Below are 112,513 nucleotides of genomic sequence, written 5' to 3'. Positions count from 1 at the left end.
CAATATGGAACAAACTCCCAACAAAAGACTCAAACACACTGATAGGCATTTTAAAACTTCAGCTTTAATAATCCACATAGCATAAATAAACAACATGCAAAATATCTCAGCAATTAGCCGTCTGTCATCACCAACCACTGCTGCTGGATGTGAATGTTTCTGACATGCATCCGTCTTGCATAGAATAAAAAACCGGGGGTGGGGGAATCGATTCTTGTACAGGAAGCCCTTTAAAGCCTTCATCATTAAAACATGATCGAAAACTAAAATATCAACCGCTTGCTAAACAGGGCCAAGGGTTTACAATGCTAAAATGTGCATGTTCTGCTTGAGGAGTGACATTAAAGGCCACATCATTCATTTACAGTTAAGCACATGCTGGAGAAATATCAGTAGGACAGGAACGGTAATAATAATAAGGCTATTTCATCAGCTTTATTCATAACATATCAGCTCTTCTGTCTCACATTCATATCCTTCAATAAACACACTTTTACGATAAATATATATTATACACTTTTCTCGGGAAAAGCAGATTATACTTATCACTGTTCACACGATCACACGGCGTGTTTTCATTTGGAAGACTAGAATACTTATAATACTATTTGTCATATATCTAATTACAAAACTAAACGAAAACGTTCACACACCATAACCCTTATGAGGATCTATGCTACAACAGATCCGACCAGCACTGACACACTTGGTTAATAAGTAAACACCGAGTTAAAGAGCGAGGGCTCGACCAGGCATGCATAGGGGAAGACTAAAAGTCACACAACGAGCTCCCGAACACTGCAGATTCCCTCGGAAATATATGGCATGTTAGGGTTTAGCTATTAGTTGTCGTTTTTCGTCTCACATTCTCTGCAGCCAGTGATATGCATGAAATGACCTTTGATGGTAATTGAATAAACAGCGCTTTATTGGGGGACATGCATCCATCATCTGTGTTTTAAAGGACTGAAGGAAACGGTGGAACACTGACAGGTTCAAAAGTGCATTGCAACATTTGTATGTAGAGCCTATGATTTTGGTCATTGTCAGCATTGTGCATGTTGTAATTGCGCATTTTTTATATAATAGCATTTGTTATATGTTAAATAATAAAATAATACTTATTCCATCTTTTAAAATATATTTTCTTAGTTTTTTGATACAGTCTCATTTAATTTTGTTTTTTAGTTTTGGTGGTGCACTTTTCCTTCTCAAATGCTTAGTTTTTAACCTCAAACAGGTATCATATATTACGTTCTGCTACATGAAAAAAAATTCTATTTAATTTTATTTTTTTTATCTAATTTTCTTATTTTATTCCTATAGTCATAGTGATTGAAGTAATCACTATGACTATAGGAATAAGTTTAATGTTTAATGTAAAGTTCAATTTAATGAACATCATTATATGCAGTTGAAAGCAAAATTAGTAGCTCTCCTGTGAGATTTGAAATCGTTTTCAAATATATCTAAAGTTATTTCTCAAAATATTTCTCGAAACTTTTCTCATAAAAAGACATTTTCAGAGTATTTCCTATATTTGTCTTTATACAGAAAGTTTTATTTCTTTTAGGTTGACTGCATGGAATCTAAATCTTCCAAGTTCATTATTATTATTGATTTAAGATTTTTTTTTTCATTGACTACCAGACACACAACGTCTGAAGACGTTAATATCAGGTTAGATTTAGGTCGCCAGCATCTAAGGACAACGTTATTGTGAAGTCCCATAATGACGTGAAATGACATTGATACTTGATTTTAGGTTGTGTTGGAAAGTGACCAAACTCCTATGTTGAGCCAACACCAACGTCATATTGACGCCAAATACTGACATTTACCAATCCAAGGTCTGACAGACATCATTGGGGTGCTGTCCACACAACATCATTTGAGGTTGATGTTTGGATGTTTTTACGTTGCGTTGGAAAATAACCAAAATGCAATGTCTATCTGATACTGGACAGTGACGTCGCACAGATGTTGGGTTCTGACATCAACCCAATTTTCATTTTCAAACAAAATGCAATGTCCCACAACACTGGAGTACAACGTCAATCTGATGTCATGTTTATGTCTTGTGCCTGCTGGGACTGTTGTCCAATAATATAGTTAAGCCTGTCAATCACACTTTAAGGAGAATACTAGTATCTTGCAAAATAATTGAAGTTTCATACACTAATTTTGAGAGGAGCATGTGATGTGAATGAGCACGACTGGTGGCTCATCTGTAATCTGTAATAATCTAATTAGATTGATCCAAGCTTACAATAAATGGACCGATTTTTCCCTACTGCTCTATCTTCGTTTTGAAAAAGAAATCCCCTTCCACTCAATCTCTTCCTTTTCCTCCTTCCTGATCTCGGATCCCCTTATATGTTTATTGACCGGGTGGCAGCCTTAGACTCAAGTATCTCCGAGCTCAGGGTTCTCTCCCGGGACAGCATGCCAAACCAGCTATTAATGCCAAGCACATCTAGGTAGGAACTCTTGAACTAGGAAAATATGTACTTTCATCATGGTAAAAACAAAAGAAAATAGATAATAAAATCTTTAAACATGTGTTTTGCACTTGGGAATTATTTATTTTTGGCTTAGTCCCTTTATTAATCAGGGGTCACCACAGCGGAATGAAGCACCATATCCAGCATATTTTTTATGCAGCGGATGCCTTTCCAGCGGCAACCCAGCACTGGGAACACCCATACACTCCTGCATTTACACCCACACATACACTACGGCCAATTTAGCTTATTCAATTTACCTATAGCGCGTGTCTTTGGACTGTGGGGGAAATCAGAGGGGAAATATTCAAAAAAAATAATACAGATTTCACAGGAGGGCTAATAGCTTTTCTTTCAACATTATGAACGTTAAATTCTTTACAAGACCTGATTAACAAAAACAAATGAATTTGGACATATATATATATATATATATATATATATATATATATATATATATATATATATATATATATATATATATATATATAAACTTTACATCATTAAAAGAAACCTAATAACAGTGGCATGAATATTTATTTAAGATTATTTTACTATTTGATATCTGTTTATCTGTGATATACCTAATGGATAAATCCCATACCAACATATTTCTGCCAAGTGATCTGCTTTCATGTAAAAAAAGTGTGATTTTCAAAGCTTTATCCATGTGAGTTGCATGTAAATTAATAATTAATTCTGTGTTAATAATTTTTTTAAAGCATCTCATGAACAGAACCAAATAGCAAACACTTTAAACATGCAGTAATTTGGTCACACTTTACAAAAAGTATTTATTAGTTATAGTCAATTATTATATTTACTAACATGAACTAATAATGGACAATACTTGTACAGCATTTAATAATCAGTTCAGCATTTACTAATGCGTTATTATCATCCAAATTCATGCTTGATAACATTAGTTAATGCACCAGGAGTTAACATGAACTTTGTTTCCATTAACTAACTTTAACAAAGATGAATAAATGCTGTATTGGTCACTGTTTCATCATTTTTAGTAAATACATAAACTAATATTAACCAATACAACCTTAATGTAAAGTGTTAACAATTATTCAATATGCTAACGGTATTGCAAATGTATTAAAATGCATATTACAATGAAATTTGCATATCCATCATCCACTGACGCACTAGGACTTGCCTTAGAACGGAGACCACAATGTTTGACTAATTTAAAGCAGATTTTAAGGTTGCGTAAGACGTAATTAGCTCTGGAAAAAGCCATTAGTGCTGCATGTTGTGAGGCAGAATGAAGCGCCGCAGGAAAACAGCAGATTGACTACATGGGGTGAATGTAGAAAAGAAAGAGGTAGGATAATTCTCATGGAGATGAAAAGACGAGACATTCTCATGGAGACTATGAATACACTCATTTACAACCGCTCGTGCGCACTCTCTCTCTTTCTTTCTGAGGCATTGGTTGATACTGAGTTTAATCCTGGTTTAGTTTAGTATGATCCTGTTAGCTTTGTGCCTTTTAAAGTGAAGAGAGAGAGAGATAGAAGACAATGGAGATGCGCAGGGACCTAATAATGCTTTCTGTGTAAGAAGAGCATCTCCTCCTTCTCATGTCTGTATACGGCATATATACGGAGCGATCGTTTAGAGTTTTCTGTTAAACCTGAATGACAAACTCAGGGTTGGTGTAGGAGAAGCCTTGGAATTCGTTTTGGTCCAGATTCATGATGAAGAGTTTATCGGTTGGCGTCAACTCAACCGCCATCTTGGTGAACTCCTTGTCGAAGTTGCCCGTGTCGTGACGATTTTTCTGAAAGATAAAAACAAACAATGGCAGAAAGATGTGAATATGAGCATTAAAACAATGCTTTTAACGTTCAGCATGCCTAACTGTATTGATTGTAGCTAGTAAAAAGCTAGTTTGGTTGTCAATGTCAAAAATGAGATGGTTTACCTTTGCATGTTTGGAAAGTTTTGCATATATACACACACACACAAAAATTCACAATCGCTGACAATAATGACAATTGGTGAACCAGTAGATGGCGATATAACTTGGTAAACAAACAATATAGCTGTAAATAGCAACCAAGGCTTATTCAGAAAACTTACCGCTTCTGGGGACCGCCAAATACGTCGATGCTACGTTTTTTGCAGTTTTTGTTTTTGCGAATCCACCAGAGGCCGCTGTGTATGCTTTTTGAGATCTCAAATTTCTCTTGCGAGTTCGATTCGTGCCTTCTGTTCTCGTGTAAATCTACCAAAGGCCGCTGTCGACTGACTGACTGATCGACTGACCGACCCTCATCCTTCCCTAAACCCAACCATTAGTGTTTTCAAAAGCACAAAACTTAACCAACAGTTTTAAAAAGCAATGCAGAAAAAAAACGCCCTTGTCTGATTTTTACCATGTTTTCAGATTTTACCACATTCTCACCCTGTTATTTACTTTTTTTGGCTTTTGTTTTTGTTTCACGCGTTTTCTGGAACCGTTCTTTGCCGAACTTGAACTTAGTCATCGTGGTCAATTTCTCTCTGCGTCTCAAGTCTGTCGACAAACATAACTAGCTATTGGACAAACTGATAGAAGCGGGAAAGCTGTCCATACGGACATAAGCGTTCAGCTGGTAAGTGTGAAAAGCAACAGCGTTATACTGCCAACTAGCATTCATTTTAGACGAAAGGCAGCCATAAGTACTTCTGACTACATAAAAAAAACAGAGAAAACCGGAGTACCCAGAGAAAACCCACGTGGACACGGGGAGAACATGCAAACTCCACACAGAAATACCAACTGACCCAGCCAGGGTTCGGACAAGCGACCTTCTTACTGTGAGGCGATTGTGCTACCCACTGCGCCACCATGCTGCCCCATTGAGGCTGCATTCCAATCCAATTTTTTTATGCCCTCCACTTGCTAACTTGCCTCCTTCTTGTTCCCTCGGATGTACATTATTGATTAAATCACACAAGTGTCCACTACTGGTGGAACATCTGAACTGGTTTGCGCTGATCCTTCGAGCACTTGGAACTACACTGTTGTGATGTCACATATGCATTGCATTCTGGGACATATGTGCTCGAGTTTTTCTGTCAAAATCAAGCGCTGTGGGTAGCATGTTCGCCTTACAGCAAGATGGTTGCTGGTTCGAGCCTCGGCTGGGTCAGTTGGCATTTCTGTGTGGAGTTTGCATGTTCTCCCCGTGTTCGGGTGGGTTTCCTCTCGGTGCTCCAGTTTTCCCCACAAGTTCAAAGACATGCGGAACAGGTGAATTGGGTATGGTAAAATTGACCGTAGTGTATGAGTGTGTTTCCCAGTGATCGGTTGCGCCTGGTAGGGCATCCGCTGCATAAAAACATATGCTGGATAAGTTGGCAGTTCATTCCGCTGTGGCGACCCCAGAATAATAAAGGGACTAAGCCGACAAGAAAATGAACGAATGAATAAGTGAAATTTATTCATAAACTAATTTCGAGAGGATCACGTGCTTATGATTTATCACGGCTGGTCTCGAATTTGCAGTATCTTCCAATCATTCGAGACCTAAGCTACTATAAATAACCACAGTTTTCAATTCACTTTATCTTCGTTTGGAAGAAACCCCCCTCCTCCCCTTTTACCTCTGACTGGGCGGTCTAGTGGTTAGCACTGTGAGCCCTACAGCAAGAACACCGCCAGCCCTGGCCCCCCAGGACCGGTGGGTGTTTCTTTGAGGAGTTTGTATGTTCTCCCCGTGTCGCGTGGGTTTTCCCCCGGGTGCTCCGGTTTCCTCCCACCATCCAAAGACATTCAATATACATAAAAACCAAGCATTTATCTAACCCTTATGTTCCCTTAGCTACAGCAGCGGGGGAGTTCTGAGATCCACCGAGCTCAGGCTCCCCTCTCGCTCTGCCAAACGGGAGGAAGCCCCGGACTCGAGGAGTCCTTGAGCTTGGGGCACTCTCCCTGGACAGCATGCCAAACAAGCTTTTAGAAATCATCAGCTAAGTGTGAACTCTTAAAATGAATATTGGGTGGCCTGGTTGCTCAGTGGTTAGCTCTGTCACCTCACAGAAAAAAATTCGATGGTTTGAGTCCCAGCTAGGCCAGTTGGCATTTCTGTGTGGATTTGGCATGTTCTCCTCGTGTTGGCATGGGTTTCCTCCGGGTGATCCGGTTTCCCCCACAGTACAAAGACATGCGCTATAGGTGAATTGAATAAACTATTTTGGGAATAGTGTGTGTGTGTGAATGAGTGTGTGCGGGTGTTTCCCAGTACTGGGTTGCAACTGGAAGGGCCTCCGCTGCATAAAACATATGCTGGAATAGTTGGTGGTTCATTCCGCTGTGGCGACCTCTGAAATAGAGACTAAGCCAAAGGAAAATGAATAAATGAATAATTTCCATTTTTGCATATTTCTAGAAATTGGTGTGTTATGTAATGCATAAGGGGCCATTCACACTAGTTTAAACTGAAAATGTAAAAACTTATCCAAAAAAATTGAAAAAACTCGCTGACTTATTGAAAAACATTCCTACATACACTGAAGGATTGATGAAAGGGGCAATTTTTGCATATCAGTGAGACACAATTTTACCAAAACCTTTTTTGCTGTGAATTTGGCGAGACCTCACTTCTATTTTATCATGTCTGCGTAAACTACAAAAACTGCATTTGGTGAAATACGCATATGTATTATGCGTTCAGTCTATAATCATGCAAGAGTATTTGACAACCAACATGACAATGACACACTTTACAGTCAGTTGTGTGGATTCACATTATAAGGGATAGTTTTTGACTGCCTGCACGCAAAACTTTTCAAAAATGCAAAGAAAACTTTTGATTAGGCTAATGTTGTCATAAATATCAATGGCAAATCAAAAAACTTTACATTTTTGGGCCCCTTAAACTAAAAACAAGTTTCACATTTTTTGGTTGAAAATAGGCTAATGTAAAGACCCACTAAACTACAGCAAGATTAAAAGATTTGCTTTTAAAGTCAACACAAAAGAGCATTTGCAAGATATTTTGCTTTCACAAAATGACATTTCTGACTGAACCAGGGTGTTTAACAAAATGTCAGTGTATCCATTATTACATTAGATGCATTTAAAAAAGCATATAGGGTCTTTTTTTTAATTTTATGTTGAAACATTTGCAAAAACATTTGCTATTATAAATGCAGCTTATAATAGCACATATAACATCATCACAATCAGATACTAGAAGTCAGAAACAGAATAAAAAAAGGACCAAGAGGAATCTCGGCCCAAAGCTGACAGTGGTGAGACAAAAGAGACTAACAGAGACTTTCAATCTGGACTTAAAACCACAAACAACATGGAAGGACAGTACAGAGGAGAGCAGACTGGACCATCCGAAAAACACCCATGAGAATAAGATAAATCAATCCAGCCACCAACTGAAGACAAACAGCTCATGAGAGATCTGCTGAACACACACATAGAGACAGAGACACCAACTGACCCTTCATTAAAGACAGGACAATCAGGACGAGCTCCTACCTGCTGCTATACAGACCCAAAGCATCTCAAAAACAAGGGATCTTGGAGAGAAGAACTTCTTCTGGTCCATACACATACAGTAGTCCATACCTGCACCATCACGAGCCCACCAGACCAAGGTGACCACATGAACACACATACACCGCCCCCAAATACTGAGTCATCTGAGGTCAGATTTAGGTCACACTATATTTTGATGGTCAGTTTGTTGAAGTGTTACCCTGATTTATAACATTCGCTAAATAAACCTTCCTTGAAGGAAATGTGACCAGAATTACCTGTAATTGACTTATTAATGGTTATGGCTCATATTTTGATTTAAAGTAGCTCAATTAACTTAATATGTAAGTTAAATATGTGTAACTGGAGTTTACTTACAGCTGCACACATTCTCCTGTCAAGTTTGCTTTTTTATATGCCACGTTTCTAAATGAGACGCCAGCTCTTTGTTTATTTTTAATGCAATCTCACGGCAATTCGTAGCTTTTTGATTTAGTGGCTAATTCACATGAATTCGTCCGATCTAATTTGTACAATTTAGTACGATTTGCTCATCACCCAACAACGTTTGGGTTTAGGGGTGGGGTTGGGTGGCACACCTCCTTTTTAAAATTGTACATTTTCATGCAAATTTGTACTAATTAGCCACTAAACTGACAAAACGTAAAATACTTACATTTCCTTGTGAGATCAGGCAGTTATTTTACATGTTATCCTATTTATGATTGGCTTATTGTTTTACTTTTTTGAGTTTAGTATGGTGACGCGGTGGCGCAGTCGGTAGCATAAATTGGGTAAGCTAAATTGTCCATGTGTGAGTGAGAATGTATGGGTGTTTCCCAGTGATGGGTTGCAACTGGAAGGGCATTCGCTGCGTAAAACATATGCTGGATAAGTTGGTGGTTCATTCCGCTGTGACGACCACTGATTAATAAAGGGATTAAGCCGAAAAGATTGTATTTGTTATAAGTGTTAAATTTGTTACTTCCTGCCCAGGGACTACAGATGTAAATTAGCTTTATGAGCTTTATCATTATTAGCTAATGAGTTTAGAATACACTTAAATACACAGTTAATTAGGGTTGGGTATTTTTTGGGGTTATTTCGATACTAGTTCTAAAAAGATACTTTTCAAACGGTGTCAAACCGGTGCCCGAATCAATGCTTTTGAGCCACTAAATTATGGTGGGTGATTGTAGAAAAATCTTTTGTTTGACAATTTTTTCTGTTATTTTTATTGAAGTTTAAAGTTTACAGTTTATATCAATTTATATTTTGTGAAGTTTTTATTTCAAGAGGATCACGTGCTTATGATTGCTTGCAACTGGTCCCGCATTATCCAATTTATGAATCACCAATCAGATGATTCCTAAGTCACTATAAATACCCTAAGTTCCCTATCACAGCCATCTTCGTTTTGAAGACCCCCCCCCCCCCCCTTATTTTGATCATTTGTTTATTAGCATGAATTTAACATTTGCATTAAGCAATTAACATTACATTACTTTAGCTTACTACTAACCTGTGGAAAGGTTGTCATCAAAACACCTTATTTCTAGGATTGGGCTTGTGTTTGCATGGATTTCAGTAATCAAATTATTTGCCTTAATCTGAATTAGACATTAATATGATTAAAGTGTTTACATGAGTTGCTTTTGGAATGTTCCTTTCATGATTCCATTTCATTTGTTATAGCACATAATTCGATTAACATCACTGCATCCCCACACTATCCGCATTTGTTTTAAGTAATTTCAGGTGTTCCATTTTTAACTTTTCGACTTTAACTGCAGTTCCGCAGTTTCATTGTTCATGCCCTGTGATAAACTGAGGTATTGGATGAGAATATGAAGTAAGGACTGGTGGAAGAGTGTTGTTTTTAATGGAATTTGATACCGCATGCTGAATGGAAAGAAAAAACCTCTGCATTTTGTGATGCGGGTCTCTGTGGTCCTTTAAAGTAATCAAAAATTGCTGTTTACATGATATACTCTTAATCAGAGTATTGTCCTAATCATATTAAAATCAGAGTATTAGTGTCTATGTAAATGTACTCAGCGAAAATACCAGATGATGTCACAAGCTGCCTTTAAGTTATTTCAATGAGCCCTCAAGGACCAGGGGGGGCCAACTCGGAGCACTTACTCTGGTATCCTGGGCTCTGCAATTAGTTGGGGAAAATCCAAATTAAACCAAAACAAACGATTACAATTAGCTTAAGATTGGCAAGAAAAATTCGAGATATTGCAAATTGCAACCTGCAGAACCTGAAAGTTAAAATGAGCCCTCAAATGCTTCATTAAGTTCGACGTGTTTCCCTCCTTAATGCAACTTTTGTAAAGCACCTGCTTCACGTTGCTGTGTTAGAATCATTGCTTTTAAAATATAGCCATACTTTAGAACACAAGAAAACTTGGTTTAAGCAAATTGACGGCGATAGTGCGTGTTGATGAATTTGAAGAGATCGCTCACTGGATGTTCTGTACTGCGTGCTGCTTTGCCTACGAGCATGCATTTTCAACAAGAACAAACACCTGACATCGCTAAAGGTGTCTGCATGTCTTAAAGTTGTTTAGAATTAAATGTTTAGAGATGGTGTGGCACAATGCATACCAATGTGTCTCTTTGATGTACCCCTTGATGCTCTAACGTCTTTGTTAGAGCACCAATTAGGCACCAAAATTCATACGCTGACTCGGTCTGGTACATACCGATCACACAGGTAATGGTGCCCTAATGGCACTGGGTTTTGTTACCCAACCCTACAGTTAATGCATTTTTGTATGATTAAAATGAGATGGTATTTGTTTAAAAGGGATAATTATACAATTCTTTTAAAAATTTGGGGTCTGTAAGATTGTCTGTTATTCCCCAAGGATACTAAGATATTAAAATGTACAGATAGTGTTTAATGTTAGTTAAATCTTCAAGGATTTCTACTAGTTATCTAATTGAATTCAGAAAAAAATGCCCATTTATAATATTGATAACGAGAAACTTTTGGCATGTATTTTCCCCAACTAAAACTAACAAAATTATGTGACTAATTTCACATTACAAATGTTACAGAATTTTGCCAAAACAACACTCAAAATATATCTAAATGTTTTTATTAATTAGTGTATTTACTGTACTTTAACACATGAACTGCATCTCATAAATTGGCGTAGCATTTTTTAGATTAACCAGAAAATGCATATGTATATATATTATTAACCATAATATAACATCCTAAAATAGAGCCTGCATATCTTCTGCCACCGTTTGTGTGCAGAATAAACACAGAGGAGGAAAATATAGACAGAGAGATCAGTAATATATTCCAAATACATATATTCATATATTTTTCCTCTATATAAACAGTCTGTCCACAGTAATTTCACAGTCATTTTGATCCAAAACACTGCCAGGCACAGGTAACAAGTCAAAAAGTGTCATACATCACAGATTTTGGCAGAATAAATGACATAAAAAGATATGTTCTCGTTAGGTGTCTTTAGTTGTAGTCACGTCACTATCATTTCCAGTTGGTTTTGGTTATTATGAGAAAACTACACACTGCATGATTAGTTCCTAAACTTTAATCTCTGACTTGGCACAGTTTCACACAAACACACGTACAACACCCAACCGAAAAAAAGCACTAAAACGGGGTGACCTAGTAAACCCGATCAATAAGCGGTAAATGGTTCATCTAAGGCGGATGGTTTGTGTGTGTGCATGTCTGGTAGGAGGGAGAGAGACAGATTTGGCAGATATAGTTGATATTTTATAGATATATTACATCAGATGTAATGAATAATTTTTATAAATCCATTAAGGACATGTCCAGGTTTATATATATATAAACACACACACACACACACACACACAGTTAGGTCCGTAAATATTTGGACATCGACACAATTCTAACATTTTTTGCCCTATACACCAACACAATGGATTTGAAATGAAACGAACAAGATGTGCTTTACCTGCAGACTGTCAGCTTTAATTTGAGGATATTTACATCCAAATCAGATGAACGGTGTCAGAATCACAACACTTTGCATATGTGCCTCCCACTTGTTAAGGGTCCAAAAATAATTGGACAGAATATTAATCATAAATCAAACTTTCACTTTTTAACACCTGCTTGCAAATCCTTTGCAGTCAATAGCCCCTTTTACACAGTGATACGGCAAGTTCAAAAAAGCTCTGTTCACACAGGCACAGACGTTACAGAATTTTTCCGGAAAAGACCGTTCACACATCCATTCCAAAATACCGGTAAATTCTGACATCATTAACCAGAAATTACCTTTAAAGGCTTCGCTTGTGTTTGTATCCATTTGCCTACATCACAAACTCTGTGGATGGAAGAGAAGTCTTGTGAACAGCTTCGATGAAAATATAGAGGAACACTTTCGCATGTCGAGATGTACATGATATGTGTGTGTCCTGGCGCTCACGGGCTGCTTCACATGCACACGCGACGCTCAAAAGCCAGTGAAGGAAGCAAAGTTTGAAGGAAAACAAACAACAGTTTATCATAAGCATCTTATCAATAATTATTTACACGGTTGGCATTAAGAAGGAACATAGAAACTTTATCTGACTAACATCTAGCAGTGTGTCTGGAAAAATATTCCAAGGCTTTTATTTTCATTAACCGCGTGGATGTGAATGCATCTGACTGTTCTGATTGGCTAAAGTAGACGTCTCACGTCAGCACATTCTAGACATCACCAGATGCTGGGTTTCATGCCTGCTGGTTTTCTGCCAGGCCTCTACAGCAACTGTCTTCAGCTCCTGCTTGTTCTTTGGGAACTTTCCCTTTAGTTTTGTCTTCAGCAATTAAAATGCATGCTTAATCGGATTCAGGTCAGGTGATTGACTTTGCCATTGCATAACGTTCCACTTATTTCCCTTGAAACTCTTTGGTTGCTTTCACAGTATGCTTTGGGTCATTCTCCATCTGCACTGTGAAGCACCGTCCAATGGGCTCATCTTGTTCATTTTATTTCAAATCCATTGTGTTGGTGTATAGAGCCAAAAATGTTAAAATTTTGTCGATGTTTAAACATTTATAGACCTAACTGTATATTCACACACTAAAAGTCTATCCAAGTTTTAGAAGCAACAAATACTAACTTGACTTCTAGTTGATCATTTGGTCTCAGAAGTGGCTTATATAAAAGGCCTCTAGATTACGCTTATTTTACTAAAATAAATTATGATCATGAATTGATTTTTCATTATTAAATTAGGACAGTACGGTCTGACTTTGCTTAGACAAAACTCTTGTTATTTAACAGAAATAATGTACAGTATAGAATATAAAGTCATGCTGCAGTGGAAAACGAATCAATATTGTGTATGACTCCTATATGCTTGGAGGACTGCATCCATACATCTCTGCAATGACTCAAATAACTTATTAATAAAGTCATCTGGAATGACAAAGAAAGTGTTCTTGCAGGACTCCCAGAGTTCATCAAGAAGTTCATCACCTTTGGATTCATCTCCAATGCCTCCTCCTTCATCTACTCAATAATGTTTGCCAATAATGTCTGGTGACTGGGCTGGCCAATCCTGGAGCACCTTGACATTCTTTGTTTTCCGAAACTTTGATGTGGAGGCTGAAGTATGAAAAGGAGCGCTATATCCTGCTAAATAATTTGCCCTCTCCTGAAGTTTGTAATGTAATGGGCAGCACAAATGTCTTGATACCTCAGGCTGTTGATGTTGCCATCCACTAGGCAGATCTCTCGCACGCCCCCAAACTGAATGCAACTCCAAACCATGATTTTTCCTTCACCAAACTTGACTGATTTTCTGTGAAAATCTGGGGTCCATGCAGGTTCCAATAGGTTTTCTGCAGTATTTGTGATGATTGGGGTGCAGTTCAACAGATGATACATCAGACAAATCTACCTTCTGCCAGTTTTCAAAATTATCAACTAGAAGTCAAGTTATTATTTGTTGCTCTTACAACTGGGATTGAGGATAAAACTTTTGTCAGGTAATGTGTATATATATATATATATATATTTAAGATTTTTAACTGAAAATGTGGTTCTTTGTGATTCATAAAATAAAAGTTAACAGCAACCAGCACTTTGAAAACACAACAAATAAAATAAGATTTAAAAAAGTAAGACATGCAGGCAAATTAAAGAAAATAAAATCATGAATAATAATGTAAATAATGTTCAGTTTCTTTCACAGATAAAATCTACATATTATATTTTTATATCTCTATTTTTAATATTGGGTGAAATGTGACTTGGACACTGGAGTCACCCAGATACTTTAGTTGTTGTTTTTAGACTACAGTCTATGATATACAAGTATACAGTCCAAATCTTGCTACACACTCACTCTTTGTAAGTTCATTTACAAGTTCCTTTAATCTCTTCCCTTTATCCTTTTTAAATCAAACCAGAAATAATAAGGAAGAACAATATAGATATAGAAATTACCTCCGTTCCTCCAACAGTCAGGTCAAACTCTCATTGGCTCATTCAAACTCTGTCATTTCAGTATCTGTAATCTCATTGGTCCCTATATATATTGTGCTTGGCTAAAACTGGCTACTTGGATTTCATCGATGCAAATTTTGTATTAACGTATGAGAAGCCTCGAAATTCCTCTTGGTCCAGGTTTTGAATCACTTCCAGGTCAGGAGGGGTCAGGATTGGAGGATGACGAGTGAAAAAAAGATCAAAGTTCCCTGCGTCTCGACCGCACTGTGGAGAAGACGAGAGAAGAGAGATATATGGGATGGGAAAATGACAAGAAATGAGGAAATAATGACAAATGGAAACTTCATATGCTGAGAAAAATAAAATAAAACTAAAAAAGGTGTTGTAATTATAAGAATATTTTCATAGCAATAGTCACAACCGAATGGAATGTGTAATGACAGAAAATGATGAGCTTGTATATATAAAATACCAACGCACATTTTGGCATTACAAATACACTGTGGCATTCATGCACATAATTTTCTGTGTTGGAAATATATTTCTGATGCTGCAAATTATTGCACAATGTAAGAGAACACATTTATTCTCAACCCAGGCTCTTTCTGAAAATGTTCCCCATATACATTTCTGCAGAGCGCCAAATATGTCCCAGGATGTACATTTTGCAGGTTTTGTTTTCGCAAATCCACCAGAGGCCGCTGTCGACTGAATGACTGACTGACAAATCGACTGACCCACCCTCCTCCTTCCCTTAAACCCAACCGATAGTGTTTTCAAAAGCACAGATTGACCAGCCCACCCACTTCCCAAAACCCAACCGACAGTTTTAAAAAGCAATGCAGAAAATGAAAAGCCCTCGCCTGATTTTTACCACATTTTCAGATTTTACCACATTCCCACACTGTTATTTACTTGTTTATTTTATTTCTTGGCTTTTGTTTTCATTTTAACTGCTTTCTGGAGCCTTTCTTTACCGAAATCAAACCCTATTATCTTAGTCAACTTCTCTCTGCGTCTCAAGTCTGCCGACGTACATGGAGAGCTACTGGACAAACTGGTAACAGCGGGAAAGCCGTCAATATGGAGGTAAGCGTTCAGCTGGTAACACGAAAAGGAACGGCGTCATACCGCCCCATAGCGTTCATTTTAAAGACAAAATGCACCCATACGTACTTCTGGCTACATAATTCACGATCTCCAGAAATGTATACAGGGCTACATTTTCAGAATGAACCGATGTTGTTTATTCTCCAGGTGCAGCATTCAGAAAAATGTGATCTGCAATTTAAAGGAATAGTTCATACAATTTTATTAATTCGTATGCCTTTCTTTTTTTAAAATACAACTAAAGGTGAAATTTGATTGTTGTGCTTTTTCCTATCCACATAAATGGCAGTGAAAAGCATCCAGCATTAAGCTTTTTTCAAAGTCACAAAGAACCAGCAATCCATTATGCCATATTAGTATTAGATTACGGCTTATAGCTGAAATCTAATGTATTATTTAACAAAATTCCTGGTCTTTGTGTATAACTAAGGTGACCAGATGTCCTGTTTTCTCTGGAAAATCCTGTATTTAGCTTATTTTCTCTCATATTCCAGTTTTTCCCTATACGTTGTTAACTGCTGAGTGCTGGCTGTAGTCTTTCTGAAACACAAAATTGGCCTAATCATTGGTAGTCAATGTCAGCCCAGTTTTTCCCATCTCTGTCTCAGCTTTATTTAAGCTCAATGCATGTCACTATTCACTGGAGAAGTGTACTAAACTTTAGTTAGTGCATAAAAGAAGGGCATACAGTCAACTATTGAGTAAACTATCCCTTTAATGACAAGTGAAAAGGTGAAAAGGAGGGATTGTGAGAAGCATCGTTTTTCATGTAAAACCTGAAAAGAATTAAGGCTGCATTTACGGTTCAAGTGACTCAATTCCGATTTTTTTTTTTCTCCCATGTGGCACAGATCGGATATGGCCCATGTATGTGTAAGCAAGAACAAATCACATGGATTCCGATTTACTCAAATCAGATTCAGGCCTTGTTTATATGTGGAAATTTATCTGATATGAATCGGATCTGTGTTCTCATGTCTGCAGTGTAAGCAGGTAGATCGGATTTTCACCTGTCAATGCGAGACGCGCGTCATTAAAAACTGTAGCGAATGACGTCAAGTCTGATGCTTTCATTTCAGAACAGACTTCAGCAGAGTCCCGAACCTTAAATCTCATACATGAGGACCTAAACAGCTTTTATATTATCATATAGCACAGATATTTAAGCATGGTAATGAGAGTGAGAGAGCGCAATGACCGCCATGTAACCAATATAAACTAATATAAAACTAGTGCTACATCACGTGCATAAATCACGCCATGGACATTACATTAACATGCCTAAAGGTTTAAAAAAGCCTATGTATCAAAAGAGGATGAACAAATGAGACCTTTCTGTCATAACCTATAGTAAAACAGCTTGTCAAAAGCTGCGAACAGATTACATACAGGAATAGAGAAAAGAGCACTCTTTAATTATCAGCTGCTAGTCAGCGCCCGCTCTTTTTTCCTGCTCATTGCGAAACATCATCACAAAAGATGATGTAAGCAGGTCATCAAAAAATAAATAAAAAATCGGATACAGTCACAAAATCGGAATTGACCATCAAGATCTGCAGTGTAAATGCAGCCTAATTCGATAATATTTACCTTAACTGCTTGCTGACTGCTAACAGAATAAAAATCAACACAATACCAACCGCATTCCTACTTAAAGTCACCATGAAATCAAACATATTTTTCTCATTTTTATATACAGAAGTAGTTCAGTGGTGCTCAACCCTGTTCCTGGAGATCCTCCTTTACTGCAGAGTTTAGCTCCAACCTGTAGTAGTTTTTGTATTTCAGCACTTTGTTATTAAGTAAATAACCATTTGCCCTCATAATCCCATAACCTTCCCTCCACTCTCGAAATGACTTTTCACTTCTGGTCACATGGAGTTCCTTTAGGGAATGGCTATCAATAGGAGTCTCATTTCTAGTCTGAATTCGCCCCCATTCGTCAGTCTTCCTTCATTTTGTTAGCAAAACCCTTCTTTCAATAATTTAATCAGTTCCCAAAGAACAAAATCATGCACCTGCATGCATTTTATACTCATTGTAGGACTGTTTCAAGTGGATGTACGCCACGATGGCAGAAAAAAATGACAAATAACCTCCCTTTCATGGCGACTTTGAAGCAAAACTATGCAAGTTTCTCAGGTGGTTAATAAGTGCAATTGCGTGCTTCCAGTGTTGAAACTGTTGTTGCGCTTTACCAATCACATGCATTCGTTGACTAACCTGAGATGTCCACCAACACAGATAAATAGCCTGTGTTACACAACACTGTTTTCCACAAATATCCTCACATGGCAGCCAGTTGGTGTTGGTTCTATATTAGATTGTTTCATCTCAGTTTTTTTAATAGTAAATGAATAAAGAAATCAACAAATTTTCATTTGCTAAAAGATTTTTAAATGCGCATGGAGATAAAGAACCACGTGACGCATTTAAAATCCGCATGCCCAAGTTAAAGCAGAAGTCACGTTTAACTATTGGCCCACAACAATATTTTCGACCAATCAGCTTTCTTGGTTTACAATCAGTCTCATTGGTTGGCTTTTATTGTTTCGTGCGCAATAAGCAACGAAAATAAATAATGGCATAGTGGCCTACCTAAATAATATTTGTATTTTCAAAATGCCAAAGAGGCCACATAAAAGTGAAATGAACCGAATGCCATTGGTGTTAGTAAACTGAATAGTGACATTTCATAAGATTTAAGTTTGTACGCTTGTTACATGTTTGTTTTTTATCCATGGTTGACCCATAACCTTAAATGACACAAAATAATTAAAGATCGTTCCGAAATTTGATGCTTTTATCCCCGCTATAACTGTTTAGTGATGTCATGTTCTGGGAAAACTGAAAATGTGTGGGGGACATCGATCACGGTAACTTTTACCTGGTTTTGTTCCGGAAATTATTCATTTACAAATTAAGCACTGAAGTTAAAACTAGCTCTGTTCTTTGCATTGCAATATTTGATCATTTTTACATCAGTTCAGTTCAGTTATCTCCTAATCCCGTTTAAATCAATGTCAGGCAGACCGAAAGAGTTTGTGTGTAAATGATACTGGCATATTTAGTGAAGTTTTTAAACTTATTTCGATAGGAGCACATGATACGATTGATCGCGGCTGGTCTCTCATTTATAATAATCGGTAATAATCCAATCGGATTGATCTAAGCCAACTATCTTTGTTTTGGAAGAATCTTCCCTTCCCTTCCACGCCATCTCCTTCTTTTCCTTCTTTACTATGGGGAGCTCTCGAGCCCTACCTGATCTCCGACCCTCTTACATGCTAAAAGACCTGGCGAGAACCCTGAGCTCAATTATCTCCAAGCTCAGGGTTCTCTCCCAGGACAGCATGCCAAACCTGCTAATAGCGTCAAGCAATATCTAAGTGTGAACTCTTGAAACAGCTCATAGTTACAAATGTTATCTACCTCTTTGCTAAATATAGTGTATTTATATTGAATCTCAAATATTTTTGAGCGTTTTGGTGAGTTTGTTGATCAACATCAGCTCCCTGGTGATGCACGCATGAATTGGGCTCTGGCAACTGTTACTGGGTTGCTAGGGTCACTACTAGTTGCTAGGGTTACTTCTACTGTGATCAAAACTGACTGGAAAAACCTGTGCATTACATGATTTTACTGCACACTTTCCAGCCAATCAGAATCAAGAATTTCAACAGAACATGAAAAAAAAGTGCCATTTATACCCTTCCGGTGTGGCTTTAATGTCTGAAACTTTTTATTTTAGGGTGAGACCGCACCAAACAACACTTAAAAAAAGCCTTTTCAATAGTATTTGTGTCTCTGAATGTGAAAGCAAACCATTGCCTCACTTCACACATCTGTGTTTACATGATTTTTTGTGGTTTAAGAGCAGAGCAAGAAGAGTTGTTTTATTTCCTGAGCAGGCACCTTTGTCACAAAAACATCTCTGAAAATTAGCCCCGTAAATAACAAAATGTGCTTCATCACTGCAGGTAAAATACACTCAACGGCCACTTTATTAGGTACACTTTACTAGTACGGAGTTGAACCCACTTTTGCCTTCAAAACTGCCTTAATCCTCCATGGCATAAATTCAACAAGATACTGGAAATATTCCTCAGACATTTTGCAACATATTGACATGATAGCATCATAGTTGCTGCAGATTTGTCAGCAGCACATCCATGATGCGAATCTCCAGTTATACCACATCCCAAAGGTGCTCTATTGGATTGAAATCTGGTGACTGTGGAGGCCACTTGAGTACAGTGAACTCATTGACATATTCAGTAAACCAGTCTGAGATGATTCGTGCATTATGGCATGGCTTGTTATTCTGCTGGTAGTAGAAGATGGGTACACTGTGGTCATAAAGGGATGGACATGGTCAGCAACAATACTCAGGCAGGCTGTGGTGTCTACACGATGCTCAAGTGGTACTAATGAGCCCAAATTGTGCCAAGAAAATATACCCCACACCATTGCACCCCCAGCAGCCTGAACCGCTGATACAAAGCAGGATGGATCCATGCTTTCATGTTGCTGATGTCTAATTCTGTCCCCACCATCCGAATGTTGCAGCAGAAATGAAGACTCATCAGACCTGGCAACGTTTCTCCAATCTTCTATTGTCCAATTTTGGTGAGCCTGTGTGAATTGTAGCCTCAGTTTCCTGTTCTTAGCTGACAGGAGTGGCACCAGGTGTGGTCATCTGCTGCTGTAGCCAATCTACCTCAAGGTTGTCTTGTTGTGCGTTCAGAGTTCTCTTCCTCATACCTTGGGTTGTAACGAGTGGTTATTTGAGTTACTGTCGCCTTTCTATCAGCTCCAAACAGTCTGCCCATTCTCCTCTGACCTCTGGCATCAGTAATGCATTTGCACCCACAGAACTGCTGCTCACTGGATATTTTCTCATTTTCAGACCATTCTCTCTGAATCCCAGTAGATCTGCAGTTTCTGAAATACTCAGACCAGCCCCTCTGCCACCAACAACCATGCCACATTCAAAGTCACTTAAATAATCTTTCTTCTGATGCACAGTTTAAACTGCAGCAGGTCGTCTTGACCATGTTTACATGCCTAAATACATCGAGTTGCTACCATGTGATTGGCTAATTAGATATTTGCGTCAACTAGCAGTTGGACAGATGTACCTAATAAAGTGGCCGGTAAGTGTATATACTAGAGAAAGTGCAAAAACAACACCACTGCGCTTTTATTGATGTGTGTGGTGCAGTAACCAGATAAACACTTACACACACACGTAGCTGCATTTTTACTTACAGATTTGGGTTTGTATGGAGGTTGAACTTCCTTGTTTTGCAGTCTTTCCCAGTCCACGAAACGGAAGAAAGCATGCTCTTTAATGTCCCGTTCGCCCTCCAGTCCACAGCCCAGACGTTTACCGGGATGCTTGGTCATCAGCTGCAAACACAAAAGCTCTATTAGTGTGTGCGAGAGTAGACAAGAGTGTATGAAGCTTGTGCAACTCGTACCCCCTTGCATATGGCGACTGCTTCTTTGGACATGGATTTGGGGTAAGACACGTGATGCTCCATGATGGACTGGAACAGCTCATCTTCATCCTCACCATCAAAAGGAGGCTAAAGAGGAAAACAAAATATTAGAATTTTCTTGATACCATGGCAGAAATGAGCTTTCACAGATCACAAACTTTTGTTCATTCATTTTCCCTCAGCTTAGTCCATTTATTTATTAGAGGTCGCCCCAGCGGAATGAATCGCCAACTATTCCAGTATATGTTTTACACAGCGGATCTACAGTATTTGAGTTTGCATGTTCCCCCCGTATTAGCGTGGGTTTCCTCCGGGTGATCCGGTTTCCCCCACAGTCCAAAGACATGCGCTATAGGTGTATTGAAGAAACGGAATTGGCCGTAGTGTATGTGTGTGAATGAGTGTGTATGGGTGTTTCCCAAAACTGGGTTGCAGCTGGAAGGGCATCCCCTGCATAAAACATATGCTGGAATAATTGGCGGTTCATTTCGCTGTGGTGACCTCAGAAATAGAGACTAAGCGGAAGGAAAAGGAATGAATGAATGAAATGAGATTCCATAGAAAACAAGCAGACTTCTCAGGAAGAAAACCCCTCAATGAGATTAACTACCAAAATGTTTTTGTACTGTGGTACAAATTTACATCCAGTTTACCTGTCCTGCCAGCATTTCATACAGGAGAACTCCATAAGCCCACCAATCCACAGACTTTCCATACGGCTGATATGCAATGATCTGCAGGACAGAAGAGCATACTTAATATCTCATGGACAATAAGATAGACTCACTTTAATATCCATTACAGCAGTGTTTCTCAACCACGTTCCTGGAGAACCACCTGCTCTGCATATTTTCAATGTCTCTCCTTAACCAAACACACCTGATTCAGATCATCAGCTCATTAGCAGAGACTGAAAGGCCTGTAATGGGTGTGACAGACAAAGGAGACACCCAAAACATGCAGTATTGGTGGTCCTCCAAGAACATGGTTGAGAAACACTGCACACTCATCTCAAACAAATTACAAAGTTACCAAAAAGTGGATTTATTTCAGTAGTTCAATTAAAAAAGTGAAACTCTTACATCATATTCACCTTATTCTCCATGTACAAGCGGGCGCAGCCATTTGAATATTTTTGGCTTGAGACTTCCGGGCTGCGTCCGAAACTGCCTACTACTCAGTAGGTACTGCATTTGAATTTAAACGTACTACTCGGTTGTTAAAAAAGTACGTTCTATACAGTATGAATGTAAGAAGTATGAATGGAATTCAGATGTACTACATCCGCCATTTTGTCATGGTCACATGACCTACCTACGTCAGTTACGTCGCTTCACTACCATTCATGAATTCTCTCGAGGGACATCATGGGATAGCACAGTGTGCATGGGATGCCCACTTCAGAATCTCCACGGAAGTAGTACGTCATCTGGGTACTTCTCGCATACTGATTTTTGAATTCTATGAATTCGAATGTACTACTCGGCTCACATACTGATTTTAGCGTACTGTATAGTATGGAAGTATGCGGTTTCGGACGCAGCCCTGGTCTCACTTCCATTCATTTTTAGAAGTTAAAAACGAATTATTTTGCTGCTTGATGTTGCAAACTAATATTGAATTATTATATTATTCTACTTTGTCTGTATAAGCATGCAAATACTTGTTTGTAGAATAAGTAGTTTGACCGTTTTCTGCCGTTTATTATTCCTAGTCATTTCTCCCATAGACAACTGAATCGGATGTCCTAAAACAATCGCAAAAACAAGCACTCTTCCGCATTGAAGAGTAAGGTCAATACATTTTCATTACACACAGACCAATATATATCAAGCGTTTATTTCTTTTAATTTGGATGATTATGGCTTACAGCTAATGAAAACCCCAAATTCAGTATCTCAAATTTTAATATTACTCACGACCAATGAAAAGACAAGGATTTTTTAATTTTAACAGAAAACCTAGGGATTACTGAGAAGTACGAACCTGTTAAGCACTCGATACTTGACCAGAGATATGAACATATGATGGGTTTTCATGTTATATAAGGACATCATGATTTTTATCCCTATTAACTCATGAAACCTAGGCGCTTTCATCATAAGGATTTTTGTTATGCGATATATTGTCACAGAAATTGTTGCAATAAGCAATATCACTATCATTTTATGCCACTAATTATATTATGATTTTATAACAGCATAATAATGCAAATAGCCATGAACACGGATCATTCTTAGCAATAACATTATTTATATTCTATAATTTGATGTTAAAAACGTAAATGTCGTAACTATATAGACTATTTAGTGTTCTATTAGGGAAATGTTCAATTATAAACTTTGACAAGTTGAAATAGAATGTAAATGTCACTGTAAAATGACTTTAAATAACAAAAAATATTGAGGTCATCTCCGAGTATTGCACGATAAGTCGATATATTGATTATTATGACAAACCTAATGAAACATTCTGCAGTTTTACATCTTCAAAATACTTCATTCATGTATCTGAGGTGTTTTCAGGATGGGAACTAAAACAATGTACCCCAAAGGTAAAAAAATAAATAAAAATCCTGGTACTAATAATAAATAATCAACGTAATGAAAACCAAATACAACACACACACCTCTGGGGCGATGTAATCTGGAGTGCCACAGAAGGTTTTTGTTGTGTCTTTATCAAACATGTTCTCTTTGCACATGCCAAAATCTGCAATCTTAATGTGGCCTTCAGAGTCCAACATCACATTATCCAGCTTCAGATCTCTACACAGAACCAGAAAACAAAGAACAGCTCAAACACACAGTAAATATATGCTCTCAAATGCATTATTTAAAATCATATACTAATCATATAAAGGCTTAGGTTTCATTTTGAGTTTCATTATTTAGGTAGTATTCATAAATATAAAAAAATAAAGTATATATACAGTTGAAGTCAGAAATTTTTTCCCCAATTTCTGTTTAACGAAGAGCAAATTTTTTCAACACATTTCTAAACATAATAATTTATTAACTCATCTCTAATAACTGATTTATTTTATCTTTGCCATAACGACAGTAAATAATATTTGACTAGATATTTTTCAAGACACTTCTATACAGCTTAAAGTGACATGAAAGGCTTAACTGGGTTAATTAGGTTAACTAGGCAGGTTTGGGTAATTAGGCAAGTTATTGTATAACCATGGTTTATTCTGTAGACCAGGTGTTCCCAAAATTTCAGCCCGTGACCCCCAAAATGACAATGCCAGTGACTCCTGACCCCATTATCCTCTGAGGTGGTTATAAATACAGAAACCTTGCATGCAATTGTGCACACACTCCATTCATTCATTCATTTTCTTGTCGGCTTAGTCCCTTTATTAATCCAGGATCGCCACAGCCGAATGAACCGCCAACTTATCCAGCAAGTTTTTTACACAGCGGACGCCCTTCCAGCCACAACCCATCTCTGGGAAACATCGACACACACATTCACACACTCATACACTAAAGACAATTTAGCCTACCCAATTCACCTGTACCTGTCTTTGGACTGTGGGGGAAACCGGAGCACCTGGAGGAAACCCACGCGAAAGCAGGGAGAACATGCAAACTCCACACAGAAACAACAACTGAGCCGAGGTTCGAACCAGCGACCCAGCGACCTTCTTGCTGTGAGGCAACAGCACTACCTACTGCGCCACTGCCTCGCCCGCACACACTCCAATAGACCCAAGTCTATTCTTCGTTTAATTTTTTTTATGTATGTCAGTGCTGTAAATAGCCCAGAAAGTTTAACCTGGTGCCATAAAATCTATCTGCTGCAAACTCACGCTATTGCTGTGTCTATAATATTATGTAATTACCCCAGGGGTCGCAAACCAATAGAAATAGTAACTATAAGCTACTATAGTAACTATATAGTATGAAACTATAAACAACATTTTTTTCCTTTAGTAGGTTATGGATATAAAAAAAAGTAATTCTAATGGTTTATTAAAAATAAATAATTTTTTTGGAAATCACCAGGCGACCCCCCCTCTACATTGTCCTGCGACCCCCCCAGGGGATCCCGACCCCCACTTTGAGAGCCACTGCTGTAGACTATCGAAGAAAAAAATGCTTAAAGGGGCTAATAATTTTGTCCTTAAAATGGTTTTTAAAAAATGAATAACTGCTTTTATTCTAGCTGAAATAAAAAAGACTTTCTATAGATGAAAAAATATTATCAATTTCCTTGCTCTGTTAAAAATCATGTAGGAAATATTAAGAAAAAAAATTTTAAGAGTGGCTAATAGTTCTGACTTCAACTGTATATATACACAAAAATATCTAGCATCTAGCACAAAACATGCACCCCAGTGGAATGCTGACAAAACTGCTTGTATAATAAAACTGCACATAATTTAAACTCAATATTAAATCCTCTAATTGATGAATTGATGTTATGTCTCAATGAGAAGTCATAATAAGGGAAGTCAGAAATAAACTATTCACCTGTAAATAATGCCCTTAGAATGAAGAAAGAACAGGCCAATGGCAATCTCTCCAGCATAGAACCTGATGGTGAACAACAACAACAAAATTACATTTTATATCAGTTAAATTACTGACTTGCATAAATAAAGCTAAGATTATGGTGTCTGCATCAAATTACATCAACAAAAGTGTATTTACATACACAAATACTGTAGCATATTTAATACAATTTTCAGGATTCATCTTTTGAATAAACTTTATGAAAATTAGGCATCAAAATATGGGTGCAATATAGATTTATTGTGATTTTTCAGGTTTTTCATTTTTAATAAATATGCAAAAATTTTAAAAAGTCTATTTTCACATTGTCATTATGGGGTACTGTGTGTAGAGTGTGGAGCAAATAAATGAATTTAATCTATTTTGGAATAAGGCTGTGACAAAAAAAATGTGGAAAAAGTTAAGCGCTATAAATACTTTCCGGATGCACTGTACATTGTATACTGATTTTTCTTTTATGCCAAAAACATTATATTAAGTAAAAATAATATAAAAACTCAATTTTGATTATTAATATGCACTTCTGAGAACATTTTTTACAATTTCAGATTCCAGATTTTCAAACATTTTTGTCTTAACCAATATTCTCCCAAATATTATCCAATTAGAACCAAGAGTACATCAAAGGAAAGCTTATTTATTCAGTTTCCAGATAATGCAGCTATTTTAATTTCCAAAAATGAAGACTCATGACTGATTTTGAGCTCCAGGTTCACAAATAATTATAACAAATACGATTTAAATCCTCTTATGTCTTTAACCGTGTCATCATATAGGCATTTGATGTGTTTGGGAGTGAATACACACACAGCGAGGGGCTCCTTAAACTTTCCCGTTTGTTGTATCTGAAACATCAGGTCTCCACCGCTGATATACTCCATCACGAAGTAAAGACGGTCCTGTAATCAAAAACACCATCCTGTGGGGTTATTTTGATGTGATTTCCATGTGCATGTGAAGCAGATTTGTGCGATGTTGTACCATCGTCTGAAAGCAGGAGTGGAGATGCGTGAGGAACGGTGGTTTTCCAGACAAAGCCAGAACTCTCTTCTCCACCATGGTGCACTCCACATCATCATCCTGAATCACCACGTCCTTCTTCAAGATCTTCACTGCGTACAGCTCGTCTGAACCTTTACGCTCCGCAAGCATCACCTGAAGAAAGAAAACAGCAATACAGGCATTCAAGCTAGGATTCATTACTGAAGTCTGAATATTGATTTTAAAAATATTCATTCATTCCTTTTCCTTTGGCTTGGTCCCTGATTTATCAGGGGTCACCATAGCAGAATGAACCGCCAACTAGTGTTGACACAATAGCGGAATTTGGCACTAATCAGTACCGAAATTTTTAAAAATGTCCCTTTTCCTGGTAACATTTGAGCACTGTTGAGCAACTGATGAAATGCCTCTGATTTGCCACTGTGTTTATGCGCTCAACAGAAATGATTGTGTTTGGCCATGAAGGTCATCAGTTCACCAAACTTACCGCTGTTTACTGAGTGTGAACACAGATACAGGGACACTGCACGGTTTTAAATCCGCAAAGATCAGCAGGTCTGTCTATGATCTGACTTACGAGCTATCCGCTAGAGCTGAAAATCTTTGCCTGAACCCAACGAGACCTGACAAGTTTGGGCTTAATTTTTATAATGTTAGACTGGGCTTGGCTTGCACAATAAATGTCATGTGATGCATTTCGATTAGCACGAGAAAGTAATCAAATCTTTTTTCTTTTGTCTTTTTTCACCAAAGAAGATTTTGATTGGTCAGTTTGAATGTCTCAGTATTTCGGCTTTGATCACATGGTCAAGAAAGAGACAAAATAGGTGGTAAACACTGCACTGCTTCTTTTCTGCCACTGGTCTGCCTTTTCCCCCTGGTCTGCTTCTCTGGTGCTCTGCTCCTCTCCTCATCTGGAGACTATCTTGCTCTCTTTATCTCTCCTTCTACCTCTGGTAACTTTAATTTTACATTTAAGCTGGGTACAATTGTTATCAAATGTTTTTATCATTTCATATTTTATCATTTTATACAGTTATTTTGTATGTAATTCAGTTGTAACCATAGAGAATTATTACCATCATTTCATTTTTAAGTATTTGTGAATTACTTTTGATTCAGCATCAACTCTTAATTGCTCCATATTGCAATACAATACAATCACATAATATCAACGCTCTCCCACATTTGTAGCTACACTGTAAAAACGCCAACTTTCAAAAAGTCCTCTGAACAAAGATTAATAAGTTAACTGAATTTAAATATTTTCATTTGAAATGCTGACAAATAATAGTTAGTTTGTTCAACAAATATGGTGCTTCAATGTGAAAAACTTAAAATATTTCGTTGAACTAATACAAAATTCTTAGTTTTGCGTTGATGCGTGCCCTTCTTGTTGGCGCATGCGCCTTAAAAGCTTCTGGCGCATGCGCAATTTACTTCCATAGCTCACTGCAGGGGGTACCTGTCACGTGCGCGCGACAAAACGAACCATCTTTCTTTCTGCGGAGCTACGTGTCAATCGTTTTCATAATCGATTGTATATAATTGTATACATGTTTTTGTGCGATGTGCTACCCATCTGACTGCCCGATCTATTTTACCAGTTTAATGATGTGAGAGACCGTGATAGAGCGGTTAAGAGTAGTGGTGGGCAAAGCGAGGCTTCGTGAAACACTGAAACAGTCGAAGCAAATGTGTCGAAGCTTCGAAACGTTTCGAAACCTCACTCTACAGTGACATTTAGTGGTCATTTTTTATATATATTGCACTGAAACAGCTTCAGCAAAGAACGATTGAACAAATTGAGGGATTAAACCCCACTTTGTGAAAGTGGAATCCTTCAAGTAACATAGTACAGTGGTTAAGGTGTCAGACATCCATGCAGGAGTAGTAGGTTTCGAAGCCAATCAGTAGCAGTTGTTTTAAAATGCTTTAATACCAGTTGGTAATGCTTTGCTCTTGTATCGTTTTGTTTCAACATTGGTCTGATATCCGAATAAACAATTTGTGAATAAATATGTCTTGTTTCTGTCTTAAAACAGGGTTGTTGCTAGATCAAAAACGGTGGCCTGAAGTTATCAAGAATTATTTATATTATTCATTAAATTTCCCATTTATTGTATTTTATTACTGTCTACCCAAACCCTAAACCCAACCATACTGTAAAAATATTTATTAATGTTTTACAGTGTTACAAAAATGATGCTAAATTGATGGCGTAACCAGGGCCGTGCAGAGACCATCTAAAGTGCACGGGGGGGGGGGGGGGGGGGCGGGGGGGGTTGGTTGTTGTTGCGCGCGTTCTGAAGAGCGATGTTGTCGCGCGCCTACTGAAGGGCGGGACCGAGGGTGTGCCGCGTCGCGGGGGCACTTTTGATCATTTTGGAAGGGCACTTTCTATCCAAGACTAAAAAGGGCATGTGCACTGCACAGGTTGAGCCCTATGTGTGCACGTGCCTGGGCGTAACTGTAGCTGTATCCTATTTAGGCTACACAAAACAGAAACATGATTAAAATACATAAAACCATGATTTCGAAGTCGGGATTCGAACCCAAAACATCATGCTAAGCATAGAATCAATAAGCAAACCCACCGTGCTCTAAGCCATTAGAGACAGAGATAATTTGGAGACCTTGGCAGTCAAATTAGGATTCACCAGGTCTCGAAACGTTTCTAAGCTGATCGATGCTTTGAATCGCTTTAGTCACGTGACTAGGTGTTTCGAAACACTTTAGTCACGTGACTTGGGTGCTTCGGATCATGCTTCGGTGCAGTGATTCGAAACACTTGCGCTTCGGGATCTCGACACTGTCAAAACATCAGTTTCACGTCAGCCATCCCTAGTTAAGAGCAGGCCAACGACGTTTCTGCTAAATCATAGGTATGTATGTCTTTTTTGTTGTCATCTAACGTTATATTATTTGATATGTTGGCTTTGATGTGCGCGTGTATCCTAATACGGAACTATTTGTTATAATTTAGCCGTGAGTTACTTGTTTCGTGCACTTGGTTTTGGCTATTTACATCAATAAAAGTTTAGAGTGAATGTATTTGAAACAAATAGCGATTTCAATCGAGTCATTTGCTTTAATAACTCACGATTAATACAATGAGTATCATATAACATACCAGATCAGGTATCCAAGTCAAATATAACATGTCCTGTTTATCTAGATTGCTGTCAGCATTGCGCACATCATAACCTTTTTTCCCTTCGAACCAGAGCCAGTGGAACAAACGGTGACGTGTTTAACTGTGTAATTTGTGTGAAAATCGTGTGATTTTCATGTAATTCATTGCTTGATTTGTTAGCTCGACTAAATGTCTATCATATTCAGACCAACTTGCTTTAACAGTCAGCTAGCTTTTATTTACATAAAAAATATAAAGGGCTAAATATATATTTTTCTTTCTTTTTGCTCAAAAGGACTGAAATATTGACAATGACATAATTCAATGCAAGATTTCCTTGAGGAGGTGAGACTTGTTATCATCAGTGAAATTTGACGGTCATTCACCAGCAGATGCAAGAAACCTTTTCTCTTTGCCCAAAAGAAGTTGTTGAGATTTAGCCAGGAAGAAATTAGAGAGAGATAACCTGGACTTTAAGGAAGAGGTAAGTCACTATATTGCAATTGCTTTGGTTTCATTCAAGGTAGTAATGATAATGCTAAAAATAACAAACAACATTATTATTATAGGTAATTCAAAATACATCTGTATTCAGCATTTGAACATTTAAATATTTACATTTACATATATATATATATATATATATATATATATATATATATATATATATATATATATATATATATATATATATATATATTATGTGTAAAAATTAATATGTATGTTTTTTTTGTATATTGTAGATCTGCACAGAGTTTTCTCAGATCTGTAATGTAGATCTCCTGAGACAGTTAATCGAGTGACTTGATAAATATACAGCACCTCTCCTGAAACTCTACAGAAAAGAAGGGATTCAATGGGTCCAGAGATGGATACAACTTTAAACAAGATGGATGAGCAGGTACTCATTAAGATTTTTTTTTTCTTATACACCCGTCTGATGTTTTTAACATGTGCAACATATTTTGTCCTGTCAAGAATTTCATGCTCAGGTAATACAGTCTAATAAAACGTAATTGCAACAATTTAATTGTCCAGCCCTTTTGCATTAATTTTAATTGTGTCAAGTTGTGTTTTGATTGTGAGATGGAAGTAAGATAAATAACAGATGTTTCACTTGTTTTGAGTGACCATTTCAAATTAATACATTCAAAGAGGAAAATAGAAAATAATAGCTGTAGTTTTTAACTCAAAGTAATTGTCACATGAAACTAAACATTTTTCTAAATTTGCCAACACAACCATTATCAAATTCCATTGTATGGAAACCACAAAATTCTTTTTTAAAAATAAAGCCATGTGTTTTTTCAACAGCATGAATAAAATACTATGCTCATTTAAATGTACTAAGTACATTTTTACTTACAAAACAATAAGATTGTAAAACACCCTTTGTAAATGACTTTCCTTTAGGTCACTGATATTGTCACCGATCGAGAAAGAGCAGCTCTTGAGGGATTGCCAATTTTTCTTCGTAAAAATTCTGCTTGCTTTCTCAAGATATGTCTGGTAAGTTACCCATTTTCATACCCTATTCTACATTTATTAGTCTGCTTGGTAACACTTTTAATAGCTGCACGCTATAAATAATTTATTTAGTATTAGCGAATAGTTAATTTATTTTCTGTTAAGCATAACTCTACATGAAGTGCTCAATGATTGTATTTTTTTTAACTTTAATGATTCATTTGTATTACTAATTTAAGTATTGCATTATTTACAAACCAGTTATTTAAGAATAGTTGGTGTTTTTAAGATCATTCAGAATGCTTAAGTACACGATTAATAAACTATTCAAATTAACATTTAAATATCCTAATATTAAGGTATGTAATAATAGTTACTTTGTATGTTAGTATATGCTTTATGAGCTTAACTTCATCCAGTTGTGACCTAATCTAAAGTGAGGACTATTTATGCTTTATAAATCCCTTATGAATGACAATTAAAGGCTCAGTTATATTCTAAACAGGACAATAAACAACTTTCACAATTGAAACTGTATCAAATAAAAGTAAATCTTTGCAATTTTATGTAAAATAAAAGTTTAAAAAATTGCTAAATATTAAAAAGTTGTCAATATATTGTTCAATTATTATATATTATAGACTATTCAAAGTGTTACTGTTTGTATGTACGAAAGTATTACATGTTTTTATTTTCTTTGCATAATAGTTATAACATTAATAAGTAGTAATTAATATTACACATCAATTAATTTTCCCATTACTTAATCTCCTATAAGGACACGGACCCTGAAGACCACAGCACCAGAGATTAAAGGATTGGAATCTTCACTGTGGTGGAAGATGATAATGGCACTTCTGCATCCCTGCAATATGTGATGAACCTCGCTAAAATCTTGGAGGAGGCCATAGTACTTCAGGATATCACACATCTGCCTGCAGCCTTCGCTTACTTGTTCAGCCTCTTGTATAGACTGAATATGGAACACCCAAAAGAACTCAAATATACTTTTTAAGTGATTCAGCATGTTTTATGGAGGTTGGTGGCACATGATCTGCGAGAGTTCAGTTCATTCATTCATTCATTTTCTTTTCGGCTTAGTCCCTTTATTAATCTGGGGTCGCCACAGCGCAATGAACTTGTTTTACGCAGCGTATGCCCTTCCGGCTGCAACCCATCTCTGGAAAACATCCATACACACTCATTCACACATACACTACGGACAATTTTAGCCTACCCAATTCACCTGTGCCACACGTCTTTGGACTGTGGGGGAAACCGGAGAACCCAAAGGAAACCCACGTGAACGCAGGGAGAACATTCAAACTCCACACAGTAACGGCAACTGACCCGTGACCACTTCCTAATGTGCCACTGTTTCAATGTTTTGAGGTCTGTTTTTGGACTTTATGTACTTTGTTGACAAAAGTGCAGTACACTTTAAAGACTGTATGAATGGAGTGGCTTTTAGGGTTTACTCTGATTAGATGATTGCATATTCACCTGGTTTGAGTGTTTAGACACACTAATAGCTTGGTTTTAGTAAGGTTGCCAGTTATTTTATGTTGAGGCAGTGTACAATCTTTTCAAATCTGGAAACATTCAGTACTAGTTGTGTACAAACTAGCCCAATGCTGAACACGGCTAATGTCAAATGCTGATTTTGTATGCAAATGTTTTGGATTGTGATTTGAACACAGTTAAAAATAAAAAAAAGTGAATTGACTATTCTTGTGTATTTAATTTGAATCCTAAAAATTAATAGTAAATGCATAATGAATCAGTTTGTTTTATTTTGTTCAGTAAACTAAAAAAATCTTGTTGGGTAAACATAATCATTTTTGTTCAGTAAACAAAAGATCTTGTTGAATAAACGTGAAAATTTTTGTTCAGCAAACAAAAATATCTTGTTGGGTGAACATGATATTTTTTGTTCAGCAAACAAAAATATCCTGTTGGTTGAACATGATATTTTTTGTTCAGCAAACAAAAATATCTTGTTGGTTGAACATGATATTTTTTGTTCAGCAAACAAAAATGTCTTGTTGGGTTAACATGATATTTTTTGTTCAGCAAACAAAAATGTCTTGTTGAATGAACATGATATTTTTTGTTCAGCAAACAAAAATATCCTGTTGGTTGAACATGATATTTTTTGTTCAGCAAACAAAAATATCTTGTTGGGTGAACATGATACTTTTTGTTCAGAGAACTAAAGAATTCAACAAAATATTTTGAGTTCACTGGTCTTCAAACCCTGTTTGTTGAGTTAACTCAAAAAGCTATGTGTGATAGGTTGCCTAATTATTTTAAGTTTACTCAACTTTTTTTTTTTACAGTGTAATAATATTGTCCTTATTTTCAGTTTTGGTAGATTGCAGAGGAATGGTTTGACTAGAATGTACAGTTTTTTACCATCATGCTGATCACTTTTTAGTCACTCAGCAGAACTACAGTTCCTTGTTACAAATCCATCCCTGCAAAGGTAAAACAAATGATGACGGAGAAGTCAAAAAGAGCGAATTTTGACTGCAGTCAGGCCAGCCTCCAGTTCAAAAAGAACGGTCATTTTAGCCACCAAGGGATTTCGACGGTCAGTCATGCACTGCCTATTATGGTAGAGCGCTAAACAGCAATGTACAGCAAGCTGACAGGGAAGATGACGAGGTCACTCGCTACATTGAAACTGCTGCCATGGAAAATGAAATGAGTGTTCTTGGCTGGTAGAAGACGAACAAACAAATCTAGCCAAAACTTGCAAAATTAGCCAGATCAGAACTATGCATCTCGGCCTGTAGTAGCAGCTGGGAAAGGGTGTTTAGAGCTGCTGGACGCACCATCAGTGAGCGCTGGACTGCACTAAAGCCATTTACAGTGAATTCAATAATGTTCATCCACAAAAACCTGTAGCCTAATCTTGGTGAGTAAATTAACTTATAAATAAATATTAATTAAACCATAAATGCATAATGTATACAGTGTACACACTGTTACAGAGTTACAGAGGACTTATTTTATTTCTTTGTTCCAACTTCCAAGTGCTCGATAGCCTTAGTTTGTTATGAATAAATTATGTTAAAACGTATAAACGACTCATTATTGAAAAAAAGGCAAAAGAGCTGTGTGCATGTGCAAATTTGAATAATGTCGGGCTGTAAATTTTTATTTCAGTATATGTGATAAGTTTTTGTGGTCTATTTTAATGCTTTTGTTTTTGTTTGTGAGGCACTTTGAGTTGCATGTATGTTGGAAAAGTGCTATACAAATAAAGTTTATTATTATTATTATTATAAAAAGCTGTCAATCAAAATGTACCTATCGGACTCGGGCCTTACTTTTATGGCTCGATTACAGCTCTACTATCCGACTGATCTTCGCAGCTTTAAAACACGCCAGTGTCCCTGTATCTGTGTTCACACTCAGAAAACAGCAGTGAGTTCAGTCAACTGATGATCTTCACACCCAATCATAGTCATTTCTGTTGAGCATGTAAACACAATGGCAAATCAGCGCTGTTTAAGAACGAGCTCAACAGCGCTCAAATGTCAGCAGAAAATGGACGCTTTTAAAATTTCAGACTCACATGAGTCCCAGCCAGAGTCCAGACCTGAACCCTATTGAACATCTCTAGACAGAAATGGCTGTGCACTGACTGACGCTCCCCATCCATCCCCATCCATCCACCCAGCTTCAAAGTAGTTGTATAAAATTTGATTAAAAAAGGACTTGATGATGATGATTTTCTAAAAAGATTTATTCAAGTATTTACTGATAAATAAGTGTATTACTATGAGATAAAATAGTATTGTGAAAGAAGACAACAATTTTCTTACTATAGTAAATAATATAATTAAATGCTAAACATAGAGTACTGATTTAAGCTGGGAGACAGTCAAAATAAGCTTTTTGGAAACATCTTCGTAATATTTTGAATGCTATGCAATGTCAACATTAAGACAAATAAAATGGTAAAATTTAAAAATTCAGTGAAACAAATTACAATTAATAATCACATTTTTCCATTTTAACATATTCAGTGTCACATGATCCTGCAGAAATCGTTCTATTGAGTTGATTAAAAAGATTTTTAGCCTTTACTGAGTTTAAAAACAGTTGAAACATAAATGTTATGCAACACATTTGACAAATTTTGTGAAATTAAGTATTCATTTCTTTTTAAAAATAAGCTTCAGCCACGAGAATGCTTTCTTAATACCTTGCCAAAGCTGCCTTTGCCGAGCACCATGATGAAGTTGAAGTCTGCGAGCTTCATGCGGTCTTGGTTGCCATTGGCATCATATTTGGAGAGGTCATTTTTTGAAGCGCCATCTGTATTATTAGTGCCCGGGCCAATCTTGGCTCTCTGTAGAGTTAAAAAAAAAACATGTCAGAATATTGTCAGAAAAGCTAAAAAATAAATACATATATAGAAATGCATTTAGAAATGCATTTATTTTATGCTAAGTATACATAAACATGTCTTTGTACTAAATAAAAGTACACAATAATTGTACTTATGTCATGCTTTCTTTAAATGCGAAGTAACTTTAAAATTAGTGCAGATTTTATACATACAGTTAAAGGAAGTATACATTAAACTGAATAACAGTACAGAATTCTTTAAGCAATCATATAAACTAAAATCTAGTTTCTACTTTCAACTTGAAAACTATATTAAAAAATCTAGGGTGTGTTCATAGAATAATCTGAGTAATATTTAAAAAAAATTTATACTCGCATAGTTATTATATAAAATTCTAAAATTATTGGTAAAAACAAAAAACAATTGGGTGTTTTAACCGGTCGAGAACTTCAATTTGAAATCAATCTGAAATAACATCTAAGCTTCAGATTTCTGACCATTTTAAATGTAGTTTTTCACCACCTTTTGGCCCAATCCCAATTCTACCCTCAATACTCCCAAAATCGTTCAGCATAAATCAGGGGTGGGCAAACTCGGTCCTGGAGGGCTGGTGTCTTGCACAGTTTACCTCCAACTCTAATCAAACACACCTGCTCAAAGATTTCTAGTGATCTTGAAGACACTGTTTGGCATGTTCAGGTGTTTTTGATTAGAGCTGGAGCTAAACTATGCAGGACACCGGCCCTCCAGAACCGATTTTGCCCACCCTTGGCAAAAATTCTCAGATTTTTGTACAAAATTGTCAGCAGAATTAGCAAAAAATGTCAGCAGATTCTGACTGGCCATAGTTACCGCTTACAATTTTTCATATTGTGCATCTAAATATAATGAGGTGCATAGAAATACACTGCACTGATGTATTCAATTTTTCACCTCAAATCTCTTACTCAGCTCCTTGTTGCCCTCCTCTTCATCTACATAAACAGGAACGTTGAAAAAGACCCCTTCCTCACAAGCGAGAATCTTAAACCTGCAATACAAACAGATTAAGATGACAGACTCAAACTGAGCTTATACAATATTGCTGTTTGATTGTTTCTGATCGTCCATTTGCAAAACAAATAGATGAAGAGTCATAACTATTGTCATCACCAACTATTACTAACAACCAAATAGTTGTTTTCCACTAACAACAACAAAAAGGTCTTGTCACATATCCAAGTTTTAGGAACATAGTAATAAGACGCCCAGAGTTCATCAAGACCCTTTGGATTAATCTTCAATGCCTCCTCCTTCATCTTACCCCAGACATGCTCAATAATGTTTGGTTCTGGAGACTGGGCTGGCCAATCCTGGAGCACCTTGACCTTCTTTGCTTTCTGGGAGTTTGATGTGGAGGCTGAAGTATGAGAACTCTGCAGATTTCTTGCACGCCCCCATACTGAATGCAACCCCAAACCATGAATTTTCCTTCACCAAACTTGACTGATCACTGAGAGAATCTTGGGTCCATGTGGGTTCCAATAGGTCTTCTGCAGTATTTTTTATGATTGGGATGCAGTTCAACAGATGATTCAGAAAAATCTTGCCACTTTTCCAAATGATCAACTAGAAGTAGGGCTGGGCAATACTGCAAAATTTGGTATTGATCCAATACCAAGTGAATACAGGGGTAGTATCGCCAATACTGATACATAAAAGTAACAAGTTCAACTATGACCAAGTAATCGTTGTTTTTTTTTTTGTTTTTTTTTTTTTTGTGATTAACTAATACTGAATGTCCTATATAACTTAAATATTAATTTCACCAGTGTAGCTAGCAACTTAGATATTCATTGCCTCTCTGAAAAGACTCAACCAGTGACCTCTGTCTCAGGGCTGGCACTGCTGGTGGTCTGTCTGGAGGATTTGCCTCCTCTTCTCTCCTGTTTTGCAGCTCGGCGTTGTCTTTTTCGTCTTGTTTTATGTGTTTGTGTAGATTTGTGGTGCCACGGTATCGAATAGACTTTCTACAAACATAACAGTTTCAATATTTTAATTTACTGCATTAAAATAACTGTAAACAGCACTTCTCTTTTTCTGTCGTCTCAGAACAGCCAAAAGTGCTTGGCCTTTGGCGCTGCTGAGTCACAAGACAAAAGGACAACTAATAACAGCAGAGCAAGTAGGAGCAACGATGCATACGACATATAAAAGGAGCACAGGGTATTTAGAGACATGTTCGCTCTTTTATAAAACTGGAGCAATGTGCTTTAGCGTAAATTAGATATTTAAATATTCAAATAAAATTTAAATATTTAGAATTTAAATAAAAGTATCGATCTCGGAAGGCTACTATCGATCCGATATCAATACCAATGTTGGTATAGATCCGCCCACCCCTAACTAGAAGTCAAGCTATTATTTGTTGCTCTTACAACTGGGATGGATGACAAGACATTTGTCAGGTAGTGTATAAATTTACACATATGCAATATATATTTTGAAATCTTGGTCACTTTAATATATATTTTTATTATAATAATGTTAATCTGTTAATTTGAACATACACCTATAATATTTTAATATTTCGAATCAAATGTGCAGCACACATGACATACAAGTTCATATTTGAATTTTACATGTATAAAATGAATATCATTTACATATCTTTGCATGTATCAGGGTGGCGCATGATCCAGAATTTAAACCTGGGACTAAAGGCCGTAGATTTAAACAATAGGTTTTTCTCTTCATCTTGTACATATTTTTGCATAAGAATTGCAGAATGGAAAGCTTACAAACTTTAAAAGATTAGTCTGATCTTATAAACCAAGATCTATTTAGATATTTACAGTTGAACGGTTGACTGTTTTAATCATGCCATGGTGAAAAGTCATCTTCATATCTTCGCATGTATCAGCTGTATATGTGGGGAAGCCCAAATTGAGTCGATGTTGGCTATGAGCAAGAAACTCAACTTTTACACTAAGCTTCATGTGTGGGTGGTGGTATCTGTGCTTACCATCCGTCCACACTTTGGTTCATCAGCTCAGAGATGCCAAAAGACATGGAGCCCATGTAGTCATTCCTGGTGCCCCGATCCCAATCCCACACCTCCACATACAGGCGCCTGTCTTTATCCGTGTCTTTGAGGGCACTGAGGTCACAGGATGATGTCAGTCTACATCCAAATCCATCACTGTACATACTTTCACTTATTTCTCACTTACAAGGTGAAGTCTTCGTTCCAGACCGGATTGAGGCAGCCCTTTATGGTTTTGGTCTTCTGCTTGCTCTCGCTCTTTGGGTCTGGAATTAATTTGAGCTTCACGTATGGATCTGACAAGCCGCTTGGATCCATTGGCACCAAGTTACGAGCCTCCTTGACTGGGGAAAAAAAAAAAGAGAACTCCAAAACTTCAAAACAAATTTTCTGCCAGTGGGGGAAGTGAAATAATCTTGTTTTTACATTGAAATGTAAAAATACAAAACTAAGTTAGAAATGTGTTTTTTTTTTTTTTTTGCATAAACCATATATTTCCATATAAATACAATTCCGTAGCTCCTGGTCAACTGTAATTCAGACTGGACATTGCATATCTTTGCGCTTTGAAATTTGCGGATGCGCACATCGCGATATCAATGCTGAAACAATATAATGTTTAGCCCTACTATATTTTTACACGGTAACACTTTACAATAAGGTTCATTAGTTAATGCATTTACTAACATGAACTAATCATGAACAACACTTGTACAGCATTTATTAATCATAATTGAACATTTACTAATGCATTATAAGCATCCAAGTACATGCTTGTTAAGATTAGTTAATGCACTGTGAGTTAACATGAACTAACAATGAACAACTGCTGCAGTATCTACCATGAATAAAAACTGTAGTAAATGTATTGTTCAATGTTTGGGCACATTAGTAAATGCATTAATTAACATTAACTAATGAACCTTATAGTAAAGTGTTACCGTTTACACACATATGCTAACGTGATAGTAATGGTCACTGCAGTTTAAGTGGATAGTTCAACCAAAATGTACTTATCTTTAACTGGTTGTTCCATGCCAGTTTTGAAAACAAAAAAAGAGACACATTAAAGAATGTTGGAATCGTGTAACCACTGACTTCCATAGCAATACCCTTTTCTACTATTGTAGAAAAAGGTATTACTAAGTCAATTGTTACAGGTTTTCAACATGGTGTAAAATAATGTGTTCAACAGAACAAAAGATACATAAACTCAAACTGGTATGAAACAAGTAAAGGATGATGACAGAATTGTCATTTTTGTATGAACTGTCCATTTAAAAACCTGTAACATTGAGATGGCAATCTATAGGCATATGCAGTTGCCTATAATGAGTCAGAATTATTAGCCCCCTGTATGTTTTCCCCCCAATTTCTGTTTGACGGAGAGAAGATTTTTGCAACGCATTTATTAATATAGTTAGTTTTAATAAGTAATTTCTAATAATTGATTTTTTTAAATCTTTACCATGACTGCATATAATGTTTGACTAGATATTTTTCTAGATAAAGGCTTAACTAGGCTAATTAGCTTAATTGGGAGTTAAGTTAGGCAAATCATTGTATATTGGTGGTTTGTTCTGTAGACAATCAAAAAAATATTGCTTAAGGGGATTGATAATATTGACCTTAAAATGGTTTTACAAAAATTAAAAACTGCTTTTATTCTAGTCAAAATGAAGCAAATAACTTTCTCCAGAAGGAAAAATATTATCAGACATACTGTGAAAAATTCCTTGCTCTGTTAAACATCAATATTAAAGAGAGAGAAATTCACAGGAGAGCTAATAATTTTGATCTCATCTCAACATGTAGTAGATTGGAGTGTTATCGGACAACCTGTTCAGTGTAAAAATATTTGAACCATGTTGCTGGTTTGTCAGTCATGTAATTTGCATTTACCAGGGGATTGTGAAAGTTCATTGTTTGGCCTGGGAGTTATTTTAGGCATGCGCTCTGCAGCTCTCCTTTTCACACTTAAGAATAACCCGCTGCTATAAATGAAGTGTACGAAACTTCAGCTCTCTAAACGCAGCAGTGGAGAGCTGATGGATGGCGAGCGGCTGTGTGGGTGTGAGTGAATGGGATGTGGGGCGATCGTTGGCAGATTGATCTCATGTTTCCAGAGGATGCCGTTTTTCTGCCCAAGGCAAAAAAGAGCTGAGAAAAACACAGACTCGTTTAGAACACTTTGTTGCAGATCTTTTTCTCCCCTTTTTTTACATTGAATAATAGACATTTTATAAAATACCTCACAATTTTAGTACAAATGTAGACTTTTTGTTTTGTTTTGTTTTTTTTGTCAAATTTGCCACATGGTGACCTAGAAATCATTTTAAGCGAAGCCAAAAGCACGCTAACTTCCCCATTATTGCAATGATTCCATTCAATTCATTTGTTCTACTGATTTGCATGCTTGGCTGAAAGTTAAGCTAAAAGGCTGCTCGCTTTTTGCCCTGCTGATTCCACAACAGCACCAACAGGCATAATGAGCATATTTGCTTATAACGTTACATATTCAAAACTAGCACAGCTGTGGGTTTTCCAGTTTCTGAACAAAGCCCTTTCTTAGCGCTCCATCCATAAAATGAGTCAATTATTATCAGATAATTTGTTTTAAAAAGCATCTGACTTGTTTAAAGCACACAAATGAGAAATTGCAATCCAGTGCATTTAGCTATCAATGTATTTCTTTTTTTTAGGTGTGCATCTTCTTTTTTTAATCCATGTCAGAAATACCACTACTTGTTACAGTGCTAGAAACTGAAGTGTTTTTCTCTATTCATTTTCTCACTGTGACTTTAAAAAACATCTTTGTTAAATTGCTTGGGATGTATTTTAACGATCTAGGTGCAAAGTCTAAAGTCAAAAGCACTAAGGCGCATGTCCACTTTTGCTATTTTAAGGACTGAAAAACACGCTCTGCACCCTGGTGCATGGTCTAACAGCGTTGTGCTTATTTTTTATGTGTTATGGGTGTGTTTTGAGCATACCTTGCATTAAACCAATAAGAGTATCATCTCCCATTTCATTTAAGAGTCAGTTGCGTCGTGTCATGGCGCATTTGCTATTTACATGGCGGACTTTGTAAGTGGATAAACTGAACGCTTTACTAGCGAGAAAACAGTTCAACAGAGCATCCGCAGCACGAGGATAAATAATAATAATAATAATAATAATTGCTTACATTTATATACTGTAGCGCTTTTCTGGGCACTCAAAGCGCTTTACACATAGGGGGGAATCTCCTCATCCACCACCAGTGCGCAGCATCCACCTGGATGACGCGACGGCAGCCATTTTGCGCCAGACCACACACCACACGCCAGCTGATTAGTGGAGAGGAGACAGAGTGATGAAGCCAATTATGACATGGGGAGAGTTAGGAGGCCATAATGGACAGTGGCGGCCAGGATGCCGGGGTTAAACCCCTACTCTTTTTGAAGGACATCCTGGGATTTTTAATGACCACAGAGAGTTGGGACCTTGGTTTAACGTCCCATCTGAAAGACGGCGCTCACCGAGCAGTATAGAGTCCCCGTCACTATACTGGGGCATTAGACGCACACAGACCGCAGGTTGGGCGCCCCCTACTGGCCTCACTAACACCCCTTCTGGCAACAACCTAGCTTTCCCATGTGGTCTCTCATCCAGTACTGATCGGGCACAGCCCTGCTTAGCTTTAGTGGGCGAGCATGTGATAGCCTCCTCCATTCTGCCTCTTTAGATTACTTTTAGTCTTTACTCCTTAACAGTGCTGTATGCACTTCATTGTAGACATTCATTAGCCTACACATTTAATTCTATTTGTTAAGCGCAAAGATTAGTTTCAAAACTATTTCTAAATTCAGTTGCATTTCCAGCAAACAAATAAATGAACAATGAAAACGTTCTATCCAAACACACATCCTATTCTTATGCCCCATAAAGTGATGCAAACATCTACAAAACCCGACAGATGAACAAATATAAACTTGTTTTTATTAAAACAAATATAAATGTGCATATAATAAATACTACTATAAATAATAATAACATTATACAAATGCAAATTGTCATGAATAAACTTAAAAAAGCCCCTCGAGATGAAGGTACGGAGGCAGTGGTTTTTATATTCATTTAAAAAATAATAATTTTTGTAACATTCAATCCTTTAATTTTTTTATATGTAAAGATATTTGGATATTGCTGTACATCCTGTGTGTATTCAGCAATGTGTAAACGCTTTATACCTTTGTATATAACTACATTGTTACAGCTAGCTTCTGTGTGTTTTATATTGGTTTACTTATTTAATGTGATTTTATTATATCAGATATTTGTAATTCTTTAAACGATTTCAAGATAGCTTAGGCTATTTTATCGAGATTTGACACTATTGTGTTGAGCCTACAAAAGCGGACACGTAATTTGTAAAGTTTTATGTCTTTCTGTTGAATTCATATTGTGTATGATCTCCATTATAAATAAAAAAGAAATAAGAGGCTCGCGGCTTCAACAGAGCTGTCAAGCAAACGCTCTTTTGCCTGGTCTATCACACGTATCATGCACACACCTTTTAAACTTGACCAAAATTCTTGACAACCTTTACTGGCTGCAGTATCTTTAATATGGTGTAAATATTATTGTGCGTAATTGAAACATCAAGAAGGACGCAGCAAAGAAAAGTAACTTATAAGTTAAAACTTTATTATTTTATGTAACAGCCTTATATTTAAAAGGGAAACATAAGAGCGATCATAGGCAAAAAGACCCCTAGCCTATAAGGTGTTTTATGAAATAGCCTATGTTACGACTGAAGTTTATTTATTTTTTTTATTATTGCGGATTGTACACCTTTTTCTTTTGTCCCGCCTCCTTGCTGTTTTTCTGATGTCTTATAGGCTCCCACGCCGGCGTGATTCCCTGCTCTGATTGGCTGCTGGTCTACGAGGCCTGTATAAAAGGGAGCTTCCGGCAGGAGAGCTCATTTCTGCTGCGTTCGGTGTTTGGAGTGGAGCTCCTGGGTTTCCCTCACCCCTTCGGCCGACGACCAACAATAATCAATTTTGTATTGATGACCATCCTATGCTTGAATATTTATTGAGAGTTTGAGCGAGTAGGGGTGACCTGCCTATTTATTTGATTACTTTTGACTTTGTTTATATTAGGGAGTCAGGTAAGATTCTTGTATGTTTCTTTAAATAGTAATAGGTAATTTAGTGGATTTATTTTATAGATTCTTTTGTTTGTTATTTTGGCCTGTGGTCACCCTGACGAAATGCTCGTTTATATAAACCCTATTTTTCTATAATAAATATCTTCATATATACTCTCAATTGAGTGTGTGAGTTTGGTTGTCGACCGAAGGGAATCTTTTGCTTTAAGTTTTGTTTAGTTTGGGAAATCCACCACCCCAACACATTTGTTTGTTCTTCGTTTATTATGCCCTTTTCGTTTCCCCTAGACTTGGGGCGTAATAGCCTATCTTAAACTGACCAGCTATATTATATAGTTTTCTCTTCCTTATTTATTTATTTGTTTGGTGCATGTACTTGTGGGCGATCGGAAAACTAGTGTAATGACGGCCCTCTTTGGCCCAAGATATTTGGCGGGCCTAAAAAGGCCGACCGCTGACCCCAAGAAAGCCCTGCTTTGACCCGATCAGGCCCCGGATTTGACAGTGGAAACGTGACTGGCCTTGGCTTGCCCTGGCTCACTCGCTTTAGGTGCGATAGTGGAAACGCGGCTAGTAAGTGGCGTCCTTGAGATGAGACGTTAAACCGAGGTCTTGACTCTGTGGTCGTTAAAAATCCCAGGTTTAATCCAGGCATCCTGGCCAAATTTGCCCACTGGCCTCTGTCCATCATAACCATCCCCATATCATAATAGGCTTCATCACATCTTCTCTTCACCAATCAGCTGGTGTGTGGTGTGCGGTCTGGTGCAATATGGCTGCCGTTGTGTCATCCAGGTGGATGCTGCACACGGGTGGTGGATGAGGAGATTCTCCCCCAAAAGAATGTAAGTCCAGAAATGCAATATATAAATGTAAGGAGTTAATATTAAATTGAAGTCCCCATGAAGATAGATTTACATTGGTGTGTTTGTGTGTGTGTGAACTTACCGGACACACTGAGAACATTGCCTGTGATACTAGCAGAGAAATGCAGCCTCCCTCTCTTCTCAGTGTGGTCTGTTCCACACAGGCTGGGAACATGCTTAAAGCATCGCTTATGAATATTCATCAGACAATCTGCAGAAAATCACACATGATTAGATGGACAGCATCACACATGCAGCGTTTGTTTCTCACTCACTACTTACTCAGAAATGCCCACACAAACACCCACGATCACAGAGACACACAAAAATCACACCTACGCTGTCAAATATATATAAAGAGAGCTTAATAACCAGCTGTATTTACACATGCAGTGCGCAAAGTAATAATAAATAACAGAAAACAATATATTATTACATACTGTACAGTGCTCATCATATACGAGTACACTCCTTACAAATCTATATTTTAAATTCATATTTTAACAGGAAGCTATACAATATTATATTTGTGCATGTATAGTGATTTCCAAAAATCTGAGAAATTTTATTCAACTATTAGAATTACCATATTTTATCCATAACCTTCAGAAGATTAAAAACAGTTTTAATTTTTTCATAAAAAAAAAAAAAAAAAAAAAGAAAACAACAATGGGGAATAAAAACCCATCAGCCTTAAGATTCGTTTGTTTCCCACTGGATTACGACCTATTCCGTGATTATTTTATATTAACACAGCAATAGCATCAGTTGCAACAGACAGCACATTTACAGCACATTGTTAAACTTTGACAGCACTCACTTAGGCTACAATAAAGACTATGAGCTCTATTTTGACAGTCCATGCGCAAAAGCGCAAAACGCAGGGCGCAAATGCTTTCAGGGCGTGTCAAGATAGATTTTTGCTAATTTAAGGACGGGCAATCTGCCTTGCGCTTTGGCGCATGGTCTAAAAGGGTTGAGTTTATTTTCTTAATGAGTTATAGGTGTGTTTTAAGAATAAACCAATTAGAGTCTCATCTCCCATTCCCTTTAAGACCCAGCTGTGTCGCGCCAAGAGCGCATTCGCTATTTACAGGACGCAGAGTAAGTCTAAGTAGAAAAAATGAGCATTTCACAAGCAAACAGGTAACAGTTAACAGTTTTTTAACAGAAAACAGTTAAACAGAGCATCTACTGCGTGAGAATGAGAGATAATGAATCACTTTCACTTTCGCTCTTGGATAGGGAAACCTTTACGCACAGACATCAATTAGTCTATAAATAAATACTTTTGCTTGTTAAGCGCAAATATTCGTTTCAAAACTATTTCTAAATTCAGTTCTAATTTCCAGCAAACGAATAAATGAATAATAATAGCAAAATGTGCTCAAAAACCTGAGTTATATCCTTAAACACATGCTGTGCCCTATATGGTCTAAAACCTGACAGGTGGGCAAATCTAAGCTTGTTTTTAATAAAACAAATATAAATATGGATATATTAAATAATACTGCTAATAATAATAACATTATACAAAAGCAAATTGTTATGAATGAACTGAAAAAGCCTCAAAACGACTCTTGCGCCAAGCTGAAACTACCAAACAAGTATTGCGCCGCGCCACACTGCGCCGGGTGTATGATAGGGCCCTATGAATGTACATGGATCTCCCAGTGGCGGTTTCCAAAATTAAACCAAGAATAAACTTTTGCTGTAAACCAGTCTCATTCGGTGAGGTAACTATTAAATTAAACAAATGAATAAGTGAAGTTTCACAAACTAAAGCTGCGGTCACACTGGGCTTTTCCTCCCACAGACCTCCATTCATACGCACGCGAATGCGTCAGACCGGAAACGCGGGGTCATGCGTCAAGTTTCGCAGGTTGCTGCGGTGCAAAGTTCAAGCTTGGTGAACTCTGACCTGCGAAATCACATCACTTGTCTGCGTGAGACCAATCGAGGATCAAAACATGACCTCTCTGGATAGAAATTTAAATTATGGAGCAATCGCTTGCTTTTTAAATGTCTAATAATAGTGTTTAATCCCGCCCCTTTTCGCAGTGCTGTATGACAGAATGACCGCAGCTTAATTTCGAGAGGAGCACAAGATATGATTGACTGCTGCTGGTCTCTTGACTACAATAGCCGCGTTTCCACTATCGCGCCTAAAGCGAGCGAGCCAGGGCGAGCCAAGGCCAGTGGCGTTTCCACTGTCACTTCCGGGGCCTAATCGGGCCAAAGCGGGGCTTTCTTGGGGCCAGCGGCCGGCCTTTTTCGGCCCGCCGAATACCTTGGGCCAAAGAGGGCCAGCCGGGGCTTCGGGGCGGAGTGAAAGGAGAGGCGGGCACAGTTTTCCAATCGCACTCGAGTACATGCGCCAAACACATAACAAATAAATAAATAAGAGAAAGAAAACATCTGGAACAAATTATAGGCTGGGGTCTTTTTTTTTTTTTTTTGCATATGATCGCCCTTATGTTTATCTTTTAAATGTAAGTCTGTTGCATAAAATGATCTTTCTTTGCTGCATCTTTGATGTTTCAATAACGCATAATAATCTTTACACCATATTACACATATTAAAGACACAGCTGACAGTAAAGGTTTTCAAGAGGTTTTGTCAAGTTTAATAGGTGTTTTTGCGCGTTTAGATGTCTGTGTATGTGTGTGAGACCGAGGAAAAGAGCGCTCCATTTATAGCTCTGTTGATGCCGCGAGCGGCTTTTTTCTTTTCTTTTTATTGTTTTAATTTATTTTGGTGATAATACACTATATAAATACAATAGTAAGACATTAAACTTTACAAATTTCATGTCCACTTTTGTAAACTCAAAACAATAGTGTCATATCTAGATAAAATAGCCCTATATTGAAATAATTTAAAGAATTACAAATATCAGATAGGCCTATAATAAAATCACATTAAATAAATAAACCAATATAAAACTAACAAAAGCTATAACAATTAGGTACTATATCAAACTGTTTCAAATTTATATTTAACTTTCATTTTTCAAAAGCCTCTTTGAAAAAAAGATTTTAGATATTTTCTAAAAAAATAAATAAACAAATAAATAAACACCGGAGAATGTTTTAAATATTATTTATAAAGTATTTGGATTCTATGAAATTAATCAAATCATGCAAACAGAGCATTTTCGGGGTGAGTGAAAGCAGAAACTAGGCGACCTTTTTTTCTGTCTGCAGCCGCGCAGCACTTTTTTTGACGGGGAAAACTGCAAGTTCAAAATGTGCTCTGTGTCCTCAAACAAGTGTGTATGTTTTTATATAACGTGGTAAAATTAAAAAGGAAATTTTAAATACATAAAGAGCTTTATTAGTGCAAAGCTGCTGAGCGCAACGAAATATAGGCTATATTTTATTACGTGCTGCTCTTATGTGCTGAAACACTGAACACTTTCCTTTACTTAAGATATAATAAGCAACATCTTTAAATAAAGGGAATCATCTATTAAGTGTCATAAAGCCTATAGGGAAAAAAAAAATCATGTTTCAGTTCTCTCCGGAGCATTTGGGATGAAAGATGGACAGATTCTGTCTAGAGGATGTTATAAAATACATTTTATATCGAGTTATTAACGGATAATTTTATATATGTGGTGTTATATTATGGATGTGTGCGCTCCCTGCGCTGCGGGTCCACTGAAGACCACTGGACTTCGATGCCAATAGTCGGTCGACGAGTAAATGAATATGATGAATGAAAACACACAGGCATGTGCATATAGACATGCGTTGTACTGCTGTACAATAACGTGTCATTTGTTTGTTTTGGTTGTCCTAATTTTAATAGTTTCGTGATGGTGTGCTTTATCTGCATGATTCTCGCTGAAGTGGGCGGTTTGAGTGACGTTCGATTCGGGTGATGTTCTGGGGGCGGGGTTTGCGTGACTCGCTGCGAGCTACTAGCCTCACAGTGGAAACGCGACATGATTTCGGCCACACTGCTCAACCTCCCGGGCGATTGGCCCGGCCTGGCCCGATATAAGCCCTGGCTCGCACTGGCCTGATAGTGGAAATGCGGCTATTCATTAGTTAGCCAATCAGATTAACTATAATTCACAATAAGTAGCCTAGCAAAAAATTACTCCCTTATCTTCGTTTTCCGAAGAAACCCCCCATCCACCCCTTTCCTCCTTTACCACGGTTAGCTCTCAAGAACCACCTGATCTTATACTCCCCTTACATGCTCTATTGACCAGGCGTGAGCCCTGAGCTCAATTATCTCCGAGCTCAGGGTTCTCTCCCGGGACAGCATGCCAAACCTGCTAATAGCATCAAGCAATATCTAAGTGTGAACTCTAGAAATGACTATGAATAAAAGTATCTTGAAGTTAGACGGTTGCAGTTTTTGTTGTGAATATGCGCGTGTTTATAAAGGCTTCGTGGTGTGTGTGCATCATTGTGTGCAATATTTTTATATTTATAACCACTTCTGAGGATAGTGGAGGTTGCGAGTAACTGGAATTGTAATTTTGGGGGTCGTGAGCTGAAAAGTTTGGAAACCTCTGGTCTACAGAACGAACCATTACCCTAATTTTCCTAGCTAACCTAATTAACCCAGTTAAACCTTTAAATGTTACTGTAAGCTGAATACTAGTATCTTGAATATTATCATAATATTAGTTACTAGAATTTAGTTATGGGGGACACAGTGGTGCAGTAGGCTGTCGCCTCACAGCAAGAAGGTCGCTGGTTCGAGCCTCGGCTGGGTCAGTTGATGTTTCTGTGTGGAGTTTGCATGTTCTCCCCATGTTCGCGTGAGGTTCCTCTGGGTGCTCTCCCACATAGTACAAAGACATGCACTATATGTGAATTGGGTTAAGCTAAAATTTTCCGAGCGGAGTGTGTATGGATGTTTCCCAGAGATGGGTTGCAGCTGGAAGAGCATCTGTTGCATAAAACATATGCAGGATAAGTTGGCTAAGTTTGTTCAGCTGTGGTGACCCCGGAGTAATAAAGGGACTAAGATGAAAAGAAAATGAATGAATGAAAATTATTATATTTAGAAATGTGTGGAAAAAAAATATTTTTATTTTAAAAAAATTGGGGAAAAATATACAGGAGGGCTAAATTAGGAAGGCTAATAATTCTGACTATACTTCATGAAGAACATACACTTAAGTGTTTCCTTTCTTTTACTTTTTTTTTAGTTGAAGATTTCAGATAAAATACATATTTTAAAAGCCGTTTTTCTTAAAATTTGTTTTTCTCCTGCAGTTTTTCCTCCTGGGAAATCATAAGTCTCCACTTCAGAAACAGAAAACCGTACATTTCCTGTTTCAACAGAGTAAATCTAATGGTTTGTTATGTAATGCAGCATCACAGACAACAGAGGTCACTGTATGAAGGTTTTAATGTGCACTGACACACTGCTGCTGCTCGCTCTCTCTCTCTCTCTCTCTCTCTCTCTCTCACTCTCTCGCTCTCTCTCTCTCTCTCTCTCTCTCTCTCTCTCTCTCTCTCTCTCTGTCTGTCTATCTGTCTGTCTGTCTCTCTCTCTCTGTGTGTGTGTACGTGTTTTGTGACATCTTAGGACACAAATCTGTATAATGACATAGGTATGCATTACAAGGCGGTGAGCAAAAAAATGTGCACATTGCTGATGCCCTCATGTATACAGAATGAGTTTTATCAGAAAGTAAATCTAGTTTCCTTTAAGGGTTCGGTTTAGGGGTAGGGTGGGCAATTAACAAAGTTTGTACAGTATAAAGCACTATGTAATGTCCCCATAATTCACAAAAGCAAATGTGTGTGTGTGTGTGTTTGAACTCACTCAAACATCTCATCCCTTGGTGTATGAGGCCGTACAGTAGAGATCCACAGTGGTCACAGAATGTGGGACTGGTGTATGTGTGTACCTTGAACGAATGATATTTGCGAGGGTCCTGTGACACACAAACACAAAATTTATCTTAAAAATATGAAATTAACACATCATGCAGAAGCAAATACTGAAGATTTGATTTATATGTCAAATTTATTTCTCAAACATTAAGTATATGCACATTTAAAAAAATTTTACATCACGTTCTCCTCAAAAACGATAATTAATTGGTATTTTAAACCACTTTTCTTCACGCAGATCATTAGTCAGCAAAATACATACACAATTATTACCATGTATTCTTATGATTATATTTCAATCTGGTAATAACAAGTGCTGTTTAATTTTTATATAAACCTATCTTTAACACTAAACATTACCAAATTTTTCCCATATTTGGATATTTTCACAAAACTTATTTAAACGTTTTATTTAAACACTTATGCTATAGACCATTTCAATGTGCGGATGTCATTGACCAATGAACATTTACTGCTTGTTATCAAACTATTCAATAACTGTAACAAAAGGCAATTTAAACATAACTTAATCATCATAACATTATCAATATGTGGCTATTTTTGGATCCTCAGAAGTTGTAGAAATTAAAGGAAATAAGTTGGGACCATCATTTTTGTTTATATCCCTCAAAATGGTCTATATACCTATAAAATGACTTTTGTAAATAGTAATCTAAAGTAACATTGCATGTTTCATTAATACTTTGAATTAGTTAACACACACACACACACACACACACACACACACACACACACACACACACACACACACACACACACACACACACACACACACACACTGAACAAATATTATTTTTCAACTTTTGTTTGAGTCAGTTTAGATTTTTTATTTTTTATATTATATCAAATAGTTATTTATATTTGTGCATTATGTATTATGAAATGCTGCCTTGGCAATTAGATGAAATAATAATACAAATATATTTTTGTGTTATTATTTGTTTGTTAACTGTAACAACAATTCTACGCTAATGCTATCAGTTGATAAAAACACTTGGCAATTTCATAATACATTCAACCTCTATTAAACATAGTACCATACAAATTTTTCCATTAGTAATTTCTAATTTCTTCAGGAGTAAATGAACAACCCACAAACCAAAAGAATAGCAAGTGAGATATTAAAGTACGGATAAAATAAATAAATAATAAATAATAAATAAACAATGCAGAGAATAGTGCAGCACTCTAAAAGAGTAGGGTCTGTCTGCAGACTGCAAGACAATGGAGTAACATAAAGAGGCGCAACTTGTATGTTAGAAGTGTAACTTGAAGTTATGTAACCATCAGTTATTAACATCTACACCTTCCCCAAACCTAAACCCAACCATCACTGTTATTAACATCTACACCTTAACCAACTCTTAACCCAACCATCAGTTATTAACGTTTACACCTTCCCCAACCCTTAACCCAACCATCACAGTTATTAGCGTCTACACCTTCCCTAACCCTAAACCCAACACCTTCCCCAAACCCAAACATCATAGTTATTAATGTATACACTTTTCCCAAACCTTAAACCAACCATCACAGTTATTAACGTCTACACCGACCCCAACCATCACAGTTATTAACGTCTTCCCCTTTCCCCAACTCTAAACCCAACCCTCAGTTATTAACGTTTACACCTTCCCCAACCCTAAACCCAACCATCATCGTTATTAATGTCTACACCTTCAACAAACCGAAACCCAAGACCTTCCCCAAACCCAACCATCACAGTTAATAACGTCAACACCTTCCCCAACCCTTAACACAACCGTTACTGTTATTAACATCTACACCTAACCAACTCTTAACCCAACCATCAGTTATTAACGTTTACACCTTCCCCAACCCTTAACCCAACCATCACAGTTATTAGCGTCTACACCTTCCCTAACCCTAAACCCAACACCTTCCCCAAACCCAAACATCATAGTTATTAATGTATACACTTTTCCCAAACCTTAACCCAACCATCACAGTTATTAACGTCTACACCGACCCCAACCATCACAGTTATTAACGTCTTCCCCTTTCCCCAACCCTAAACCCAACCATCATCGTTATTAATGTCTACACCTTCAACAAACCGAAACCCAAGACCTTCCCCAAACCCAACCATCACAGTTAATAACGTCAACACCTTCCCCAACCCTTAACACAACCGTTACTGTTATTAACATCTACACCTAACCAACTCTTAACCCAGCCATCAGTTATTAACGTTTACACCTTCCCCAACCCTAAACCCAACCATCATCGTTATTAATGTCTACACCTTCAACAAACCGAAACCCAAGACCTTCCCCAAACCCAACCATCACAGTTATTAACATCTACACCTTCCCCAACCCTTAACCCAACCATTACTGTTATTAACATCTACACCTAACCAACTCTTAACCCAACCATCAGTTATTAACGTTTACACCTTCCCCAACCCTAAACCCAACCATCATCGTTATTAATGTCTACACCTTCAACAAACCGAAACCCAAGACCTTCCCTAAACCGAACATCTACACCTAACCAACTCTTAACCCAGCCATCAGTTATTAACGTTTACACCTTCCCCAACCCTAAACCCAACCATCATTGTTATTAATGTCTACACCTTCAACAAACCGAAACCCAAGACCTTCCCCAAACCGAACATCTACACCTAACCAACTCTTAACCCAGCCATCAGTTATTAACGTTTACACCTTCCACAAACCTTAAGCCAACCATGATCGTTAATAATGTCTATACCTTCCCCAACCCTCAACACAACCATCACAGTTATTAATGTCCACACCTTTCCCAAACCCAACCATCACAAATATTTACATCTACACCTTCCCCAACCCTTAACCCAACCATCACAGTGATTAATGTACAGTCGCGAGCTGTGGAGGCTTTCATACTAGACATGCTCACCATTGTGCTGTTATTTAAAACCACAGGGGGTGACGCAGAGTAGGCTGTCATGACAAAACGAATAAAGTAGTCAGCGAGTGAAGTTGCACGGTGGGGTTGCTAAATGAATGAACATAACAATATAAAAAATTAATAGGTAGTGAATAAATTTGGAGAATCATGAAAACATTGGGTGAAAATGTTCTCTGGTAAACATTTCCGCCATCTTGACAACACCTTCTCGTTGTGACATCTCGCATGGTTAAATGGGATCTCGATAACTGCAAGTTAAACCTCTAACTTACTAGAAGTTCAGCCACTGTTTTTCAGTCCGCAGATTAAAACGGCTTTTAAAACTACTACAGCTAGGGGGCGCTAATGTAGAGCCCCCTCAACAAAAACAACAACAACAAAATAATAAAGTGCAGCAAAAATCATTTTAAAAACACTACAGTTAGAAGAGGAAGAAGCAGAATGTTTTACCTCCGTTTAAACTTTAAAGTACAAACAATCTCTTTTTAAATCAAACTTAAAGTTAAATAATCCAACAAAGGCAAGTTAATGGTTCAATTATTATTTAACATCTTCCTCAATACCAGATGGTGCAAAGGTCAGGAATCAAAGCTTTCCTATGCATCAGCATGGATTCTTGCACACGCAACAAACACCATTCAAGGAACAGCGGTGTAACAAAACAGCACAGGAAGTGTGTGTGTGTGTGTGTGCGCCTCCTTTTCACACATATAGGAAGCGAGGCTATAAATAGAGATTAGAGAAGAGAAAGCCGATGTGCATTTGAAGGTACAGCACAAACAAACACATGAGGAACATGATTAGTGTTCGGCTTCAATAAACAGTACATAATCAGTTACCACCAATAAATATTTAAACTGCTCGGCCAGCAGTGTGTATACGACGTGAATAAGTGAGTGTGTGTATTTGCTGCTTAGTCACAGGAAGAAGCCTCTTCAGACCCCAAAGGAAGAGTTTCACCACCAGAAAAGACGGCGGAAGAGAAAGCCGAAGTGGAGAGGATGATGAGGATGTGTTGCGCTTATTGACTTTACTTACATCTGATGCAGGGCCCTTGTCGGACCCTGGGCAGGAGAAGTGAACAAACTCATGGCAGCGTTTGTGAACCACAAAACAGCACACTGGGGGGAGAACAGAAAGAGAGAGAGACACTTCTTAATATCACACAGAACACACAGATTGACATTGAAACGCAACTTTAATTTACAGAAAGACAAAAAAAGTCAAACCAAATGTGCTTCAGGGGTAGTTATTGGCTGTGTCTGAAATCGCATACCTCAACACCAGGGCTCAGGAACCTTTTTTCATCAAAGAGCCATTTATACATTTTTTTTAGCAAATAAATTTTAAAGAGCCACCGGCCACTTTATTAGGTACACCTGTCCAATCCTCCTTAACACAAATTTGTAATCAGCCTATCACTTGCCAGCAACTCAATGCATTGAGGCATGTAGACATTGTGAAGATGATAGATTACTACTCTACATTACAATACAGGTTTAAACAAAAGCTTCATGTCTATGCATGTCCATGCACAACTCAAAAATAAACAAATATGAAGCGTCACATGTTGAGCAGGTCCACGAATGAAAAAAGGGCCAATTTAGAGAATGTTTTTCTTTTCGCCATCACATCTCATGGATGTTGTTTGAATTTACATACACGAGAAGATTACCATAAAAAGTTGTTTGATCTTTATTGGGGTCGCAATTCAAGTTTATCCATAGTGCCGCACACGTGGATTGCTTGAAACGTTTTTTTAAATTGTTAACTGAATTCTTATTCATTTTGCTCAAAAAAAATACAATTAAAAAGGGATTTATAATTGTATTTTTAATCAGAAACTGATTTCTGGTGACTGTTGTAAATGTTTTAAACTGTTATAAAACATTATTGAATGGAGACAGCAGGAGAGCCATGTAATTTTGGTCAAAGAGCCATATGTGTTTCGCGAGCCATGGGTTCCCTACCACTGCTCTACACTATATATTAGGGCTACAAGAAATAAAAAAAAATCTGACATTGTGATATTTTGTTTTGCTGCAATTAGGGATGCAACGATTAACCTATTTCACTATTAACCGTGTTTTAATTAATCACGAATAATAAATTACGGCTTCTCAACACCATGGAACATACCACTGCAACTATACAAAGATATGCCAACTGTGCACTAGTTTAAATTTCCGAGCTTGTACAATGAGACCCCGTTGAAACTAATACGTTTTAAACGGCATTTTAGAATGATCCACAACCACACTGGCATTTCACCTAGTGCTTCTGAACAACTTTCCGTCCGCACATCACATGACCACACACACTCTGGCATGCACTGCAGCGATGAGGGCTGTACACGAAAGACTGATCTACCCTCGGATCTAACCTCACTATATTTGTTAAACGTGATATTTAATTCATCTTGTTGTCTATATCTAACCACATATTCCCCGACTTTGATCTTTTGAATCTATAACTTGTTCTCAGGTAATGTGTTTTGGCCGAGCGCAAAAATAAGTGAATATATTAATTAATGTAATCACGTACACTGATTCTGCACATTTGACTGATTGCTTGCATTTATTTCTTATAATGTATAAACTTATTGTACTTTATACTTTTAATTGGCCATTATTGATTATTAAAACTGATATTCAGCAAAAGAGAGGGTATGTTTGGTATTTTTCAATGAAAATTAAAAGAGGCAGTAATGTTATAGTCTCAGTTTTGTTATAAATATGCATACAGTGATGATGACAGTCATATAAATACATAGCAACACAACAATATTTTTGGTGTCTGTTAAGTTAATATCAAAATGTAAATAGGCAGTTCCTCATATCATGTTTTAATTTTATTGTTAAGATATTGAAACAACGTAGACAGGGTGATGTGAATTATGTTATAAAGTACTCAGTTCCCTTTGAGGATTTACCCGACGTGTCCTCTTGAGTTTTTTTTTCCATATGAAACTTGCGAAGTCTGAATTTACAAGGAGAGGATGCAGGACTGAACTTTATGTAGGCTACTTAATATTGAGAAAAAAGCCCCAATGAGACAGGCGAATGTCTGCAGCCCCGCCTCCGTTTTCAGATGGCGTAACCGTAGCCAAACTTATGCGCTTTAAAATTAAAACAAATTAGTGCAAACGGGACCTGAGGCTTATATCCACGCACACTGGATCAACTATGACTGATGCTAATAACTAGGGGCCGGTCACATATTGCATCTTTTGCATTCACAACATGTTGGGATTGATGCACGGCGCATTCACGTTTTCCAGGCACACCTAGTTGAAAAAATGCCACGAGCGCGCCGTGAGTCACATGACAATAACTGAGCGGCCATTTATTTTCAGTCTAAAATTCTTACTTTTGTTTAAATGCCAAAAACTTTTTTCACTTATTTCAAACTCCAAACAGAAATAGACTATTGTTTGTTTTTAATATCATGTTGTGCTGTATTATTTGGATACTGAGCAGCATTAAATAACACTTTAAAATATGAAGAGTTTTCATGTGATTTTCTAAACTAGTAGTGTTTTGAAATTAACGAAAGCATAATAATCGTGATTATTCCTCAGACTATAATCATATCTATAATCATTCCTCAGACTATAATCACACCTAGCTGCGATATGAATATACAGCGGGGAAAATAAGTGTTGAACACATCACCATTTTTCTCAGAAAACATATTTCTAAAGGTGCTGTTGACTTGAAATTTCCCCCGGATGTTGGTTACAACCAAAGAAATCCATACATGCAAAGAAAACTCCTGTCCCTCAGTCATCTTTCCGTCAAGCAAATTTTTCGTGTTAGCCTAATTGGCGATATCACTGGAGCGAGAGGTGGCAGAAACACAGCAAAACCTTTGTTGTTGACTAACGAAAAACAGGAAGAAGAAATCATCATTCTCGCCATCATATGGATTTAGTTTTATCGTCTAGAGTAGACACCGACCTCACAGCTCCGTGAATAAGTGTTGTCATTTATTGATCCACGATTGGTAAATGTAGCTTGTGTGGACGCTACTGTGCTACTTGACTAAAATATAGCTTTGCTTCTGAAAAGCAATTTGATTTATAAAGTAGCGACGCTACAGCCACGCTACCAAGTAATTTACTTTATTTAGTTATTTATTTATTTATTTTATTTACTTATACAGGGACAATGTACAACATGACATGTTGTGCCAGAGTTAGCTATAAAGCTAATTTACATCTGTAGTCCCTGGGCAGGAAGTAACAAATTTAACAGTAATAACCAATACAATATACACTTACAGTACAATAAATACATCATTTGTCAATAAAATGAAATCAAATCAGTGGTTGCATGTTTGATTTTGTTTAAGCCAAATTTTAAGAATAGTTTAAAAGTTTAGTTTACTTAAGCTACTTACTGCACAAACACTGCTATTGAGAGTACACAAAATACAATACCAATACGACACATTGTTCAGCCCTATTATATAATGAATTAAAAACAGTATGCGAGCGGAGTAACATGTCCAAATTCATAGTATTGGAAAAACAGTAGACGAGAAGTACCCGGATGACGAACTTCTTCCTGCAAGATTCTGAAGTGCGCAACTGATGCATGCTACGCTATACCATAATGCCATGTGGAATAATTTATGAATGGGAGTGAAGCAATTTAGGGTTAATCACATGATAATGATACATGTAGTATGTCTGAGTTTCATTAATACTAACCACACTTATACTATGTACTTTGTTAACGGTCGTGTAGTAAATTCAAATTCAAATGTAGTACCTGCTAGAGTAATAGGCGATTTTGGAGGCAGCCAATATGTGAGTGCCCTTTGGATAAGGGATTTTTAGTTTAACTTTGTTTTATTGATGTTTACTAGTCTGAGAGTTACAGTATCACATAAAGAACCAGTAACCGTACGTTTACACCGAAAGCGGCGAGTGTCTAAGGTCACTCTGGCAGCCCTGGCGACAACGCTGTCTGCCTTCAGCTTCGACAGCGAGAGCGTCAAAATTCGCTACATTGATCTCATATTTAAAGGAGCCGTTGCAGCATATCAGTTACATTCCTGCATAAAACATGTTTCTAGCGTGAAAATGTTGCGCACTTCTTATCACATTCATATAACAATGGAAGATCAGGTTGCGTGTGGTGTGGCTTTCTTCTATTTATCCAATATGTGTCCATATGTCTGAAATATCCTGAAGCAGCTAACGTTATACTGTTTTGTACTGTCACGTCGCGTGAGATTCCCATTTTTTTAAGATAAATATATATATATATATATATATATATATATATATATATATATATATATATATATATATATATATATATATATATATATATATATATATATATATATTTATATATATATATATATATATATATATATATATATATATATAAATATATATATATAAATATATATATATATATATATATATATATAAATATATATATATATATATATATATAAATATATATATATAAATATATATATATATATATATATATATATATATATATATATATATATATATATATATATATAAATATATATATATATATATATATATATATATATATATAAATATATATATATATATAAATATAAATATATATATATATATATATATATATATATATATATATATATATAATAATATATATATATATATATATATATATATATATATATATATATATATATATATATATATATATATATATATATATATATATATATATATATATATATAACATTAATGCACATCAGTAACTCGCCAGTAGCTTATTCAATGCATGAAACATTAAGAACAACTGTGGTCGGAACCAAAGTTCACAGGTCTGTGTTCTCTGAACTCCTATCAAGCGGTGGACGTCTTCATTCTGATTGCTTGCCGCTGAACCGCGTCATAGCTCATTACCATAAAGTTGACTTGATTTCAACTCTCCTCGACGCCCACGCCGGAGAAGGCGCGCCACGCTGCTCCTCGCCAATTGTTCCTATCAGCAAAAAAACACTAAACTATTTTCTTCAAACAGTACATACTGAAGGTTCTTCACTGAATCATTATAAACAGCCTTTGTTTTTTTAAGAGTGCATTTGAGCAATTTCTGGTTGTGAAATGTTGGCATAACAGGCTCTGTCAGTTCTTAGTAAAGCTGTGGTTGACAAAGGCCACATGGTAAGTTATTTCATAAACTAATACAATCTCATTCAGATCTGTTAAAGTACAGCTGAAGTGTTTAAATAGTTTTTGGTATCACTGTATACTCATAAAAATAGAGGTTCTTTATAGTTTATGATGGATCCATAAAAAACATTAACATTTGAAGAAACTTTCCATTTCCCAAAACTTCAACACAATGTAAACTATCAGTAACATTTAGTTTAAATAACAATTCCCAATATTATATGCTGGCCTATTATCTGCCTGTTATTATGATATTATTAAGATCTCCCGTCTCCAGCGCCTAGACTGCAGCTCTGCAAGTTTGGCCTAATGAGAAATGATCATGCCCAACGAAGCCTGGTTACGCTCAAGGTTTTTCCTTCACTTTCGTAAATTGGAAAAGTTTGTTTCTGCGCATTGATGGATTTACCCTTCAGTGTTTGGACTTTCAGAAGTGAAAATTAAACCACATTAAACTGAACAAAACTGAACTCTGAAAACTGAACTGACCCAGTTTTAATTAACAAGAATCTTCTACGTTAAGCTGCTTTTACACTACTACTACTGCTTTGACATTGTACAAGCGCAATAGAAATAAAGATTAATTGAATCGAATATTAACTGTTTATTAGTACTCAAGATATGATCTTATACTGCACTCATAATCATACACAATAACTAAATCCAACTACAACCTTACTAACTATGAATAAGCACAGCTAGTTAGTACTGAGCTAAAAGCCCCTTGGTGTTTGGGGGCCATACAAAATGTGTGTACTTTGTGTAAAGAGAGAACCAGTACCTAAAACTGTGACATTCCCACCTTAAACTATGCATGAAATGTTAAATTAGCATTAGGTAAAACTACTGTAGGTCAACATGAAATAAGTAAGAGAGAATTAAACAAACAGGTTTTTTGTAAATCCAGAAAACAAAAATAAATTGAATTCTATCACTGGGAATCAATATAGAAAGTATGCATTGACCTATCTAAATATATGATACGGTCACCAGCAATCAGTGAATAATGATTTACTAGATACCATCTCTGCACAAAATATACAAAAAAATGCCTAAAAGCTTTGGATGGCATAAAAATCAGGCTAAAGAATTATGATGTTTATGTAATCTGTTTGTTTTATAATCTGTCCAACAGTATGGAAAAGATCCACATTAACTCCATGTAAACTTGCATTTAACATCAATACCAGAATAAACCAACCCAGGCTTATTCTGAAAATGTACAGTTACTGTATATACATTTCTGGAGAGCGCTGAACACGACCCAGGAGGTACGTTTTTTGCAGTTTTTGTTCCACGAGAGGCTGCTGTGTACGATTTTTGAAATCTCAAAATCCTCTCGGCAGTGCCATTCGCGCCTGCTGTTCTCACGTAAATTCACCAGAGGTCGCTGTCGACTGACTGACTGATAAACTGACTGATCGACTGACTGACTGATCGACTGACCCACCCTCCTCCTGGTAAGGGCAAAAAGGAGTCATACTGCCCTGTAGCAATAATTTTAAAGATGAAATGCAGCCAGACGTACTTATGGCTACATAATTCTCGATCTCCAGAAATGTATATAGTGCTACGCTTTCAGAATGAGCCTATGTTCAAAAAAACTTTCTATAGTTTGAAGGGTAAAAATGATAATACTTTTCTGATTTTACTGTTGTCATTTAAAAAAACAACATCAACAATGGTCATTTGCTTTATGTATACTAAGGTTAAATCAAAATAATCAAATCTGACAGTGTACGAGGACCAAATATACTTGTGTAACATCTAATACACTGTTAAATAAAGATTAAATAAATTAAATGTTGTTTGTGGGCGGATGAACAGTTTCCGTATTTTGTGATTCACAAGTGTTTTACATTTCTTTACGAATTTTGAAGCTTGATCCCTGCTCTGTCGACTTTATTTATTTTTATTGGTGTTTACATAGACCATACATAGTAGTACAGACCATACATAGTAGTACCATCCCCTAAAATAAAAGAAACATGTCTTCTGAGAGAAAAAAAATTATCATAAAAAAAAAAAAATGTATTAAGGAAAATTAAAAAATATATGATAGAGCAAGTTTTGCTCTGTCAAATTTTGATGTTGAAAAGTCAACTCTATAGTTTAACATAGTGACTTTTATTGACATTTTAGTAATTTGCAATAATATACTGTTTAAGAAATAACATACAGAGATATAATAAGTCTATAAAGAGGCGATGCAGTGGCGCAGTATGTAGTGCTGTCGCCTCACAGCAAGAAGGTCACTGGGTCACTGGTTCGAACCTCAGCTCGGGTGGTTCAGTTGGCGTTTCTGTGTGGAGTTTGCATGTTCTCCCTGCGTTCGCGTGGGTTTCCTCCGGGTGCTCTGGTTTCCCCCATAGTCCAAAGACATGCAGTACAGGTGAATTGGGTAGGCTATATTGTCTGTAGTGTATGAGTGTGTGTATGAATGAGTGTGTGGATGTTTCCCAGCTGGAAGGGCCTCCGCTGCGTAAAAACGTGCTGGATAAGTTGCCGGTTCATTCCACTGTGGTGACCTGGGATTAATAAAGGGACTAAGCCGACAAGACAATGAATGAATAAGTCTATAAAATAACAGAAAATTCACTGGCAGTTAATTAAAAGGTTTTTGTACCGTAATATACAATACCAACCCAGCCAATATATCACTTTAAACTATTAAAAATGTTAATAAAAGTAACTTTTTCGAACTTTCCGAGGTTAAAAGTTGTTGGAAAAAAAGATCAAGCCCCCAAAATATAATTTAAAAGCCTAAATAAACAGGAAAAATATAAAAAGAAACTGCTATATTACAGATATTTCTTACAGTGTGGCTACATAAGAGGGATAAGAACTCTAGCTCTTAAGTTTTTTCTTCCGAGAAAACTAGTGAGAAGTCTTTGTAAGAAAACTAAAGGTCAGATTAGGGATCTTTAAAGAGGCAAAATAATTTACTTCATGATGACGTTTGTTCGCCTTTCACCTTAAAGTTAGATGAAAAAGCAGGAAATAATCATTTTTAAAAATCTCTAAAGCATTTTAGCTGATGCTGGGAAAAAAATATATGTGAAATTCACCCATTAAATACAAACAAATTACTAACATTTGTCTATACCAACAGTACTGTACAAAAGAAACACATCTTGTGAACTGTGAAGCTCATTCATTCATTTTCCTTCGCCTTAGGAATGAACCGCCAACTTATCCAGCATGTTTTACACAGCAGATACCCTTCCAGCTGCAACCCAACACTGGGAAACATCCACTCATTCACACATATACACTACGGCCAATGTAGCCAATTCAATTCACCTGCAGCGCATGTCTTTGGACTGTAAGGGAAACCAGAGCACCCGGAGAAAACCCACATGAAGAAGGGGAGAACATGCAAACTCTGCACAGAAATGCCAACTGACAAAGCTGAGACTCAAACCAGCGACCTTCTCGCTGTGAGGCCACAGTACCATCCACCAAGCCACCGTGTCACCCAATGTGAAATTAACTTCCAAAAAAAAAAACCTGTCTCAACTCGACAGCCGTTCGGAAATGACAATCAGATACACACACTCAAACAAACAACCCCACAGGCCATTCAGACTTTAATCACTGCAATCAAGCATTCATTATTAACCAGACGTTTAAATATGTATTGTTTGACCAATATTTTTTTGGCTGATAACTTGATTGCAACTGTTGCGATCTGTGATTTTACTACAAACACTCTTTTTTTCTTCTCTCTCTACTCTTTGTGCTTCTGAATATCTTGCTGAACTCGACGAACCAGGTAAACATAAATACAGGGGAAGAGGTGAGGGAGGAACCATGCCGACGCACACACGGTAAATCGATCTCATCTCTCTCAAACACACACGAACACACACATTCCGACCGCAGGAACGCAAGCTTCATTGAATAAAGGAGAAGCAGTGACGGTCGAGTTACAGCGGCCAGACTGAAGCTGAAGAATCTCCCTTTACAGTGTTTTTCGGCACACACCCTTCCCCTTTTCCAGAGAAACATTCCAGGACATTCCCTCTAATCTGTCGGCTGTTGCCTGGCAACAACACCTAAGGGTTAAAGAAGGTGGATCTGTTCTCTCTGCTAAATGTCAAGTTTTATAGTCGGTCTCGGTTTAACTCTTGACACAATGATGAACATGTAGAAGAGACCAGCGGTGTAAGATGTGTCAGAGGGTGATGCGGGCTAGAAAACTGCACAACACTGAGCAAAGAGTGCTTGCATGCTAAGAAATGTGTATGAACTGCATTGAAGTTTCATAGAAACATGCGTGTAATGGATAATCCACAGCTAATTGTGCAATAACAGGGCTCCAGGCTAACATTTGAGGGCACTGGCACTAGTGCACATTCTACAGATGGTGAAACCAACAACAGATTTGCACAAATAATAATAATGTTGCAAGTTTTGTCTATTATAAGTGAAGGATTGACAGCAGATGTGCTCTATTTTCACATTAGGTGCTGGATTTAAGCTTATATTTCTTCTAAAGCATAAAAATACCATAATATTTTTACAGATATTTCAGAAAAATGCCAAGTGAACATTTTTGTTCACCTAAAAAACAATGCTGAAATCAGATATTTTAGCCTGATCTCACGAGAAAATGTTAGTATTTTTCGTTTTGCCAGTTTAGTGGCTAATTCGTACGATTTTAAAAAGGAGGCGTGGCACCTAGCCCCACCCCTAAACCCAATCGTCATTGGGGGATGAGCAAATCGTACTAAATTGTACGAATTAGATCGTACGAATTCATACGAATTAGCCACCAAATCAAAAAGTTACGAATTGCCGTGAGATTCTGTTGGATATTCTGGTTTGAAAATGTGCTTTCCGTGCCGGAACACTAAGGGTCACCACAGCGGAATGAACCGACAACTATTCAGGCATATGTTTTACGCAGCGCATGCCCTTTTAGCCGCAACCCACATTCACACACTCATAGACTATGGCCAATTTAGTTCATTACAGGTATTGTGCAGTATAATTTTGGCAAATACTCAAACTTTGTTCTTGACAGTAGCCAACTTAAGCAACACAGCTTAGCCAGCTCACACCCCCGCATTCGTGTTATCATAAGTATCACTATTCATTCTTGATTTATTTGACATGTTTACTTGCAGATACCATACAAGCCAGAACCTGCACAGCGTTCACAGGTTCAGAGTATCTCAGTTTCTCATACACTACAATACTTCACAGCAGTAATAGAGAAAAGCCTGGCCTACAATTTGCATTACGCACAGCATTTATCCAATCTTAACAACGAATTACTAAGCTTCCTGAAATAAAATTTGCATTATGATTTTTAATCACATCATGTACTGCAAGTCTCAGGTAGCCCCAGAATGTGTCTGCAATTTCAGCTCCAAATACTTCATTTATTCATTCTCCTTCAGCTTAGTTCTTTATTTATCAGGGGTCACCACAGCGGGATGAACTGACAACTATTTCAGCATATGTTTTATACAGCAGATGTCCTTCCAGCTGCAACCCAGTACTAGGAAACACCCATACACTCTCACATTAACACACACACACTCATACACTACGGCCAATTAAGTTTATTCAATTGACCTATAGCGCATGTCTTTGGACATGAACACGAGAAGAACATGCAAACTCCACACAGAAATGCCAACTGGCCCAGCCGGGACTCAAACCAGGGACCTTCTTGCTGTGAGGCGACCCCTGAGCCATTGTTACGCCTAAAATACTTAAAATATCTTTAATTACACAAAGTTGTAAATTACCTTTTTTTAGCTGGAAGCAAAAACAAACGGTCTTTCTTTGCTTAAATGCAAATGAGCTGCTGCTTTCCGTCCCCTTTTCGAGAAGAGGGTGTAGCCTTTACAACTTTAACCTTCGGTTACTTCTACAACAACAATAAACAATATGTCTGCATATGTTTTAAAGACTTTGGATTTAACCCAGCAGGCACAGGAGGTCAACATGATAATGTCATGGGGACGTTGCATTTTGTTTTGAAAAGAAAATCAGGTTGATGTCAGAATCAGTTGATGTCAGGCTAACAACAATGTCCAACGTTCAACCTAAAATCAACCAAATATCAACATCTAATGATGATGTTAAGCTTAACGATGTGTGGATGTTACCAATATGACGTCTATCAGATGTTGAATTTTGGTTTCCATACCTAATGAATAAATGTCAGTATTTGACATCAATATGACGTTGGATTTTCGTCACTTTCCAACACAACCTAAAATCAACCAAATATCAACGTCTAATTATCATACAGCTTGAAGCTGTGTGGATGTTACCACTATGACGTTTATCAGATGTCGGATTTTGGTTTCCATACCTAATGAATAAATGTCAGTAGTTGACATCATTGTAACGTTGGATTTTGGTCACTTTCAACACAACCTAAAATCAACCAAATATCAACGTTATTGGACGTCAAAATAACATTATCCTTAGACTGGTCAGACATTGAATTTTCGTCACCTGACATCATGGCCTAAATCTAACCTAATATCAACTCCTTATGATGTTGTGTGCCTGCTGAGAAGGTTTTCTTAGTGTTTGCTATCAAACTAGTTTAGCATCAAATATTAAAAGCACATAAAAAACCCAAGTTTGCATAATGTCTGTACTGTATGTGAACGTAAACAGCTGGGTAACAAAATATCAGTGAAACGGTGTCTGTAGAAGACAACACCCTAATTCAATTAGGCCTTATGTCCTCTTGGGTGGGATGGGGAATTATTATTGTGACATGTTTGTTCCCACAAGAAAACTTTGGATTGCAGTCAAAGCATTTGAGGTATTTCAGAAACAGTGTTTATTGATATTAACAACAACACACTTTTGAGTGATCATGTGTTTTCCTGCAGATCTTTTGTTCAGACTAAAGAAAAATGACCAAATGTCATTACCACAATTGTAGGTAGCTTAAGCATTTCAATATGCATATCATCACATATACTGTATGTTTGTTATATAGAATGTTCTAAATAAATCTAATTTAAACATTTATTTAACCATACAATTCTTTATAAGAGGTTTATCATAGAGATTAATCAACAGTCAAAGTTTAAAAGACTAATGTTTCCTTTACTGTAACAAAATATGATCAATTAGTCCCAACAACACATGTTTATAGTTCATTGTAACTTATTAAATTAAGTTAATTATTGTTTAACTTAAATTTTATAAGTTACGCAAGCTGTTTCAAGTCAGTTTAACATAATATCAGTTCAATGAACTCATAAGGTTAATTTGATTCAGCTTAATGTTTACAGTGTACTTACTTCTTTATTTGTTATGTGTCATTCTGACAAAAGAATAAGATCTGAAAATGAATAGGCTGGATGACATCCCTAGATCACATTAAACGTGGGTAGATTCACACAATTAATCAATAAAGGGGATTCAGTGGTGCATGAAAACAAGGGCTAAAGAAACATTACCTGACACTCAGAAACTTTAATTCCAGAGCAAAAAAGAGGATTATATTTGAAATGGTGACAAAAATCAGCTTAGAGTAGATGCAGGGTAAGTAAACAAATTTACTGCAGTACAGATGGCTTCATTGACTACAATGGGAGAATCTGCAGGAGCCCATAACTCGGTGAACTCAAACAGTTGCTGGAGACTGAATAAAACGGCCATTGACAGCTCCAGTGATTCAAACAGGGTCTGTGTGTTCTAGGAAAGTTTGTTGGGTGTAAAATATTCAATAATTACATAACCGGTTAGTTTTTTTCAAATCTACTAGTGGTACAGTACAGGTCAATCTTTTAGGCATTGGATTTCCTTTATAACTCATATTTCGCACTGAGCAAAAGTGACAATCTAACATTATCCTAAAACTACCTAACTGAGACGCGGGACCTCAAAACCAGTCAATATTTTTTAATTATGATTTATATATCATCTGAAAGCTGAATAAATACACTATTAATTGACATGTACTGTGTTAGAATGGGACATATTTGTTTAATGCACAACTATTTGAAAATCTGGAATCTGAGGTTAGAAAAAAAAATTCTAAATACTGAGAAAAATCTACTTAAAATTTGTCTAAGATGAGGTGCTTAAGGCACATTACTAATCAAAAATTTTGCTTTCATACATTTACAGTAATACGTGTGCAAAATATCTTCATTAAACCTGACCTTTAAATACTATCCTAATGATTTCTGACATAAATGAAAAAATGGTCAGTCTTTACAATAAGGTTTCAACAATAAGATTTAACAACTGTATTTTCATTAACTATTATACTGTATGAAATGTATTGTTCACTAATTGTAAATGCATTATAACTAACATTAACTAATACAATCTTATTGTAAAGTGTTACTGAAAAATAAACTTATGCAACATAAGCCTGGTTTGGTGGTCACAACTGTGCTTCCTATTATCTCCCTTTGTACACGCTGCAAATAACTTTGAGTAGAAGCTAAAACGTGTTGTTTTTGTGTCACTTTAAATGCAACCTTATTTAATTCCGTTACAGCATGTGCCTCAGTAATTCCAACAACTTGACACAAAACATCTGAATGCGTTTAAATCAGATTAAAATCTTGATGATTAGTTTTCTAAACATAAACAAAGCCTGGCATATGGAAACCTGACTATTGTTCATTCATTTATTCATTTTCTTTTCGGCTTAGTCCCTTTATATATCTGGGGTCACCACAGTGGAATGAACCGCCAACTTATCCAGCATATGTTTTACGCAGCGCATGCCATTCTAGCTGCAACCCATAACTGGGAAACATCCATACACTATAGACAATTTAGTACAGAATTCACCTGTACCACATGTTTTTGGACTTGTTGGGGAAACCGCAGCACCCGGAGGAAACCCACGCAAACACAGGGAGAACATGCAAATTCCACACAGAAACGCCAACTGAACCAGTCGAGACTTGAACCAGCGACCTTTTTGCTGTGAGGCGAACGTGCTACCCACTGCCCCACCATGCAGCCCGACTATTAGACAACATATGATAAGTAGGTTAAATTGTCTTTCATGTCATCTGTCAAAAGTGCTCAAAACGTCCCAAATTTGATCATTTGTCAATGCTGATTATGTGTGTGAATGTAAACCGCTGGTGAAGAAATTGCATATTAGAACTTTAAAACAGCATCTTTAATGGATGAAAACAATACATTATAAAAATGACAGTTCCATGGATATTGTGATGAGTTCAGAATATTGTGATTGTTCATGCCTGGAAAGAAATCTTGGGACCAGAGGCATTTGAGGGAGTCCTAAAAGTTTTTTTTATTATTCTAGAGAATAACACCCTTTGGAGTTCATTTGTGCTTCATCACTTGGCAGATCTTTATCATGCTCTTTATCAGCAACATTAAGCAATAAAGGAAGCTGAAAGTGTAAGAAGCATAACAAGACCCTTTTAAAATAGGCTTTAAAATGTCTTGAAATTTAGCGCTAGTGCTTATTTCTTTAAGAGCAATAGTTAATGCTTGCGGCAAGTGTTCATAGTGCTTCACTTTTTCCACATTTTTTGTTATAGCCTTATTCCAAAATGGATTAAATTCATTTATTTCCTTAATAATTTAATTCTACACACAATACCCCATAATGAGAATGTGAAAAAAGAGTTTTTAAAATTGTTGCAAATTTATAAAAAAAAAAATTAAAAAAAACTGAAAAAGAAAATGACATGTACACAAGTATTCACAGCCTTTGCTCAATACTTTGTTGATGCACCTTTGGCAGGTATCTCTTAAGCTCTATCAGGTTGGATTTTCAGATCTCTCCAGAGATGTTCAATAGGATTTAGGTCTGGGCTCTGGCTGAGCCACTCAGGGACATTCACAGAGTTGTTGTGAAGCCATTGATATTCTGGCGGTGTGCTTTGGGTCATTGCCCTGCTGGAAGATGAACCGTCGCCCCAGTCTGAGGTCAAGAGCACTCTGAAGCAGGTTTTCATTCAGGATGTCTCTGTACATTGCTGCATTCATCTTTCCCTCTATCCTGACTAGTCTTTCAGGTCCTGCTGCTGAAAAACATCCCCACAGCATGATGCTGCCACCACCATGCTTTACTGTAGGGATGATATTAGCCTGGTGATGAGCGTTGCCTGGTTCTCTTATTGTGCTCGTTGGAACTTTCAGAGCAGCGTAATTTTTTCTGTAACCTTCCCCAGCCTTGTGCCTCGAGACAATCCTATCTCAGAGGTCTACAGACAAACATCTCAAGAATGATCAGTGGAAACAGAATGTACCAGAGCTTAATTTAGAGCTTCACGGCAAAGGCTTTCCATACTGCTGTACATGTGATTTCTCAGCTAATTAAAATAAATTTGCAACAATTTTGAAATTCTTTTTGGAAAAACAATTTTTAAAATCTTTTTTCACATTGTCATTATGGGGTATTGTGTGTAGAATTTTGAGGAAATAAATGAATTTAAATAATTTTATAATAAGGCTGTGTAGCATAAAATATTTGGAAAAAGTGAAGCGCTATGAATACTTTCCTGATGCTCTGTTTAATATATAATAATAATGTCAATGACACTATAGGTATAAAAAAAAATGTAAAACATAGTTAATATAAAGGAGTCCACATATGTAAAGAAACAATTTCATCACTAGCAGAAATTTTTTAAACGTTTACAACCGTTCAGAATAAAAAAAATCCTTTGAAAAACACACACTTAACATAAAAAGACGTCTATTCTTAGTTTAGTTATTAGCCCCCCAAAAATATTTCCCCCCAAATTCTGTTTAACGGTGGGAAGATTTCCGTTACGTTACACTGTAAAACCCAACACTTAACTTTTTAAATGAAATGTGTGTAGTTAACTCAACAACTGAAAGTTAGTTCTATTCATTTGAAAAGAGTTTTGAACTCAGTGTTGAAGGTTATGAGTTAATTAAATACCTCATTACTTCAACTTAAATGGAGTGAGTTCACAGCACTCGTATAGATTAGTTTAACTCAAATTGTTTGTAGCAATGGGTTTCCTCAAATGGTTTGAGTTGCCTTTACTTATTGTGTTTTACAGTACTCAGTTGGTTTGAGTTCTCTTTATTTATTGGGTTTTACTGTACTCAAATTGCTCCAGTTACTCAAATGGATTGAGTTCACAGAACTCATTTGGATTAGCTTGTGAACTTAAATGGTTTGTTGCAATCGTTTCCTCAAATGGTTTGAATGACCTTAACTTATTGGGTTTTACAGTGTATTTTTCTGTTCTATTGATGGGTTTTCATGAAAACATTTGAGAGTCTGTGCATACAGCTATGGGAAATATATTAAGAGAACATTCATATTTATAGTTTTGTGCTTAAGTGAAACATTTTTGTTTTGTTGTGTAAATGGGTTGCAAAGGTGTTTGTTTAGGTTTTATATTTAAAATGCGGATACAGTCAGTGAGCTGTAACTTATGTATGGTTTCTAGCTATGCCTCACATCCCTTCTTGAGTTAGTGTTGTTTACTCGAGTGTCTAATGAAGTTCGTCAGATGTAAAATGATTGCCACTTAAGCAACAATGACTGTGAAGTAAACAGTAGCGTTTAGTTTACACTAAGATAAATAAATGTTCGCCACTTCCCCACTAATGGGAAATTGGGCACGATGTTGACTGATGTTATGATAGTAACTGCATTGACACTTGGACAGTTTTAAAGAGCCAGAGGAACTGATGGCAGACTTTTACAGAACCCAGTCATTTACTGACTGCATGGAGCTTCTGTAATCACACATTTGTAATGGCTAGAGGGCAATAATTGAACAAAATATATAATTAATAAAGAGCTTGACTCTAATTAAGATGCATGAAGCTGTGGGATTTAAGAGATTCTCTAATCAATGTGTGTATTTATTTCATTTGTTTTGCAGTTTGTGTACACAGTAAATTATTTTATTAGTAGTGATTGTAGGGACAGGCATTAAGGTATTTTAACAAACCCACAGGGCCAGTTTACATCAAGAATGAGATAAAGATATAAAGATGGAGTTGACATCAAAATGTTTAAGCGTCCTGTGATTTTATTATTTTTTTCTTAATCTAATATTGTTAGATAGCAGATGTTTAACAGAGCAAGGAATTAATATCACAGTATTTCCTATAATATTTTTTCTTCTGGAGAAAGTCTCTGGAGTCAATCTAGGGCCATATATACTTAACAAAATAAATTTAAAAATAAAAGAAAACTTTTGAAAAAAAAAAAATGCAAATCTCCAAAAAAACAAAAATTTAAAATTTAAAATAAAAATTTATTTTGCTAACAAAAATAAAGAACTGCAAACGTAAAATTAAGTTTTGGGAAATAAAGACGAAATTTGCAAAAAAACAAAAAACTGCAAATAAAAATCAAGCAGTTCAAAAAAAAAAACAAAAAAAAAAAACTACATTGCATTGCTCATTTGGATTATCTTTTAAGTCAACCGTGAGTTTGTGATGCTGTTTTTACTTTGCACTTCACGTTTCTGCTTGTTTCACTTTGTGGCCCTGATTTGACAAGGAGCTGTAACCCCTCAAGTTCTCTTGAATCCTCGCCCTTGTCAGTAACGTGAAGTGCAAAGTGAAAACAGAATCCCAAACTCACGGTTGCCTAAAAAGCAAATCAAACTAAGGCAATGCTATTAAAAATATTTTGCATATATATATAGTTTTTTTTTTTTTCAAATATTTTAGTTTTTTTTTTTTACTGGTTAATTTTTCTTTGCAGTTCTTTTTTGTTGGCAATTTTTATTTTTATTTCTCAAAACTTAATTTTCTCTTCCCAATTCTTTACTTGTTAGCAAAATGTATTTATTTTTTCTCAAAAATTTATTTTCACTTTGCGATTTATGGAGATTTGCATTTATTTATTTATTATTGCTCGAAACTTTGTTTTTTGTTTGCAAAACTTTCTTTTATTTTGCAAGTATATATGGCCCTAGATAGACTCCATAAAAGTTTTCTTTGTTTTATTTCAGACAAAATTTAAATTTTTTTAAGGTCATTATTAAGACTGGACAAATCATCAACATACAATGACTTGCCTAATTGCCCTAATTTGCCTAATTAACTTAATTAAGCCTTTAAATTTCACTTTAAGCTGAATACTAGTATCTTGAAAAATATTTAGTAAAATATGATGTGCTATCATCATGGCAAAGATAAAAGAAATCAGTTATTAGCAACTAGTTATTAAAACTATTATGTTTAGAAATGTGTTGAAAAAGTATTATTCTAATAATTTAGGAGGGCTAATAATTCTTCAACTGTATATTTTGGGGGAAACAATTCAAACAGATTTCAGTGTCTCAGCATAGCATCCATATTTAATTAAAATTAAACATTTACTTATGGGGAAGTAAATAAACATAATCAGATTGGAATGCATAAATATCTAACATTTTTGCATATCTATTAAAGGCCTGTGTAATTTAATACAATCCTTCCTGCTTAGGTTAACAGATGTACATGTACTGTAGGATTAAAACATCTAAGTTTTGTAATCATTATAATACATTATTGATTAATATTGCCCCCATTTTACAGTAAAAGCACTGTGGAAAAACAGTCAACAATACAAGTGTTTGCTCATCTTTAAACATGTTTCACTTGCTTGAACTTTCACTTCAGTCTGTTGTTTGCACGGTTTCTGTCATCACCTCACTCTCGTCACTTCAGTCTAGGACCGCAAGAATTTGCCAGTAAAATGACATGGTAAAAATAGCTGTTGTGCCAGTATCAGATGCATTCCTTTGTTACCTGAAGCAGGTCAGGGACACACAGAGCTCCTCTATACACTTATTTGTCCCCTATTCTTCAAAATGTGTGCATGAAAATAAATAGAATTATTATTATGTATGAGAGATGAGATGTGACCCTAATGTTAGGCTTATGTAAATTTAATTTTAGTTGTTAAAACTAAATTACAAGCAATAAAACTAAAATTATGAGCATTATGAATGGACACACATGACAGAATTGTTTCTGTCTATTTTCCTGTGTAAACATAATTTTTTTGTTGTTGCTAATTTTAATAGTATATCTTATATCTCATACTGATAATAATGTACAGTAAGTTCATAAACATTGAGACATCAACACAATTCTAACAGTTTTGGCTCTATACACCAACACAATGGATTTAAAACGAACCAGATGTGCTTTAACTGCACACTGTCAGCTTTAATTTGAGGGTATTTACATCCAAATTAGGTGAACGCTGTAGGAATTATGCCGTGGAAACATTAGAGTTTGAGCATGCGAAATTCTGTGGTATGGCGCTTTAAACAAAATGATTAGAAATTTAAAAAAGCAAGCGTTTGGTCCATTTTTTAAATTTCTGTCCAGAGAGGTCATGTTTTGATCCTCGATTAGTCTCATGCAGTCAAGTGATGCGATTTCGCAGGTCAGAGTTCACCAAGCTTGAACTTTGCAACACAGCGAACTGTGAAACTTGTCGCACGAGCTTGCGTTGCTGGTCTGACGCATTGGCGTGCATATTTATGCAAGCCTATGGTGAGAAAAGTACAGTGTGATCGCAGCTTTACAACAGTTTGCATATGTGCCTCCCACTTGTTAAGGGTCCAAAATTAATTAGATAATTGCTGTTCCTAAGCTGTTCCATAGCCAGGTGTGAGTTATTCCCTCATTATCCTGATTACAATGAGCAGATAAAATGTCCAGAAGGTCCAGAGTACCCTCAAATTGAAGTTAACGCCCATTTTGTTTGTTTAATTTCAAATCCATGGTGTTGGTGTATAGAGCCCAAAATGTTAGAATTTTGTCGATGTATGATATTTATGGACATAACTGTATATCTCATACAGATACGAAAAAGGTTAAGATCCCAGCTAAAGTGCATATTTCTCTGGATTTACTAGTTTTATTAGGTGTGTGTTAAGTATGAGTAAAATGTTAAAATTAGTTTTTATTTATATTAAGGTCTTATAACATTTTCCCATTTTTTTACTTTAAAATATCGTCAATGAGTCCATTTGTCCCCTGAGAAAATGACAACTGGTCAGAAAAGCAAATCTTTTCACTTGTTGTGATTGAAAAATCTGTTTTTTTTTTCCACCAGTAACTGATTTCTTTAACCTCTTAAGGCCCAAGGTGTTTTTTTACATGCATTTTTTTTATTTCTCTTTTTGGGCTTATTGGAACCTAATTAGAATAAAAATCTAAGTATCATCTTTTGATATGATGTACTTTTAGAGAAAAATAATGTCCATATATGTGGACTTGTGGTCTGCATTTACATAAAACACTTTTTCCTGACAGCTTTTTAATGCATATATAACATTTTTGAAAACATGTTTTGACTATCAGAGAGTTCAAAACTAATTTCCCCCCCCCCATTTTGAACAGTTAAAAATATTGTTTGAGACATTTCATATGCTGCAAAACAGTTGCAGGATGACACTGTGTGTCTGTAACAAAATATAAAACATTCAAAGTATTTTAAATAGCCACTTAAGAGATAAAATGTGCTGTCCACATATGTGGCCACTAAGCCCTAGGAGGTTAAGTCGTCTGACATTCAAATCTGAGTACTGTGCTGTGTTGTGTAAAATTAATAAAAACCTGTCTAAAAACCCAGTACATTTCATTAGCTTCTCTATGCAAAGGAAAATGATGAAATTAATACTTTGTTATATGTAGTTTACAGAATAAAACAAAAATGACGATTTACCCAAAACATAATTTATAGCTATATGTTGTGTCAATCTTCAAAATTGTTACTGAGAGCATCTTCACCCTAAAATGACAATTGGTCAGAATAGCGGTCTCATAATGATATTATTATGCTGTAAATAATGTTTTCATGTGTGGTCTGTTTCTTTTATGCTCGCATTTCTGTGTGTCTGTCCGAGTGCATGCCCACAAAGTAAATGATCAACATTATTAGTTAGCATATCGCCACATCAGCAACAGCCCTGGCTTGCCCTCACACAGCACAATAAATAAATCAACAGAGCAAATATGTCCTTCTAAATGACTGCAGCTTTTCAACATTATCATTTCAAACAGATGCAATGCCAGCATACTGTACATAAGAGATGACATAAAACAGATCAAAGATATTACGTAGGCAGGCTCTGATGAAGGCAATGACACTATCCGAATATTAAGAACCAACTTTGCCCAAGTAATAACATCAACATATAGACTGCAAAGATAAAGAGCCATGCAGAAATGAAGCCTCTCAAAAGTGTTATAAAATATGCTAATCAAGTCCCTGAATTCTGAATTTGTTGGAGACCATGTGGAGGCATGAAACATGGGAACGAGGCGTTATTTCCACAGACAAGCCAAGCAGGCCATTTGTACAGAACTCATTGTGCTAAAACACGCAGATGACAGTATGAGTCTATTAGTTGTATGTAACGGTCACTTCAAGAAATAAAGTTGAAGTCAAAATTATTAAGTAAAATCTTGTTTCTTAAGGAGACTAATATTATTGGCCTTAATTTTTTTTATTAATCTTTTAACCTTTCCAAGCTAAAATAAATAAGACTTTCTGTAGAAGTATAAATATTAAAGGAGATACTGTGACAATTTCTTGATCTGTTAAACATCACAAATATTTGAAAAGGAAGACAAATTTCACAGGGGGGTTAATATTTTTGCTTTCAACTTTATCTGCTTGTTAGAAGCAGGTTTTAAAATGTTATATTTGCAACAATTTGCAAACTTTAATTAATTAATTAATTAATTACTTTCATGAATGAATGAATGAATTAAATAGTTAATTAATTATGTGCTAATTAATCATTCATTCATTAATTCATTCATTCATTACTTTCATTAATTAATTCATTCATTCTGTAGTGGCACACCTTTCGTGCAAATCCTTATGTGCCACCTTTTGCAGCTTCAATTCCAACAACCAGTATTAAGACCAAATCTTATTTTAAAAAAGGTTTACTGAAGAAATGCAAACAAAAATACAAAGTTACAATAGACTCGATCAGCTCGGTCAAAAAACTGTGTTGCTTCCAACATCCATAACTGCAATCTGCCTTAAACGTATGAACTAATGACCTCATGACGTATTACTGTCGGAAGATTAAATACCAAATTAAAGGTTTTTAAATTATATCAATTGCTAAATTATGCATTTTAGATAATATAATCACAATGAATTCTTATTATATATAAATATAAATTTTTATCATGTTTTTTATCAACCTTTTTAACTAAACTATTATCACAAATGAATTATGCATAATTGGCTCTTACACATTCATTTATTCACTCATTTTCCTTCGGCTTAGTCCCTTCCCAGCAGATACACAAGGTCATAAGATGTTAATATTAGGTTAGTTTTACGTCACCAGTGTCTAAGGACAACGTTATTTTGGCGTTCAAAAACAACATCAAATGACGTTGATATTTGGTTGATTTTAGGTTAGAAAGTGACCAAAATCCAACGTTGAGCCAACATCATAGCATACGTCATATTGACGTCAACTACTGACATTTACTCGTCAGGTATAGTAACTAAAATCTAATGTCTGATAGACAACATAGTAGTAACATCCACACAACGTCAAGCTGTAACATCAGTAGATTTTGATATTTGTTTGATTTTAGGTTGATGTTGGAAAGTGACCAAAATGCAACGTCAGTCCGATGTTGGACATTGAACAGGTGTTGGGTTCTGACGTCATCCTGATTTTCATTACCAAACAAAATGCAACGTCCAACGTTGGGGTGCAACGTCTATCTGACGCCCTGTGCCCGCTGTGTTTGTTCATCAGGGGTCGTCACAGCAGAATGAATCGCCAACTTATCCAGCATATGTTTTACACAGTCGATGACCTTCAAGCCGCAACCCAGCACTGGGAAATTTGCAAATGTTTTACTTGAGAAATGTAAACAATGCAACCCTTGGATATTCAAGTATCCTTTTTTCTTGACAGGTCTTTGAAAGGGGCACGGTAACTTAATATTAATAATAATAATAATAGTAAAAATAATAAAAAAAAATGTATATGCCGCCTTTAAAAGTAGCATATCAAGGCACTTTGCAGGCATAAAATGTGCAGCAGTAAAAGATACAACGATGAATGGCAACAAAATGTAATAATTAAGGTGATGCAGTGACGCATTAGGTAGTGCTGTCGCCTCACAGCAAGAAGGTCGCTGGTTCGAGCCTCGCTGGGTCAGTTGGCGTTTCTGTGGAGTTGGCATGTTGGGTCATGTGCTCTCCTGCATTGGTCCTAGTCAGAATTGTAGCTGCTGAATTTTGTACTAATTTAGGGTAGCTTTTAGGACTTTTTTAGGATGTAAGCATTACAATAGTCAACACTGGAAAATACAAAGGTGTTAGCTAATTTTTCAGCAACAGAAAATTTCATCAACTCAATTAAATCTGATAATAGTTCATGGTTTCACTTTAGTAGATAGTAGATAGATATCTGGTGTTTGGCTGAGGATTGTGTCATTTACATGCTTTTTTTAAATTCAGTGAAAGGGACATTCATTGTTTTACAGTGTGTGATAACTGTGGTTTCCTATGCATTTGCTTGGATTTCAGTGTAATGTAGTACTTGTGGATAATGCGTTTCTAACAGCCTGCTAATGAACTGGGTAGGAGGTGATGTGTGAGGAATAATGCTGCCAAATGACATTATAATGGTAGTTCAGACTTTGACATTCAAAGCAACAGTGCTTGGATATTGTATTTCATATCTGAATGCTCACTCTATAGTTCACACTGGGAAGTTGTCACCAAGGGCTATGCTCGCTGACACCAAGTAAAGAGGCAAAAGTTCAGTTTAGTTAAACATGGTTTTGTCTGGCGCTGCTTGTGTGTAATGAAACAACTGTGCAATAGTTTAATGGCGGCTAAAATGTTAGTGCATGCGCCTTTAGGCTACACATGCAGTCTAGGAAATATTAAAGGGATAGTTCACCCAAAACTAAACATTCTGTCATGATTTACTTACCCTTCACTTGTCACAAACCACTTTGAGTTTTTTTCTTCTGCTGAACAGAAAATAATAGATTTTGGTAAATGCTGGAAACCTGTAACCATTGACTTACACAGTATTTGTTTTACCTACCATGAAAGTCAAAGGTTACTTGTTTACATAACATTCTTCAAAGTATCTTTTTTAGTGTTCAACAGAAGAAAGAAACGATTGTAACCATTGATGGTGAGAAAATGTTCATTTTTTCAATATTATTTTGGAACTTTCTGATGGATTTGTATGGGAAGATACATTTGTGTTAAAGAAAAAAGTGTGCAAGAAGGTTCACACCTCAACCTAACATCAGTGAGGCGCAAACAGACTGCACGATAATGGACAGAATGAGACTGTGAAGAGTTGGTGGCAAATTTGTACAGTCATGAGAGTGTTGCGACAAAAGCTCCCGTCCCCCCTCCCAGACTAAAACAACTGTCACTGGAAATTTCTTCAACCCTGCACTAGAAAAACACATAAAGCTTCTCTGTGTTTCTTCCTCAAATACACGCAAATGAACTGAAAGGGCACGTGCACTGCTTGCGTTCAAAAGGTAAAAACAACAGTAATGCAAGTTAAATAAATAAATAAACAAATGAATGAATGAATGAATGAATGAATGAATGAATGAATGAATGAATGAACAGTGGCAGTGACTACCAAAATGTACAGACACATTTTCCAGGAGACGGAGGGGGGAGTCTTACCTTGACACTGGAAGCCTTGTTTGCCGAAACCCCTGCAAAAGAGACGAGACTGTGTAAGAGATTACAGCACTGAAACTCAATCTGGACGCATTCCTCTGCGCACAGCAGCAAGACGCGCAGGCGCGCGCCATATTCCGCAAAATCGCCAAATCCATCTCTAGGATGATGATAGTGATGGCTTAATCATAGCGCGGGAATTTCTCCCGAAAGACACTTAACACCGAGCCTAGCTATCAGGAGATTAGAGTCATAATAAATGCGCTGTGGTTGTACCAAATGCACAAACACGCGTTGATATAAACGTGTCTTGAAGAGGTGCAGCACTGCGCTAGACCCCGCTTGTGTTTTCCGTCTGCACTCGGCGTCTTTGTTCAGTGTTGACAGCACTGCGGATGTCTGAGTGCGTTCAAACGCTTTGCTGTTTTTCATGTCACGAGCATCAAGTGAGGCACCTGTGCCCTTCGTAGCCCTCTAACGTTACACACAACGCTCTGCGTCCTCCAGCATACTCACCAGATGAAGTCGGTGCAGTGGCTGCAGAAGGTCGGCTGCTTGAAGAAGCGCGCGATGAACTTGTGGTCCTTCACTTCGTGCACGTTCTTCTGCCTCAGCGCGCCCTGCCTGGCGAATCCCCGCGCGCCCTCCTTGCCATCTGAATCCGATGACTCGGTCATGATAGGGGAGAAATGGATGTAGTGGGTCGAAATCTCCTCGACTTGTAGACTGCGCTAGTGTACGGGGTCCTGCTCGACTTGCGCTTCGCTTCCCTGTTGGTGGGCACGCGCGCGCGCACACGCCTGCCTCTCCCCAGCTGACTGCTGTGGCGGAGCGCGCGGGCAGCGGTGCTTTAGGGAGGCTGTAGCCACGCCCCCTTCGTTCAGACCTTTCTCACCGAATATTGCGGTTGACACAAACATTTGCTGGTGAAGTCTGCTTATTGAGAAACGCCTACAAAAATAATTTCTGACCGGGCGCCAAATGCACGGCACACGTGTTGATTTTGGCGCATTGCAAACATTTAACGTGCTACAGAGTTTCTTGAGAAAATACTAACATAAAAAACTGCATTGAAATTGTATCTGTGTGTCATTCTCAATATAAATACAAAGTGTCAGAAACGCTCTTTAACCCTTTGATGCACAAGCTATATAATAGATATGGAAAATAAACTTAGACGGGTCACTTTAGACCCACGTAGTGCATCAAAGGGTTAAAAGATTTCATCATCAAGCTATAAATTCTATATTAAAACTGAAATTATGCTGGCTAATACTATATTTTTACCGTAAAACTAATGGTTTAAGCAATGCATTTTTATTATTATTTCGCCATGTTTATTTCGAAAATTCCCAGAATTCCCTGCAGACGTTTTCTGATACTGTATTTTAATGTTTTTTTTTATCATCATTGTTTTTTATCATCATTATCCAACTATTCCAGCATGGTTTTACGCAGTGGATGCCCTTCCATCCGCAACCCAGCACTGGGAAACACCCATATACTTATACACCCAGAGGGAACACAGGGAGGAAATGCAAACTCCACAATGACATGCCAACTTTCCCAGCCGGGACTAGAACCAGCAACTTTCTTGCTGTGAGGCGACAGTCAGGACAGTGCTAATCACTGAGCCACTATGCCGCCCCATGCCAAAGCTGTTGTGTGGTGTGGTCAACTGCAAGTGTGCTATGAAGAAAATAGATTTGCTGAACTTCACCATTTCATAGTTTTTCAGTTTGCATCTATTGTTATCCAATGAACGGCATACCTAAATAGTGTTTTTGGAAACTATAGGAAACCTGTAGCTTGGAGACAGTATGGTGCTTACAATGGTCCAAGGTCATGGATTTGACTCCCTGGTAATACAACTCAAACCCTGAATGCAAAAACATAATAATAACAATATTTTATATATACATAAAATAAATTGTAAAGGGTTCAACACAATTCAATCATTTTGTCCCAACACAGATTGATTAAGTTAACTTAACACTTTTAGTTTTAACAATTTATGTGGATTGAACAAAAAAAAAATTAAGTTGTCCCAATGAAATCTCAAGAATTGTGTTTTTCAGCTCATGTTAATTATATAGTTTAAACGAGAATAATTTTTGAGTATATATATATATATATATATATATATATATAATGCCCAATTATCTTGCCCAATATGCATCAAAGGGTTATATTTTTAGAAACTTCCTAAAACAGGCCAACTTTGGGGAATTTGTAATCTCCAGAGGTCATGCATTCCAAAGACGAAGAGTTAAAAGCGAGAGAAGTTCGACCACCCATAATCTTTAACATAAATGCGGGCTGAAAAAGAGTGAGAGAAGTGCACAAGCAGACACAAGTGGTTTGGGATAAAAAATAAAAAAAACCTCCTGCATAATGTATAAATGTTGATGTGATTTACAAATCCACAGCTTATTTAAAAAATCTGATCAATTTATTGTAATGATCAATTTGTATTTATTCAATCATCATTCATTCATTTTCTTTTTGGCTTAGTCCCTTAATCTGTGGTCACCACAGCAGAATGAACCGCCAACTTATCCAGCATATGTTTTACACAGCGGATGCTCTTCCAGCTGCAACCCATCACTGGGAAACACCCAAACACTCTCATTCACACACACACACACACACACCCAATTCACCTATAGCAAAGGTCTTTGGACTGTGGGGGAAACTGGAGAACCCGGAGAAAACCCACGCCAACACAAAAAGAACATGCAAACTCCACACAGAAATGCCAACGGACCCAGCCGAGGCTCGAACCAGCTACCTTCCACCACCGCACCACCTATTTGTATTTATATAAACATTAATAATAAACATTTTATAAACATTTCCATCATTACCTCGTCCTTCAGTTTTGTTTTTCAGCCCGTGTGTTTGTATATTTGTGTGTGAAGAATAAGAGATTTGTGAGTGAGCAGGGTTGGATTCTTGGAATGATTTCAGAATAATGCTGGCTGATTGATGGAACATCATTTATCTGCTTGTTCAAGCTACTCATTACAACACAATTCTTGAGTTGTTTGTGGGGACAACTTCATTGTTTTATCTTCAATCCACTTACATTTGTATAAACCATTCAGTTAACTCATTTGTGTTGGGACAACGTAAAGGAATTGTTTGGAACCCAGCATTTTTACAGTGTATTACTGGCTGGTCTGTTTAATAATTTTACTCACAAAAAAAATATCTTTATAAACACAAACCTGTCTGTGGACTATAAGTGGGAACTAGCATTTTTGCTACAACCTGACACTATACACTCAAACATACGTTTATCATTAATTGTTAACCTTTTCATTTTGATTTGATTTATTTTTGAACAGAAATATCAGACATAAAATATCATTAACAGAAAATACATTTCAACATGCTCGAAAATGGAGTGGGATGAAGCAAAAGCTTATTTAACTTGTCAGTTTTTTTAAAAAGTATGTTGTCAGATTCCTTAATCTAAATGTGCTAAAATCAAATACTATTAGATTTAATCAGTTAAAATGCATGAATGTGGTATAAATATATCTAGCTGTAGAAAAAGCTAGGGTTACTTAATATTCACAAGCATACACAAATATTACTCCATACACAACAGATAAATTAATCAGTTGTCTTAAATTAATTTGTCTTAAAAAAAAAGAAACAAAAAAACAAGAAACTGTTGTTTTAGCTCATTTTAAACAAGTGGTTTGAACGAGCAGCAAAAATATTTTTTGGAGTGCAGTGTGTCCCGGTCCAGAGGTAGTCGAGGACACATTGTGCTCGGATCTCAGTTTAAGGTACAGTTGCAGACAGAGTTATTAGCCCCCTGTTTATTTATTTTTTTCTCAATTTCTGTTTAACAGAAACACATTTCTAAACATAATAGTTTTAATAACTCTTTTCTAATAACTGATTTATTTTATATTTGCCATGATGACAGTAAATAACATTTGACTAGACATTTTTCAAGACACTTCAATACAGCTTAAAGTGACATTTAAAGGATTAACTTAATTAGGTCAATTAGGCAGGTGTGGGTAATCAGGCAAGTTATTGTATAATGATGGTTTGTTCTGTAGACTATTGAAAAAATAGCTTAAAGGGCTAATAATTTTGTCCCTAAAATGGTTTTTAAAATGTTTCTATTTTTCTAATTTTTATTCTAGCAGAAATAAAACAAATGAGACTTTCTCCAGAAGAAAAAATATTATCAGACATACTGTGAAAAATTCCTTGCTCTGTTAAACATCATTTGGGAAATATTTAAAAAAGAAAAAAAAATCAAAGGGGGGCTAATAATTCTGACTTCAACTGTAAATGTAATCCAACAAAATGTGTCAAGATTGAAAAATGAATCTTCAGAGCCATTCTCTTCAGACTTATATGCAGGAAGTATCCCATGTGTTATCCAGATAGAGAAGCCTGTGTATGTTGCCAAGTGTAAATGTGCCGTGTCCTGATCCAATCTGCTTGATCAGATCATGGGGCATGTTAATGCCAAGTGTAAACACAGCCAGAGAGCTGCTTTTCATTGGAAATACAACTGACTCCTCCTCTTAGCCCTCCTTTAGGGCAAAGAGTTGAGCAATCACCACCTTAGGGCATTTCAGTGTGATTTTGGAGTGTCTGAAGACACAGGCTGTGCTGCCTTGAGTTGTGGCCAGTGTGTTGACTCTGAGCATGTGGGAGCAGGTGTAGAGGCCAGAGAGAGCCACTGTAGGTGCTGAACAGACGGGGTCCAGCCTGCGGTAGCTCGAGGGTGGTGGTGGTATCACACTGGGGCAGGATGTTTCCGATCCACTCCGTCTGCTTCTGTACTGCTGAAAACTGTTGGTCTCCCAGAAGAGGCCAATCTGGAGCATTGAAAAACCTCTTTGATTTGTTAATTTAACACTCATACTTACAGGTCAAAATGACCCCTGTAGCTTTTTAACAGCAGAAAATAAAAACACTGTAAAACCCAACAGTCAACTTTGTCCAATGAAATGAGTGTAGTTGACTTAAATTTTACTGAAAGTTAATTCTACTAATTTGAAAAGAGTTTTGAACTCAGTGTTAATGAGTAAATTTAATACTTCATTACTTCAACTTAAATGGAGTGAGTTCACAGTACTCATTGGGATTAGTTTTTAACTCAAATGGTTTGTAGCAATCGGTTTCCTCAAATGGTTTGAGTTGCCTTAACTCATTTTACAGTACTCAGTTGGTTTGAGTTCTCTTTATTTATTGGGTTTTACTGTGCTCAAGTTACTTCATTTACTCAAATGGATTAAGTTCACAGTACTCATTAGGATTAGTTTTTGAACTTGAATGGTTTGTTGCAATCGGTTTCCTCAAATGGTTTGAGTTACCTTAACTTGAAAATTCAACTCTACAGTTTAACAAAGTGACTTTTATTGACATTTTAGTAGTTTGAAATAATATAATGCATATAAATAAACATATAGAAAATTAAGTCAGTAAAATAAATAAAAAATATTATGGAAAAAGTACTGGCAGTTCATTACAAGGTTAAAAGTTGTTGGAAGAAAAAACAAAGGTCCCATAATGCATTTCAAAAGCATAAATAAATGGAGGAAATCACAAAATACGGAAAACTGCTAATTTATGAATATTTTTTACAATAGGAGCTCAGTGTCGTTCACACACAACTACTAAACAGCATCACGGTAACACATACAATTAAAATAAGGCATTAAACATTTTTATCAACATTAGATGTAATATAAAACATTAATGTACATCGCTGAGGAGAATTTTTTAAAGAAGCACAGTAATGTCAATTGCATAAAAAGGGAAGCGTCATGCAGTAAATTCTGGGACAGTCAATTTACGGTTATTAACTATATATATATATATATATATATATATATATATATATATATATATATATATATATATATATATATATATATATATATATATATATATATATATATATATATATATAGTTAATAACCGTAAATTGACTGTCCCAGAATTTACTGCATGTGACATTGTGACAGAGCTTCTACAGTGCAACAGAATTACAGAGACAGGACAATAAACAGATAATAAATATATAAAAAAGCAGTATGTAGTGAATGCAAATATACAAATAGACAAGTGTATGTAGAGCTATATTACTATATACAATGTTATATGTGCAGCTGTTATGTGCAAATTGGCATGTAAAGTGTATTGTTAAATAAGTGTATATGTGTATAAAAGTGTGTGGCAAGAAGTGATGTTTGTTCCACAATTATTATTATCAAGTGTTCATGATCTATCTATCTATCTATCTATCTATCTATCTATCTATCTATCTATCTATCTATCTATCTATCTATCTATCTATCTATCTATCTATCTATCTATCTATCTATCTATCTATCTATCTATCTATCTATCTATCTATCTATCTATCTATCTATCTATATATATATATATATATATATATATATATATATATATATATATTTATTTATATAAAGGAGACACATACAGTCAAACAGGTTACAGAATTTTTAGTGTAGCATTTAATTTTAAAATTAAAAATTTCGCCACCGGCATATGTTTTACACAGCGAATGCCATTTCAGCCATTACACACATACACTCACAAAGGCACTCATACAATATGGCCAATTTTGTTTACCCTGAAAAACTCCACACAGAAATGTCAACTGGCCCAGCCGGGACTCAACCAGTGAGGTTCTTGCTGTGAGGCGACCGTGCTAACCACTGAGCCATCGTGCTGCCAATGGTAATTTTTTCCAGTGTGCAATTAACAACCATAAATCACTTGTGAATAACAAAATACCTACACAAAATACAGAAACAGTTCATTAACAGATATTTCTTAGACAAAGGTTTTCTTACGGGTCAATTTGTACCTGCCAGAGACAAAACAATTTTTACACCACAAAAATTACAGGCAAACACATGCCCACATTCCTCCAGGTGCTCCAGTTTCCCACACAGTCCAAAAACACGCGCTAGGTGAATTGGGTAAACAAAATTTGCCGAAGTGTACAAGTGTGTGTGTGAATGCGAGAGTGTATGGATGTTTCACAGTACTGGGATGCAGCTGGAAGGACATCAGCTGGGTAAAACATACAGTATGCCGGAATAGTTGGTGGTTAATTCCACTGTGGTGACCCCTGAAAAATAAGGGACTAAGCCGAAGCAAAATGAATGAATGAATTTTACAGGTTTAGTAAAGGATGGTCATTATTGACACCGAAGGACAAATGATAATTCTAAGACCACACAAGGGTAAGTCAGGGGTTTTTCAACCCTCTCCCAGAGGACTCCCAGCTAAGCACATTTTGCTTGTCTTCCTCATCTACCACACCTGGTTAAACACATCCTCATCCAGGACCTGAATTGGGTGCATTGAGTGAATAAGACACACAAAAGGGGATCCATCAGGACAGATTTGAAACCCCCTGTTTTAGGTGACTCGAGGACAGTCTTTAAACATCTTGCAGAAGCGAAAGGACTCAACTGTGAAGCTTCAGCTTTAAGCTTCTGCAGTCATGATGAAACCTCAAGAAACCTTATAAGTTATTCAAAGGCTAGTCTTGTTTGATAGGGCTCTCCAGCTCGCCCAGACTGCAATCTGAGGAGTCTCAAAGGACATCTCAAGTATCTAAAAAAAGTCTCAGAGCAAATTTCTTTGCAATTCTGGCACTCAAACTAGTCGCACCTGTTTAAAATAACCTAAGCAGATAATATGTATCTGTTTATGCAAATTAATTCTTAATATGTGCAGGATGTGTGCCAACATGTCAACTTTCTATTGAAGACAATTTTCAAAGGAACTTTTTTTTAAACCGATGGTTTGGTTGTGTTCCAGATAAAGTGCTTTTAATTGCACTTTCTTTTTGAAGAACATCTAAAGAACCTGTCAATCAATCACTTTTTCTTTAAAACCAGTGTCTTAGATGTTTTCCAGGTAAAGTCCTTTCTATTATACTTTCTTTCTGAAGAACAGGTCATTTAGAATATTTTGATTCTCTTTCCATTGTGGCCTGCGGGTGTATGATTTGACTGATTTACACTCACTACACTGAGACTCACGTGGTCACTTAAATCACCATGACCACGAGAAAGACACTTAACCCCAGACACCACAAACAGGACAGACCATACAATTCCTGTGCAAAGAGCAAAGCAGTAAATGACTGAATGAGGAACAGATGAGAGTCGCTCTTTCATTGTGACAACAAGTTCCCCTTTTTCATTTACATTAATCCTGCCATTTAGAAAACACTTTGTTACGACATGAGATGAATCCTTAAAAGGTGATACAATCCATTCAGAAGTTAAGCGCAGAGATATTTGGCACTTGAGGATTTTACGTCATGGTTATTTTGTAATTTAAAGGCTTAACTAATGAGGTTAACTAGGTAATTTGATTATTAGGTAAGTTTGTTAGAAAAGTAATTTTATTAGCCAAACAATGAAAAAAAGCTTATTATATTTCTGCCAAACCAAAAGAAAAAAGACTTTCCAGAAGAAAAAAATATTATACAGAAAGCTGAAAATTGCTCTGTCATGAGAAATATTTGAATGATCATTATCATTATTATTATTATTATTATTATTTAATTTTTTTTTTTTTTTTACAGAAGGGCTAATCATTTTGCATTCAAGTACATGGTCAGTTTAATTAAATTTTTAAATTTAATTTTTATAACATACAGTTCTGAAAACTGAGTTGAGGATCCATTTGCATTGTCTTTATTCAATTCATTTAGAGAATGGTCAGACAGGCAGCGGTCAAACACAGAAGCAAACAGAATCATAAAGGGCAATCCAAAAGAGTAGTCAAAAGCAGGCAAGAAATTGTTACAGTGGGGATGGCTGACGCGAAACTCATGCTTCGACAGTGTCGAGATCCTGAAACGCAAGTAATTTGAAACATTGCTCCGAAGCATGATCTGAAACACCAAGGTCACATGACTAAGGTGATTCAAAACATTCTAACGTGACAAAAGCGATTCTTGCATTGGCCATTTCAGAAGCATTCCGAGACCTGGAGAATCTGCATTTGACTGACAGAGTCGGAAGAAAACTCTATAGCTGCCTTTCCGCTGCACATGACAAACGACATGGACAGACCAGAAATCATTCATTTCCATTGGAGAGTAGTCCGGCAGCTGCATGGAGTTCCGATCATCTCCGTATGCGGAAAAGTCAGATCCGATTTGAGCTATGGATCCATTGAAATATTTGAACTCCAGCGACTAGACCGTATGTGACCGGCCGACCTGATGTGATGTATTCCAGTTTTGTCCGAGCAGGTCAGTGCACACGAGACAAGAAATACTAGTTGTTTCATTATTTTTTAAATCAGAAAAAAAGTCTATATTAAAAAAAACATTTTTATTCATAAATGAGTGATAAATAAAATATTAAATATATATATATATTTTTTATTTAACCACAGTGTACGCACAAAGAATAAAGGCTCTTGCTTTTGCATTCCTTTATTTCGGACACCGCAAGAATAGCTTCTCTCCCATGGTGCACGACAAAACTGAAAATTCTGTGCAACTGCCACAAGGGGGCCTATTGCGACAGTCGTGTCCAAATGTCGTGTGTAATGAAACGGCAGCCTATTTCATATATCATAGCGGACTGTGCGTGTGCACAGAGCAACTGTGCTGCAAATGTCCTGAGTTTGAATCCCAACTTGTGCAAGTACTCTGAAATTATGACTTGAATTTTATAATGTTACTTTTTTTAAAAACAAAAAACAAGACAAATTTATTCACAAAGTATTCATTCGGATGTGAGACCACTATCAAAACAAAACATGTAACAAGAACAGACCATTCAAAAACTAACATCTATAGCTGCATCGCTCTGGTTTCGAACCCATTATCTCTGCATGCAAGTCAGGAACTCTCACTGCTTTACTAAATCACTTGAAATCTCAAATCTACAACGTGAGGTTTAATACCTCAATTTGCCTAACTGTTCCTTTGCTGAAGCTGTTCCAGAGGAATACATAAAATGACCACAAGGTGTCACTGTAGAGACGAGTTTCAAAACGTTTTGAAGCTTTGACACATTTGCTTTGACTGTTTCAGTGTTTCATGAAGCCTCGCTTTGCCCATCACTACGGTTAAGGTGGCTAACGGTAAAAATCAATAAACAAAGTGAGGGTCTAGAAACACGGCATTTAAACCACACCAAGGAAAATGTAATGCTGCAGGAAAAAAAAGACTGTGTGCATGCAAGTTTGGTGTATAAATAGTCCAGGATATCAGTACCAGCTGTGTTTGTCATCAGTGGGAATGAGGAACCGGTGAGTGTGATGTGCATGCTGGGAGTTGTAGTTCGTTAACGTGGCGGAATTGTAGTTCTCCAGCAATTCACAGCTGCTGGACTGGTGGTGATCATAACAAATTTAATACAAAAATGTAATAAAATGAAATTAAAAGTTGAAGGCAATCCAATTTAATTCAAAAGTTTGGGATAAAGAACTTTCTTTTTAATATATATAACAGGAATGGGAAGCATTCAACTAATTCAAGTGAGATATAATGTAATGTAAGACTTCTAATAATATATATATATATATATATATATATATATATATATATATATATATATATATATATATATATATATATATATATAAGAAATATTAAATATTTATAGTTTGCACAAATGTATTAGACAGAAACAATATTTTAGCATTTATAATAATAAAAGAACAATAATTAATTAAGCATCATCAATAAATTATGATCAAATGATCATATAACAATGTACTGAAGGCCTGACATCATGGTTGCTGAAAATCACAGTAACAAATGCCACTTTTAATATACACATTCACTACAACATGCTCTTGTTTTTACTTAATCAAACAAATTAACCCCTGTATAAAAAGACAAGTGTGTCAACTTGTCCCAGTCTGGTGGAGTTAGTTAATTCTATGAAATGATTAGGCTCATAAATAATTTCAGTAATAAACACAAACGATCTATCAGTGAGGCTTTTCCTCGCATCATTAAAACCTGACAGATGAGATCATCTTAAATGCTGCCTGACTCTGAGATGCACTGATTCTGATCGCCATCTGTAAAGATTTTTCAGCGGATGCTTCAGGAGCCAAGAAATAAAATGCTCATGCAGTGTGTTCAATAATTAGTTCACTGATGGACCAATTGAGAGACACGGGTGTGTTTATTGATTAAGCGAAAGTGTGATTACATTATTTAAAAAATACAATATTTAGTCAAAGTTTTTTTTAAACAATATGACTGACCCTATAATCAACAATTAGTCAAAACCCCAACCCCTTTCCTTTCACTCACTAATTGGCAACACATGCACTGATACACTCATGATCCACCATCTGCTGAGATTCAAATTGGCAAGAAGATTTCTGCATTTGTAGAGCACCAGTTCATTGCATAAAACTGGGATTGGGTTTCATTCAGAGAATCTCCAGGTTTAATTGTAACAACATTAGCGAAATAACAGAAAACAAAACCTGCTCCTTCATCTTGAACACTGGACTGATTACTGAACCTAAAAATGTAGCAGACTTTTGCTTATGTGCTTTCAGGTTCTTTCTAAATGTTGAAGTTTTTTTTTTTCCTAAAAAACTCACTTGCTCACTCACTCACTGGATCACTCGCTCACTGACTCACTGGTTCACTCACTCACTCACTCACTCACTCACTCACTCACTCACTCATCCAATGACTCCCTCACTCACAGACTCTCTGACTCACTCAATGACTCACTTACTTGCTCACTCACTCACTGGATCACTCGCTCACTGACTCACTGGTTCACTCACTCACTCACTGGATCACTCGCTCACTCACTCATTCACTGGATCACTAGCTCACTCACTGGTTCACTCACTCACTACATCACTCACTCACTGACTCATTGGTTCACTCGCTCACTCACTCACTCACTGGATCACATGCTCACTTACTAGATCACTCGCTCACTGGTTCACTCACTCACTCATTGGATCACTTGCTTACTCACTGGATCACTTGCTCACTCACTGGATTACTCGCTCACTGGCTCACTCATTCACTGGCTCACTCACTCACTGGATCACTCACTCACTCACTGGATCACTCGCTCACTCACTCACTGGTTCACTCACTCACTGGCTCATTCACTTACTAAGGGCCTACTCACACTATGCCATCCGTACCGTGGCCTGGCCCGTTTCCCGGATCATTTGAGAAGTGTGATTGCGCTGAATCAGGCTCAAGCACGGTTCACTTGGCCGGCCCTGGCCCGGTTGGAAGAGATGGGCCTGAGCGCGGTTCACTTGGGCTTGGGCGCAGTACGTTTGTAGTGTGAGTGCAAAACGGGCCAAAGCCCGAAACTGAAAGCGAGACGTGACTTTTAAGGGACTGTTTCATATGGATTGATTAATCATTCTTACTGTTCAGTGAACGCAAACTGCCGTAGTTTATTAAAGACGCAAACTCCTCACTTTATGACAGCTGCGCGGCTTCATCAGACCTCATTCCTGCAGCACGAGAGCTTTATGATTATGAGCGCCAAAAGAGCGGATCTGTTCGGCGAAATATCTGGCTGCGTGTCACCGCATCCCTAAGGACTGTTTGGTGAAATATTTGACTGCATGTCACTGCAAATCAAACGACTGACACGATATAACTAGAGAAAACTCCTCTGTGCTGAGCGAGAGCACTTCTCACTTAACAGCACAGCAGTGATGACGTAAGCGTGCAGAGGCCCAATTGTGGTGTGAGTGTGGGCCGTCGGGGGAGACGGGAGGGGGGACAAGCGTGCTTTGGCCCGTTTCGAGGCAACTGTACCTAGTGTGAGTACGGCCTAACTCTCATTCATTCACTGGCTCATTCACTCCCTGACTCACTCACTCACTCTGTACCCTGTATAAAACAGTACACTGTCTAAAAAACTAAAACATTTACTATAAATATAGAATTATTTAATGTAGACTCTTTCCTTAGGGGTCACCAGCTATTGACATCCACAGTGGGAAAACAAATACTCCACTCTCAAAAATAAAGGTACAAAACCAGAAAATGTTTTGTAACTTTAGGGAATATTTTTGTACTTTTAAAGTTCACGTTTGTGCATTTGAGATACTATGAGGTACACATTTGTCCTTTTATTGGAGGTCAGTGGCTGCTGTTTTTTTTTTTTAAAGCATTCTTCAAAATATCTTCTTTTGTGTTCAACAGAAAATAGAAAGAAAGTCAAACAGGGTTGGAACAAGTGAAGGCTGAGTAAATGATTTTGGAGGACTACCCCTTTAAATCTTGAACTGAAAATATAAAAGCAGACAACAGGTGGCGACAAAAACCATAACATGTGCCTATTACTATAAACTAATAATCATGTGATTTCTGAAAAGGAGATCTAAAACAGTAAAACGCCAACATATATCTCTAACAAAGACTGTATTTATAGATTTATCGCATTTTACTTGTTTTTTATTGTTAATACAAAATACATACACTGCAAAATCATCTTGAAGAAATTAATGAGAAACCTTTTATCCATACACAACTATTTAAAGGAATGCTGATTAACATATTTAAATATAAATATATATTTATTTTTAATGATCATTATTACTCTTTGAGCCCTTAAAGCTTTATTTGTTGCAGTTCCAATGAAAACATGGTGAAAACGAAAGAGTTTCTAAATAGGTCTGAAAATAACAGGATGTCATTGAAAGGAAGTCAGTAGAAAAAAAATAGATTTTATAACAGTGCATTATAGCGACATGTTTCATGGTAAAAGCTCCAGATGATATACATTAGTGTATTCATTCTAATCAACAGAAAATGGCTGAATTGATTGAAATCATAATACTATAGATCAGGTTTTATTAAAGTGCATTAAATAAGATTTAGATAAGCTCCCACTGTTGTTGCTCTTATTACACAAACACTCTTTTGATATTATTTGTTGATACACCCTTTATATTGTGCCTTATGCTACAGTGCTATCTCAATAATATGTTTAAATGTTTATTAATTGTTTGTTGCTTTCTTATTTTCAACTGTTAAATATTTGTAAGTATAGGTTTTTGGAGTTATAATAATAACAACAGTATAGGCTTAATTTTTGAAGCTGATTATTCAATCATTTATTTCTTTATTTTCTTTTCGGCTTAGTTCCTTTATGAATCTGGGGTCGCCATTATTATTATTATTATTAATATTCATTCATTCATTAATTTTCCTTCGGCTTAGTCACTTTATTGATCAGGGGTCACCACAGTGAAATGATCCACCAAACTAGGTAAGTGTCAGTTGGGTTTTTGCTCTTATTTATCATGTTGTACAGATGTCCTAACAGGCCATGCATTAAAATATATTCTTTCTCTTTTGTTTTCTTGTGATCACCACTTAATTTTTTTTTGCTTTTATTTATGCGTTAATTATTATCATTACAAAATATAATAATGCATGACCTCTAAGGACTTACGTAGTGCTCTGTTTACATTAAATAACTGCAAAAAGGTCCACTTATAAAAAAAAAAAAAAGAACCACCCCTTACACAAGGCTGGCTATGAGCCTGTTAAAGCCTAATGAATATTTTTATATTACTGTTATGGGTAGCTCACTCACAGACGCACGTGAATTATCAAATAACACACATTTATTTACAAGAAGCACTTACAACAGGAACTAGAACATCAAACACAGTCAGGACATGGAGCGTGACAATACAATACTGGACCATGAACTAAACACACTCAGGGATATAAATACCCAAGACATGATCGAACTGAAAACAAACAGGGGAGAGACACAGGTGGAACTAATGAATGGCGGGAAAAGACAAAGGAATCACATGACAATAACAGAAAGCACATGGAACACAGCATGACAACAAACGCATGGCACACACCACAACAAAGACACCAGAGGGGTACTGCACAAAAGTTAAATAAGAGATTAAGCTGGATATTGAGGCTATGGTGGAGTTTCGCCTTTACTTGACTTGAAAACAGGCTAAATTAAGCTAAAATAAGTTACTAAGCAGTTCCAGCCATGGGCCCTAACAGTCCTAAAATGCACCCTTTGTAGTTAAATATATTATTTATTTATTTTGCCGTTTTGTTTTTTTTCTATATCACTGAATCTCCTTTTTCCTTCATTCATTTTCTTTTCGGCTTAGTCCCTTTATTAATCAGGGGTCGCCACAGCGGAATAAATCGCCAACTTATCCTGCATATGTTTTAGGCAGTGGACGCCCATCCAGCTGCAACCCATCACAGGGAAACACCCATACACTCTTACATTCACACACATACTCTACGGACAATTTAGATTACCCAATTCACCTAAAGCACATGTCTTTGGACTGTGGGGGAAAACTGAAGCACCTGGAGGAAACCCACACCAAAACGGGGAGAACATGCAAACTCTACACAGAAATGCAATTCTTGCTGTGAGGCAATCGTGCTACCCACTGCGCTACAGTGATGTCCTAAAATTGATTCACAACTAAAAAAAAGGAATAAATTGAAAATAATGTTTTTAAAACTGAATGTTTACTTGACTGCTGGACTGCCTCATGAATGGGGGTGAGAGACAAATTTGCGTAGATTTTATAATTACGTTCAAATTTAATTTGTTAGACCCTTACCATACAAAATATGATGTTATGATATAATGAGATTATGTGTATAATTTATACCTCTATTCATTGGGGTCCCCCAAACTTCCTGAGGCCCTAAGCAGCCTCTTCGTTAGTTGGTTAAATTCACCCCTGCTTATCCTGGCTATCAACATCAGGCTTGACATAGCGGCTCATTCTCATCCTGGATCAGCAAACATGCTACGGACTAAGCCAGGAGGACCCAAAGCTGCCCTTTTTGTTATCCTAGTATTCTTGATTCCACTTTTGTGCAATTGCCCTCTATTTGTGACAATTTCAGTTTTATTTCAGCTTCCAGCCTTTTTTCATTTTGGATTTTAATAACTTGCAAATCTGTAAATAAATGGTTGGTATTGTACCCCATTGAAAAAAAATTATTCATTGGGTTTACAATTTTTTTTTTAAGGTAACTGGTAGAAAACTTTTTATGTGGCCTATGTTTAAACACTCAAATTAAGTTGAACGTTACTAAATTTAATCTGTTTGTTTAAATTCAGTCCAAATCTATTGTTTGCTACCACTTACCTTAAAAAAAAATGTGTAAACCCAATAATTCTTTTTTTTCCTTTTTTTTTTCTCGTTTTACTGGTCTTTGGGAAAGCTTTGTCTGAAAAATGATGCAAAATCTATTACTATGAATGATTTTAATACAGATGTTCATACAGGTGTTTTACCAGTATTTTAAACTTTGCATGGTGCATTGTTAATGGAAATGTCAGTGAAATTATTGGATAATGTCCATATTTTTGGGGATGTATTTGTCAGTATAACCCGTTCTGTCGATTTGTCCTACCTTGTCAGATTGTCCTACCTCCCATTGAACAAGTAGGTAGCACATTTTGATGACGTAATATGCTACCCATCAGATTTTGCTACCAGTGTAAATTTTAATGTAGAGATATGAAGCTGTAATATCGCCCTAACCTACCTAATCCCTAACCCCAACCTCAGAACTATTCAAATACAGCATAATTTGATGGGTAGAATAAAATGTCAGGACACCGGCCATCTTTCCACAACAGCTTAACACTCGTCTCTCTGTAAAGCGGCTCTCAGATTGCTCCAAAACTCATCTCTCTTGTCCTCATCCTCAGGCCACTCCAGATACGTCCTGGAGTTCATAATCTTTCTCAGCTTGCAGAAGCGTTTGGGAATCGTCTCCTTCTTTATTGGTTCCAGAAGCACCAGGACAGCGGAGTCATTGTGTTCATCCATGATGCGGAAATGTGAGAAGTCCAGCTCGTAACGGCACCATTCACTGCTCACAAAGTGCTCCGACAGAACAAACAGAGTTCGATAGCTCTTTTCAATTGAGTCAATGATGTTGTCCACGATCCAGCGGCCCGGCCTGAAGTCCCGTTTGTGCAAACACAGGGAAAACGAAGGCTGAGTGTCTTCAAGCTCAGCAACAAGAATCTCCTCGACCCATTCAGCGTCATGTTGGCTGTAAGACACAAAAGCATCATAGCGGAGCTCTTCAGGTAATCGACCAACAGCAGGTTTCCGTTTGGCTTGTATCCATGCTTTAGTCATCTGCAGGTACCATATGACATGAAGCTTGTGGCAGGTTAACACAACAAGACCGAGTGCTGTGATAATCCCAGAACAAAGCACTGAGACGGCAGGGATCATATAACACTCAAACACAGACAGTCTGACACTGTCAATCGCATTACCTCTGAGAGTGAAGGGAGTATTACATACGTAATTTTGACGGCCATCCTGTAGGGTGATCAAATCCTCGACGTCCTTTTTAAAGAAAGAAACAAACTTGCAGGAGCACACAAAATTGTTGGCACCTGCCTCCAAGTAAAGCAGAGTTTTAAAACTCCTCAAAGAGCTTTGGTTGAACATCCGTAAGGCGTTCCTTTGTATCAGCAATGTACTTAGGCTTGGGAATAATTTCCCATCTGGCAGTTTCATTAAGCGATTGCCTGTCAGTATAAGTGTAGTGAGATGAGGAAATCTTTGCTTGAACGCCTTAAGATCATTTTCGCTGAGATCCAGAACTGTCAAACTCGAAGGCAAGCAAGGAGTCAATGTGCTTAACTTTGTGCTTGAAAGGTTCAGAAACCTCAGAGTAACAGGCCAACTACACTTTTCTGGCATTGAAACAAAACTGTTATGACTTAAGTCTAAATATTTGAGCTTTTTAAGATTGGTGACCAACCTAGACATCAGCCCGAGAGATTTTAAAACATTCTGACTCACATTGAGCATGTTGAGGTTTTGATATGCGCCAGATCCTGTATACAGTGTTGGTTGAATAGTCAAGTCTGTCAGGAGATTCTGGCTGAGATCCATGTATTCTAGATTTTTCAACAGGAATGTGGTTTCCTTAGGAATCACAAAAACTGTGGCATTGATCACAGACACGTTGTGGAAGTGCTTCAGAAGAAATCCCAACTCTATCATGCTGCTAAACCCAAAGAAACCTTCTATTTCAATATTACGCAAGTAGGCTGTGCGTAGGCTGTCATGATGTGTGTATTTAGCTTTCTGCCACTCTCCTATCCCAACAAATTGTATATCTTCAAGTCCAATAAAAGACAATGGAGAGCCATCCATGAACTCTAAAAAAGAGGTCAAGGCTTGATCGGTGGTGGAGGAGTTTTGGAAAGTCAGGCTCTTAGTGCCACCTTCCTTCACCACTTTGAAGGGTTCTGTAGATGTGTTTGTTTTCATAGTGACATCTTTGATTATCAGCAGAGTTTCAGGGTGGGAGACATCTTGAAGGACCTTGGAAACTAGTTCTGGATCACTCTCAAACAAATTCTGTAGACTCAAAGAGACTGAACCGATGGGACGAGCTGCTTTCAAGCTCCCGTTCTCATATGACCTCAGGTTACTGCCAAAAAATGTCATCTCGTCCAGATGAGTGAGCACATCTAGGCCATTCTTGTGTAGCTCTCTCAGTGAAGGACTACCTAAGTGAAGTGTCCTCAAGTTTACAAGAGAGCTGAAGATTGGAGCAGGTCCCACAGTTGAGTATGGGTTTCCTACAAGGTTAAGTTGCTGGAGAGATTTTAACTTGTGAAACCAAGACGGAGAGAGATTGTTCAGGTTGTTTAAGGAGAGATCGAGAACTTCCAGGTTATGTTGGGACTTGAATGCATCCCTGTGTATATGCCTGAGTTTGTTCTTATGCAAGTTGAGGATTATCAGCTCATTGTAAGAGCTGAGATCAGTCATGTTGATTGACTCAATTTGATTGAAAGACAGGTCAAGGCCAAGCACATCTGATGGAACTGTTGGAACCTGATGGAGGTTGTTTGAGGAACAGTTGCAGAAATACATCTGATCACATTTACATGTCTGGGAGCACTCGAGACCTTGAGCCAGAATGAACATAATAAGGATTATGGCAGTCATTGTTCCTACGAGTCTCATCCTGCAAAAAAAGATAGACTTTATTTATTACATTTTTTTTAACTAAAAATGGTACATTTTTTAATAAAGATACTATAGTTTTATACAATACTATTATCTTTGCCATGTAAACAACAAAACTGTAACTACAGCACATATCCCATGTTCAGTCTGTAGGCATTAAAATGTCCATGACAATGAAAACAGTGCTATGGGTCAATCTTCTGAAATCATCTGAAAGCTGAATTTCAGTTTTCTATTGGTGTATGGTTTGTTAAGATGCACAATATTTTTCCGTGATAAAATTATTCGAACATCTATAATCCAATATTATTCCTTCATTTTCTTTTAGGCTTTGTCCCTTTATTAATCTGGGGTCAACACCAATGAACCGAATAGAATGTAATGTTCCGGCAACTTATCCAGCACATGTTTTACCCAGCGGATGCCAAGCTGCAACCCATCACTGAAAACTCTCTTACATTTTCATTCACACACATACACTACGGCCAGTTTAGCTTACCCAATTCACCTATAGCGCATGTCTTCAGACTGTGAACTGGAGCACCCGGAGGAAACCCATGCCAATATGGGGGGAATCCTATATTATAATATTATAAAATATAAATGAACAATTGTGACCCATACAATGTAACGTAAAAGACTGGTTTTGTGGTCCAGTGTCAAAAGGCTAGTGCTTAACTAAACCAACGGCAGACAACAGAACAATGTTTTTCTTTATGAAGTGGCATTGCCTGGCATGGGGGGTGTGTGACAGCATTGGTTGTTGTCACAGATCTCTATGATTGTTCAGGGGTTTGTTGGTGACTGTTGGCATCTGTCACAGACTCTTTTTGCCAAAAATGCTGAAGTGATGTTTATCAGGGTGCAAAAGCAATTGTCTGCATTGGTTTGCATTTGTAAGTGTATTAAGATCAAGGATACATCCAACTGAATAAAATAAATATTGGAGGCATTTAAATCCTTACACAAAAGAATCCTGATTAAAAATGTGATTAATCATTCATTAATTTTTCTTCAGCTTTATTTATTAGGGGTCACCACAGCAGAATAAACTGCTAACTTATCCAGCCCATTTTACACAGTGGATGCTCTTCCAGCTGCAACCCAGTACTGGGAAACATCCATACGCACTCATTCACACACATACACTACGGTCAATTTGGTTTACTCAATTCAGCTATAGCGCATGTCTTTGGAGTGTGGGGGAAAACCGGAGCACCCGGAGGAAACCCACATGGGGAGAACATGCAAACACAGAAATGCTAACTCATACAGCCGGGACTCGAACCAGTGACCTTCTTAATGTGAGGTGACAGTGCTAACCACTGAGCCACCGTGTCGCCCCAGAATGTTATTAATTTCCACAAAAATCTTAATCAGCTGTCAAAGTTAATAAGAAATGTTGCTTAAGCATCAAATCAGCATATTAAAAGGATTATTGGAGAACCATGTGACACTAAAGACTGCTGTGAAAATGCTGAAAATTCAGCCTTGCCATCACATGAAGAAATATAATAGACACACAAGACGCAACACATGAAACAGCTTTTATATGTCTGACTCAAAATGGTTAGTCAGTCAAATCAGTGTACTCCCTTTATATCTACTGTATATCTAACCTCTAAATCACCTTCTGTCCAATCATAAGCTTTCATTTACATATTAGTTCAACATAAGTTTACCCAAAACCTCTTAAGTGCCTCCAAAGCATTTTGAGTTTCTTTATTCTGTTGAAGAAAACTTAAAACCAACTATTTACTTCCATGAAAAACTGAATACTATGGAAGTCAGCTGTTACTGTTTTCCTGCTTCCTTCAAAATATCTTCTATTGTGTTCATTAGAGAAAGAAACTCAACCATGTTTGAAACAAGTGAAGGACGAATTAATGATGACAGATCTTTTAGTTCTGGGTGAATTATCCCTTTTCAGTACTTCTATTTCTATGTTTTCAAGATGCAAAAAATGAAATGTGATTACCTGACTGCCATTATTGTGTCTACTCCTCTTCTGTGTGTAAACTGCAGTTTAGCTGTAGACATAATAAAGGAAAACAAACAGGCAAACATCGTGAGTCACAGGAGGTAGTGAAACTAAATAGCTTGACTGATAGCCTGATTTAAAATGTCTTACTGGATGTTCCTTTTTTCCAGCACAATGCATTTTAGGGAACTATCCTTAATACTCAGTGTATGATTATAAGTATGTTTTATATTTACATGCTGCACTGCAGTTGGGTAATCCTTTTTGTTTTACACAGCATTTATGCAAATATTTTTTGGGTAGAACTATTTTAGATATGTGCATGTTTCTGCTTCACCAAACACTGCATTACAATTAGAGCTTTAAAAAGAGGAAGTTGGCCTTAAAGTAAGTCTTATATTTGGCTTCACCACAATAAATCATCACTTCACGTCCTGTGGTTATTAGAGAACACACCCAGTGTTTCACACTAATTCTAGACTGACCGTTTGCAAATTTATTCCATGTAAGAGTCAGATGACAAAGACAAGAGTCTCTTTTAGAACTAAAAGCGACTCTTGTCAGGATAATGATGCTTTTATTCGAAGTGATGTACAAATGAGGATAATTAGAAGCACTTCAGGTCACCAGAGAGCAGCAATATACACTTATTGGCCACTTTATTAGGTACACCTTACTAGTACCCGGTTGGACCCTCTTTTGCCTTCAGAACTGCTTTAATACTTTGTGGCGGAGATTCAACAAGGTATTGGAAATAGATTGTCCAGGATACGAATCTTCCGTTCCACCACATCCCAAAGGTGCTCTATTGGATTGAGATATGGTGACTGTGGAGGTCATTTGAGTACAGTGAACTCATTGTCATGTTCAAGAAACCAGTCTGAGATAATTCGTGCTTTATGACATGGTGTGTTATCCTGCTGGAAGTAGCCATCAGAAGATGACTACACTGTGGTCATACAGAGATGGACATGATCAGCAACAATACTCAGGTAGGCTGTGGAGTTGACACGATTGGTACAAATAGGCCCAAAGTTTGCCTAGAGAATATCCCCCACACTATTACACCACCATCACCAGCCTGAACCGTTGATGCAAGGCAGGATGGATTAATGCTTTCATTTTGTTGATGCCAAATTCTAACCCTACCATCTAATTGTTGCAGCAGAAATCGAGACTCATCAGACCAGGCAACAATATTCCAATCTTCTATTGTGCAGTTTTGGTGAGCCTTTATAAATTGTATCCTCAGTTTCCTGTTTGTGGCTGACAGGAGAGGTACCCGGTGTGATCTTCTGCTGCTGTAGACCATCCGCCTCAAGGTTGGCCGTGTTGTGTGTTCAGAGATGCTCTTCTGCAGTCCTCGGTTGTAGCGAGTGGTTATTTGAGTTTCTGTTGCCTTTCTATCAGCTGGAACACTCTGGCCATTCTCCTCTGATCTGGCATCAACAAGGCGTTTGCACCCACAGAACTGCCGCTCACTGGATATTTTCTTTTTTTCAGACCGTTCTCTGTAAACCCTAAAGATGGTTGTATGTGAAAATCCCAGTAGATCAGCAGTTTCTGAAATACTCAGATCAGGATACTCAGGATCTGCAATGTATAGTCAGAATTATAGTTGACCAGGATCCACAGTTACAGCCACAAATGCATGCGATTTATTGTTACACTTTTCAAAAGCTCCACAAATTTATCAAAAATTTAATAATTTGCATGTGTTTTTGAGGTCTGTGACTGTGTAAGCGTTCCAAGCCAAGCCAATTCCAAGCCAATTCTTCTTGGCACAAGAATTTATAATGCTTGTAATCTAAAGAAAGGTTAACGACCTACGGTGCTTTTTTTTTATATCTGATAATTTCAGTTTATGTGTCTGAATACTTTTAGACTCCCAGAAAACAGTAAAGCTGTTTATTTTATTTGTATCTTTGCTACTGTATATATCAATGCTTGTGATTGATTTATTGTATTTCATGCAGATGTACTGGTCTACAAAATCATTCCACTCAATCTTCAAATTCTTTTTAAATAGAACCATTCAAGTCATTTGAAACTATATTTAATATCGCAATATGCATCACAGAAAAATACAATATCGTAATGCCATTTTTTTTCAATATCATGCAGCCCTAATTTCAAGTTATTTGTGTGTGATTTGATTTCAGGCTTTGTGACAAATAACGTAATTATTTTAAAGGTCTATGATGTTTTTCTATAGGCACTGTTTATTTCCAACATGCACCCCCCACCCCCCAAAAAAATGATGTTCGAATATGTAAATGCAATGAAGCGAAACACAAAGTTCTTTTTGTTATTATATGTAAACCTTTTCTGCGGTTCAATAAAACGGCTTAAAAATTATAACAATTAAGACTCCTGTGCAACATCCTGATAATTTTACAAATTTCAAAGGTTACACTTTACATTAAGGTTGTATTAGTTAACATTAGGGGTGACGCAGTGGCACAGTAGGCAGTGCTGTCACCTCACAGCAAGAAAGTCGCTGGTTTGAGCCTTGGCTGGGTCAGTTGCAGTTTCTGTGTGTAGTTTGCATGTTCTGCCTGCGTTCGCGTGGGTTTCCTCCGGGTGCTCCGTTTTCCCCACAGCCTAAAGATATGTGGAATAGGTGAATTGGGTAGGCTAAATTGTCCGTAATGTATGAATGTGAATGAGTGTGTGTGTGGATGTTTCCCAGAGGTGGGTTGCAGCTTGAAGGGCATCCGCTGCGTAAAAACATGCTGGATGAGTTCGTGGTTCATTCCGCTGTGGCGACCCCAGATTAATAAAGGGACTAAGCTGAAAAGAAAAGGAATGAATGAACAGTTAACATTAGTTAATATATGTATTAACATAAAAAAACAATGAACAACACATTGCATTGAACAATGCAAATTAATCTTTGTTACCATTAGTAAATATACTGTATATAGGCTAGTGTTTCATAGTCATGTTTGTAGTCACAATGCATTAACTAAAGTACACTAGAATGAATTTGGGTTTTTAATAAGGCATTGGTACATGTTGATTTATGATTAATAAATGCTGTACACATATTGTTCATTATTAATTCATGTTAGTAAATGATATAGTACCTAAACTATCATTAATCAATTTGAAACTTTATTGTGGGTTTCATAAAGTCTTGGTTTCGGTTATAGTTGATTTTATAAAGTCTGGTTGAAAGTTATATCAAAACAGGCTGCTTACTTGAATGCAAAAATACAATATCCTGATAAGAGTGTTTTTATAGCAGAATATTAAATGTCAAGATCCTCATTTTGACCTCAGCAGTGAAAGACAATTTAAACTGCGAGAGTACATCTCCTCCCCTGTGTCACCAGTAAGTGACAGGTGAAAATAGACATGATGAGGTTAGATATGAACAACTTCCTCAATTCACTCAGGACACACGCCGGCTACTTTCTATTCTGCTTCACTTGATTTGAACTGTTTACAGCACAGGAGCCTTTCAGTGTTGTTGCAATTTTAATAAGACGACAATTATTGCAAGTCATGTTTTGTGTAAACAAAGTGGATGCATACAGAGAGGGCAAAACAACAGTATACAGCTTGTCAAAACCGGCATGGAAAGTTAAAACAGGTGAAAGCAGCGAATATTTTGGTCATTGCGTGTGATAAATATTGAACTTACCACACGTTACCCTTCAAACGCGGGCGCTTTAAGTAGTTTGCGTAACCATATTTAAGTCCCGCCTCCAGACCAGCAGCCATTGGCTCAGCGTCTTCGTAAGCGGGTTTTAATTGGATGTTGAGCTGACAATTACTGAAACCAAATACAGCTGTAGAACCGGAGCATTTGTAAACACGGTGTGGTGTAGTGTCACAGCGAGTGTTGAGGGAATACTTACATTTCGAGACACGCATAGTAAGATTTTCGTAGTCCTTTGTTTGTTATGCAGCAGAAAACGTTTTAAATTAGGCCTAACATTATAGTGTATATTTGTGTGCTTGTGCAGACATGCCGACCTCCCCGGTGAAGACACGGATACCGCTGTCAAGTTTTGGCCATCTTGTAACCGAAGTAAAGGTAGACAAATCATAATATAACCAGTGGCTCCTTCAGATAATGTTCTTAGGGGTGGCCAAGTAAGGCCACACTAAATCTTGGGGTAGCACACAAAAAGTGATGAAATGTGTATATATTGTGAATAATGAGTAATGTTATATTTTTGTTTCTGGTAAATGAAATAATGAAGTTTAAGTTAATTCCATGAATTACTCTTGAAACATTGTAATTTATTCCTTGATATAATTCGGCAAGTACACGTGCATACCAAATAAAAATCAATAGGTAAGTTATTTTTCACATACTTTTATTGTACAACATGCAATATACGCCATGTCTAAAATAATGAATGAATTAAGAAAACAAACAAATGAACAAAAGGCATTACTACATACATACACACACTTACTATACAGACCCTAATACTATCATTTATCCATGTTCCTTTTTGTCCACATTATAATATACAATGTATATATTATATATAAAATACATATTCGTCTAATGATGTGCCTTTTTGCAAGATACACCCACAAAATTGAGATTTCTGGCCCTTTTAAATCAACCAGCAAAATAACAATAACAATATAATATATATATATATATATATATATTTGGATTTGTGGTTTACAATCAGATAAAACAACTTTTTCATTTCAAAAATAATAATTTCTTAATAAAAAATTTGTGCAATCTCAGTGAATCAGCTACGTCGGTGGCACTGATCAATCCACAATAATTTAGTGGCTGCATTTTATTTACTAATTTATTTGTTTATTGATTGAAATATTGTGAATTTAAGTTAGTACATTTAAATTAATAACATCAACAACTAAATCCTATTGGGGTGGTCAGAGTTTACAAAAGGGTGGCCCTGGCCACCCCTTGGGGGTGCCCCTGAATATAACATCCTGTTACAATACAAAAATTAGATATAAGCGTAATAATTAAATTGTTAATTAAAATACATTTAAAAAATAGGCTACATTTTTAAAATAAATGTAAAATGTATCCTCCTGCTCTCAAAAACAGAGATTTAAAATCTAAGCCTGTATCAGAAAACTGGTGATGCCTAAATCTTATATAATTTTAACAGTTAATTAATTTAATTATTATTAATTTTTTATCATCATTTATTATTATTATTTGGATGCGCTAATATATTTTTTAACATTACAAATATTTTAGATTTGTATAGATTTATATAATTATAATTATAGATTTTTTATTACAAACAAACACATACATAATAAAAATGCTTCTCTTATGTTCATTGTTAGTCAAAGTATACACCTATAAGTATTAATAACAATTTAAGGTTTAAACAAGTGAAAAATAAAAGAAAACTTGCAAAAATAAAATATGAAATGTAAAGTGAATGTCAATGTGCGCTAACAAATATGAACACACAATGTAAAACAAACTTCCCATATACTGTAGGGCAAAATGAGTTAACACTTAAAAAAGGAACATGCACTAGTTTTATATCCATCATGTGCTACAGAAGTGAGCCAAATGGATAGCCATTAGTCATTACTTTGTGTTATTTTGACATAGTTCAATTTCAAATAAGCCTAATAATCTTAACCCCCACTTAGACGATAAAACATCAAAAAATGAATGTTTTTGATATCATTTAATTAAATTTTTTTTTTATTTTATAATAAGAAGTCCTAAAATTTGGTGTAGTGAAGCCTACTTGTTGTGGCGTCAATTACGAGCATCAGTGTCTGAGTGGACGATGACGGTTTCTCCATTTCACAGTAATAAGGAACAGAAATGCAGTTTACAGTACAGTACTTTTCTTTGTATTTCCGTTACGTAAAATTGAAAGTTTCCTGAAATGGAAGTTCTCCAGTAAAATGTGGATACTTGGAAAGAACGAACAAAAACAGTTAATGTTAATTTACTAAGTTAATGTCCGCTGCTTATTATGTTTATGTACATATGGGTAAATCTTTTAATAATATTGTCAATTTATTAGTATTTTTGGGCTAGACTGTGATCCTAAATGTTTTTGTGATCTAAATATTTTTGGTTATATAAACTATTGTTAGTCCAATAGACATTTTTGTTTGGGGTTGTCTTTATTTCTGACTGGACACATTCTGATGTTTAAAAAAAATAGAAATGAAGTCATCTTCGACTTAAATACTGTTCTCAGCTTTTTGGACGTGGTGTAACAGTGACATTCTTATATTTAGAAAAATGTCTTTTCATGACAGAGACAGCTCTTTGGGATTGATTCGCCAACCCTGAAGGAACTGACAGGATGGAGGAAACATTTTAACAGCTACACCTTACAAGGACGCAGAAATGTATGATCATATTTTTGACATTCTTAAGAGCATGTCAGACTGCCGTATGATCAAAGACAACAGTAGACCATGTCTTCTTTTCACATCACTATGTATAATAATATGTCATTTTTTTTTCTCCCACTTATTCCCTTTTCCAGTTTGTTCTTGCCACATATGGCGTTCTTGCACTCACAGCTGCTGCCTTCATGCTGAGACGCAGCAGGAAGAAGGAGCATGAAACAGCATCTGCCTCCTCATAAACTGCAAATGGAAAGTTTTGAGGGTTAAGAATACAGTAAATTATTTATGATCGCTACATGTGTGGACCATGTTTAATGAAGCTTATGTTTCTACATATGCACCAGATGTGCATTTCTTTATCATGCACACTTTTTTAATTTAAAAATGGATTGGTTGCGCTTTAGTTTTGTGGCCCCATTTTGACATCCTGTTGACTATTTATATATATAAATTTGGTATCACTTTATTTTGATGGTCACTTTAACACATTTTGTTGAATTTAAGTTACATTGCATCTACATTCCAACTAATTCTTATTTGCTTATAAGTAAGCTGTTAGGTTGGGGTTAGTGTAAGTTGACATGTACTTGCAAAGTTTCTTATAGTCAGTATCAGCAGATATTAAGCAGGCAGTCTACAAATACTCAAATGATAAGTAATTGGCGTGTAGTTGCAATGCAAATTTTAGTCAAAAAATGTGCGATAGGGACATTCATACAATTTAATTAGTATGAAAACTAATGAATTTTTTAAAGGGATGTGTCCTCAAACTCCACCCCTTATCCTACACCTCATTGAAGGATAAGCAAATCATACTAAAATGTACCAATGAGATTGTACAAATTCACTGTATTGTAACTTACCTGTAAATGTGTTTTACAGTGGCGTTGCTCTACCGCAATTACATTTTACAGTAAAATAGCCTAACTGCAACTTATTTTTATGGTAAAATGCCATTTTAATGCATTTTTTTGCAATAAAATTAGAAATTTAAATTTTTTTTTTAGAGTATTTTACTGTTATTTTTTATTTTTTTACTCTAGCAGTACAAACCAAGTGGCCAGTTTTGTCTTAAACTACAGTAGCAGTACTTGATTATTTTGATTACAGTAGAATACCCCAAATTCCTAATATGCAGTAAGTTACTGTAAAAGTTTAAAATGACCCACAATGCAATGCATATTACAGTGCTGAACTGTACTGAACTGAACTGGCTGTTTTTGCAGTAAATATCTGTAAAATTGCGACAAAGTTGGCCAATAAAAGATTCTGTTGGTATGAAAACCTTGGATAAAAATATCACGGTATGACGGTATTGTGATTACTTCTCTCAAATATGTTCTTCAGGGTTCTGGGTGTTGAACACAAGATATTATATTGTAAAAAACATTTAAAATAATTTGGAGTAGTAAACATGTCAGGCTAAATAATTAAATCATTGACCTTGAAAAGGCATCTTTGGATATCTTTCTTTTCTTTGGATATAAAGTAAGTAAGCCGCTGCACCGTTCACGTGCATTGCACACAGGATGCACATAGCAGCATAGGATGTTGGTTTATAAGCGATTTGTTTCTCAAATGTTTGCTGAATCATGTGCTGACCAGTATCTTTTATATGTGAAGGGTCCTTTTCTACGGGAGATACCGTTGCCTTAAAAAACTAAATAAAGCATTTGTTAAAAACATGTAAAAACAAAACAAAAAATGATTACCTACACCTTAGAAACAGTATAACAGATTTTTTTTTTGCGGTTTTAAAACCTTGGCTTTTCCAAACCATGGTAAACTTTGAAAACGGTTATCGTCCCATGCCTATTGTTAATATGAATTAGAAAGAGTTACAAGCGGCTGTGAGATTGCATTGGTTATAACTTGTTTTGGTTTTGTTTTAAAACAGGGCACTTTATGTATGACATTATATTCTGCAGAATGTGCAAACATTTTCAAATATAAATTTGTGTAATCAGAAGTTCACCAGACATGTTTCCTTATTGTTTACTTCCGACATGCAAATTTGCGAGCATGTCATAACTCTTTAGAGTTTTAAGGTTGGGGTTAAAGTGTGGTCACGTTTACGGTTGGTCTGTGCAATTATGAGAGTGAAATCCTGACATTTCAACACACACTTGTGTGATCTGGAGTTTCACATGAGGGTCAAAAGTTCAATACAGAAATTTCACATGTGCTCAATCTGTCAACTAACTCTCATTAGAGTATTAGTGGAGGATTAGTTGACATTAAAAGTTAGGATTAAATGGATATTGCTCACCATTACTCACTTTTTACTCACCATCAAGTGGTTTCAAACCTTTATAAAATTCTTTTTTTCTATTGAACACAAAAGAGTTAAAGATTGTTGGTAAATATTAGCCATTCATTTGGAAGTCATTATAACATTTTGTGTTTGACAGAAGAAAGAAACTCAAATAGATTTGGAACAAGTGAAGGGTAAGTAAAATATAACAGTTTAAAAAATTTTTGGTGAACCATTCCTTTAAGGGAGTGTTTCTCGACCACGTTCCTGGAGGACCACCAGCTCTGCACATTTTCCATGTCGCCTTAACCAAAAACACCTGATTCGGATCATCAGCTCATTAGCAGAGACTGAAAGACCTGTAATGGGTGTGACAGACGCATAAAACATAGTGTTAGTGTTCCTCAGGAACGTGGTTGAGAAATACTGCTTCAAGGGATAGTTGTAATTACTGCTCTGTGCAATTTTACAATTTAAATAGTTAATTCACAAATTCACCTTATATTTTGCCTGAATTGAAGTTGGTTGTACAAATAAGTTGATTTATAAGAGCTGCTCTTTGTAAATTTGACTTATTTGAAAAATGGGCCTTTTTGCTTGTGAAATGTCACTAAAATTCACTAATGTACTTGCAAACCACTTATAGTCAGCAGAGAGTGTCTGCTGTGGGACTATATTGATAAAACTTTTTTAAATATTAAGTAGAAAATCCATTAATTCTCTCATGACTGCTACTTTACTTGTGATTGCAGATTTTACATAATAGAAACTCTAAAGGTGACCTTCAGAATGCACTGTTACCAAATGAAACAAGCTGTGATGAAAGAGTAGTAGCAACAGCTGAGCAAGAAATACGCACTGGTTTTGATTGGATGTTGTGATATGGGTGTGAACCAACACAGACTGTGAACATACACTGTAAAGACTGATGGGTTCCTCACAATTTCTTCATGTAGTCCCAACACAAATTAAGTTAACTTAATTTTTTTAAACAAATTTAAGTGGATTGAACATAAAACAATTAAGTTGTCCCACCAAAAGACTCAAGAATTGTGTTGATTCATTTCATTTTAAATAAGTAGTTTTAAAATTTGTAGTCTTTCAATGCTAGATCCAGTTTTGACTTTCTGTTTAACTTTCATGAAATTACCTTTCTAAAGGGGACCATCAAAATAAAGTGGAACCAAAAGTCAGGATGAAACAGTAGTAGAAAAATATTGCAGTAAACTTCACATTATTGTTGATTATGCGGTTAAGATATTAAATTCACCTTTATTTGTATAGTGCTATTACAATGTAGATTGTGTCAAAGCAGCTTCACATAGAAAAATGAAGATATGGTTGTGGATGAATAGAATGACAAAAAAAAGTGTTGCATGCAGAACTGTTGCAAACTATTTATTTGTGTTGAATTTAAACAAAAGAATTAAATTTAATAATGTTCAACTTAATTTGTTTGTTTAAATTCAGCCCAAACAAATTGTTTACAACCACTTAAAGTGAAAAAAATTTGTAAATCCAAGGAATCGTCTTTGAATATTTTTTTTTGGTGTGTGTGTAGAAGGTCCAGTTTTGTCATTCTGTTTAATATTATGAAATCACCATCAAAATAAAGTGTAACCAAAAGTCATGATGAAACAGTAGCTAAAGATTGTAGTAAACTGCACAATATTGTTGATTGATGAAATATGGTTGTGGATGAACAGAATTACACTCTCAGAAATAAAGGTATGCGAGCTGTCAATGGGGTGGTACCTTTTTATAAGGTACACATTTTTACCTAAAGGGTCGATATTGGTACCTCAAAAGTATAAATTAGTACCTAAAACATTTAAGAGGAACACTTTTGTAGTTTTTAGGTACCCTTGAAGTATTAATATGGACCTTTAAGGTACAAACTTGTACCTTTGGAAACGGTACTACCCCAGTGACAGCTCGTGTACCTTTATTTCTGAGAGTGCACCAACTAGAAGGTCCAGTTTTGACATTCTGCTTAAATGTCATTAAATCACTATCAAAATAAAGTGGAACCAAATCCTGTGATGAAACTGTAGCAAAATGTTGGTGTTAACTGGACATCATTGTTGATTGTGTTGTGATATGATTGTAGATGAACAGAATGGCATTCTGCTTAAATATCATGAAATCACCATCAAAATAAAGTGTTACCAAAAGCCGTGTAAAACAGTATCAACATGTTGGCGTTAACTGCACATTATTGTTGATTGTATGTTGAGATATCCACTGTAAAACCCAACAGTCAGCTTTATCAAATGAAATGAGTGTTGTTAACTCAAAATTGACTAAAAGTTAATTCTACTTATTTGAACTCAGTATTGAAGAGTTAATTAAATACCTCATTAATTTAACTTAAATGGAGTAAGTTCACAGTACCCATATAGATTGTTTTTTTTACTCAAATGGTTTGTTGCAATTGGTTTTCTTTAAATGGTTTGAGTTGCCTTAACTCGTTTTACAGTACTCAGTTGGTTTGAGTTCTCTTCATGTATTGGGTTTTATTGTGCTTAAATTGCTTTGCTTACTCAAGTGGATTAAGTTAACAGTTTTTTTTTAGCTATAATGGTTTGTTGCAATCAGTTTCCTCAAACGGTTTGAGTTACCTTAACTTTATGGGTTTTACAGTGTGATTGTGGATGAACAGAATGACAAACTAGAAGGTCCAGTTTTGACATTCTGCTTAAATATCATGAAATCACCATCAAAATAAAGTGTAACCAAAAGCTGTGATGAAACAGCAACATGTTGGCGTTAACTGCACGTCATTGTTGATTGTATGTTGAGATAAGATTGTGGATGAATCAACTAGAAGGTCCAGTTTTGACATTGTGATTAAAAATCATGATGTCACTTTTAAAATATGAAATGCAAATGGATAAAGATTTATAAAATGCATATTTTTTTAGAGGATTTATTGTTTTGAATGGTTGTTGTTTTAACTCCTTGTAGAGATTAGCCAGTAGAGTGCAGTGTGAGCTTAGTGTGAAGTCCATTTCTTGGAAGAGCTTTGTTTTATAAGGCAAATTAGGTGGTTCTTTTAACAGCTGTGGGTTTTAGGTTAGTGAAACTATAGCAGTGCAGATGGGAAGCTTTCCTGTAAATGGAAATGCTCAGAAATGATTTCAGAAATAATGGTGCTGTTGTAATATGTTATTCTGCTTTTTGTTTCGGGCTGATTAGTTTATCACGATCGCATCATTCTGAAAGTGAATGTTGAATTAGAGCAATTATTTAGAAGTGTCCACCAGTCTCCATTATTATGTCAATCAACACATGACTGTCGACTACCCATTTCCTTTAACAATCCAATTTCTTCAAAACTCTTTTACACTAAATGATAAACTCTGTAAGAGATCCTTGGTTGATTCCACCCAAATTTGGTGGAAACCCAAATACTGGGTTAAAGTTTTATTTAAAATTGTTTAAATGTAACCAAATGATTGGATTTGTCCACATTTGAGCCAAATTAGCTGGAAATTTAGCATTTTAGAGTGATACACAAATTTTATTCTCATCTTCAGGTTACATTTGAAAGTATTTGCACACGAATGTGATGCATCCTTGTACAGGGGTCAACTATAAGCGAAACTGAAATGAAAAAGCACCTGTATA

The 112,513-nt window shown here is 36.4% G+C and overlaps 2 protein-coding genes, 1 long non-coding RNA gene and 1 other non-coding gene across 14 annotated transcripts in view; 2 read left to right on the top strand and 2 right to left on the bottom strand.

Annotated features, from left to right (window-relative positions):
• Nucleotides 1-3,024: 3,024 nt before the first annotated feature.
• Nucleotides 3,025-80,090, bottom strand: prkcba (protein kinase C, beta a). 2 transcript variants are annotated; one of them, XM_005170844.6, is made up of 17 exons: nucleotides 79,782-80,090; nucleotides 79,269-79,300; nucleotides 54,472-54,554; nucleotides 50,423-50,534; nucleotides 44,708-44,836; nucleotides 38,789-38,945; nucleotides 38,581-38,715; nucleotides 36,510-36,606; nucleotides 35,430-35,576; nucleotides 26,590-26,763; nucleotides 26,416-26,507; nucleotides 25,567-25,629; nucleotides 23,712-23,850; nucleotides 21,736-21,816; nucleotides 21,062-21,169; nucleotides 20,850-20,990; nucleotides 3,025-4,299 (listed from the first exon to the last, which is right to left on the bottom strand). In XM_005170844.6, exons 1-17 carry the CDS (start codon nucleotides 79,940-79,942, stop codon nucleotides 4,147-4,149), a joined length of 2,004 nt encoding a protein of 667 aa, XP_005170901.1. In that variant the 5' UTR covers nucleotides 79,943-80,090; the 3' UTR covers nucleotides 3,025-4,146.
• LOC137489970 (uncharacterized) lies at nucleotides 29,433-32,939 on the top strand. Of its 2 annotated transcripts, XR_012405437.1 has the most exons (6): nucleotides 29,433-29,495; nucleotides 29,789-29,854; nucleotides 30,042-30,230; nucleotides 30,490-30,647; nucleotides 31,160-31,255; nucleotides 31,992-32,939. It is a non-coding gene; the product is annotated as an uncharacterized lncRNA (long non-coding RNA). The 2 variants fall into 2 exon arrangements; XR_011009318.2 differs by lacking the exon at nucleotides 29,789-29,854.
• A 13,797-nt stretch (nucleotides 80,091-93,887) lies between the features above and the next one.
• tlr2 (toll-like receptor 2) overlaps nucleotides 93,888-112,513 on the bottom strand; it is a 35,117-nt gene continuing 16,491 nt past the window's right edge. For 3 of the 9 annotated variants that reach the window (XM_073928768.1, XM_073928803.1, XM_073928898.1), the window contains exons 4-5: nucleotides 100,282-100,333; nucleotides 93,888-98,301 (exon numbers count right to left, since the gene is read on the bottom strand). In XM_073928768.1, the coding sequence (XP_073784869.1) occupies nucleotides 95,934-98,301; nucleotides 100,282-100,292 (2,379 nt within the window). In that variant the 5' untranslated portion in view covers nucleotides 100,293-100,333 and the 3' untranslated portion in view covers nucleotides 93,888-95,933. 9 annotated transcript variants of the gene reach the window in all.
• On the top strand, nucleotides 104,068-106,924 carry si:ch73-191k20.4. The gene is made up of 4 exons (XR_002456862.3): nucleotides 104,068-104,167; nucleotides 104,259-104,329; nucleotides 106,534-106,626; nucleotides 106,767-106,924. It is a non-coding gene; the product is annotated as a si:ch73-191k20.4 (transcript).

Source organism: Danio rerio, chromosome 1, assembly GCF_049306965.1.
Source record: "Danio rerio strain Tuebingen ecotype United States chromosome 1, GRCz12tu, whole genome shotgun sequence".
Taxonomy (NCBI): domain Eukaryota; kingdom Metazoa; phylum Chordata; class Actinopteri; order Cypriniformes; family Danionidae; genus Danio; species Danio rerio.
Note: the sequence above shows the minus strand (reverse complement) of the source record. Positions and strands in the feature narration are given on the sequence as shown.

Excerpts from the sequence above, each read along its gene's own strand:
- prkcba (XM_005170844.6), bottom strand. The coding sequence starts at position 79,942 with ATGACCGAGTCATCGGATTCAGATGGCAAGGAGGGCGCGCGGGGATTC. Across the intron at positions 36,607-38,580 it reads AACCAAAGTGTGGACGGATG|GTTTAAGATTCTCGCTTGTG; the intron begins GTAAGCACAGAT and ends TTTGTATTGCAG. Across the intron at positions 4,300-20,849 it reads CTCCATACAAACCCAAATCT|AAAAATCGTCACGACACGGG; the intron begins GTAAGTAAAAAT and ends TTTATCTTTCAG.